This window comes from Pinus tabuliformis, chromosome 5_2 (genome assembly GCF_031772625.1).
Source record: "Pinus tabuliformis cultivar Carrire ecotype Pingquan chromosome 5_2, CPIR1, whole genome shotgun sequence".
NCBI classification, from domain to species: Eukaryota; Viridiplantae; Streptophyta; class Pinopsida; order Pinales; family Pinaceae; genus Pinus; species Pinus tabuliformis.
Genome location: NC_142306.1, coordinates 96,161,720 through 96,305,898, shown reverse-complemented (window position 1 = coordinate 96,305,898; position 144,179 = coordinate 96,161,720).

The following is a 144,179-nucleotide window of genomic DNA, read 5'->3' as shown; positions in this document are numbered from 1 at the left end:
CGATCCAACTCCTCGTAGTATTCAACTGACATTGCTATTGGTTTAGTACCCAAATCTACCACGATCCATTGATCTTTAGCCACCAGAAAATCATCCATCTCGAGTTTCCATAACTCAAAACTCTGACCATTAAATTTATCAATCTCTATCTTTCCATTTCTTTCCATATTCTTTAACCACAAGAATCGATCCTGCAGATCTCCCACTGAATAGGGTCTACCATAGGCCCAAGCAAAACCCCTCAGCAGCAAAGGCATCTTTGAAGCCAAAACAACTCTGATACCAAATGTATGTTTTAACTCCGTACAAAAATTACCTGTATACGAATTCTAAAGACAAAATATTAGCAATGGTGAGAGCATAAAACACAAAACAAATATACACATATATTTTCTCCCAGATCCAAAAACGGGGACTACCAGATTGATTTTTCACTATATTCCTTTCAATGTTACAATACATATACATATATATATATATATATATATATATATATATATATATATATATATATATATATATATATATATATATATATATATATATATAGATATATACATGTCGAAGCATCCATAAACCCCAATCCATTAACCCTAGATTAGAACATAATCATAGTTCCCTTGACTGGATCTACAAAATACCATGGGCAAAAAAACCATCATGCCCAAAACTATGTGCGAAAACCACGCACAAAACCTTAGGTAGGTTTGCCCACCTAATATAGGGTCCAAAAAAAGTTTACCCAGGGTGCTACCCCACACCCCATAGAGGGGAGCTATTGTCCCCCTCAAACTCCCTGATGGGGGGGGCGGGGGGGGTGCTTCCCCCCCGCACATGGGGCTTGTTGTGGAATTAATGTAACACACACCCAACAAAGCTGCTAGCTCAAATTCTAATCACGTTCAAGGCAGTCACATTACGCAAGTAGAGGAGCATAAAAGTGAGGACACTTTCAATTTTTCCTCTTTGTTTCAAAATTGTCGACATCAAAACAATGAGTTCCCATTCTTGAACAATTCTCAATATTTTAATATCAGTGGAAAATCTAGTGCAATGAACCCCCAGCTTTGGGCGGTAGTCATCTCGATGATCAGGACTCTATTTCTCTATGCTGTGATGAATTCCAAAGCAAATCAAGTGATATTCTGGTTTCTCATGAAGACTCTAATTTACATCTAGAATTTTCTTCATTCAAAGAAGATGTTCACATTGAAACTTCCCCTTCACCTCACTCTCCCTTCTATCCTAGCATTCACATCACATCCACTTGTGACAGATATACTCCATGTTCTCTTGTTTCTTCATCCGATAGGTTATCTCCTCAATTGACACAAGGCAGTGAGGCTATCAATGATGAAGTTGAAAACAATTAAATAGCAAATAATTCTTTCCATTCCTCATCGTCTCTTCTTTTGCATGAAGAAAACTCTTCAAATTAGCTTGCTCATGAGATATCACAAATGCATTCATCTTTGAATGGACTAGAAAAAGAGCCCTTTTAACTGAGTAATCTGATTATTGCTGAAGCTGAAAATTTTGGTGAAACTTATTAAAGACATGGTTTTCTTCTGGATAACAGTTTTGAAATTAGCAACAACATCCACCCTCAAACCATGCATGATTTGGTTCAAGTTTTGGGACCTGTGAGGGCGTTAAGGCACTTCAACTTCTGTTGATGGTTATGTCAGGATCTCGCAACTCTGTTAAGCCCCCCGAACTAAATAGAATCTGGTTTCTCTTGCGTAATCTGTCTATTTGCATGGTTTCATTCGATGTGGATTCCTATGTAAAAATTTTCGGTATTCCGGGTGTGATCTCTCGAATTTTCAAAATTTCACTTATGACTGAATTTACGAATTTGTTGCACTTCCTTCGTCTTCATGAAAACCTCTTACATCAAACTCGGGTTAGGAATGTCCATCTCTCACGGAGTCATGGAATTGTGAAGTTGATCATCTAAAAAGGTATATTTTCCTACAATCATACTTATCGAATTTACTGCTTAATGGTCATCTCCTTGGTCTTCTTGTGAATCTTATACAACAAATCTGTCCTCTCATCCCACCAAAAATATCTTTGTGTGACGGTGAAAGCACAAGCTGTCACACGAATAAATTTCTTCTCCACTCACCATGCGACAACTGGCTTCATGTCTAAGTGGTGCTAACATGTTATGAAACCAACTCACAAAGAGATAGAAAAGATAGTTGAACGCCTTAGAATTCAGCCTCTTCAATGGGGCAACCTCCCTTACATTACACAAATGAACAATTCCTCAATGATTCAAATGACAAAACCTCCTTTCTATATATAGGAGTCTAAGGGGTCACAATATAACCAAGCCGACCTAACAATAATAATATGAAGGCACAAAAATAACGATAGAGGGATTCTATGGGGCACAGTAATAACAATATGGGGACACTAGGGGCACAACAATATTAATAAGGGATACAACTACAATAGTAATGGGGCATCACTAGTATTATAGGGACCTAACATGCCCCTCTCCTTCAAAATAGTGTTGTCCTCAATTCTTGAGTAGTTCTGGATGCTTCTATATAAAATTCTCATCCTCCCATGTAGAATCTTTAGCAGATAAGTTCTTCCACTTGATGAGATACTCCGAAATGGATCGATTTCATAGCTATCAAGTTCTTGTTTCTATGACTACTTCTGGTTCCAATATGATTTTTCCTTCCTCGTCAAGTTATGGAAATATTGTTTGAACTGGGAGCTTGTCGCCTATAACCTTCTTTAAACATGAAACATGGAAAACTGGGTGCACTCGAGAAGCTGCAAGAAGCTCCAATTTGTTTGCCATAGTACCAATCTTTTGCAACACCTTGTATGGACCATAATACTTTGGTGATAATTTATTATCCTTCTTAGCTTTCTTGAGGGACATTTGTTTATATGGTTTTAGCTGTAGGAATACCCAGTCGCCTACATCAAAACTCCTTTCGCTGTGATGTTGATCTGCTTGTTGTTTCATTCTATTTTGCGCCAACATGAGGTTATCCTTTAAGAGTTGGAGAACTTGTTGTTGATGCTCGATGTGATGTTCCTTTACATTACACAAATGAACAATTCTTCGATGATTCAAATGACAAAACCTCCTTTCTATATATAGGAGTCTAAGGGGTCACAATATAACCAAGTTGACCTAACAATAATAATATAAAGGCAATAGAATAACAATAGAGGGATTATATGGGGCACGATAATAACAATATTGGGACAATAGGGGCACAACAATATTAATGAGGGATACAACTACAATAGTAATGGGGCATCACTAGTATTATAGGGACCTAACATAACATCTCTTTTAAACTCTTTTTATGACTATGATTCTTGTACAATTTTTCACTAGTTGCAAGAAGGTGGTCTGTCATGTCTAGCTTGCACGGAACTTGGTCCATTTGTCTACATGATTCACAAGATTGTTCAAATTGATTTTTTTGCCTTTATTAAAAAGTGGGAATCTAATGCTTCAATCAACTCATCTGACCAATTCTCTATTATTGGGCATGGAATCCCCCCCAAGGCATGTTATGGGGCTCAAAGCCTAGGTTTTGACAAAATTTTGTTATAAAACTCCACGAATTGCAGGGGCGGGGTGCAAAAGTATAATAGAGTCACGGGGTTGTCCATCCTAGTTTTGTAATGTAATGTTGGCTAGATAGACCTACCCATGATCTATGAACCATGGGATTGTATAAATATAGCGAGGCTCTAAGTGTATAAAGGGGATAGATAATAGAAGAAGAGCACGATAAGTCTAAGTGATTGAGTCACAATGCGAAGTGTGTCTTTGGGTCGTAGAGTAGAAGAAGGCTCTGTAGCTGAGTGCACAGAGGCCCAATAGTCCGCTGCTGAGTGCACGGACCCCTGTAGCTGAGTGCGCAGGGTAGAGTCGAGTCTGTAACCAAGGAAGGAACTAATAAAGAGAAGTTTTATCATAATTCTGTGGATCTATTCTTCGATTAATGCATGTTTGATATAATTGGGAAGTATACTCTTTATTTAGTACACACATTTGAATGAATGGTTTATGTTGTTAAGTATAACTTAAAGCACACAAGTAGGATAAAATAATCATCTAATATTGGAATATTAGTAAGGTCTTGGGTAATAACTCAAGAGCGGGACGTTCAACACCTGGGTAGGGTTGCACGAAGGCAGTATATCAGGCTGCGAGGTAAGGGAAAGTGCCCGAAGAAACCTGCGTGTAGAGTCAAACCGCAAACCATTCAAACTCATTAGACATCTCCAAGGTGCGGAAACCTGGTTCTAGCACCCTCCCATACTACTTCGGGTGAGACCTTAGTTCGTGTTTCGTGAACTGTTGCCAAAAGGGCCAATAGTACTGGGGCTTTTTTGGCTAAATCAACTCCAAACTTAGGTAAGGCCCCAACAAGCCAACAAATGGTTCCATTTTCGGGACCGAGATTTGCATAAGAGATGTCTGATGTTACATCACTGGAATCCGACAAAGAAATAAATTGAAGAGTGGCTGGATAGAAAGATTCACGAGTTCACGATGTAGGAAAACAAGAATCCATGATTATCAAAGGAAGAGTGGTTAGATTGCTACTTATATATGGAAATCCATGAAATTTTCTTTGCATCCTTCCCTACTGAGTTGTACAAGCGGATCACGAAGCCAGTAGACAGTTAGGGAAGGTGTAGGCTTCACAAACCCATCGTGTGGACTCCAAAGTTCGTGCGCAGACTGGAGGCATTGAAAGATAAGATCGCACGTGTTGTCAATAACTGGATGGATCGGATCATAGGAGGGCTTCTCACCAAGTTCACAGTAGATACTTCAGTCAGCTATAGCGAGGCAGAATGACGCTTCATCAAGGGACCACACTGTAAGTATGTCAAATATTTGAACACTTGGATTAAAATGTTATTGTATGAAAAGTGGGTTATGTGAATAAATTGATGTTTGGGGCTATGCAGAGTTGGAGGATCTATAGAAACAAAGGTAACACAGACCTCGAAACAAGTCCCTTCATATCACCTCCACAAGGGGGTAAATAGGAGCTCGCGAAGGAAAGGTCATGAAGGTTTCACCAACAAGTGTGATCAGTCTTATAAGGCAGAGAATTCTGAACATACCACCCCGACCCACAGCACCACCAATTTCACCATCTTCACCCCTGACTTCACCCACACCACCTCCGCTACCACTGCGAAGCAGTATGGCAAGGGCGATAAAGCTACCAGTGTTCAAGGCAGTAGGGAATGAATATCTGGACCAATTTTGGTTCATGGTAAAAGTGGTATGGGAAGCACAAGGTGTCACGGATGACAATATAAAGAAGGCGACATTGGTCAGCACTCTATAGGATCATGCATTGACTTGGTACATTAAACATTCCAATGACAATCCAAATGCGGGGATAACAAACATCCAAGCTGCGCTAAACAAAGAATTTAGCAAGCTGAAATCAGAGGCATAGTCGATTATTGGATTCAAGGAGATCACCATGCTACCAGGTGAAACCCCGTGGCAGTTCGATCAAAGACTGAAGGGCACAAATCACGAAGAGAACATAACCTTAATAGACGGGCAACACCACGAATGGTTTGTAGCCTCACTAACACTACATCTATAGAATGCACTGTCGCAACAAAGGCTAGCCCCTCAAGCTGAAGCTTTGGAGGTCGCGACGAGATTTCACAAGACTCTGATACAATATCCAAATCTAGGAGTCCAATAGAATCACGCACATCTAAAGAACTTGTGCCTAGAGATGCAGAGTTTGAAACAAGACAGGACAACTCACCCAAAAGTGTGTGAGGAGGGATGGCACATAAAGTACAAAGGCCAGGGATTTGACAAGGACCATTGTCTGGTCTTCGCGAACTACTTGGCGGGTGGAGGAAAAATTCCCTTGAGACTGGAGGCACAAGTAGGACCAAGCGTGATGCCTGCATTATGGTGTGTGATTTGTTAGATAGGAGGGAAGCATGCTACAGATAACGGCCATCTATAACAGAAGTATACACAGAATTCCCAGCAGTTGTTCTGTAATTTCTGTAGGTCAGTAGGCCATGATGAGCGCACTTGTAGAAGTTATGAACTGATGATGGATCGGACTCCTACCAACAAAATTTAGGCCAAGACACAGCCCCTCGATCAAAATACAGGAATTGTGTACGTTGGATTGCAGGGGTGTAGACGAGGCCGAGGAGGAATGGGACTAGGAAGAGGTCACAACCAACTGATATGTTACAATTACAGAGGACCAGGGCATTATCCCCATGATTGTACAAATCCAACAAGACAATCATGCTTATATTGTACACAATTTGATCATGAGATGGAGAACTGTCCCATGCTAATAGCAAGGTTGCGTGATGAAGGAGCACTCTAACCTCCCCCGACTCAGAACCTACAAATGATGAGGTCTAAGCCTTGCGAGGAATACCCGAATGTAAATATCATGCTCCGGAGCGGTATCATGATGAGGGATGAAAAAGGCAAGCTACCTGAAGAAAGTGCCTGAGTTCGCAAGGCTCCAACAAAGGAACCTGAACTTGATCTAGAGTGCACTAGAGAGACATTCATGGAAGCTAACAAGAGTTTTGCAGATGCCTCTACTTCAGGAAGTAAAGACAGACTGGAATCGGAAATGGACCCGTCGATGCTCACTACATTCTTGGAGACATGCATGAAGCTACTGCATGACATCAAGGTGGTGAAGGGGATGCAAGAACTCATAACTATATATACTGGGACTGTGCCAAGAGAACCGCGCGTAGTCTGGAAGCTCACGAAGAACACGATGCAAACAGGAAGGGAGATGAGATTAACCGTGCAAATCAGGGAGTATGAAATGGATTAAGTGATTCTGGATCTAGGATCGGACACAAACGTCCTGCCAAAGCAAACATGGGAGCGCATGGGCAGGCCTGCGCTGCAATGGTCTCCAATCAACTGCAAATGACAAACCAGCAGAAGATCCTACCTATGGGGAGATTGCTGGGAATAATGGTAGATATCATAGGAGCGACCACGTTGGCGGATTTTGAGGTGATAGGTATTGTTGATGATAGCAATCTCTATCCCATGCTACTGGGAATAGTTTGGGTCACTAACATGAATGGCATAATAAACCTAAAGAAGCGCAAGATGATTTTTGAGAAAAAGTCACTGTGCTTGGTAGTACCTTTAGACCCTGTAGAAGGATTGCGCTACACAGAACCAATGCATGACAATGATAGCGATGGAAATCTAGACTGTATCTATAAGATAACCGCGTAGGAGCAAGAGTGGGTAAATCCAACAACAGATGGTAGGATATCGTGGGAGCGTGAAATCTCCTGCACCTCAAATTCGGACGAGGAAATTGAACGATGGCAGAAGCGGTTACACGAAGTAAGCACACTCAACTGTAACATGATGATAGGGTTGTTGTGGTGCATAGCAATAGAGGCAAGAGATCTACCTATATATGACGGATTGAAAGAGGTGGATGATTTCTTGGACAAATTTGAAAGAGAAGTACTGGAATAGCAGTGTTTCGATGCTCTGAAATGGGCACTGCATGCTACGCCCGCAAGGTGGTGGTGTATGCATCAAAGAAGTTTTGAGGACTGGCATGAATGCTGAAGGATGATGCTCATGCAGTTTGGAAAGCCTCATATGCAAATGAAAGCCGGGTATGATGGATGAAACAACCTGCATGCCCAACTCTCTAGATGGGTATAGGCGTACGGTACACAACTTGCACGAACGCACATCGTCCTCGCGATAAGAAACATGATCGGAAAGCAGGAGCGGGCAAAACAATGGCGTAGACAACCCCTCCATTTGGAACCAAGAGGTATGATAAAACCAAGTGCGCAGAAGGTTATCTACGTAGAAGCCTTTGACAAAGTGTGCGAAGTACTGAATAGGGTCCATAATGTGAAATGGACTGATTGGGACCTGCGCGTACTAGCAGTTCTATGGGCATATAGGACCATGTGCAAGAACCTGACCATGCAGGCACCGCCAAGGCTGAAGTCTGAAGTGAATGTTGTAATCCCTATGGAGCATGCAAAGCCTAGTATGCTCATTGTAGTATCAGTAGATACGAGGGTTCATGAATCCCGGAAAGAAGGGATCACATAGCCACAACGCATGGGACTTGAGGAAGAAATCCGACAGGGAAACCTTAGACTCCAAGAACATGAAGAAGAAAGGGTATGGTTAAGGCAGAAAAGCACTTTGATGGATGCGGAAGTTAAGAATATGGAGGACGAAATATAGAGAGATTTTCTTGGAAAAAAGAATAGTGTGGTAAGGCAAGAGGCATGCGACCGTGATGACAGGTTTAAGGCCTATTGCCGTAAATTGAGCAGTTTGATTCCTTGGCTTGGACTGCATAGTGCTAAGTATAGTAACTAGGGTAGAACATTGCAAATGGTGAAGTGCGTGATACTGACGGTAATAATAAATGGTGGAGAGTCTCCAGGAACCATGATGAAGGATAGGATGGAACTTCGCATGGGTGGTGCGACCACTTGACTAGCCAAGGGGAGGAGTGTCTTAGCACTCCAGGCAGTTGGAAGGGAGTGCGGGACTATAAACTATCCTGCCCAAGAGCTGCATGATGTTGGAGATGCACGCAAAAGTAGAGAGTCACAAGGTCTGCGTACGCGCACGGGGGACTGCATTGCTGTCTGGATTGGCTAGAAAGTGACCATTGAAGTCAATATTCATAATGGGATGATCAAATTAAGGCCAAACGGAGCAGGCGTCAGACATTTAAGATGTGATTTATGGACAAGATTTGGGAAAATATTTCGCCAAGAAAGCATTAATGAACTAGAATTGGGGAGAACAGTCGAATTTGAATTCAAAAGGCGCTATAAAATGCGAAGGGCTGCCCATCAAACAACACTTGGTCATTTGCAAATTGAGCGGTTGAACAGAGCCCTGAGTGTTGTGAGTCGAGTGTTGATTAAGCCTCTGAATTTATGTGTGATCGATTGCAGCACAGATACAAAGACAACAACTAATGATGGTCTGGGGATAGAAGAGGTGACCGCCAAGGAGGTCACGCAGACCCTAACTGTGGGGGATGTTCCAGAAGGTGTCGGGACTATGGTAGAAATCTTGAAGTCACCATGCATGCCAAGACCCAAGAAGGAAAAACAAGCAATGGCTCCCATACGTGTGTCCTCGCAGAACCTGCTGCGCAAAAAATTATCGATGAAGGAGAAGGGAAAAGTTGTCACTATAGAAATAGATGAAGAAGAAGATCTAGAGGATCTTATCATCTTGAAGGAGGAGGTTGAAGGCATGGAGGAAGACACTCAGCCTGCATGTGCTATAACAAAATTTCTCGCCTAGATCCCCCCACAAAAAGGGAAGGCAAAAGTGCCAAAGGACCTGGACGAAACCAAGATCTCGCTCCAGACCCCGCTACTCCTAGATAACATTATATTTGAGGGCATGCACCTGGGAAGCATACCAAGCTTGAAATTTGAAGATTGGGACCTCGCTGATCATGAGAAGTTCCCTCACCTAGAGAACGGGAACCTGATGAGGCCCAAGAAAAACACCGAGCCGAGGGTTACAGCAGGATTGGAAGAAATTGGAGGTTTAGTGTGAGACTACACCAACATGTTGGAAGAATCACTTGAGGTCCTCACAACTCTGCAAGAGGACCCCAACATCCAGCACTTAGAGATAAAGGCGTGAGAACTCCAGCAGCAGTATGATAGTGTCTGAGGGACTGCGTAGACGGTGATCCTCACTCAGAGGTTGGCACAGATGCAACATGCAAAAGCACTGAAGGAGCAAGTGGATGCGGCTCAACATAAGGAAGCAGTCCTCAAAGCATGCATTCATCCTTGGATGGACGAGCCCTTCACCATCATGGTAGACATCGAAAAAAATCTCACACACATGCAAGGGATGCATACGTTGCTGTAGAGAAGCACCCCAGACACAGAGGTCTAGGAATAGCAGATGCAGCAGATCCAACAAGCAGCAACTCAGTGCGCTGCTGACCTTAGCACAGTTCGAGATCAGCTGGAGGGACTCCACGCAAAGATCTCCGTGCTGACAAAGTGACTCGAGGGCTAGTCATGATGTTTGTGTTGGGGACCTGTTGGGCATGGAATCCCCCCCAAAGGCATGTTTTGGGGCTAAAAGCCCAAGTTTTGACCAAAGTTTGTTGTAAAGCTCTGCGAATTGTGGGTGCAGGGCGTGAAAGTATAATAGAGTCATAGGGTTGTCAACCTAGTTTTGTAATGTAATTTCAGCTAGATAGACCTACCCATGATCCGTAGACCATGGGATTGTATAAATAGAGCGAGGCTCTAAGTGTAGAAAGGGGATAGATAATAGAAGAAGAGCATGAGAAGTTTAAGAAATTGAGTCGCAGTGTGAAGTGTGTCTTTGGGTCATAGAGTAGGAGAAGGCTCTACAGCTGAGTGCGCAGAGGCCTTATAGTCCACAGCTGAGTGTGCGAACCCTTGTAGCTGAGTCTGCAGGGTGAAGTTGAGTCTATAATCAAGGAAGGAATTAATAAAGAGAAGTTTTATCATAATTTTGTGTATTTGTTCTTGGGTTAATGCATGTTTGATATAATTGGAAAGTATACTATTTATTTACTACGTGCACTTGAATGAATGGTTTATGTTATTAAGTATAACTTAAAGCATGCAAGTAGGCTAAAATAATCATCTAACATTGGAATATCAGTATGGTCCTCGGTAATATCTCAAGAGCCCGACGTTCAGCCCCTAGGTAGGGCTACGCGAAGGCAGTATATCAGGTTGCGAAGTAAGGGAATGTGCACAAAGAAACCTAGACACAGGGTCAAACCGCGGATGAGTCGAACCAATCAATCATCTCCAGGGTGCAGAAAGCTGGTTCTAGCACCCTCTCATACTACTTCGGGTCAGACCTCAATCCGTGCTCCACGGACTGTTGCCGAAAGTGCCAGGACTACCGAGATTTGTTTAGCTAAATCAACTTTGAACCTGGGTCAGGCCCTAACAAGCCAACATCTATCTTGGGTGACTATCATTCAACTTATCATTTTCCCATCAGCACATCAAATGACAGTGACTTCACACTCTCTGATATCCATTGTTTAACATATCTCTCTTCATATTTCTGTCAAATACGTGAAGCACTTTAGCCTTCGCTAATGGTTATGGAAAGTTTTCATTGTCTTGGCATGGCTACTGAGAATGAGAGTGATCCTACTTCTCAAATCGAAAATTCATATTTTCAAAGATCACGATGCTTTCTATATGACCGTCATGAATTTTATGATCCAATCAATGAATGGATGGAACAATCTTACTTGGAAAGCTCTGTTGTAGGTAGAAAGTTTCAATCCTTCCTCGCGCTTGCTAATAATATCGATACAGATGATGACACATTTGCAAGAGGCTTCCAATGTTTGTTAAAGAATGGTATTCATAAAAAAGGTAAGCATGTGGATTAGGTAAAAGTAGTGGCTGTGACACACCTTTATTCCCATAGGGAAGACCTTCCTTTTCTTGTGCAAGTTTTGAAATTTTTTATATCTTATGTTTCACATCACTTTTTATCTGTTTTAATCGATCATATCTTTGTGGATGTAGATCGGGAATGACTATGGTGGCTTCACTGTAAATTTCATTACATGTAACCCCAACCTTCTAGTTGTTAGGATATGAGTAGGATTAGCTACACCTTAGTTTTCCTTCCTTGCACTCATTCCCTGTACTTTGTCCTGGTTTTATTATTTTGGATCTGCGTCATGTTTGTTTAGTCATTTTGTTTTCTTATCTTTTGATTTGTTTCCTAGCTATGTGTCTTCCTTATTTTTGCTTCTTTTTCTTCCTTGTTGATTTGTCCTTTCATTTCCATTAGATGATAAGTGTTGTGCATGGACTTGTTTGGCTTCCAAGTGTGTATGTGGCTGAAGTTCAAAGGGTCTTGTGACACTTCAAAATTTGGCCAGTCCTATGTCTAGCTTCCTTGTAATTGGTTGTATATTTTGGATGATGAAGTTTTGACGGAGAATATGATCCATCCATAAGGAGAGCTTAGGTCCAACTGTGAACCTGTGTCCAGTTTGGAAACCTCATGCCTATACTCAATTTTTTGCTTTGGTGTTTTCAATCTTATCCAACTAGTAGAATTGGAGAAGGGGAAAAATATAAATGAGAAAACCTAAATCAGAGGTATTTATATTCTTCTCTAAAGGAACAACCTCTCTTTCTCTCAATAAGTCGGGATCCCTCTTCCGCCAAAAAATAAATAAGTGTTGATGCACAGTTCCCTTTAAAAATAACAAAGGCAAAAGAAGAGAAAGGCTTCTTTCATAGAGAGGTGAAGTAGGCAACTCCACTGGGGTATTCTCCAAGCTCATTGGTAGTGGACCAATACTTGTGTTCCTACATGACTTTGCTGGGGTACTGTCCAGGCCTGCTGGTAGCAGAGCAACACCTGAGATGAAAACTTATATTTTGAAAATCTTAAGCCCACGAACTAAACTACCCTTCCCAATTTGAAACACTATGATATAGTTGAATCTTGTGTTGTGCTCAATTGAGAAGGCACAAGACGAATTGTCTCTTCCCATGGAGAAAGTGGGGAAACCAAAGTAATCTTCACAGTGAATCAATACTCCCTGAAGGACCAAGGTCCAACACTAAAAATTAACCAAAATAGAGAAGTTAGTATTCAATGAATGTGTCACCAAGTGTTGTAGCGACTGCAACAAACTCCAAAATTTTATCTTGCACTCAAATTTCAGAGCCTTCCATCGTTTTTCCTTAATGGTTGTAATCACTCGATCTCATTAAGTGAGCTCCCTTAGAGATTTTTCACCCCTTTTTGCTTGCTTGACCAACTTTCGTCTTTTGGAATGTTGATTTCTTTATCATTCTTGCGGTCCTATTTTGGTGGTTTCAAAGGTTTACCTTTGTGTGTCTAAGTTTTCCTAGCTATGTAAACATCGGTTGCACTCATACACAAAGTTGTAAGCATTGTCGCACAGGTGTCGTCACGGTTATCCCAACGTCTATCTCAAGTATCGCATTTGTCGCTTTTAGTTCTAGAAAGTCTCACTGAGGGTAATGCTTTGTCTTGTTGATCTAGTGGTTTATGTTGTCATGTTGTCAAATTATTCTAGGTGTGTGATCACAATGTCAGGTTCCTCATAAGTTCTCTTGCCTCCCACACTTAACCATTTTCCTGAAAATCCTTCCACCCAGACAACTCTCCCTCACCAAACCCCAACTGAGCTTCACATTGTGCAATATTAGCCCTTAGTGATGTTGCAATGTAGCCTAGAACTTAGCCCTTAGTGATGTTGCAATGTAGCCTAGAACTATGAAGTGCGCAGATATTGCCCCCTAGGGTAGTTACACTACGCAATCCTAGACTTGAGCAACCTACCTTCCTTCCTAGAATTGCGCAGAAGTTTCCTTAAGCCTCACTTAAATCGTACTTGATCCCGGTTGATATTGGTGGCCACTCACCTATTCCACTTGGACCCCCACCACTGTTTCTTTCAGTTTTTCATTTTCATTATTTGTAGCACAATTTACTATTTTTGGTAGTTTTTCAGGTCCTAAACTTCCAGAGCCATTTTCAGGCCCTAAACAACATTTTTTGGGAAAACTGGGGCCAACATGGGTCCTAAATTGATGTTGGCCACTGGAAAGTTGTAGTCCTCGGATAGATATTTCTAACGAGGTATTGTGCATGTCAAACAGACATCACATGCCAAAATTATGACCCCGGGAAGTTGATGTACCAATTTACCCAAACGGGGTCCATTGTTTGGCGCTTCATTTCCCAGGGTTAGTTTTTTTTATGTTTAGGGTTTTCCATTGTTTCTGAATAATAAGTAGGCCTTTGAACCTCATTGTAACATATTTCAGGGGCATGTATCTGCCACATATCTTCTCAAAGATAAGCTACTGTCACCCGAGGTAGTCTTATTTCCATTATGTTTGTAAGCATATTTCAATCTTTGATATTAATGAAATGAAGTGCTATTTCTATTGCATCTCTATATTTATGGTTATATCTATAATTTGTTGTGTTCTTGTTTAAATCCAGATCAATGGTATCAGAGGGGTCTTCTCGTTCTCTATTTTTATTTGCATGTCCCCAACAAGGTCAGGATATAAAGAGTTAGGGCTCAATCTCGTTAAACCTTTGCAAGATCAACCTCGCAAGCCACGAAAACAGCCTTGGGGGAAGAAATGAAAGATGAGGGAGCATGAGATCGTATCAAAATATTGCTTGAGGAGGCCCTTGAGAAACAAAGGAACGCGATGATGGTGGACTTTCCCAAATCCTTCAACGGTTTCCCATCGATGGCGCATCAACATCCAACAACCACTCTGGAGGCTCCACTCCTTTTAAGGTACAAGTAAACTTTGACATTCGCATATTTGAGGGACAAATAGATGAAGACACCATAGATAAATGGTTAAATATGCTAGAAGGATATTTTTTTCTTCTTGATTTTTCCAACTGGGAAAAGATTACTTTTTCTCTTCTCAAAGCCAACCCCCCACGTGAAGGACTGGTGGGAAACCTACTATGAGCAGAAGGATGAAAGTTTTCCCTCACTGTTTTCAGCCACACCCACTTGGAATTCATTCCGGGATGCCATCAAGGAGTAGTACTACCCTGTCGAGAGCTATGAGGATAAATACATCAAGTGGATCATGCTATGACAAGGAAGGGACCAAGATGTGCCAGAGTTAACCATTTTTTTTCATACCCTTCATATGAAGTTGGGTATCAAGGATTCTGAGAAACATTGGGTACATAAGTACTATGGGTGCCTACACACATACATCCAGTACAAGATGGACTTCCTAGACATCTCCTCGCTCGGCACGACATACCGATACGCTGTCAAGATCGAGCATAATTTTGAACAGAAGAAGTGAGACTTTGGATCTGTGAATCTGAAGCAAGGGAAAGGTGCCCCAAAACCATAAAACAAAGGACAAAGCCAAGTTGGGGTTGCCCAGAACAACCCGTCAAAGCTGCAAACGAAGCACTACACCATGAAGTCAAACAAGGGCATGAGAAAGTGGTGTGAGTTCCATAAGAGCTCCACTGACAACAAAAGTGAGTGTTAGGCCAAGCAATCACTAGTGGCTGAGCAAGAGGCTTTAGAATCAGATGCATGTTCCAAATCCGAGTCAGAACCCAAGAAGGGGAATGAGAAGGGGAATCAGATTATCGATGCAGAGCCCAACGTGACTGTTTCCACCATGAAGATCCAGAAGGAGGAACTTGAAGATCCAAAGGAGGTGGAGTGCCTCTTCGACTCCTATATGTGGGTAAAGGGTTCTCGGCTATAATACATTGATGACAATAGGAGCCAAAATAACCTAATTTCAATAGAGGCCTAAAGCGGCTAGGCTTACCGACCAAATCACACCCACAACCATACACCATTAGGTGGCTTCACCAAAGACGAGATCTTCGCGTAAGCCAACAGTGCCACCTTCCATACAACATCAAGCCCTTCACGAATTGTGACATTTCTCCCCTTGATGTTTGTGATGTATTATTAGGAAAAACATATTTGTGGAAATGACATGTTGTTTATGAGTCAAGGCCTCACGTTGTTATTGTTACCTTGGGAAATACGTTGTACAGGATACCAGAGGTAGCACTGCCTACTTCCATCTCTTTTGTTATTGCAAAAAAATGTAGTAAGCTCATTTCCAAAACCGGTAAATTTTTCTTCCTAATGATATACCCTTACGGAAAGAAGAAAACGGTGGCCACGATCTCTAGACAAGGCCCCTTCACACGACAAAAAAAAATTTACAAGGTCATGGAGGAGTACGAAGACATATTCACCTTCCCCACAGGGTTGAATCTGCACTGTCAGGTCAAGCACTCCATTGATTTGACCCCAGGTGCATCATTTCCCAATGGAGCAATCTATCGACACTCCATTATGGAGAAAAATGAAATCAAGAGGAAAATTGAGGAGCTATTGTAGGAAGGTCACATCCATATGAGTTCATCACCCTATGAGACCCTGATTGTGTTGGTATAGAAGAAGGATGGTACTTGGAGACTTTGTATTGACTATCAGGTGGTGAACAAGATCACTATCTGGAATAGGTACGCAATCCCATGGATTGATAACCTTATGGACCAACTCAAGTGGGAAAAATATTTCAGCAGGTTCGACTTGAAGTCTGGATATCAACAGGTACTAGTTGAACCCTCTGATGTGGGGAAGACTACCTTCAAATCCAATGAGGGCCTTTTTGAATGGCCAGTTATGCCTCTCGGGTTGATGAATGCTCTCCACCCTTCATGAGGCTGATGGATGACATCTTTCGGCCATTCACCAACTCATTTGTAGTGGTATACTTGGATGACATCCTCACCTTTAGCCAGAGTTTGGAAGAGCACCTCCACTGCATCCAACAGGTTCTCCAAACATTGCGCAACACAAGATGTGTGCTAATTTTGAGAAATGCACTTTTGGCATGGCCCAGCTTCAGTATCTGGGATAAATTATTGAGGAACATGGGGTACATGTGGATCCAGCAAAGATCCAAGTCATTCAGGATTGGTAGCCATTGATCTCCACAACTTTCTCGGTCTTTCCAATTTCTACCGTAGTTTCTTGTTGTGGTTCTCTCATGTCAATTTTCCCTTGAGTCAAGTCACCAAGGGAGGAGCAAAAGAAAAATTATTTTGGTCTGAATCTCAAAAAAAGGCTTTCACAGAGTTTAAGAATTTCCTCTTCTCTGCACCAGTGCTCACATTACCAGAATTGCAACAACCATTTGAGATCGAGAAATATGCCTCTGACTATGCTATTGGGGCAGTCCTTACTCAATAGTGGCATCCAGTGACATATCACGGTGAGACACTTTTAGATACAGTCTGAAATTATCCCACTTATGACAAAGAGATGCATTCCATTGTGCAAGCTTGTCGACAATGGAGGCGTTACATTTTAGGGAAGGAAACGGTCATCCACATAGACCACCGACCCCTTTATTTCAACAGACACAAGGGAAGCTGCAAAATGATCACCATTAGAAGTGGTCCACATACTTGCAACAATACCATTTGAATATCAAGTATAAGAAGGGAAGCACCAATAATGTTGTAGACTGCGTCAGCCGACCATCGATCATGGCATTAACCACCGTGCTCAACTATTGTAGGCACGTGACTTCTAATTGGCCCCTTCTCTACAAAGGTGACCCAAAATTTGGCCACACATACCAAATGCTCATGGAGGGTTGGAAAGTTCCAGATTTTCACCTCCAGGATGCCTTGTTATGCCACTAGGGACACCTTTGTGTTCCCTCAAGCGAGCATGCAAAGATGATTTGGGAAGCACACTACACTCAGGTCACTGGGCATTTCAGGGTTAAGAAAATGGTGGCAATACTACAATAGTATTTCTATTGGCTGAATCTTCGAGAGGATGTCGAGATGTACATCAGATCCTCCAATGCCTGCATCATTGCCAAACAAAACATCAAGAAGAAAGGCCTATATACTCCACTACGTACAGCTAGTTGACCTTGGGAATCCATCTCCATGGATTACATGTTAGGCCCTCCTTCTACTAAGCATGGAAATGACTGTGTTTTTGTGGTTTTTGATAGATTCTCGAAGATGGCCATTATGGCAGCCTACAAGAAGAATATCACATCAGAAGCCACTGCTAAACTCTTTTTGAATGAGTGTGGGTACACTTTGGGATCCCCCAGTCTATCATCTCAGATCGGGATAAAAAGTTCCTCAGTACATCTTCATCTAGTCTCTGATCGATGTTGGACACCAAGCTCACTAAGTCGAGAGCTTTCCATCCCCAAACTAGTGGCCAGATAGAGGTCATCAATAGGATGATCGTACACATTCTATGCATGTACACCTCAAAGAATCCATGCACATGGGATGAGAGACTCCACTATGTATAACATAGCTATAATCGATCCTCCCCTATGGCCACAACCCTTTTCAGGTGGGCTTGGGATTCCAGCCACTGTGTCCCATTGATGTGGCCATACCATTTGCAGTTACTCAAGTAGATTTGGCTCATGTCTATTCCAAAGCAGACAAGGGAAACAACTTCATTGAGCACATACAACACATCTGCTAGTAGGTACATAACATTATGGAGAAAAAAAATGCCAAGTACAAGCAGCGACATCATCAACATTGGGTGCCACACAAGTTTTAGGTGGGCGACAATACCTCGTTGCATTTGCAGAAGGAATGCCTTACCAAAGCTTATAAGAAAATCATACCACTCTGATATGGTACTTACACCGTTACCAAGGTTATGGGAGACAATGCATTTCAGCTCAGCATTCCCCCATTCCTTTGCTTGCACCTAGTGTTCAATGTGGACCACCTTTGACCATACTTCCCACCATTGCTGGACACATCATATAATGCAGAACAACTCACACCTACAGAGTTAAATCTAGACTACATGGAACAAGCCAAAAATGATTGGATCATGGACATGTAGATCAAGAACAACCGATAGCAAAATATCCAACTATATTGAGTTGTAAAAGTAGTCCAACTCCATCACCAGGGACCAAGTTGAGTAGAAGTTTCCTCATCTCATGGAGGAACTCAACACAATGGGGACCATTTCTTCCTAAGGGAAAGGAATGATCTAGGTGGATATTGGTGGTAAACCACCTATTCCACTTGGACCTCCACCATTGTTTCTTTATTTTTTTCAAATTCCTTATTTGTAGCAAAATTTACTATTTTTGGCAGTTTTTCGAGTTCTAAACTTACGAAGCCATTTTGAAGCCCTAAATGATGTTTTCTGGGAAAATTGGGGGCCAACATGGGCTATCTTAGAGCGATGTTGGCCACTCAAAAGTTGCCTTCCTTAGATAGATATTTCTAACGAGGTATTGTGTGCATCGAACAGAGATGACATGCCAAAATTATGGGCCCAGGATGTTGATGTACCGATTTACCCAAACAAAACCCATAGTTTGGCGCTTCATCTCCTAGGGTTATGTTTTTGGATGTTTATGGTTTTACATTGTTTCTCAATAATAAATAGGGCTTTGAGCGTTATTGTAACGCATTTCAGAGGCATGTAGCCACTACATCTCTTCTCAGAGATAAGCTACCATCGCCCGAGCTAGGCTTATTTCCATTCTATTTGTAATCATATTTCAATATTTGATATTAATGAAATGAAGTTTTATTTTTATTGCTTATTTGAATTTATGGCTATATCTATAAATTTTTGCATTCTTTTTTAAATCTGGATCACACATTTTTCAAAATCAGTCAACAAGCCTCCTCTCTACCTATTGTAACCCCACAATGCAAAGAGAACCCAACCTGCTTTTCCTCCCAAAACTACATAGAAGTGTCCCCGAGTGTCCTCCCTCAACCGAGACTCACTATCTCCATAACTATCTAGACATGTCCCATCAATCCCCTCTACTACCTAGTCCTGCTTTCCCTCAGAAAACTGCATAGACCTATCTCCTAGGGTCTCACCTTGCAGCTGTCACTAGTGGGCTCAACTATGCAATCTTGGCTCCCAGTGGCCTCTACACAATTTTTCCCAGAACTAAAACATTTTCTTTGCAGTTCCTTAGTCAAGCTTGAGCTATGCTCTATGTAGTCTCAGTGACTAGTCTACCTCCCCGTCACCTGGACCTGCACAATGCGCAGTTACTGGGCCTCTTTCCCAGCCCGTCACTTATCCTGGGCCCAGTCCATGGATAAGAGTGCATCATATTAGAATAGGGAGTTTTTGGATTTTATGTCATCCCATCATGAGTGAATTGCAGGAGTAGGTATGCCATTAGATCATGGCAGTAATATGAAGAAGGAGAAGGACGAGCGAACATGCTAGAAGACTCACTTACGGTTGGACAGGCAAATAAGCTTATCAAGCACAAGCAAAGGGAACACATGCATGCAACCCCCTCTCAAGGCCAAATATCATTGAAGACCCTGCATAATCAAGCTATGTGGAGGAGAAGAGAAATCCCATCCAAGAACACATCTATCACTTAGCAACACCAATGGCTTGACATAGCCACCTCAACAAGCTAGTCATGTCAGTAGTGTCATGTCAAGTCGTGTCATGAGTTGTTAAACACCACATCACTATTATGGGCCATGTCTATTGTAAATCAAATGTAATGTAAAGTAGAAGTCCAATGGACACACATGCATATGAAAACTCATGTCAGTTGAAAAGTCATAGGAAGTTGAACAATCATGAGGGTAATCGAAGAGTTAGAAGGGTCCAGCATCACCCTCGGTTATATAGACCCTCTCATTGTATGAGCAAAGGAATTTTCACCTTGGCTGCTGCCACAAATCATAGAGATTTTCAGTCAGTTCTTTGAGGACAAAGGAGTGGCTCAATGTCCCAATACTAGGGCTAGCAATGTATGATGTACATATGTGTCTCCGTAATTTTGTTTAATACAGAAGCCTATTTAGGCCAACATGTTTTCATGCATTTCTTATGGATGTTTGTAAGATTATTCTTTTGACATTTGTAATTCATGTTTGTTTCACATGTACTAAGGTAGTAGAACTATTTCGGTTGTTTTAGTACTTACCTTGTGGGGAATGTGTAGTATTGGTTATCACTAGTGTCTCATCCATGTGGAATACTCTACTGGATACTAGAGAGACCTTCCTTGCTTACTATTTATAACAACTGCCACATCTTTTGTGGATAACTTTGCTAGATGGTGGATGGATCTCCCCTTGTAATTTGGTTTTAACGACTGCCACATCTGTTGGATGCTGGATAGACCTTTGTGGTTCGTGTGTGTCTCTTCCTAGGTGGTACTATTAACTCTCACTTAGAGGCTCAATTTTCTCCCGCTTTTTTGCAGTAATAGAACCTTGACACGATTACATTACGTACTCACAAAGCACACATACCATGTTTCTTGAGGATACCAGTGTAACGCTCTCATGTAATGACATCTAGAGCCAAGGTAGGTCTCTAAGTATATGGAAATTGAGCCTTTATACCAGATGGGACTCCTACACCAAACAATGTGAGGTCTAGCTGGAAATTTATATTGAGGATATCCCTTGGTTGGTGGAATTCCAGCACCATCAATAAGTGGTATAACACTTCCTTCCATACTGCAAAAAAATGATTCCATTTATGGAACTTTATGGATATCATTCACCATCCATCACATCATATTTAAGAGAAAATTATATGGTTCGAGCAGTGGAAGATCATATCGAGCATCAATAAAAAGTTCTCCATCTCTTAAAGGATAACCTCACTCTGGCACAAAATCGAATCAAACAACAGGTAGATCCAAATCGCAGTGAAAGATGTTTTGATGTAGGTGACTACATATTTTTATGGCTACAACCATATAAAAAAATGTCCTTCAAGTAAACTAAGAAGGATAATAAATTATCACCCAAGTACTATGTTCCTTACAAGGTGTTGCAAAATATTGGTACTATGGCATACAAATTGGAGTTTCCATCACCTTCCTGAGTATACCCAGTTTTCCATGTTTCATTGTTAAAGAAGGTTATCAGTGACAAGCTCCGAATTCAAATAGTATTGATAAAACTTCACAAAGAAGGAAGAATAATAATGGAGCCTGAAGTAGTCATAGAAACAGGAAATCGATAATTAAACTTATTTTTATTTATATATTTACAAATATTCAATTCTTATTATATTATTAAATTAATCCAACTAATTTTGAATTCAATATTATTTTAATTAAAAATATTAATAAATTAAAATAAAACATAACAAAATAATAATAAATTTATTCAACTAATTTTTTAACGGCTAATTCATAACAGCTATTTCCTAACCGCTAACTCTGGAACAGATGAATCCTTGCTATTTAAACATTTTGACTGACTTATTCTTTCACCTTTGTCCTGATGATGAACCACATTAGATGGTTCAAAATGTCGACCAAAAACTCATGATGTCATTAATCTGAAAGAATTTATCAAAATCAGTGTGGATCACAAAAGTCTAAAACCAAAAACTAGAGAATCGATCAATTTCAGAATATCTCATTAAGTGGAAGAACTTACCCACTTTAGATTCCACATGGGAGGATGAGAACTTTACACAGAAGGATCCAAAGCTACTCAAGTATTGAGGACAACACTTTTTTGAAGGAGAGGGGTACGTTAGGTCCCTATATACTAGTGTTCCCCCCTTATTGTTATTGTTAGTGTAGCACCATATTGTTATTGTTGTGCCCTTACATTATTATTGTTAAGTAGGCTCTAATTATATTGTGACCCATTAGAATCCTATATACCAAGGAGGTCTTGTCATTTATATCATCTAATAATTGTTCATTTATGGAATGTAAAGGAGGTTGCCCCCTCGAAGAGGTTATTTCTCAAGTCGTTGAATCTATATTTTCTTCTATTTTGTGAGCTAGTTACATAACATTATTTCCTTGTTTAGGCAAAATTTAGATTTCAAAAATTGTGGTTGTGGCCTGATTACCACGTATCTTGTGGGAAGTGTGGTTGATGACTCTATAACAACAAGCCAAAAATATGTGTTTTTTTTCCTTTGAAAGTTGTTAGGATTTGTTTTATAGTTCTCTTGCATACTCTGTTTCTGCATTGTAGAAGTTAATATCATGCCTTTTCATATGGATTAGATGCATGTTGTAGGATAGAATAGCTCTTGATGAAATAAAAATCAACTCATCCTTTCCATCTTGATTTGTTTTGCTACAATTTGATCACTAGATTTATGTTCTTTCCAAGAGTAAGAAGGGGTTGATTGTTAGCCTATAAGTACTACTAGTGTATTGCAGTGATTGGCACACTCATCCTAAATTCATTTTTTCATCACCATTCTTTTCCTTAACACCTCATATTACTCTCAAATTCTTCCACTGATATCATCTTTTCAAGCTCATTGGGGGACACCGTGAGCAAGTACTTTTGTGCAAGATGGGCCTCTGAGGGGTGACAGGCTTGGAAGAAGGCTCACATATCTCTCATACATGATTCTATACTTTCTCCCACCCTTAGAACAACCTTCCTACCATCAAGATTCTCTCAGATCTAATCTTGTAGCAAAATAGGGGAATCATGTAGCATCCTGTAGCAATCTTGTAGCATCATGCAGTATTGTCTAAAGTTAACCAAAATGACCAATTTCATCTGACGTTATCCTATACATGCAAAATCAACCTAAATCATATACCCATCTATGAGGGAAATGAAGAGTCGAAAATACATTGGTTTGTCTATGAATTTTTTTGGATCATGAATAACATCAACGATGAAGATAAGAAAATGGTGTAGTATATTTTAGGTTTAAGGAAACTTTCTCTAACCTTGTTCATGAACCTAACCGAAAAATAAAATAAAACAAAAAACAACATGAAGACTAGCTTCCTCACAATCTTCAAGGCAGAAGACGTTAAGCATTTGGAAACAAAAAAACTAAAGGAAATCAAGTAGAGACCAAAGAAATATGTTCAAGAGAAGGATAAATGGTTCAAACAGTTATTATGCTAGATCTCGTATATTATCAATGAGAATATTCTACTAGATTGGTATTTGTCTAGGTTAATTTCGAAAATTCACTGAACACTATGAGTGCATGAAGTCAAAACCTGTGAGAAAGCCCTTAAATTAGCATATCAAATAAAACAATATAACTAAGGCCAATCCATTGTTATACCAACCAATAGTAATATTTAATATAAGTTAGAACAACTATAAAACTCCTTGACGCAATTATCACTTCAAAAGAATCATCTACGTTGTAACAATTGTCATATGCAAGGCCATATGAAAGATACTTGTAATTTTTTAGACTATTTCGATCAAGATGTTAGAAGAATACAAACTGAGGTGTATTGTGATATTCTTCAAACTACTTCTAGTCATTCAACTAAATAATTCCATGTTTGAGGAGGACCAAGGACCACTGTAGACCCATCCTTCCTTCACTACAAGTACAAAACAACAACTAGAATTAGTAGACAACTTTCCCCATTTGAATCACAAAGATTGGTCTCTTATGCAATGTGTAAGGACTTCGTTACTAAAGTTAAATTATCTTGAACATAGTGATAAGAAGGGAATCTCTTCAATCAAAGTATATTACACCTAGTTTTTGAGGTGGTTCTCTTAGATGTTATAGTCATATGGTTTAGATCAACTTTCCTTTTTCAAGCATTTTTTCACATTCTGCAAGTAGAGTAGTAACTTACATTCCTCAAGTAGAATCTTGATTTTCATATGAAATTAGCCTAACATATTTCATCTTTGCAATTAGTACATTATTTTACTTTCCTGCAATTCTAGTTAGTCTTTACATTTGATGAATGGCACTTCCATTTCTACGAATAGGACAATGTTACCTTCTTGCAATTAGAGTAGACTCTTGTCTTTTCACGCAATTTCTTTTTAAAATCTAGTAAAATAAGTGGTCTCTATATGCCCTGCTTTGATTCATTGACTAAATGTGGAATGAGTAGATCTTGACCTAATATGCATCTATAGTTGTCACCTCTAAAGTTGTATGAACCCTAGGTTAATAATTAAAGCTGGTAGCCTTTGGAGTGTCAACATTCTTGTTGAGATACTTGGTATCATCAATCGAAAGTAAGTGGGTTCACAGAATATATAGATAGGGCTTCTAAGACCGAGGGGAAAGTAAACCAAAATGTTAACAATAACGAAGGGAATGGCATAAGCTCTGACGAGTAAACTAACCAAAATGACCAATTTCATGTGATGTTATCCTATACACGCAACATCAACCTAAATCATATACCCATCTATGAGGGAAATGAAGAATCGAAAATACAATGGTTTTTCTATGAAATTTTTTGGATCATGGATAACATCAACAATGAAGATAAGAAAATGGTGTAGTATATTTTAGGTTTAAGGAAAATTTCTCTAACCTCATTCATGAACCTAACCAAAAAATAAAATAAAACAAAAAAAGATATCAAGACTAGCTTCCTCACAATCTTCAAGGCACAAGACGTTAAGCATTTGGAAACACAAGAGCTAAAGGAAATCATAAAAAGACCAAAGGAATATGTTCAAGAGCACGACAGATGGTTCAAAGAGTTATTATGCCAGATCACGTATATTATCAATGAGAATATTCTAGTAGATTGGTTTTTGGCTAGATTACTTTCAAAAATTCGTTGACCTCTATGAGTGCATGAAGTCAAAACCTGTGTGGAAGCCCTTAAATTAGAATATCAAAGAAAACAAATAATGAAGGCCAATACATTGTTATACCAACCAATAGTAATATTTAAGATAAGTTAGAACAACTATAAAACTCCTTAATGTAATTATCACTTCAAAAGAATCATCTATGGTGTACCAATTGTCATATGGAAGGCCATATGAAAGATACTTGCAAGGTTTTAGACTATTTCGATCAAGATGTTAGAAGAATACAAACTGAGGTGTATTATGATATTCTTCAAACTACTTCTAGTCATTCTACTAAAAATTTCCATCATAATCTACAAAATTCCTAGCCAAAGTGGTGTGCAATATGTGAAGATAATATACATTCCACCCAATAATGTGCATTGAACACGAACACTAAAACTAACTACCATATTGTTTACCATACTCAAAATAATGACAAAATCCCATAATCATCCCGAGTCAGCAAAAGATGATGTGGCCAAGGAGGCTACGAAGGATGTCGAGGTTGTTATAATAGCAGAGTTAGTGGAAATGGTTGTGGTTGAGGAAGACTTTATTTTTATAATAGCTTGCTATAGGGAGATATTGCGACTAAATTCCCCTCAAAAGATAAGACCGATTTCTCTTTTCTAATATGTGTGGTTAGCTCAACCACTCATTGGACGACTACCCTAAAATCATAGATAAAGTGCTAAATAACAGGTTTGTCAATTTACTACAAACTATTCCAAAGCACGAGATTATAAATACTAAAAACCTTCATTTAGTCACAAGTTCTAGCGTAGAGAAAATACTAACAACCAATACCATCAAGTAATTTGTCCAATAAAAAATACGATGAAATATACAGACATGTAGGATCACAATAATTTAATGAAACAAGATGTCATTTTTTTATTAAATAAAATGAAGGAAAATGTTTGTCTAAGGATATACTCTTAGAAGAATTCCTTGAACTTTTAAAACAAGAAAAGTTTGTTTCTCATCTTGTTGAATTTTTAAATATGTTGAAAAACTACAATGAAAACAAATAAAGAGGAAAGAACATCAGACAATTATTGCAAGGGAATCAAATGGAGGATCATGAGCCACATGTGCACCTAGAAATAAATGGGTTTATGGTTAAACAAGTTGTTGATGATTTTAGATTGCAAATGAATATTCTTCGCAGGGAAACTTGGATTAATATGGGACAACCAAGCCTGCACAAAAAATCTAACTATCTTAAGTTAGATGAGCAAAGATTTATCGAATCAATTGGTACATTACGATAAGTCCGGACATTTCTAATGGGAATCCCAATGACAATTTATTTCTAAGTCATTGACCTAGTCAATGAAATTCCTACTTATCTAGAATTAGTCAATCGACCTTAGGATGAAGAATGAGGGTGACAATATCATTAGAAAAATATAGAGTTAAATTAAAAGGAAACAATAAGAATATTATCATTCCATTAGACCCTCAAGAAGGTAGACCATGGTTGGAGGCCTTCGATGAAGAAGTAAACATAAGGAAACTCTACCAAGTTGTATATGATGATCATGAGAATGTCAAGCCATATGTTTCAGGTGAAATTCTAACTGGGTCACCTCTATCAATTGGATAAAACTCAGACATTGAACTATATGAATGGAAGGTTGAAAGCTACGAATCAAAGACAAAAGAGTGTTGGAAAATCCAGGCTATTCTGACATCAAATATTCAGCTGTGTTATTCTATTAAAGTGGTATCAATTATACGAGAAAAAAGGTGTCGAGAGATGACATATTTACTTTCAACATATCTAACGAATTACTCTAGTAAATATATCCATTTTAAAGAAAGAGCCTCAACTGCTAATCACATAGAGCAAGTAACAAAATCTATTGCTCAATATGGATGAATGCAAAGCTTAGTTCAAACTTTTACTGATTAGGAGGTGAGATGGTGGGACACCTATTTGTCCTAACTCCATAGATGGATGACCATGACAACTTATTTTATTGAACTGTTTGGAGGGAAAAAGTTATTTATGCAAGAAAATATAACCACTTTTAGTGTTGGTCAAGATCCCATCGAATATATCAAAAATTTCAAATCAGAATGGCAAAGAATTAGCTACAAAGATGAATGTGTTTGGACACATATGTTCCCAAATACCTTAGATGATCTACTAAATAAATAGTATAAGTTAGAGGAAGCAAGGGGCCAATCACTTCAATGGAAAGAACTAAAAGAAAACAACATCAAGGAATTTGAATTCAAACTGAAGGAGGTAGATTTAAAAGATGTAGTGCAAAAAATTAAAGAATTTATAAGAGAAAAACCAATTGATCATCATGCCTTAATAAACGATTCAGTAACTTGTAACTAAATACCTCGCACCACAGACCAAGATCTGGCTAGTCACTTACAAATGGAAGAAATTCCCATCGATGGTCAAAGTTTTTTCTTGGATAAGCATCATCATGAAAATTATAAGAAAATCCAATTATTATACAAAGTTTCTAAACAAGATATAGAGAGATTAGATAAGTTAGACCTTCCATCGGCTTACCAAGAAGTAGAATTCAGGGGAAAACCATTTGATGAATCGAAAACAATCAACTGGATGGATGAAAAAATCAAAAAACAAGAAGTAGACATATTGAATGATGACTGAATTTAAATTGCTCAACTTGGCAATTATTGGTTAGAGAAACAAATTGTAGAATTTTTCAACTTACTCAAAGAGTATCGAGTCTAGAGAAACTTGCATTTTATCAAGACTATAAAGACTTACATGGTCAAGGAAATGGGAGAAATGAAGATCAACTTTATCTATAGAGGTAAATCAATAAAAAATAGACCATACAGATTAGTGCATAAGTATAAACCCATTGTATATAAAGAAATAGATGGAATGCTTGTCACTGGTATTATATACCCCATACAAACATCATAATGGGTAAGCCCTATGGTCGTTCAACTCAGGAAGCATGATCTGATCAGATTACATATTTGTCTCGACTATTAAGAATTGAACAAAGTAACAGTCACTAATCCATTCCTAACGCCCTGTACCCATGGGATTGTCAATGAAGTCGAGGGATATGAATGTTACTCTTTTACAGATGGGTTCTCAAGTTACAACCATCATCCAGATTTAAATAGGAATGCACCAAATTACAGAGATAACCATAAACACAAAGATGCATTGGAAATAATACTTCATTTCATTAATGTAAAATATTGAAATATGCTTACAAACAACAATGGAAATAGACTAGCTAGGGCGATGGTAGCTTATCTCTGAGAAGAGATGTGGCGGCTACATGCCTATGAATTGTGTTACAATGAGGCTCGAAGGCCTATTTATTGTTGGGAAATAATGGAAAGCCCTTAACATCCCAAAACCTAACCCTAGAAGATGAAACGTCAAATTGTGGGCCCCGTTTTGGGTAAGTTGGTACATCAACTTCCCGGGGTCGTAACTTTGGCACCCGATCTTCGTTTGACACATACAATAGCTTGTTAGAAATATCTATTTGAGCACTACAACTTTGGGAAGAGCAACATCAATCCATGTACCCCCATGTTGCTCTGAGATTTCCTAGAAAGCGTTGTTTAGGGCCTCAAAACGGCTCCAGAAGTTCAGGACCTGAAAAACTGCTAAAAATAGTAAATTGTGCTACAATTACAGAAACTAAAAAACTGAAAGAGACAGTTGTGGGGGTCCAATGGGGATAGGTGGGTGGCCACCAACATCCACCTGGAACAAACCAAGTATCCATAATAGAGGAAGGTTGAGAAAAAATGACTTTCATTACCAAATTTGTCTCTTTCGTGTACAAAGTGATGACATTTGGGTTAAAAAACACACCCATAATATTTTTTAGAATCGTTGTTAAATAATTTCAGGAATAAAACCATGGTTGTTTATTTTGAAAAATGAATAGGCTACACGTTACTAAATTATCATATTAAGTGGCTAAGACTAATGCTTGGAAGATGCATACAGATACGACTATCTATGAATATATAAAAAAAATGCATCTTCACAATGCAATTAGAATATTGTTGGGCCATCTTGTTTCAAAGGATGGAATTAAAGGTTGATATGGAAAAAATCAAGGTAATTTTAAATTTAAACCCTTGTAATATTGTACATACCTTTGCTTTCTGCAAATGTTTTCCATATCAAAAATTTAAAAAATGTAAAGAGGGTATGTCCTAAAATAAATATCAAATGACCAAAATAATAAGAAAATATCAAAAAATGAAAACATATGAACCCAAAAAAAAAAGAACAGATCATGAAAGTGTGCAAGTCTAAATGCCACTACTATTTTACTGCTTTACTGTCTTAAATAATGGTTGTGTGTAGTTTTTCATACATGCCACAACCCATGGTAGTCAAACTACTTAATCTTGACTATTTCATGCTTTGAATTTTATATTTATAGTTAGAGAATAAAATCTGACCAAACAACTTAATCTTGGAAAATCATTAGATAGGTAGAGAAAATAAAAGGAGCTTATCATTTTAATCTAAGCCCTTGGATGATATAAGGTTAGAAGTAGATAGTTTGTTTTATAATTTATGAATGAAAAGATAAGGGTCTGCTAGCCTAAATGCGCCCAAATAAATGAAGAAACAATGTTAGGGCAAGTAATGGGTAAGTAGAAGAAAGGTTGCTGAAGTATAAAGTTGATTGGACAAAAGCTCATTTATCATGCTTAATTATATGTTTCAATCTGCATGAGTAGTTAATAAAAAAAAAACAATGGTTTACAAGTTGATTTAATTAACTCCCCCTCATTCATTTCACCCCTATACTTACTAATTTCCCCATCCAAAAGCAAGTTCTAGTACTAAAGATCCTTCAAGTCATAAAGTATCAGAACATTTCTCTGACTTTTGGTGGGACCAGACCCTCGGCTTAATGAATTATGGACGTCAAGGATTAGAATTCCCTTCATAAAATTCATTGCCCTTCATTACCCTAATAAAATCCCCTTTCCTAAGGTTAAAGTCCATTTGCCTATGAAAATTAAACAACCCCAAGTCAAAATTCCATTTCATTCAAAATACCCACAAAAAGATTTTATCCTAAGTATAAAGTGTATGTGAATAAAATGCACAAATATTACATTATGCTTAGTGGTATGGTCACTCTGCTCATTTCATTTCATATTAATTTTTAACATAATAAAATAGCTCCCTATATACCTTTTCCCACATATAAATAAATCCCTTATGTAATACCCCAACCCTTAGTTTTACTATAAACTATTCTTTTATCCCATATCCACGGCAAAACTGATAGTCCCATCATTAAACCTTTCCTGATCATTTAATACCATCATTAGCTCCTAAATAATCCCAAACCACCAAGGATTAAACCCCCACCCCCCACCGAAACCTTTGCCCGTTTCATCCGAGCACATCTGTCACTCTACTATCATTTGATCATAAGCGCCCAAATCCAATGGTCCACAGCCATATCGGGTTCACCTGATGTCCGACCTTTACCCACCCAATAAAGTGGGTTTTCCCCATCCCCCATTTACTATGTGTCAAGCACTAACATATATCGGGTGACCCCTCCAAAATACTGCCTCCTCCATGAAAGTGGTGCGATGGCTTGGGAAACCACCTCCCCGCCCAACCCGAAAAACTGCCCATTGTTCATTTGTAATTTACCCACCAAAAAGTGACCGTTGTTCAATAAAAAGGCCGAGAAGCCCTATTTCGCCTTTTTCACTCATTTTCTTTGTGAACCTCTGCAAACCATTGCGACACTTGCAAATGCTAAAATCACCAATTGACCTCAAATTTCACTCCTGAAGAAGTTGCAGAGACCCCAATCAACCTCTCAGTCCGTACCAGAGCCATTCAAACTTCTGCAGTTGCCGAGAACACTGAATTTGAAGTTAATTCACCCAAATTTCCAGGTATTTGAAAACAAATTACCAGACGGCCTTTCAAATTTGAAAACGTTTAGTATTTAAAGTGTTTTAATTAAGGAAAATTAATTAATCTTACTTCAAATTTGAAGTGCATACCTAAACCCTTCTGAAAGTTTCTGAATTTCCTTCAAACCTCTGATATAAACCTGTATTGCCAAATTCAAATCCACAAGAACTGAATTATGGTTTCCCCCATCGCCATGGATGTCAGACCTGCCACAACTCCCCATTTGGACCTTGACCACCTTCCCCTAGCAGATAGAGATTTTCAAATAAAAGATACATGTGCCTATGAAGTCCTGCTCAAAATTCATTGTTGAAGGACACATATCTGAACCATACTAATGACATTTTGCTTTGGGACTCAAATTTGCCCAAATATTAGTTTCCACACGTACATGTCTTTCCTAAGATTGTCCATACGTGCCATACCTATTACATTCCCAACCAGAGGGCTATAATGTTCCTAGACCAAAAATAATGTTTTACTATTATAACTGAGTCAATAAATGAAATGTTACAAGTCCAAACCTGACCCCACTCTCCATTGGGGATTTTTTAGACTAGTACACCAAATTTAGTCCATCTAGACTGGCCCAAATATTCCAAACTTTCATTTTAGAAGAGAAGCACATTCCTAAAGGTGGCCCTCCATATGCTTCTACCATTTTCTCTAAAAGGGGCAAGCAAATTGTAACCATGATCTCATGTATTCTGGGCCGTACCACAAATGAATTTGTTGATGAGCTCATCCTAGCTTTCATGTCCATTTTGACCCCAGGAAAGCCTCCTGCTACTTTGTACAATTATGCCCAGTTCATAGCTGAAAGGATGCATGAACAATTTACCAGAATGCACAATGAAAGGGTATTAAGGTACTCATCTGTACTATACCACATGTTTTTGTGTTATCAGTCAGATAGATTTCCCTTCACCATCTAGAAGTTGAATACTAGAGGCCATCCTAGGTCTATAATATTTTGGACACCATTATTCCACAGGTATTCATTACCATACACCTACATAGACTTCATTGACTCTTTTGTCCATCCAGTTATGACCACGCTAACAAGAAACCCTCCACCTAGGATAAGCCAAGAAATCAAAAGAGTGCTCCAATTGTCCAAGCAAAGAAAGATGGAAGATTGGTATCTTTATCAAAATCACACTAAAATAAGAATCTATGGTTGCAAGCTTGCCCCATACAAATAGCCCAAATACCTCCCCATGAGGTTATTTCTCCAGAGTATTATAGGCAGATAATGAACTCTGATAATGTCAACTTTGTCTCAGCCAAGAAGAGAACTCAGTTCAAGGTCAAAAACCAGTTAGGCCCTTTTATTGCAATTCTAGAGAGGCAAGAGAGGAAGAAGATCAAATTCTGCAACAAATAAAGTTTCAAAATAATTTCATGTGGAGGAATGGCCCTCAAGGGTTTATGACTAAACTAAGACAAAAGGTCAAATTTGGACCTTACATTCATCACCCCATACCAGAAATAGAGATATATGCTAATCAATCTGAGTGGTTGGAGAACACTCTCATAGACAGGGATAGTACAAAGGTAGATGTTGAAAATTCCTTGTTTGATCTAGAGAGATAGCTTGATGAAAGCTCATTCCTATAGGTACCAGAGCAAGAAGGAACCATGATTACCCATACTATTTTGCAGACTCCTCAGAATGAGGAAAAGAATCCCAAAAGGAATAGAGAGGGAGCCTCCAGTTTAGGTATGGACACATCCAATGTACAATATGAAGCTAGCCAAAGCAAAATGCCAAGGCTCAATCCTGTTTTAGAACAGGAAGACACAGAAGGCTCAGTAGAAATAACTAATACTGAGCTAGACATGTGAAAGGGCACAAATCCATCTGGAGAAACACAGGAGCCATCTACATCACAGACTCAAATATTGTAAAGGAAGCACAATGTAGAAGTCTCCTCATTCAATAAGCCTACTGAAAAAGATAGGGACATTAAGAATAGGTTTAAGAAAATCAAAATGAGAAATGAGAAACTGAAGGCACAATCCTATGCACAGTATCTCAAACTTACACCCACCAATCAAACTAGTTTGATGTCATCTTTTGACATCAAGGAAACAAACATGCAAATGTACTTCATAAAGCCAATTGTACAACAACCAAGAACAATAATAGATTTCAAGAAGATTGATTTCGAGGTATTGGCAAGGGATATTCATCCCATTGAACAAATTGAATTTCACAAACAGGCTAGAGAAATGATTTACTCCACCCTTACAGGAAACACCATAGTTTCCCATCAGTTGCAGAATTCATTGAATAACATCTCAGCCCAGTATCAGTTGGAAAAGGCCTCCTCACAGGCCAAAGACACTAGAATCAAGTCTTTGGATGACTTAGTAATTGAGTTGGGACATGATCCTGAAGAAATCAAGGCCACTGAAAAATTAATCAAAAGGAAGAATGATGACATTGCATCACTCAAAAAGTAGTTGAAGATACCTCAACTACAACACCCCTAGACATAGGAAGTCTTGGAAAACCAAATAAGGCATGAAGAGTTGATGGACTTAGTCCTTAAACTAAATGATCAGTTGAGGGAGACAGAAAAGGAATTGGACAGCCTAATCCAATTAAAGCAAGCTAATATTGTCACTAGCTTGGTGAATGTCATCCTAGCAGTCACCACGGTTGTTCCTTCCACATTAGTAGCCTCATTGGCTCCCATAGCTCCAATGGCCACAACACAACCAATTTCCACAAAATCTACATCAACGGCAGGTGCATCAAGTGTTTTTTGAGCAAGTAGAGTTGATAAAGCTAGCTACAGAGGCCATCTAGAAAGTGAAGGATGAATTAGGACAAATGCTAGAATAGGCTACCAGAATTATCCAATTCATTAACAATAAGAATAAGTATGAGCTTCAGGAATTGGAAAAAGAAGATAGAACAAAGACAATTTTGGAGGTTAGAAAATTCCTCTCCAAGAGGAACTTAATGCAAAAATTGGAGGACAAGTGTTAGAATGTGTAGATAGTCATTAGCAGATTTATGGCTAAGTTACAAATTTTGAGAGAAAAGGGATTACCTAGTCCCTTAGTGATGAATGACAAGCTCATGACACAAGACGATTACAACAAGAAAATCAGAGAGGTAGCAATGGATCAGGTCAATACATCATCAATGAAGGCACTGCCAATAGGAAAAGTACTCTACCAGACATTTGAAAACTTGTTTTACCTCCAACATGAGGTAAACCACTTATTTATCAATAAGCCTACTTTTGCCAAATACACCGAGGCAGATGAAATATATAGGAGGATGCCAAAAATCCAATTACCTAATGCTGAAACATGGGAGAAATTAACAGATTTACTATAGAAATATGCAATAAAAAGGTTATTGTATAGTAAAAGTAAAACAACATGGTAAAAGGATGAAAACAGATCACCAGGGTCAAAATATATCAGAGTCCAAGTGTATCAGATGAAAGCCTAAAGTAAATAAAGCTTCCAATGTGAAAGATCAAACAACAAAGCAGCATAAAGGGCTAATAATCAAACCATAAAAGCCAACAGCACCAAAATAAAGGGGATAGCATGAAGCAGTTCAATAGTTGTCTTTATCTTCTTGCAAGAAGATATTTTTCTTTCCCATATTAAATCTAAAATTAGTTTGAGATATTTTGTAATAAACTTTTGTATAAATACTTCACAGTTCCAAGTATGTAGGGTGGATTCTATTAGACATTTCTATAGAATTTTTTATCAAGATGACCCAAAAGGTTATTATATTAGTTGATGAGCCAACAAGCTGGATTGATAAATAAAGATTAGACTTTTCCAAGGATTCATGTGTTGAGTGAATTTCAGACAAGTATATTCATGTGTTATTGTCATTTTTCTCAAAGTTTATTTGTAAGCTTAAATGTTTTCTCAATCTAAATGTTATAACTAGAATATTATTTCAGAACTTGTTTAATCACACTCTGTCTTAACAGTTATGCATTTGAATGTTTTCTTCTGATATTTAAATTAAATAATTCTTAATTTCTCTTTGGTTTAGATTGAATAAATCATAATCTAGGTTAAAGGATTCTTAGCTACCCTTTGATCTCAATTACCCTTTCCTTCCTCAGTCATTATCTGGGTTTGAGAACCCTTAATTTCTCTCTCACCTCGAGTGAAACATTTCCACCCCTCTATCTCAAATATCTGAAATACACTCTGCTATCTTTCCCTTGGAACATCCCCTTTAGTGAGTTAATCCAGTTTTGCTTCCCTATTAGTTAACTCCATAGCCCAATGGTCTAAAAGACATCAATTTATCCATATTTCTAGCAGATCCCGCCACCCAATCTCAAACAAAATCAAACACCCCTTGAACAATCATAACTATCCTAAAAACATATTAACTAAAACAATGTTAAACTTTAAAGAGAGAGCCCTCTCTGAGCATCAGGAAGGCTAGGTCCCGATCTCCAAAAGTGGATTGTGGTTACCTTTGGTTTTTCCTTCTTATTACTTCAAAGGAATTATTAGAGTGATATTAGACCTTCCATCGACTTACCAAGAAGTAGAATTCAAGGGAAAACCACTTTATGAATTGAAAACAATCAACTGGATGGATGCAAAAATCAAAATACAAGAAGTAGACATATTGAATGATGACCGAATGAAAATTTCTCGACTTGGCGATTATTGGTTAGAGAAACAAATTGTAGAGTTTTTCAACTTACTCAAAGAGTATCAGGTCCAGAGAAACATGCATTTATCGAGACTATAAAGACTTAAAAGGTCAAGGAAATGGGATAAATGAAGATCAACTTTATTTGTCGAGGTAAACGAATAAAAAATAGACCATACAAATTAGTGCATAAGTATAAACCCATTGTACATCAAGAAATAGAGGGAATGCTTGTCACTGGTATTATATACCCCATAGAAACATCATAATGGGTAAGCCCTTTGGTCTTTCAATTGAAGAAGCATGATCCGATGAGATTATATATTTGTGTCGACTATTAATAATTGAACAAACTAACAGTCACTAATCCATTCCTAATGCCCTTTACCCATGAGATTATCAATGAAGTCGAGGGCTATGAATGTTACTATTTTATAGATGGGTTCTCAAGTTACAACCAAGTATCCATAATAGAGGAAGGTTGAGAAAAAATGACCTTCATTACTAAATTTGTCTCTTTTGTGTACAAAGTGATGACATTTGGATTAAAAAATGCACCCATAATATTTTTTAGAATCGTTGTTATAGCATTTCAGGAATATATTTATAAAACCATGGTTGTTTATTTTGATGACTGGATAGGCTACACCTTATTAAAATATCATATTAAGTGGCTAAGAATAATGCTTGGAAGATGCATACAGATACAACTATCTATGAATATATATAAAAAAATGCGTCTTCACAATTCCAATTAGAATATTGTTGGACCATGTTGTTTCAAAGGATGGAATTAAAGTTGATATGGAAAAAATCAAGGTAATTTTAGATTTAAAGCTTTGTTGTAGCGGCTACAACCACCCTCCAAAATTTTTCCTTAGCTTCGTTTTGGAGACTCCCTACCAACCATCCTTAGCAGCATGCCTTGCACTATCAAGTACACAAGCTTCAATGGTTTTCTAGTAGATTTCCAACCTCCGCATGATAGCTTGTTGAATCCCCCACTCAGGTTGTTTGTTTGGACTTGGTCCAATTGCAAGCTGAGCAACGCCCTCAAGAAATTGTGCAATTTTGTAGGGGAACCAAACTTCCCTCCAAAAATTGTGCAATCCTGTCTGGTAGTCCACTGGGCTCAAGAATTGTACAATTCTGTGTGTCGACATTCACTGGAAAAACTACACAGTCTGACCCAGTAGGATTTCTCAGCGCAGAAATTACGCAATTTTGGGTAGTAGTTAGTTGCTTAGCTCATAAATTGTGCAATCGTTTTGGCCAACAAGCCCAACTTCCTTGCATAAACTGTACAAAATATTCCCTCAGTCAGGTTGTTGCATGTGCCATTGGGTTGACGGGTTCCACCCGGGACAGAGAAAACTTGACTTGCATGCATGGGGTAATTTTTTCCCAAAATAGAAAAAAACAACTTGTAAAAGGAATCCCTAGATTTTAGGGAGCTATTTTTAGCAAGTGGAGGTTACATGCAAAGATCGTTTTAGAATCTCTCCTCCAAGTGTCGCCTTTTCCTAGATTTATAGCATGCATGTCATGAGCCTCAAACTTATTTATTTGACTCCTCAGAGCTCACTTCCTCACATCAGTCTTGGAGCTCTAACATCCCACAACACATTGAGGAGTCTTCGACACACCCATCTCAGCTATTTATGGGTAAGTCCTCTTAACTTGTCTTTTGCATCATTTTTGTCGCTTTTTGTGTTTTGGCTTGTGTGAGTGATGTTTTCTTGGTTTCTGTGAACGCTTTCTATCATTTGCATGCATATTAGCTTGTACTAGCACCGTTTCAGTTTTCATTGGCATCTCATTGTTGCCGCATACATGACCCTATTTTGCATGAACAGTTGCCAATGCGGCGACTCGCTTCCCACACATGCATGTTGTTCTGCTTTCTGAATCTTTCATTCACTATTTGCATGCATGATCATCCATTCCTACTTACATTGAGTATCACCAAGAATTCACATTCACATTTGATTTTAGTTGGCCATCGACAGGTTTAGGCAACCTCGGCTCGGACTCTACCTGACCAAGACAACATTACGCAATCCTGAGAGGGAAGGCTCTGCCTTCCTCTAAGAAAATGTGCATTTATGTCCAACGCCTATCCTCCAGTCTTGTGTTGTGCAATTCTAAGAGGTAGTGACTGCTGGCCTAGAAAATTGTGTAATGTAGTCACTAGGCATGCAACCCTTGCCAACTAGAATTGTGTGTTGTGTAATTCCAACAGCTAGAAGGCCATTTTGGATTCCACATTGTGCAATTCTAGTAGCCAGCCAGCCTCCCAATAGCCCTAACTTCCTTTTGTGCAATTCTAGCAGCCAGTCTCACAACCTCCCAGGAAAAATTATACAATCCTTGCCATTCAATCCCCAAGTATGTTGTGTGTCGTTCCCTAAGTTTGATTTGGTTTTAGCTGTTAGATTTATTATTATGCATGTCGCTATGTCTCCAGATCTAGCAGGTGTTCATTTGTATCTCAACAGTTTAGGATCAATGGCCTCTAAGAGGGCAGGATCAAAGGACATTGACATAAGTGCAACTCAAGAAGCAATTGAGCGAGTGTCTACAAGTTTGCCGATCTACGAAGACACCAAGCTAATTGTAGACAAGCACATCAAGCTGAAATGGCAAGAGGTCGATGATGCTTTTGTAGGCACATTTAGGGGAGATCTTGAAGACCACCAAGTCTATGTGAACATCCATAAGTCCATATTGTACCGGATTGCATGTAGGTATCCCATGTTCCCATGCACGGACATCATACATTAGGTCCTCTCACACACTGATCCCGAGACGATGACGTTGAGCAGTGTCAGCAGGATTGAGATTGCTACCTTCAGGTCACAGGATTATGAACAGAGGTATCATATGTCAAAGCTCGTGATCACCATGGAGACTCCCTTCAGCATACCCAACAACAATGCCAACTCTAGAGATATCTTGAAGAACTGGGTGAAGGAGCTGGCCAAATTTAGGATGACACCCAACTAGATCTACAAGACAAAGATACTGTGGAAGGTGTATCGATACTTGGCCATATTTTCATGTCCTTGGTATGGCCAAGAGAGCATGGAAACCTTCCCACAGATTTGGGTAATCGTGTTGGACCAATTGGCCAGAGAGGCAAAGCATGCAACTAGTCCAACATATTGGCTCACCAGCTGAAGTAACAACTGACAAGAGATCGAAAACCATCCAAAGGTCAGCAAGTAGAAATCTATATGTTCACTTACATCTTGGATGCAATCTGTGCCTGTGAGAAGTTCCCGGGCTTGAAGTGGGCATGGACAACAACAGATACCTCCGTGAACACTTATTGTAAACTCTTTTCCGTATGCAGCTTCAAAGGAGTTATCACACAGTTGTTCAATCATTTTGTCACCTTGGTGTACAAGATGATATTTTAACATGATCCACCCTGCATGTCAAAGGTAGTAATGGAGGCATTGATTCATATATCAGATTGGTATGCCTCACCGCCTCGCACATTCATATGGATTTATAGAGCGGAGAAGCCTCTACATGTTTTTCTGAAGTTTGCCTTGGACAAGCTCATCATGCAGGAAGTATCATACCACATCTTGAAGGGATTGTCAGCTAGGCTTCACTGGAAGAAGAATACCCCTTGTCCCACTCTTCCATTGCGGATTGGGTTTTACGAGATATGAAATTTCAAGCATGTGGATGTCGAAGTAGAGGAGATTAAGAAATATTCATTCGACTCCCAAAGATACAACCCATATGACCCACATGGTATCGTAAAATATCACTGCACAAGAGTCCAGTTTCAGTGGATCCACGGGGCATTTCATTGGGCAAAGGAAGACCCATGGAAATATTGTCACAACTTCTCTAGGCCCAATGAACTGGTCTGCATCACTGTGGTATGGTTAGCAAAGCAGCGTGAAGCAACATCCCAGAGAGGACCAGCAATAGTAGCATCAGAGGTAAACATACTAGTGTGTGACAAGGGCAAGAGGAAGATTCTCAACAACATGGAGGAGGAACAATGCTGCAAGTTTTGAGAAGACCCACTTTTTCAGAAAGCAGCTTTGGCAATAGAGGCAAGGAGACAACAATGCAGTAAGAGGAATGTGTAAAGGCAAAGAGAAAAACGGAGAATGGAAGAAACAAAGAAGGATTTGCATGAGTTGAAGGAGAAACTCTGGGAGGAATAGGAGCTATGTAGACAGGAGAAGGAAGCACAACAAGAACATATACAATGTGGGCACAACATGTACAAACAAATGAAACTACACCCGTACAAGTAGTCGACTCATCTGAATAGTTGCGACCAAGTAGACAAGTTGAGCCATTGTAGAAGAAAGACTTTGCTCAAGAGATTGAACAAGCATTTGAGCTGATGGATACAAAAATGGAGCAATAGGAGTTAGAGCAAGACCTCGACCTCATGCCTCACCACCAAGAGGTCGATCCACTAGCATCACCGGATCCAAAAGCATAGAAAGTCCCAAGCGACCAAGGAGAGACTGAGATCATTGGAGACATCCAGAGGAGGATATGCACAACATCTCATTCGATGAGTACCAACATAGAGTTGTGTAGTTTCACAGAGTTTCGACTCCAGAATATCACATGTCTCCTGCGCAGTTTGAGGAATGAGTGATCATTTCTGATGTGCACAAACATCCAACAGCATTGGTCGATGCTACGAGAGAATACAATGAAGCCACTAGATCAAATGTTCGCTTCTTAATAGTTGAGAATGAGAGAATGGCTAAGGAGTTATAGATATCCACACAGGGAGGAGAATTGGTTACAACATCCACCTGAGTGGGGTGAAGAAGGAACTACTGGATGAAGTATTGTCCCTTGACATAGTCATGTGGGCATTTTATTCCAAGTTTGGCACCATGCATAAGGTAGTTGTCCATCTCAACGGTTGGAAACAACAATGTGCAAGGACATAACATATCTTATTGAGCGTGCATGCTACTATTGATTACATGCAAACATGGACAATGAGATACAAGGGATCCTAGTTACACTTGCCTAAGATGATGGAGCCTAGAGTGGTTGAGTTGAAGGCACAGAACCGGTGTCATATCTGGAACTATGAAGATCTCCCGTAGCTCATCACTAGTCTATAGGCTTCCCATGCATGAGTATTCAGGAGTATGGATGTTTTTGTGAATTCACATGCGAACCAATCTATTGGGACACTCACCTAGGCAAAGATAAAGGCACAGGTATGGCTAGAGCTTGACTCGTACTTTCATGTATTGATACGCATAGCCACCAACCCAGACTTGGTGATCAGTGCAGAGACCATGCACAAGTATGTTGATGGTCTGGTCGCACTCAAGACAATGATGTGCATGCTATCAAAAGAGTTAGATAGAGGAGCTTGAGAAGTGTACCTAGATGCTATGGAGGTAAGAGTTTGTTTCCAAAGAGATGTCACCTTAGAGTGCATGGACACCAACGCAGACTACCGAGCTTGGAATGAGTTCGATACTATCGACCACCATGAGGATGTCGAAGAGCTAGTCTTCTCACAGTTTTCTGATTCATAGTGATGTCTTGCATGGCTTTCTAAAGCCTATTTTGTCTCACATGGGTACATGTGTAGATTGTATATAATGTCTTGTCAAGTGTAAGTTCAAGTGTCGATAGTTGGATGTAACAATCATAGAGTAAATGAAGGGTCATGAGGGTAGATGAACTGTAACAAAGGCGAATTTCAAGGTTCACCGCACCCTTTGCTGTATATAGTCCCTCATAACTCATTTTATATTCTTTTGGTTAGCCAAGATTCTGATAGGAATATCTCTGAGAGATCTTGGATAGAATTGTAATGAGCCTCGGCTTCTCCACTTTGCAGAGCTAGTATATCTCTTTGGAGGAGTAGGTAGTTGTGACTGTAACGTTTTGTTGTTAGAACTAGTGGTTGGACATGGATGTATTATATGACTGGAACTTAGACTTCTTAATACAACAAATCCCACATGTTTCATGCACATGTCGTATTGTATTCTAGCTATCTTGTTTACTCTAAATTATATATATATTTGTTTTCTTACGCATGCATGTATGGACTATTATGTATAAGTACGTATGAACCTTACTGAAATGTTTTTTTTGTTTAACCATCACTTTGGATAGTTAGCTAACTTGATTTCTAGTTTGTGATGCATCTTCACTCGTGTGTTCCCTTCCAAGCCATGTTCTATCACAGGTTTCCAAGGGGTGTAATCACCCCATTTTCCGTGAGTTAGAACTTTTCATGCCACTTCCTTGACCTGCCACATAGGTCACACCCTTGCTACCAACAGGGACATCTTACCTGCCTCTATGTGAAACTGTGGTCAAGGTGATACCATACGACCCACTGCTGGGACTCCTACACCAAATAGTCTGAGGTCTAATTGGGACTTCTTACTGGGGAGATCCACTGACATGTTGGAAGGTCCAACACCGTCAACATTTCTGGCACTAGAAGGATGGCCAAATGACAAGCTGTGTCCTCTCATCCTATCTTGAAACTTTACACATCTATCATGGATGTTGTTACACTCATCCCTCCATGATGTCTTTCGCATGCCGAACCTCTCCACATCATGAGGGAGTTCTTTGATATCTTATCTGAATTTATGTACGATGGTGAAGGCAAAGTGGTCTGGCCCGTGTTCTTACATGACTCCATTGCCATGCTTGATGAGGAAGATGGATGTTCTGACGAATAGGCCAGCCTATTGCTTGCACACGCACTTCGTGAGTCCCCATGATGATGGTGTTGTAGCCTACTGACTAATAGTGTGCACTCACTTGATCATTTCTATGATCTCATTGAAGATACTTTCCATCACTTTGATCCAGAACATCTTAATCAAAAATTGTTACAACAACGGAAGACTCTGCGTGAATCATGTATGGATTTTTGGCAGCACTTTTGTGATTTGCAGTTTCAAGCTCCGAAAAGCCAGATGAAATTTCCTTATCTTTGGGATAGAGTTGAGTATTGTTTAACAAATAAGTTCATCCCAAGAAGAAGTTTGAGACCAAGCCTCGCTCAGCATACTTTAGTGATGGAGTTGCACAATCACAGACGAACATGGTCATTGTCACAAGTGACTATCATTCGTCCCCTCATCAAACAACTCTACCACTGTAGAGTGATGTGGGAGAACATGCACACACATATGTTCAATTTTCACATCCTCCTAACATCACTTCACTTAATTTTCACGTAGATTTGGTTGCGAGTTCATCGAATTGTCATATGCATTTTGTACCACAACCTCCATCTTCGTACTTGGATGATACTCCAGATGATATTGTCTTGTGTTCTTCCATTCTAGACTCTACACTTGGTGTGAATGAGGATCAAGCCATCGATGGAGTTGGTGTTGCACAACCAACATGTGCTGTTATTCATGAAGAGTATGACTGGGATCTTGAGCATCAAAACTTGGTGAAGGATGACTCATTTCTATCTGAAACTCTTCGTTCTTCCCTGACCTCTTTGGTGAACACGCCATCCTTGAATTCGCATGTGTATCTCCATCTATGGATGCACCCATTGTTGATCACTCACAACACACACCGGATGTCAGTCCATCATCCGACAATGGAGAGGATAAATTAGTCATCGAAAATCCACTTGAATTTTCATCTGCCTTTTCCAGAAAAACAGAGGGTGAATTTGTCTGCTTCTCATCTATCCCTCTGTTTGACTCATCAGATCATCAGGATGCCGATGAAATCATTAAATTTGATGATCATAGCTATCGTGATATATTTACTCTCTTATTCAATCATGATAATGATTTTGTCACAGTTGATTTTTTGAAGCCACCGTTTATGATGATCTATCTGACAACGAAGTCGAAACCCCCCAGACTATTGGGGCATTTCAGCCTGAGCTGATGATTATGTCAGGCCCTCCTTGTCCTGAGGTTTGTTTCACTTCCAATCAGGAAATTATTGAAACACCTAAGGCTCCTCATCACTCATTTGTATTCACTGAAGATCAATATCACACACAGATCATACTTCCTCCACTCGAACTACATGATCACATCGCTCATGCATTGGAGGAATATTATATTGCAAGGACATGTGCATGATGCAATTTTTATTTTCTTCTTCCGTTTTCTTTCATGTCACAGTCAAGAATATCGTATGCATAACATTTGCACGTAGTGTCACACAAAACTATGACAAGTCCATGGACTATATGTCATGTACTTGCACTCATGCTCTATGGAAACATTGAAACATGAAGTGTGTTTGTCTTCATTGTTATATCTTTCTTGTTTGTTGGTTCGCACAACCGAGTTGCTCACGGACCATGCCTTCACCAACATGGGTCAACCAATGCACCGGTGGCTACATTGGAAGTATCACTTCATGTGATCAGGCCCATGCACCATTAGCTTAGAAGTAGGAGTAGTGTTTGCTTTTGGTTGTTTACTTGCATGCTTGTTTTCTTACTTACCTCAAATTTTTGTTTGTCTAATTACTTGTTTTCTTGCTTTGATTTCACATTTACTTCTACTTCTATTTTGTTTTGTTGTTTGTTTGCTTGTTTTCCACTTGGAGGTTAGTTTCATGTGAAACTGTGTGTGACTCTTGAAACAAGATGGGTAAAGTATAAGAGGACTTGTACAACTATCAACATTTGGTTATTTTTTGTTCACCCTCTTATGTAAGAACTTGTTTTCTTTAGTTCGTGATACGTTGATTTAAAATACGTATTGTTCGAAGTGAACCTTGGTGAAAGCACAACACTTGCATGCTAACTAGTGTCACCAACTCTAGTCGGTTGTTTTTGGGTTAATCCTTGTCAGCTCAGTCAAGTAGAGTAAGGTGAGGGGGGAAATATTAACAAGCACATCAGAGGTATATATAAAACTACTTCTATAAAGGAACAACCCCTTTTTCTCTCAATAAGTCAGGATCCCTATTCCACCTTTGAAATGAATAAGTGCTACGCACAGTTATGAAAAAAAAAAATGAAAAATGAAAAAAAAAATGATAATTGAAAATTTTTCAAAATGAAAAAATGAATAAGGTGAAAGAAGAGAAAGGCTTCCTGTGTAGAGAGGTGATGCAATTAACTCCACAGTGGTACTGACCAGGCTAGCTGGTAGTGGAGCGATGCTTGTGTTCATGTGTGACTCCGTCGGGGTACTGTCCAAGCCTGCTGGTAGTGGAGCAACACCAGAGATGAAACTAAAACTATGATGACTATACTGCTTGTGCACAAATATACCCCTCAATCCTAATCAAAACAAATGCATTGACTTGGCATGGAATGTGTGTCAATCAACCAAGAGCTTGGCAAATGCTACATCTTAGAATCAAGCAAGTGTGGAAACCAAGACGAACTGAGAACTCAACAATACTTTTGGAGGTGTTAGACTTGCTTTCCATGAATAAGCTCCATTCAGAGAGCTAGAGTTCTACCAGTGTGTCACCAAGTCTTGTAGTGGCTACAACCACCCTCCAAAATTTTTCCTTAGCTTCATTTTGGAGCCACCCTACCAACCATCCTCAGCAGCATGTCTTGCACTGTCAAGTCCACAAGCTTCAGTGGTTCTCTAGTAGATTTCTAGCCTGTGCATGATAGCTTGTTGCATCCTCCTCACAGGTTGTTTCTCCGAACTTAGTCCAGTTGTAGGCTGAGAAGCTCCCTCAAGAAATTGTGAAATTCTGGAGGGGAACCAACCTTCCCTCCAGAAATTGTGCAATCTTGTTTGGCAGCCTGCTAGGCTCTAGAATTGTGCAATTCTGCCTGTCAACCTTCACTGGAAAAACTACGTAATCTAACCCAGCAGGATTGCTCAACCCATAAATTGTGCAATTCTGGGTAGCATTCAGCTGCTCAGCCCAAAAATTGTGCAATCCTTCTGGGCGGTCAACCCAGCTTCCTCCCAGAAACTGTGCAAAAGCTTTTGTCAGTCAGGCAGGCTGTTGCAGGTGCCATCAAGTTGACCTGTTCCACACGGGACTTAGAAAACTTGACTTGCATGCATGGGCTACTTTTTTCCTGAAATAACAAAAAGGAACATGAAAAAAGAATCCCTAGATTTTAGGGAGATATTTTTAGCAGCTAGAGGTTACATGCAAAGATCGTTTTAGACTCTTTCATCCAAGTGTTGCATTTTCCTATATTTGTGGCATGCACGTCATGAACCTCAAACTTATTTATTCGATGCTTCATAGCTCACTTCCTCACATTGATCTTGGAACTCTCACATCCCACAACACATCCAGGAGTCTTCAACACATCCAACTCAGCTATTTATGGATAAGTTCTGTTGCATAATTTTTATTGCTTTTTGTGTTTTGGCTTGTGTGAGTGATGTTTGCTTGGTTTCTGTGAGTGCTTTCTATCATTTGCATGCATATTTTCTTGTACGAGCACCATTTCATTTTTCATTAGCATCTCATTGCTGCTGCATGCATGACACTATTTTGCACGAATGATAGCCGATGTGGTGACTCGCTTCACACACATGCATGCTGTTCCATTTAATGAATATTTCATTCACTATTTGCATGCACGATCATTCAGTCCTATTTAAACTCAGTATCACCATTCATTCACATTCACATTTTCTTTTAGTTGGCCGTCAGTGGGTTTGGACAACCTTGGCCCAAACTCTGCCTCATCAAGACAACATTGCGTAATCCTGAGAGGGAAGGCTCTACCTTCATCTAAGAAAATGCGCATTTCTACCTAGTGAATGTCCTCCAGTATTGCATTGCGCAATTCTAAGTGGTAGTGACTACTGGCCCAGAAAATCGTGCAATGTAGTCATTGGGATTGCAACCCTTGCTAGTTGGAATTGCGCATTGCATAGTTCCAATAGCCAACAAGCTAATATGGATTACGCATTGTGTAATTCGAGTAGCCATCCACCCTTCCAACGGCCCAGACTACCTCCTGCATAGTTTTGGTAGCTAGTCTCCCAGCCTCCCACAAAAACTTGTGTAATCCTTGCCAGTCAATCCCCAAGTATGTTACATGTCATTCCTCAAGTTTGCTTTGGCTTTAGCTGACATATTTCTTCCTATGCATGTGTCTATGTCTCCAGATCTAGCATTATTTCATCCATCTCTTATCAGTTAAGGATCAATGGCCTCTAAGGTAGGATAAAAGGACACTGATGAAAGTGCAACTTGAGTAACAGTTGAGCGAGTGTCTACAAGTTTTCCGATCTACAAAGACACCAAGCTAAAATGGAAAGAGGTCAATGATGCATTTGCATGCACATTTGGGGAAGATATCAAATACCACCAAGTCTATGTGAACATCCACAATTCTAGCTTGTACCGGATTGCATGCAGGTATCTCGTGTTCGCATGCACGGACATGATACATTGGGTTGTATCGCACACTGATCTGGAGAGGATGACATTGAGCAGCATCAGTGTGATGAAGATTGTTACCTTAAGGGCACAAGATTATGAACAAAGGTATCATATGTCGAAGCTCATGATTAACATGGGTACACCCTTCACCTTGCCCATCAACATTGCCAACTCTATAGATATCTTGAAGAACGGGGTGAAGGAGCTGGCAAAATCTAGGATGACACCCAACCATGTCTACAAGAAGAAGGTACTGCGAAATGCATATTAATACTTGGTCATTTTTCCATGTTGCTCGTATTGGCAAAGAGAGCATGAAAACTTTCTCGTAGAGTTGGGTGATCACATTGGACCAACTAGCTAGAGAAGGCAAAGCATGCAATTAGTCAGACATATTGGCTCACAAGTTAAAGGAATAGGTAACAAGAGCCCGATAGTCACCCAAAGGTCAGAAAGCATAAATCCACATGTCTGCTTACATCTTGGATGAAATCTGTGCCCACCAGGAGTTCATGGGCTTGAAGTGGGAATGCACATCGACGAAGACCTCTCTGAACACTTATTGTAAAATTTTGTCTGAATGCAGCTTTAGAGGAGTCATCACATAGTTGTCTGATCATTTTGTCACCCTGGTGTACAAGATGATATTTGAACAATATCCACCCTGCATGTCGAAGGAAGCAATGGAGGCATTGATTGATATAGCAGATTGGTATGCCTCACTATCCGGCACCTTCATACAGATGTACAGTGTGAAGAATCCTTTGAATGTTTTGCTAAAGTTTGCCTTGGACAAGCTTGTCATGCAGGAAGTATCATACCACATCTCGACAGGATTCTCAGCCAGGTTGCACTGGAAGAAGAAGACCCCTTGGCCTACTCTTCCATTTCGGATCGGGTGATACGAGATACAAAATTTCAAGCATGTGGATGTCGAAGTAGAGGAGATCAAGAAATATCCATTCGACGCCCAAAGCTACAACCTGTACGACCCCCATTGTATCATAAAAGATCACTGCACAAGAGTACAGTTTTAGTGGATCCACGAGGAATTTCATTGAGTAGAGCAAGACACATGGAGATATTGTCACAGCTTCTCTAGGCCCAAAGAACTGGTCGGCACCGCTATGGGATGGTTAATAAAGAAGTGTGTAGGAGCATCTCGGAGAGCACCACCAACAATAATTGCATAAGTAAACATACTAGTGCACGACAAAGGCAAGAGGAAGATTATCGATAGCATCGAGGAGGAACAAAGCTTCAAGTTCCAAGTAGACCCACTAGTGCAGAAAGTAGCTCTGGCAATAGAGGTGAGGATGCAACAACATGACAAGAGGAATGCACAAAGGTAGAGAAAAAAACGGAGAATGGAGGAAACAAAGAAGGAGTTGCATGAGTTGAAGGAGTGACTCCAGAAGGAACATGATTTGCGCAAAGAGGAGAAGGAAGCACAACTAGAATAGGTACAGAAGGGGGTGAAACATGTGCAGACAGATGAAACTGCGCTTGTACAGGTATTTGAGTCATTCGAACAGCTGCCACTAAGCAGAGAGGATGAGCCATCGTAGGAGTAGGACTCTGCTCAAGAGATTGAACAAGCAGTTGAGTAGATGAATACGGACATGGAGCAACAAGAGTTAGAGAAAGACATTGACCTCATGCCTCACCACCAAGAGGTCAATCCACCAGCTTCACCGGATCTAGAAGTGGGACAAGTCCTAAGCGAAGAAGGAGACAGTGAGATCCTTGTAGATAATCTGGAGGAACAGATGCACACCATCTGATTCAATGAGTCCCAACATAGAGTTGTGCAATCTCATATTCGGAATATCACACAGCTCTTGTGCAGTTTGTTGAACTAGTGATCATGTCTGAAGTGCGCAAACACCCAGCAGCATTGACCAATGCTACTATAGCATACGCTAAAGCCAGTAGCTCAAGTCTTCGCTTCTTGATAGCAAAGAATGAGCGAATGGATAAGGAGTTACAGACAACCAACTAGGGAGGATAATTGGTTACAACATCTTCCCAAGCAGAGTTGAAGAAGGTAATATTGGATGAAGTATTGTCCCTTGACACAGTTATGCCAACATTGTATTCCAAATTTGGCACCGTGCATAAGGTAGTTTTCCATCTCAATGGTTGGAAGCAGTGATGTGCGAGGAGAGAATGTATCTTATTGAATGTGCATGCTATTGTTGATTACATGAAAACATGGACAACGAGATACAATGGAGCCTTGTTTCACTTGCCTAAGATGATGAAGCCCAGAGCGGTTGAGTTGAAGGCACGCATCCAGAGTCAGATCTGGAACTATGAATATCTCCTGCAACTCATCATTAGTCTACAGGCTTCCCATGCAAGAGTATTCAGGAGTATGGATGTTGTTGTGCACGCACATGCCATCCCATCTATTGGGACACTCACCCAGGAAAAGACAAAGGCACAGGTTCAAGTGGAGCTTGAATCGTACTTTCACGACTTGATGTGCATAGCCACCAACCCAAACATGGTGATTAGTGCAGATGCCATGCAAAAGTATGTTGTTGGTCTAGGTGCACTCAAGATAATGATGTGCATGCTATCAAACGAGTTGGATAGAGGAGCCCAAGCAGTGTACCCAGATGCTATGGAGGCAAGAGTTTGTTTCCAGAGAGATGTCACCTTAGAGTACACAAACACCATCACAACCTACCAAGCTTGGCATCAGTTCGCTACTGTCAACCACCATGATGATGTCGAAGAGCTGGTATTCTCATAGTTTTCTGAGTCATAGTGATGTCTTGCATGGCTTGCTCAAGCCTATTTTGTCTCACATGGGTAGACGAGCAGATTGTATGTAATGTCTTGTCAGGTGTAAGTTCAAGTGTCGATAGTTGGATGTAATAGTCATAGACTAAATGAAGAGTCATGAGGGTAGATGAAATTTCACAAAGGGGAATGTTAAGGGCCACTCCACCCTTTTCTATATATAGTCCCTCATAACTCATTGTAGAGGCTTTTGGTCAGCCAGTATTCTGATAGGAATATCTTAGAGAGAACTTGGACAATATTGCAACGAGCCTTGGCTTATCCACTGTGTAGAGCTAGTATATCTCTTTGAAGGAGGAGGCAGTTGTGACTGTAATGTTCCACTATTGAAACTAGTGGTTGGACATGGATATATTGTATGACGGGAACTTACACTTCTTAATATAATAGATCCAACACGTTTCATGCATATGTCGTATTATATTCCAACTATCTTGTTTACTCTAAATGGTATATGTATCTATTTTCTTACACATGCATGTATGGACTATTCTGTATAACTCTGTATGAACCTTATTGAAATGTGTTGTTGGTTTAAGAATCACTTTGGATTGTTAGCTAACTTGCTTTCCAGTTTGTGATGCATCTTCGCTCGTGTGTTCCCTTTCAAGCTGTGTGCTATCATAGGTTTCCAAGCGGTGCACTCACCTCACTTTCTGTGTGTTAAAATCGTTCATGCACCTTCCTTGACTTGCCACATAGGTCACACACTTGATACCAATAGGGATATCTTACTTTCCTCAGTGTGAAACCTTGGTCAAGGAAATACCATACAACCCAGTCTTGGGACTCCTACACCAAATGGCCTGAGGTCTAATTGGGACTTCTTATTGGGGAGATCCCCTGACATGTTGGCGCGTCCAACACCATCAACAAGCCCCTAGTAAATCAAAAGGAAAATTAAAATATTCTTAGGACACACATGATACTCTAGAATATTTATCAAGTACTATTTTGACATAACATTCATAATTGACGAACTTTTAAATAAAGTATTCCCTTTTATTTTGTCTAACAAATGTGACGAATCATTTCAACCACTAAAAAATAAATTAGTCGAGGCATCAATCCTCAAATTTCCAAACTAGTCTAAACAGTTTCATGCTCATGTCGATGCCTGAGATTTTATAGTCTGGGTAGTACTAGCACAATCCATCTATGAATTAATAGATCATTCGAAAACTTATGCTAGTAAAAAGCTCAATAAAGCAGAACGATATATTCAACAACAAAACGTGAAATTTTTCTAGCTATATTCACCCTGCAGAAATTTTGGCACTACCTTTTAGCAAATCCCTTCATATTTTACATAGATCACCAAGCATTAAAATACCTTGTAAATAAACTAGTTCGCCAGGGAAGAATTTGTCGATGGCTACTCTTATTTCAAGAATTTGAATTTGAAGTTGTTATGTGACCTGGTAAAACCAATGTCAGACTTGGTCATCTATCTCGACTACAATCACAAGAGGAGATGATGATGTACCCAACACACACTTATTTAGGATTGAAGACATACCAACCAAACTTGCCGAGATAACGAAATTTTTATATAGAGGAAAAGCACCAAAAATTTATCAAAGAAAAAGGAAAAGATATTAGTGATAAAAGCGAGACCATATGCAATTATAAATAATAAACTATATAAACTTAAAATTAACGAAGTACTTCGAAGATGTGTTTAGGAACATGACAGAGAAGCGATTATTGATGAAGCCCGCAAAGGGGGATTTGGAAGCCACTAACAAGGAGACACGACTACTCAGAAAATAATGCAAACTGGTCTCTAATGACTGAAAATATTTCTTGATTGTCGAAAATAGGTGCAAAGATGTGATAGTTGTCAAGGAACTACCAAAAAATCAAATGCCACTACATTCCATATTTCCATTGTTACCATTCGAAGGATGGGCTATTGACTTTGTTGATCCATTTCCTACAAGAGATAAAAGGACAAGTGCAAAATACATCATAATTGCAGCCGAATATGTAACAAAATGGGCAGAACTAGAACATGTAGCATCATGTACTAAAGAAGTAGCAGTCACATTCATATATCAAAATATAGCTACATGTTTTGGCTACTAATTTGTTCTCATTAACGATAGGGTAACACATCTTTTTAATGGCACAATCAACGCATTAATGAAGAACTTCATGATAGAACACAGAAAGACTACAACATATCACCCTCAAGCAAATGGTGGAGTTTAATCGTTCAATAAAACTTTGCATAAAGGATTACTGAAAATATGTAACATAGAAAAAATTGATTGGGAGGATAAAATTTGAGTGACCTTATGGGCATATTGTACAGTGTAGAATCAGTCAACATGATTAACACCATTTAAGCTTGTCTATGGATAAGAAGTGGTTGTGTCACTCCACTACTCAACAAATGTATAGGTTGTGCCCATTATACTAAAGTATAACACAAAATAACAATCAAAAGTCGTCACACAGTTACATCAATTAGAGGAAGATCAAATGTTTATATTATATCATCAAAAAGCTAACAAAGACTAGAAAACAAATGGAATGACAAGAATTTTCAAGCTAAACATCTTCAACTCGGTAATTTAGTCTTACTCTATGACAGTTGAGTATAAAAAAAATCAAAGAAACTTGAAATTGCATGACTTAATCCATTTGTTATTGAGGATATACGACCATCAAGAGAAGTCCAACTAAATGTACTACAAAGTCACCTTTTCAAGTCTCTTGTTAATGGTGCCCATTTAAAAAAATACATTTCATAAAAAATAATTACTACAGGTTAGCTGTAAATATATTAATAAAAAGATAACCAACTAAAATGTAAAATATTATTTTCTTAATAATTAAAAGAATTAGTAAAAAATAAAAATTATTAATGTATTAGAAACATTTTATTCCTTTCTATTAAAAAATAGAGTAATAAAATCAACAAAAAGTAGTTACAAATATAACCGACATAATAGTCGATATATCAATTAAAACCAATTGCAAGAATACATTTGATGACCAAACGAAGTATCATTATGGAGTGGGGAGCCAACTTATGCAACCTTATAAAGGAAAAACAAAGTTTTGAAAAATGACGAGACACATATTATGAAGATACAAAATACCAAGGAAAAATCCCACTTAGGAGACAACATTAAACAAAAGCTAAACGCAATGTGAGATTTCATAGATCAGTAAATCTAGAAGAAAACAATGTCTACTTACCTAGAAGGAGTTCGGAAAATCTAGTCGCATAGAAATATCTCGTGTGTGACTCTGACAGATATTTGCATAAAAGATAAAAAGAAGGACCTACAAGCTAGAGTAATCAAGTACTCCCATCTCCCTCTGACACATCACACAATTCAAACATTCCACCACTTTTAGATAATTACCAAATGTCATTTCAAGATATTCAACATTTACTACCCACTCCGCAGGGAAGGTGGTGAATCAATGGCATGCACGAGTGAGATGATGCTGATAAAATCCATCAAAACCTGAAGAGGAATTCAAGGAAGTAAATAAAGAGACAATGATGGCACCTTTAATTCCATGCCTATAAAAATCAAGGGTCGTCAAGGGTTGCTAAAAATCTTGCTTGAAATTCCTAGTGACATCCCCTGCGACTTGGATGGCATCCCAGATATTCCCAGTCCAATAATTTTAGATGCAAATATCTTATATTAACTCTGCATAAAATAATTTTGAAAGGATTTATCTATAGCAAAGAGGAAGGTCCAAAAAAATGAAGAAGAAGTTATAGTGGAGCCTTGAACCAAAGCCCGATTTGACCTCTTTGGTAAAACGAAGCTAGAGATTTGCATGCACAATATTAGGTAGACAAAGGTTAAAGAGCCTACATGGGAGAAGCACTTTTAAGTGTAACTTAAGTGGGAAAAGAATGGAAACCAGTGGAATGCTCAGAATAACCACTTATAAAAAAGTTGAAATTCATAACATTCTTCGGGCCCCTCTAATTGTAGATATGTAGGTGATGAAAGAGGAAGCAATCAAGTACCCAGTGAGTGGGTACCACAATGGAAATTTCTGGTTAGACTAACCACATTCTATTTCTAGCACTACCATTCATATATTAACTCGTCTTCCCTACAAAGGAAGCAAGGTACCAACCACTGTAGATGTAAATGACTAGCTCACGAACCTTGATGGAGGCACTTTCATGAAGAATTCTTGTGGTCTAGTTATCGTCCAAGTCCAAGATCCATTGATTAGATGGGTATGAAAAATTGTTTCGTTATGTCTTACCTCAATAGAAAGAGCCTCATATGTCAAGCTTACAATTCTTGAAGATATTGGAGAAATAGAAAAATATGGGATTTAATACAACTAGGCAGACCATGTAGTTGATCTCATTAAAGCCAACTTCCATGACTATCAGAATTCTAGTAAGGTTATTCTCTCTGCCTCTTTGTTAATTTGGATTGCTATAAAGCGAAACCCACTAGTTGGGGAAGAATATTTCACAAGGAAAGACACACCACTTATGAACACTTCAGAATCCTTTCCATTAGTTGGTTAGGACAACTCCAGTCCCTAGGAGCCATTGAAATTTTTACGAATTGGTTACTAAACATTAAAAAAATTTCTAATAAGTGGAGGGTGCCTTAGCACATCCTTCAAGCCCTCCCCCTCTATTTTCATATTCACGTCTATTTAGACTACCAAATTCTGGTATAGTAACTTACCCAAGGTCAATCCTCAGGAAGTCCCCTATCAACACTCTATCAACCAAATATTTAAAGAATTACGTCGTCAATCGAAAGCCAACTACACCATTCCATTTGCAGTCTTTGAACCCTCCCATGAGATTATCACTCCTTTACACAATGTCAAAGTCAAAGGATAAGTCCAAGCAACTTTGTACCTACAACCCATCAAAGTTGATCTATTGACACCTTTTCCTAAGTCCTTCCACAAGTATTCCCATAAAGTACCCATCAGTCACAATTCCACTTCATCTAAATCCAAGTCATCCCAATGGAAAAAAGTGCTTAAAACAATTAAATTGAATGATCCTAAGCAAAAATTGTGGTTAGAAGAAGTGATTAATCAATTGTAGTTGGAGGAGAAAAGAACAAAAAAACCTTGTAAGGCTAGAGATTTATCTATCAAAACAAAAATCTGTGATGCCTTAGAGAATGCTAAAAGTGTTTTCTCTGAAGGAATACAACATAAAATTGATGAATTAATTCAAAAATGTAAGAATGATAATGGTTCTTCTTTAAAATCATGTCAACTTAATGGTATTCCAGGGTAATCTTTGAATCAAACATGACATGTTTCTATAGTCATGGAGATCAACCTAACAGTTGATTCTCCCATCCACTGTCTAACCCATGTCCTAGATGAATGCAACTAGTCAGAGAGTCAACACCTAGGAAGGAATATTTTGATGAAGAAAAATCTAACAAAGAAAACTTTGGCAAAGAGCAGTCAGATGAAGAGGAGTTAAAAAGAGAACAACCTGACATAGAACAAGTTGATGAGACTACTCATAACACAACTAGTTAGAGCACACTTAGTCAGAAGACAATCAGTTGGAATTAAAAAATAAGAGAATACTCAATCTAAAAAAATTATCAACAAAGATTACAAGTAACAGTCTATTGGTACTTCGACTGAGCACCAACAACAGGAAACAAATGAAGTCCATGCCATTGACACAATAGCTATAAACAATCTAGGTACTAAATATGTCTTGATTGTTCAAACAATGACACAATCAGCTACAACATCCATTCCAAGAACCAAAGAGAAAAATAATCCCATCGATATCACTGCCAAAAACTCTGACATTAAAATTTCCAGTGACAAATAAATCTTTCGAGTTATTAAACAATATCTGAAATTTTCCACGAAGTGGTTGTAAAAGAGAAAGAAGAATACTGACAAGTTTCAATGCTTACAGGAGTGATAAAGGGATACTTGGTTGGCATGTCAAAACCAGGAAGCAAAAAAATGAAATATATAAGCTCCAACCAAGATTGAGGATCATCTTGTTGCTTTCTAGTAAATGGTAGACCAGCTGATCAACCAAAATGTAAAGCTTTAGGTACAAGTGTCCAACTTGCAGAACCAACCTAGAGTGGTTGTAAATCCTAGTTTCACGCAAGCTGTGCAAAAATCCCATGCAACTTTCTTAGTAGAAAAATAAAATTTTGTATCTATGCTTGATACTAGATCTGCCAATACTACTACACTAAATAAATGGCCCACTTATGTAGCCTTTATTCATTCAAATATAAGAGGTCAGGATATTCTTATCAGAGATTTATCAGCTAGAAAATTGTTAAATCATAGATCCCAGTAGACCATTAATACCCAACTAGAACAAGAAAGGGAAACCTATTCACTTCTCCTACAAAATATCACCAATGTTCGTGGGAAGGAAATAAGTCTCAACAGGAAGTACCAAACACGTATGAATTCCTACAATAGACGCTTCAACAATTTGAGAGTATTGAAGGAACCAATATTTTTAGCTAGTGGATAGTAGACCACTCATCTATGGAAGAAAATGTGCAGTATTTAACTGATATTTTAGATTCAAGTGTGAAGACTAGAGTGGAATATAGAGAATGGTAGATCTTCAATGAACACTTGCAAATGCTTGCTCCAATAATTTTTCATACTACTTTCCCACGTACAGTCACACTGCATGAGCATGTTACGCTTCACCACATCTCGAACAACATAGCCATCATCTCTACACAATGAGTGTATCAACAATTGTTACCACTTTAGAAAAACAATATTGTTGATAGGAAGTGGACCAAGCAATGAATGAGTCAGCTCAACTAGCTTTAAAGAACATGACCACAAAAATAAAAGCACAGGGCACCGATCCAACAATTGTCTTAATTTTACATTTCTTATTGTAATATTTCTTTTCAACACCTTTCTACTGCATAAGTAAAATTTCATTTTCCCTTTCGCATTTTTTTTACCCTGACCCTCCTCTTCTTCGAGACAAAGATGACTTTGAGGGTGGGGATATGTTGGAGGAGCTATTATGCTTGATCGACTAATTGGATAAAAAAAGGTCTAGTTAGCCCTATCGATTAGCCCCAGTCAAGTCTGTAGTCTATATTGTGATGTAAGGTTACCTAATGAAGGTTTAAGAAAAAAAATGAGTCAGACAATTAGACATGCGTAACTGTTTCGCTAGTCTATATATATTTGTCTGTATAGCAATGTAATGACTTATTCGATACATAATAATAATACATCTCTTTGTGTCTTGGATATCTCTCAATTAGTTTTTTTCTTGTATGTATTTACGATTATTGTATAATTTATTAAAGTTTTTCTACTAGTAACAATGCATGTTATTAGCTAGATTACAACAGTTGGGAAGAAATATATAAAACAAACCACCTAAAAATAAAAAAGGTTGTTGATTCCTAGTGGCAAGAAATTCTTTGCTCGGGGAAAACTGCTGGAAATAGTTCATGGTAGGATGGAGTGTTCTATGTTCTAGATGTAATCGCCAAGCAGTAATTATGGTTAGATGAAAATTCTGGTTGATTCTGAACCCATTTTTTATGCATTGATAGATTGAAGGCATTGATCTTATTATAGTTTGCATGCATGCCTTAACTATTATTCCATGTATTATTGTTTTTTTCATTCACCACTTCTATATACTTGTATGGAAGGTAAAATGGTTAAAAGAAATGTTGTGCATTGGTGTTCATTTTACACACTTCAGATACTACATACATGATTATCTATCCTTTCATATGTTAGTGTTATCTAGATCTAGATCTACATGCATGCATGAAGGATAAACTTGTGGAAGGAAATTGTTAGTGATGAGAAATACCATGGATTAATATGAAATTAAGATTTGATAGGATAAATAAGATTTTAAAAGGTACAATGGTTGAATTTCATTGAATTTGAATTATCCAATATTACATTTGGTATTATGCAAAGGTATAGATAGTTTAGGAGTTATGTTTGTGACAGAAATTCTACAAGTTGGAGAATAAATATTGTATTGATCATTGAATAGTATAAGATAATACATGAAAGCGGAAGTCTTTCCTAATTATCAAAGGTAAATTCATGGAATTATTAGTTAACAATAAATTTTAACAACCATCTTACTATGCGAAAAGAAGGAAAAGTAGTAAGGAAGAAATTATTTTTCTATTTTAAATGCTATCAGACTTGAAGTCTATAAAAGGAAAATTATTTATTTGCAGAATGGAACAATTATTTCTGATTGATAAAAAAGGATAGGATTGAAGAGTCTTATATACCTTAAATAATTATACGTGTCCGTTTGTATGTCTACATAGTTTACAATCAGAGCATAATGCATTATCACCTGTAGGTAATGTTGATTTTAGTTCATGCACTTATTTTAAAAACAACAATATAGATCCCATTAGTCCAAAATTATTATAACAACAAGTTAATTGAAGTTTAGTTAAAAAAAAAAGAAACTAATATGTGCATGAAATGTTTAGAGAATACTTAAATTCAGGTGGTCATTCAAATAAACTTATGAGTTTAGAAGAAAAATATTATTGTATATTAATTAATATCGACAAGCTATCCATATAGAAGCTAAGATAACTATATGATGAGAGATAGTAGTATAATACTATAATAAAGTGGTAAAACTATATTCGTATGAAGAGAAATTGGCCCTTGATTTATGTTGATTCAAGAATTACATAGAACAATATGGAAGGTATTTTGTATATGCCAACTATATAAAGGATTAATTTTACTTACTCCAAGGTCATAACGGTTATAAAATATAGTAACTTATATACAAGAAAGGTAGAGCCAAATTCATTTCAACAATAGTGAAATCATGAGAATTATAATTTAGATATGAACAATGGTGCATCGTGTTGGAAGCCAAATGAGGATCTTAGTGCATTTCCATTTGAAAAATAACTTGATGCCAATGAAATTTTGTAATTATAACTCAATTTTATAAATTCCAGAGGAAATTGGAATGCTCGTGTAGAAAATAGAGAATAAAACTGTGACAGGTAGTATAGTCCCAAATTCCTTATATAATAAAGAGAAATTTGTGTAATATATATATATATATATATATATATATATATATATATATATATATATATATATATATATATATATATATATATATATAATTAAACATTTGTTGAAATCAAGCTATTGATGGTAATTTCTATCAACAATAAACCATCATGACTACATAAGGCTACATCAAACCCTTAACAGATTAAAGTCAAAAAATATGAATCAAATTCTGAAATCTCGTACGATGAGTTGGAAACCCTAGTCGAAGTGGGGAGTTCAACCAACCTATAGACCGTTGAAATAAGAATAGAAAAGGTCGAAAACACAATGAGACTGTTCATTAAAATATTATATCTAAATGGACATCGAATTCCATACCTATATATAGGGAGTTACAAATTAGGGTTTCAATCACCACATAGTTATAAATTTAAAATATAGTAATGAGGAGAAATCTCAAAAGGACACACTTGTAAAGGAGCAAGGCCACTCCTATTTCCAAAGCCTCTACATACCAATAAAAAAAAGGTCATTAAGAGGGAGAGAGAGAGAGAATGATTTACAATGTTGGAAAATAAAAGAGGAGCAAAGCACCATGGTTTGATAGTCAAATAATAATAAAAAGGAATAAGGAATTCCTCTATACAGAAAATTTATTATTCCCCTCTATACTACAAAACCTTGACTTCCAAACTATACAACTAGTGGCGAGATCAAAGGTTGAATTGTCCTAAAAGAAGAGAAACCATTTTCGAGAGAAGGGATTTCAATAAGGCTGGGGAATAAAGTTTGAAAACCCATATCCCATTAAAAAATGATAAGGAAAAGATAACATGAGGAATTTAAAAATGAGGAAGTAAGGAGAAATTACATTTCCATTAACCCAAAATAGTAAGTAGATGAAACTTAACAAACACTCGAAATGAACCCTATGTAAGGAATGGGTTATATGAAAAACCCTCTTCAAAAGCTGAGTATTGTGTGAAAAGAATAGGAGGAATAGCAAAGTTTGTACCTATGAAAGGGAAGTTAAAATCCCTAAGTCATGTGGAAGAAGTCCATTAGTTCTGGCAGTGAACTCTATGCTTTTCATTCCTGCAAAAACAAAAAATGTCAGCAAAACTTATTAATTCCCTTATCAAACTAAAAGGGTGAAAACAAGAAAAATAAAAGTGTGATTCATATAAAAAGGAAATAATGATTATATATTTCATGTGAAATGATCAAAGGACTAGTTTTAGTCTCTAAGTTATACGAGCCCCTTGGAAATGAAATTTTTCAGTAGTAAGGAGGGTGAGATGTCTAGGAGTTTCTACCTTGAGCGAAGCTTCCTTGACAACACCCAAAGGCAGTGTTCTGGTGAAACCAAAAGGAAAAATGCACTCAAATAATGTGGAAAGAAGTGGGGTGAAATGATTAGTTTTAAACCTAATTTATATACGCCCTTCAATCATGCAAAATTGATCTCCACCATTGATATGGATAAGTACAAGGTGTCACATGTCGCGCCAGAAATATCTCCACCAATGATAGGTGATGGGCCTCCAAATTAGACACAAATTAAGGACCACCTAACCCTTGTTTGGCACACAAATTCTATATTAAATATCTCCTTCTATATTTAATAATTTTTTTTGGGTTTAATATGTTCTTAGTAAGGTTTAGATATAATTATATAGTATGTGCCTAATATTATTTATTCTTGTAGAATATTGAGTAAATTATTAATGAGAGAATCAAGGGAATTTTTCCCTACCAATAAATAAATGGAATATTATGAAGTTAATGAGAATATTTTAGATCTCCATTAATTGAGAAAAGTAGGGATGTGTTCCCCACCAAAAGAGGACCTTGAGCTTGGCTGGCTTACACAGGATCTCTCCTCCTTGGCATTTGAATCAATCAGGGAACCAAATCCAACATTTTTTGGAATTAGAGTGAAAAATTTCCCCTCTTCAAGGAGGTTTCCCCTAAAGTATTTTTGTATTAATAAAGAGGCATAATATCACAATAGGTGTTCAAATTAGTGGAGAATATATTTTGAGGAGTAGACCTCTTTTCCTAGTATTTTTTATGTATTATCTTGACAGTCAATGAAAGCTACCTTATTTTTAGTGGGATCCATATTTATAGGTCTTATTCCTCTTGAGTTAGGTCCCAACCTAGAGGCTCTAGTCTCTCTCCTTTCTTTATTTTATTCATGCATCTTCTTTCTTATATCTAGCTAGCAGAATTTCCTTTCCTTTCTAGCAAACTTTTTTTATGAGAAGGTTTCTTGTGCATGTTTATTAATCACCTCTCTTGTGGGAAGTGTGGTTATATATATTGTTTGGAAAAACCAAAAATCTAGTCATTTCCTATTGTAATAGTCATATCTTTGAATTACAATACCTTTTCATCTATGTTTCTGCAATTAAATCATTTGTTTGGAAGTCTTTTCAAGCATCAAAAGAACAATTTATATTGTGTACGGGTAAGGGTATGGGTTTCCAAGGTTGAGCATCATCATTAACACTTATCATTCTATCGCCAGTTCTTTCCTTCCTTCCCCAACAACCTCGTCAAGAAGATTGTTTATAGAGATCAATTTCTCGATTTGTTGAAGGCCACCATGTGCTTCTTCCCTTCTGCAAGATGGGCTCCTAAGGAGCTCTAGTCTTCAGAAGGGATTCATACACCCTTCCTCTACCTTATCCCACAATTTATTTCCTTCATAAAAAATTCTAATCCCACATATTTCTCTAGGATATGATCCTGTAGTAAGACAACACAATCTTATAGCAATTTGCTTGATCTCGCAGCTCTATGAAAAAAGGCTCCAAATACACCATAACACCCCTGACCACCCCTAGGGACTTTATAATTACCATAAGACAATAAAAGTGAATAAAAATTATTCATATACCTAATAGGAACTGTTAGAGCCTAGATTTTCCTCAGGCTGAAAAGACAAGGTTCTAGGTCCACATCAAACCACGCTCAGCCTCGTAGCTAGCCCTACGAGGACAGGAGAGGGCTCTCTCCGGGTCAATATCAACGAAATATAATCGATGGTGCTTGAGATGATTGATTGAACAACTGATCTTAGGCTAGGTATAAAGTGCAAAGTTCTGATTTCAGTTTTTGGGGGTTTTGTTGGAAAAAAGGGACATGCAAATTTTGGGTCCGGGGATGAAGGCTAGCTCTTGCAGAGTTCAAGTTGGGGCGAGGAAAGCAATGGTTAGGATGCCTTAAATTGAAGGATTGGATAGAAGGAATTGCTGAGAAGCTGAAGAGGGCAAGATTATATCAAGGATCCTCTATAAACTGAAGAAAACATATAAAACTAAACAAAGGTCAAAGGCAGAGCATAGTAGTTTATGAATTCCACCTTAAGTACTCATTTGTTTAATTTCTGAAGCAAGGAGAAGGGAAATGACATACATAAACATTAATGAACTTACAAATACATGTCGAAAAAACACCATCCAAACACAGAGCTACAAGGATCCCAACAAGTGCTGCAAAACCCTGGTCTTTCCTTTGCCAAAATTGCAGAAATGAAATGTACAATAGAGTGCCAAGCAATCCCAAGTGTCCAACCCTGAAAATGACTTAGAAATTACATAATATAGACAATCCAAACCTATTCCCTTGCATATAGGGGTCGAGCTCATCATTCTAGGAGCTCTTTGAACTAATTCTAAACCAGGAACTAAAATCTAGGTAGTCAAACAACTTACCCCTATATGCTAGGAAACTGATTCATTCATTCAATTTTCACCTTTTAGTGAATGAATCCTATAGAACAAGTAAAAATGTGCCAATATTACATCATGGTTATCAAATTACATCATGAAAGGTGAAGAGTAACTTCAAGAAGCTAAACTAGTCAAAACGGGGCGAATTTCTAAGCTTAACAGTGAAAAATGGGCAAAAATAATCTATGCGCCGTGCCTGATTCTCTACGCGTCACGCAACTTTGGAGCTAATTTTGAGGCACTTCCCTAAGTCCAAATTGAGGAAAAGTGTGCTTGTTGGAAATCCCTACGTGTCTACTTTCTAACCCAAGTAGAATTTCTGAATTTGGATGTCATTTGCCCCGCAAAAAATTCAATCTCCCAAGACTGCTTCCTGTGTGTCAAAATAGGGATAGTGAGGTCATTTTTTGAGTGTTTTTGGCCTCTTGAGGACTCAAAACCCGCCCAAATTTCTTGGCCATGCACCAAAAACCATAATGTTTCATGCCAAATCCAAAAATGTAAATTTTTTTAGATTTGGAGCTCCCTAGCAAAAGCGCGTGCCATGTGGCGCGACGCATAGGGAGAAAAACCCTATTTTTTGTGCCAAAATTTGTCAAAATACCAAAAATGCCCCAAATTTCTTGAAATTTGGGCTGGAGCTTCTTCATTAAGTTTCATGCAGGGCTAAAGAGGCTTCGGCCAATATTTAAAGATGATCAAGCTCCCTTTTCCTCTTTTGCTTCCTTATTGCCTTCTTTAATTTTTCCTTTAAATTCCTGATTCATGCCTTGCAGACCTTGTTCTGTGCCATGTAGTGGAAAGCCATGTGTCTCAGCAATGCATGGTCCTTATCGGCCTTGTCCAACAGTCTCTCGAAGTGGATGTTAACTCTCTCGAGATTAGACTCTCGATCATCATTAATCTCTTGCTCCAATGAAGTGAGCTCAACCCTTCTCCTTTGTGCAGCTTGGTGATTCTCGCGGATGTTTTGTAACTCCATGATTTCTTGCTGATCTTCAAGCTGTTTGTTCCTCTGCTCCAAGTATTTCATAGTCCACTTAGCCCTCTCCAAGTCAAGGGATAAGGCTTTGATCTCTGTTTGTTGCTCCTGAATGATCTCTCTAAGATGTGCACTTTGTGGGCCCGTATCTGTATCATCATCATGAACGAGAATGAAGTCGGTCTCTTGTTCACCTGAAGGCCCCTCATCTTGCATTGGCCTCTTGCCTTTGTCCTGTACCTATGGTGCTGATGTTGGAAGCGAGGCCCCTTCCACACCGGGTGGAGATAACACTCGCTTCGCTGCTGCAAACAAATGTCTAGTGCCCCTCTGATATGTGATGAATACCGGCACACTAGTGGTCTCATGGCACTCACACTGATGAGAAGGTCCACCCGTCTCATGCTTAACCTCTAATAATCCATATGAAGCTCTGAAGAAGTCACAAGAGATGAAATCATCCCAAGTGATGCCTTGTAATCCAAGCTGATGAACCACCAAAATCTTGATGAGAGAAAAATGGTAAACAATGTTAAGTTGCTGCTGAGGGGTTTTGTGCTGCACAAGGGTTGTCATCCTCTCTATGTTCCGGCAAATGAAATACATAATGTTCATCATCCGTACCCTGGTGAAATGCATAAGCAACCTGATGTGATACACGTATAAACGAGAGAACCGTCCCTCACAGCTGAAATACTTCATGATCAATTTCATTAGTGGAGCATATTCATCTTTCAGATATCGGAATGGAAACACTCTCATGAGCTACCTCAAGAAACAAGTTTTAATGTATGGCTCATAATGCTGCCGGTCAATCTTCTTCCTCTTGGTCCATGGTTCCCCAATGTTTGGTATGCCGGTTGCTAGTGAGACAGATTCTAGTGTAAGTGTGAAGGTGACATCGGCTAAGGTAGCTTGATCTCCATGTAAATGCAGCACAAATTGACCAGTCAACTCATAACGAAATTGAACATTAGCCACCTTTTCACAAAACTCACAGCATGACTGATGCTGGAAACAAAACATGGCAAGAGGGCAGGCCTGTAATTTAGTGAGGGTGATTGGTTCTTCTCTGATATGTCTACCTCCTCTATGAGGCCTCTAGGGTGCATGTTCCTCCATGGGTGAGTCACTTTGGGTTTCCATTTCATAATCAGATGAATGCTCAGATGCCATGACTGCTGTTATTCAAACTACCTTGGAGAAAAAGATGTTGCTGTATGAAAACTGTTTGGACTGCTCTTTTAGTGATGTGTTCAAACTCTGCCACCAAGGGGAAACAAATGAAACAAGGGACTGTTAGGAAGGGGAAATAATAGTAAGGGATTAGGAATTTTTTGGATAGATTTGTTAGGGAAATATGGGAGGGGGTTTACGATTTATGTGTGGGAATAGGGTTTAGGATTTTCACATTTAAAGTTTGGGAAATGGAATTTGGGATAGGGGTCTAGTGATTTAGGGGATAGGGAACAATGAAGTCAGGGAAAAAATTGAATCAAGGATAAAAGAAAATGATGGAAAAAGAAAAAGCTTGGTGGCCAACAATTTTTAAAACCCTAGGCAGCAGCTTATATTAGAGGAATTCAAAATGATAGGGTTTGATCGTTTGTTTGGAAGCTCACCAAATCAACCATAATATACACCATAAACTTGGATGTATGAACAGTGAAGGAGGAGCTCAACCTACTTGAATTCAAGAGAAATTTGCACGTTTTGGGCATTTGGAGGCCGTTCTGGAATTTTTGGGGCCAGACAGTTGAGTGCGTCGTGCAGCTTGCCCAATGCGCTGCACCGTCCCAGTGCGTCGTGCCCGTGTTAATTTACACTGCGCAACTTCTCCCAGTGCGCCGCGCCTCCCCGGTGCGCCGCGCCTTCTGCCCAATGCGCCGCGCCGGCAAGTTGCAGCGGTTTTTGTCCAATTTCTCACTCTTTCACCAAAACTCACTTTGAGATGCCTCCTCTTTGTTCTTGGCATGCAAATGAATGTTTTAAAACCATGAGAACATCTTATAGTGATGGATTTGATTTTTGTTCCTCCCAAACCCACTTTATAATGTTTTGACTTGGAACTTTATCCACAATTAATAAAACTCTGTCTTTTTGTTTCCCTTTTGATTTTTGGCTTGAATGATGTTTCTTTTGGCAATTTTTGTAGGGATAGTAGCATGTATTGACAAAGGAAGACCCGGGCCGTGCTTGAAGAATTTCACAACTGAAGGAGCTTTGAGAATTACATATTCATTACAAAAAACAAATTTGACGATTTCTTCTTCAAAACAGAGTTTTGAAGAAGAATCATTCTCGAGCATTATTGATGATGAAAATTCTGAAATGAAAACTTATTGGAGACATCCTCATGGCCTGCTGGCATTATTTGATATTCTGAATACCAAACCCTAGATTTAATGACTAAAATGACTCTTTGCTGACCATGAGACCAAACAAGACTGTACATGACTTTAAAATTGACTTTGATGAGCAGACATGGATCAGCAGGTACATGACATGAGGGAGATGAGTGACAAGACCCTTCCATCATAAGATCGATGCTCCTAATGGAATGCAAATGATCGATCTGAATGAGACACCTAAAATAAAATGCAACAAAAGAGGTTTTGATCTCTGACGGAGGGCTGAACAGACTGACTCTAACAGGAACTTTTCCTTGGTTAATAAAGTAAATAGACAGTGATTCCGAGTGACCGTGTAGAAAAAAGTAGTAATTTTCTGTTATTTTTTTATCACATATCAATGAGGCTATTTTGAGTTTATTCTACTTGGATTAAGTCTTAGAAACATTATACTTAATAAAAAAATTACATCATATAATTTCCACTTGATCATGTTAGGAATTTTCTAGGTTAACTAGCGAACTAGTTCTAAAATTTCTAGTTTTTATATTAGTGATTTCTTACTATTTTTGGCACATATTAAAAAGAATTATATTGAGTAATTCAAATTGGATTGGAATCCTAGAACATGTTAATCAATAAAAAAATTCACCCATCTCACATTAATTTTATTTTTTTAGGAATTTGGCAAGTTAACTCAAGAAACAATAATCCTATAACAATCTTGTAGCAGTTTTTTCCCTTGCCAGGATTCAGTCCATATTCATGGTTGAGTATATTTATAGGCTACGAATTCTCTGAGGCCACTTTCGTTGAGATGATTCTTCGTTAGGTTTCCATTTAGATCTTACATTTCTTGCTTCTTCAATGTTTATTTTTGCAATTAGTCTAGATTTCATTTTCACAATTTACTTTATGCAAAATGTGATTTCCTTCCTTCACGAGTAATCTACGACTTTCCTTTATTGAAAAATAGAATAGATTTCCTTAAATTTAATTTAATTTTCGGCAAGATCGATTATATTTTCTTAGTTTTCATTATGCTTTACATTTTTCCAAATATAATAGATTTTTGTTTTTCCATTTACTTTCTAGAAAAAGTACAATAGGTTTGCTTGTTGTTATTTACCTTTTGCAACTTAGGATTGGCATATTACCTAGATATTTTCTCATTTGAAGTTGTTTGATTGTCTTATTTCACTTGCATCAAAGGGAGTCTGACTAGGAAGAGGAAGGTGTATGTTTCACATACAGTGTCGACCCCTCTTATGTTTGTATGAACCTCAGGTTGATAATTTAAGTTGATAGCCTAAGGAGTTGTAACATTCTTGTCGCAATACCGAGGCTCGTGAATAGGGACAAGTACAAGGTGTCACATGGTCCTAAATCATGTGTAAGGAAAATTTTAGGGGCTAATATTCGCAAGCGGGCTAAATTTTTATACTTTTTCCAAAAAACATATTCGCCAATTTCCATTCTTTCTAAAAATAATTCGCCCAAGTTTATAAGTATGAAATTATTTTACCCTAAAAATCACCAAGATCTTATATAGACTAATGTAATATAATCATAATTTTAGATATTTTTACAAAAAAGTAATCAAACATTTTACGATTTTTCTATTATATATTACTTAGATTCGCCAAGATTTCTAAAATTTCAAATAGATATCCATCCTTAAAATTTTCCCTACTCATGTGGCTGATGGATTTTAGCTCCAAGTGGGAAGCAGTGGACCAAATCCCATCATTTATCCCAAATGAAAGTTATTAATTCATCATATTATAGTTTAAGAATATATATATATATATATATATATATATATATATACACATATATATAAGAGACCAAAGTTGGAAGGTTAATATATCTTTGGTATATAATAACCAGCTAAAAATATAAGTGATTATGTAGTATAAATAGTTAATATTATCAAAGAGTTACAGACTTGTTAAATATATATATTTTAGTCCTAAGGAGGGACATTTTAACTACAAGGTATAACAAGATTAATACCAAATTTAGGTTTTCGTGAAGTTTGATATAACATTATGACCCATATATAATACAAATAAGTTAAAACAAGGAAAGGGGACACAAATACCATGTCTTAGTAAGAGGATCTCTTTATTAAGACAACTAATAAATGTAAAAGGTTAGAAGTATCAGATTTTGATTAACACATTAAATAAATTTCAATGAGATAGCATATATAGAGGTAAGATGAAATGAAAATGAAAATGCTATTTTTGGTGGTTAATAATAGAGAAAAAAATATTGGTTGATCTTGAGGTATCTTACATATGATATGAAAGTTGTAGTCTCAATATTTAGGCTTATCAAGCAACCCACATTTGTACATCAGGTAGAATAGACCCAGGTGTGAATAGAAGATGAAGTGTCAAGGTATGACTATTTAAAAATAAAAATAAAAAATCAAATTGCATTAATAATTCAAGAGTACTTTCTAAAAGATCCTTAGTAGGGAAAGATGCAGTAAGAAAAGGAAATTGATAAAATATAGTAATAAATATGTCGCTCAATAAAATAGATTTAAAGAAATGGGATGAAGCTAGTGAATAAGGCATCTATTGGTGATATCTATGACAAAATGAGTTATGTCTATAGCCTTAATCTACAAATTATATCGAGAAATTGGAAAATCAAAGCATTGGGATATATCTAGATATATATATATATATATATATATATATATATATATATATATATATATATATATAGATATATATATATATACTTGTTGAGATATAAAGAAAATGTAATGTCATTATATAGTAGAGGAGAGATGTAATGAGTGTACTAAGCTTGTCCAAATATTTTGCACTTGTCCTTAGTGTCAGGTCCTATAAATTCAATAATGCAACAACAATATTACTCCATATACAAATTTGTTATAAAAGAGAGACTACCTCTTTAGGACAACTTGGACATGCAAACAAAGTGAGTAGATTATAATAACAGAGGAGGTAATTTCCATTCCTAGTGCTAAATGTAACAATAGTATAAAGAATAATCAAATGAAGGTTGTTGAAAGGAAGGATAAAAGGAATAATACCCTATAATAGAAAAGGGGGGTTAATGGAAAAGAAGGGTATAAAATCGGTTGTGATAAATCGAAGTTTCTATTAGTATATAAGTTGGAAATGCCTTAAGATCTACTATTATATACAAATTGTCAATATAGTATATTTTTCTATCTGATCAAAATGGGAGATATGCATACCATGAGAAATTCTCTTATGACTACTTTGTTATATAAAATAGTCTATGGGCTTTGACAAGTTATTATCCTTAGATAGGGCTCATATGCCTTAAAACCAAGGAACTCAACTGAGAAAGAGGATATCTTATATGTTAAATCCAAGGCTTATACAAATAGATGATGTTAACAAAAATGGTTGGGAAAGAGAGAGACATAGGAAGAAATTCAGGAGTGGCCGGTAGTAAACATTACACAGGAAATGATGTGAGGTATAAGATGCCTTGAATGAAAGCATAGATTTATATATTTTTATAACATCGTTTTTTTATAAAGAAGTTTATGTGAAAGTGTTAAAATAATATAAAAAAAAATAGATAAGGATATTACACCAGTAATTTTCCTACATGATATTGTGTAGATAAGTAAGTGGTGACATAAGTCGATAACAAAGAATATGTAAAAAATGCAAAACCTGCAAAAAATAGGTACTTATTAAGTATAATACAATAAGCATAAAGATCAAATTTTTTATTCTTTACTTGGAGGTGAACCTTAAAATGTGGAGTATGACAAGGAAAATGCAATATCACAAGAGTCAGAATATAATAGATATTGAAGAAATAGTTGTTACAGACTGCATGAAGTAATTAATATTCAAGAATATCGATGGAGGAATGTAGTGATTTGATAATAAAATTAGTACGTTCTAATTTTTTTTAATTCCTTAACGATAGAATTAAGAACATAACATCAAAGGAATGACAAAAAGGATCCAAACAACCAAGTACATATTTGTAATTGTATGAAAGTAAGATGCAGAATCATAGGTAGTCATGATGTGTGCCATTGTACTATTTGAGAAAGAGGTACATTGGAAGGGAAACTTAGCAAACCATCTCATTGAAAAATGCTTGGTAAGCCTTATAGGCTAGTAAGCCAATATAAAATGGCACAAGAACTTACATTATGAATAAAGAGTATAGGGAGAATGAAAGAACTGAAATTATGAATCGAAAATATAGAGTGTTCTTATGAACAATTTATTTTCAAACTGAGTTTTGCACGTATACTCTTGAGATTCAAATGGTCAAAAATGAATATAAATGAAACTATATAAGAAAGGTTTGACCCTCCCAACTAGGATCATGTAGTGAATACATAAAATGAAAGACTCTATAAGGTATATAAACACAAATGGAACTACAATACGGTGTAACACAATACAATTGATACTAAAAAAGGAGTCTTCTTGCACATGTTTAATAATAATATTGGCACAACTAAAACATTTATATCATGAAAATAGATGTTGATAACATAAATTGCGAGAATAGATTCCCTTATGGACTAAAAGCTTTAAGTTCGTATGTATGACTAGCCTCAATAGTTGGAGTACAGACTGCACCCAACGAGAAAATTTCAGGCAAGGAAAAACACAGAAAAATTATTTATACAGGAAAATCCTTAACAAGGAATTTTAATGGCCCTAAAAAGGGGAAATAAATTCTTGATTCATAAACTTGAAGGATGAAATGATCCTCAGACATATATAAAATATAAGATAACAAAATTGTAACCAAAAGAATTAGTTGACAAAAGAAAACTTTAGGAAAATGTGGACAATCACATATGTGAATGAACTACTAAATATGTGATATATATGCAGGATGGGATATAATACCATTGTAAATTGCGGTTAATGGAAAAATCAATCATGAAAATAACAAAGTAGATAGAATAATTAGAGACTATCAAGATGAAAATAATAGTAATAGTGGCATATTAATTGCCCCAAGAAACTAGAAAAACACGAAGGCACTCAGGGGGTAGAAAGGGTGCAGAATCTGTAGGCCTTATATAAGAATATATAAGAGAAAATGGACCAAAGCTAAAATCAAGAGTGAAAAATTTAATTCCTTAAGAATAATTGAAATAAACACTAAAAAGGGCAATGAAATCATGAATTGGCATCAATCTTAAGAATGAAATGATCTCAAAATTGTACGAGATCAGAGTTTAGTATTGTTGTTTCATTATAAAATTCAAAAATTAGATTGTTATTGAACCAAAAATTTCCATAAAATTTGTTGATTGAGGTGATGTAACCGGATAAACTGAGAATGGTTAGTATTTTTGTTTCATTACAAACTTCACAAATTAGATTTTTATTGAACCAAAAATTACCATAAAAGTGGTTGATTGGGGTGATGTAACCGGATAAAATGAGTATGTTGATAGAAATTCTTGGAGTAGTCTAAGAAAGTGGTGGGATATTTTCAATAAATTCTATGAAGGAAAATATCTAAAACCAACTTTTGTTAGTTGATGTATTTTTTTAATATATGTGTGTGTGTGTGTGTGTGTGTGTGTGTGTGTGTGTGTGTGTGCGCGCGCCTGTGTGTGAAAATGTCTAGAGACGATGAAAATAATTATACAAACTTGTTGGGTGTTGATACAACCCATGCATATAAGAAAGCAAATCAAAGTAGTGAGTTAAAGGCAAAGAGTGGATAAGGGTAGAAATGAGAAGAAGTGTTGTAGATCAGTGTAGCTACCATTTTTTGTTTTGACCATGAAATTTGGGTATGTCAAGATACCCCTTAATTATTTATGTTGGTATTCTGAATTCCTTATTGTTGTTTCCTCATACTTTTGTGGGCTTATGAAAATGTAGCGAAACAAGTGATAGACAATCAGGATGGACTTGACTAAGTCCACTCCAGAGTGGAATGGACAATAATATAACAACTATGGAAGTGACAAATATAGTAGGTTGTTCTACACTTAAGTATGCATGACAGATGCCTATTTGATACGATGGTGTCAAATTAGCATCATAAGTAGTCCATTGGTTATTATTACCTCTGTTTACGTGATATGAAAGAGAGATTGGAAATTCCATGTTTTGAATTTCATGCCAAACAACACCCATATCACTCGCATAATCATGAATAAATTTAGAAAAATACCTATTGTATTATGTGATGCCATATTGATGTTGTTGACCTTGTGGAGTGCACGTGGATAGTTTTTTTGGGTGTAGGTTAAAAATATTTTTGTGGGTCATGTGAATGTAAAGCACCTATTTAGCATGTGTAGAACATGCTAAGAAATAAGGATGACTTGAATACATTAGTAGAGTTACTCTATAGTTGATCCACTACTCAAAGCATAATGCAATATAAAACACTTTAGCACTCAGGAAACTATTATGAAAAAAAATGCAGGATGCATTTCCTTTCCATCTTGGGAAATGATGGAATTGAGGAAACACCAAGGATGGTGTTTACTTCGGGGGGGAAGATATAAATCCCCTATGTTCTGCTCTCTAAACATCGACTATTTTTAGAAATTGAACTATTATTGGATTGAATGAATACGGGAGCAATGATGGGACTGATGTGATAATGTAGTATTTTAATTTATTATGCAATTAATAAATATTTTTTTTGGTATATTCGGGAAAGAGAAGTAGAGTTTTGGAAGAATTATTTCTTTCTTATGAAAATCTATTGGTGGTTAAGTCCACATGATGGACCTTCCCTAAAACTCTCCTAAAAATCCCTAGGAGAAAATAATTAAAAATATTAACATAATGGGAGAGAAATATTATGTTAATCACTTAATCGGAGAGAAATTCTAAGTGGGGTGGAATAAAGCATTGCGAGAGAGAAAGGTTTTCCTTAAAAAATAATATTTTAAAAAAGAAGCAAAAAGGGCTAAGAAAGGGTTGGCGAACCTTAAAGGAGGATATTCCTAGGAATTTGTTGGGAAGAAATCTATAAAAATAATCACCCAAAAATCAAAGGGGTTGTTAATTCCTGGTGGAAAGAAAGTCCTAGCTCGGAGGGAACTACTAGAGATGGATCATGGAAGGGTGGAACGTGCTTTGTTCTGGATATAATTCCCAAGCATCAATTGCGGCTTGATGAAAATTTTGGTTGATTCTGAACCTATTTTTTTATGCATCGATTGAATTAAAGAAAAGATCTTATTATAGTTTTGATGCATACTTTAACTATTATTACATATGTTATTGAATTTTTTGTTCACCACTTCTATAAACTTGCATGGAAGGTAATATGGTTAAAATAAATTTTGTGGAATAGTGTTGAATATACATACTTCAGATACTACATATAGGATTATTTATATTTTCATATGTTATTTTTATCTAGATCCAATTCTATGTACATGCATGAAGGATAAACATGTTGAAGGAAATTGTTAGTGATGAGATAACTAGTGATTAATCTGAAATTAATTTTTGACAAGAGAAATAAGATTTTAGGCTATACAATGATTGAATTTCCTTGAATTGGAATTATCTAATATTACATTTGGTATTATGTAGAGGTATAGATAGTTTAGGAATTATGTTGGTGACCAAAATTGTACAAGTTGGATAATGAAGTCTATGATTTATCATTGAATAATATAAGATAATATCTGCAAGTAGAATACTTTCCTAATTATCAAAGAGAAATTCATGGAATTATTAGTTAATGGCAGATTTAAAAAAATATATTACTGTGCCAAAAAAAAAAAGGAAAAACAGTAGGAAGAATTTTTTTTCCGTTTTAAATGATATCAGACTTGCATTCTAAACCAAGGAAAATTATTTATATGCATAATTGAACAATTATTCTTAAAAAAAAAGGAAAATGTGAAGAGTCTTCTATTCCTTAAATAATCATACACCTATGTTTGTAAGTCTACATAGGAAATAATTAGAACATAGTGCATTATCACCTATACGTAATGTTGAGCTTAGATTCTGTGCTTTTTTTAAAGGAAAAAATATTGATCCCATTAGTCCAAAATTCTTATAACAACAAACGAAATGAAATTTAATTAAAAAAAAAAAAAACAAAAAACTAATGTGTAAGGAAAGTTTAGAGAATAGGTAAATTCGGGTAGCCATTCAAATAAACTCATGATTTTAGAAGAAACATATTTATTATGTATTAATTACGATGGAAAAGCTATCCATATAGAAGCTAAGATAACCATAGGATGAGAGATAGTAGTAGAATATTGTAATAAAGTTGTATAAGTATATTTGTATGAAGAGAAATGGGCTCTTGACTTTTGTTGACTATAAAATTACATAGAATAGTATGGAAGGTATTTTGTATATGCTAACTATACAAATGATTATTTTGACTTACTCCAAGATAGTAATTGTTATAAACTACAGTACCTGATATATAGGAAAGTTAGAGTCTAATGCATTTCAACCACTGTGTAATCATGAGGATTATAATTTAGATATGAATAATGACACATTGTGTTGGAAGCTAAATTCCGTTATTAGTGCAATTCCATTCAAAAACTAACTTGATACCAATGATAATTTTTAATTATAACTCAATTTTATAATTTCAGAGGAAACTGGAATGCTCACATAGAAAATAGAGAATAGAGTTATTACATGTAGTATATTCACAAATTCTTTATATAACAAAGAGAACGTGTAAGATATATTGTATATGTCAAAAAATATATATATATATATATATATATATATCAGAAAGAAAAGCTTTATATTATATTGAGGCAATATATACAAAATAGATTTGATAGATCTGTTGAAAGATCGTCTGAGTGAGAGATATACCGAATAGTTCTGATGGCTTGGATATATATATATTCACAAAACTCAGGTTGTCGGTGGTAATGTCTATCGACAATAAACCATCATGACTACATAATGTTGCGTCAAACCCTTAAAGGATTAAATTCGACAAATAGGAATCAAATTTTGAAATCCCGTATGAGGTGTTGGAAATCCCAGTCGAAGTGGGGAGTTCAACTAACTTGTATACCATTGAAATAATAATCAAAAAGGTTGAAAAAGCAATGAAAGGCTTTAGGAAGGTTTCTATCTAATTGAATGTCGAATGCCATGCTTGTATATAGGAAGTTACAAACTGGGGTTAGAACCCTCATGTAGTTATAAATTTAAAAGATAGTAATGAGGGGAAATATCAAAAGGACGCAATATTAAAGGAGCAAGGCCACTCTTGTTTCCAAAATCTATGCATACCATTAAACAAGAGGTCATTAAGACAGGTATGGAGAGAATTATTTACAATGTTGAAAAATAAAAGAGGCGTAGAGCGGCCAGGTATGATAATCAAATAATTAAAAAAAAGATGAATGAGGAATTCCTCTCTATAGATAATTCCCTATATCCCTCTACGCTACCAAACCCGCACTATGAAACTATACAACTAGTGCCAATATGAGAGGTTGAATTGACGTAAACAAAGAAAAACCATTTTCGAGAGAAGGAATTTTAATAAGGCCAGGGAATAAAGTGTGAGAACCCATATCCTAATTAAAAATGCTAAGGAAAAGACAACATCATAAATTTAAAAAGGAGGAAGTAAGGAGAAATTACCATTCCATTAACCCAAAATGGTAAGTTGATGAAATTGAGCAAACACTCGATATGAACCCTGTGTAAGGAACAGGTTATATGAAAAAACCTCCTCAAAATCTCAGTATTGTGCGAAAGATTAAGAGGAATAGTAAATTTTGTACCTCTAAAAAGGGAAATTGAAATCCCTAAGTCACACAGCTAGAGTGCATTAGTTCTAGAAGGAACCTCTTTAATTTTCATGCCTACAAAAATTTAAAAAAACAGGAAAACAAATTAGTGCCCTTATAAAAGTAAAGGGTGAAAACAAAACAAAAGAAAACGGCGATAAAAATAAAGAGGAAATAATGAATATAAATTACCTTTTAAATGGTCTTTAACTTACACATGTGCCATGGAAATAAAATTTTCAAGAGTAAGAAGGGCCAAATATCTAATATTTTTTACCCTGACTGAAACTTCCTTCACAAACCCTACAAACAGTGCTCTGGTGAATCCCAAAGGACAACTGAAACTCGAATAACATGGAAATAAGTGGGGTGAAATGATTATTTTTAACCCTAATTTATATGCACCCTTCGATCATGCTAGAAATATCTCCACCATTGATAGGTACAGGTACAAGGTGTCATATGTTACACCAAAAATATCTCCACCATTGATAGGTACAGGTACAAGGTGTCATGTCACACCAAAAATATCTCCACCATTGATAGGGACGAGTACAAGTTGTCACATGGTCCTAGTTCATGTTGCTGATGGCTTATAGCACCATGTGGGTAGTAGTGGAGCAAATCCCATCATATGTACCACACACAGGCTATAAATTAATCATAGTATATTTTAAAATAATATATAAAAGAGACCAAATTTGGAAGGTTAATATATTTGTGGTATATAAGAACCAACTAAAAATATAAGTGATTATGTAGTATATAGTCAATATTATCAAATAGATTATGTAGTATATAGTCAATATTATCAAATAAATTCAGACTTGTTAAATATATATATTGTAGTCCTAAGGTGGGAAATTTTAACTATAAGTTATAACAATCTTAATTCCAAACCTAGGCACTTGGGAAGTCAGATATAATATTATGACCCGTATATAATACAAAGAAGTTAAAAGAAGACAAGGAGACACAAATACCGTGTTCTATTAAGAGGACCACTTTTGTTGAGACAACTACTAAATGCAAAAGATTACAAGTATAAGAATTTGATTATCATATTGAAGAAATTTCAATGAGATAGCCTATATAGAAGTAAGATGAAATGAAAGTGAAAATACTATTTTTGGTGGTTAATAATAGAGAAAAATAATTGGTTGAACTTAAGGTATGTTACAGCTTTGTAATTGTTTTAGAAATTAGTTTGAAACTGATTAAGAACAATTAATATGGGAAAGACAGAAAATACCATTGGTAGGATAGAAAGACAGTTCAGAGCCTAGAGCCAAAAAAACTAAGTTATAGAAAATTCTCTCAGTAATTAATCAAGAAAGTCAGTTTTGATTCCAAATTCTTGAGAATTTGCAATGTATTTTATTCTTTTATGTGCTCATATATTCATCTTATGTTTTCTTATTTTGAAATAGGTGTTGTAGAACTGGGTTCTCTTAAATCTGGTTGTGTATTTACTTATTTGAACAATACCTACAACTAATTTAATAACCTTAATGGGTGCTCTGGCAATTTCAAACACTCATCAACTTTCTTTGTTTCCTATTATTTTCAATATTCTTCATGCAGGGTTCAAACTTATATTCTTGATTCCATTGGTCTTAAACCATGTTTCCTTTCATTTTCATCCTCATCACCTTAAATTGGTAGGTGTGAAAATCTCATAATGTGGGCCACTTTGGTGGAATTTTGAAGGCTTGTTGAATTATAAATATTTATTACATCACATATGATCCTGCACCAACTAGATTTTTAAAATTTTGCATAAATCAATTTGTTGATGTCCTAGGTACTGGTTTTTGTAGCCAAGAACTATCTCCCAGACGCAATACTTGGCATCTAAATATCACAAACAATAAAAATGGGTCTGGGTTATAAATATCTCCATTATATCTCAAACAATGAGTCAACCAATAGGCCCTCAGGAAATGAAGCACCTTTAAGCTCTGCAAATGCATGAAAAGCAAATCTCAATGACAAAAAAGAAAGTGCTAACAAAAGGAAGAACCAGAAAAGAATTGACCCTTCTAGATCTGAAAATAATCCTCAAGGTAAATCATAGCATAAGAAAGAAAGGAAACAAAGATTCAAAATATTTCCTCTTGAACCATGTCAATAGAGCTTTAGTTACCCAAATTCGTTTTATGGTAATTTTTACTCATGTCATCACTTTAACCATAAGTTTTTTAACTAGAGAACACATGTTCAGTATGTGTTATATTCTTTACATGACAAGACCTAGACATTGTTATGTTGCACTGATGCCAAAAACCACCCTTGTTTGGGCATGTTATGCCCCCTACATGGGGTTTGGGGAAGTTCCCTAATATTTTTTTTATATGGACCCAAGTACGGTTGCGTGGACCCACACATGGTTTTACACATTGTTTGGTCGTGATCTTTTCCCATGGAATTTTGTATATACATTTTAAGGGAACTATGGTTATGTTCTAATCCAGGGTTAATGGATTATGGATTTATGAATGCTTTGGAATGTATATAATGTATTATAATATTGAAATGAATATAATTAAAAAACAATATAGTTTTCCTGTTTTAGGTTCCAGGAGAAAAATCATGTGTATATTTTTTGTTTTTTCCATTGTATATTTTCTATTGTTTAAGAAATTGTTTGCAGGTAATTTGTGCATAGGGTTAGAACCTTGATTTTGTATAGGATATTTTTTTCCTTTAAGGAGATCCCTTCACATATGAGTACTTTTTCTTAGGCTTGTGGTAGACCCTCTTACAATGGGAGATCTACAATATCAATTATTATGGTGAAAGAACATGGTGAACTGTAGGAAGATAGAGATCACGAAATTAAATGGATAGAGTTTTGAGTTGTAGAAGCTGAAGATGGAGGATATATTGGTGGATAATGATCGATGGATCATGATGGATCCGGGTACTAAGAAAAAATAAATGTCAACAAAAGGCTATTAAAAGTTAGATTGGAATGAAAAGAGAAGAATATTGATGTGATTGGGATTTAGTATTACTAAATTTTTTAGGAGAAGCTACAAAAAAGACTTTGTGGGACAAGTTAAGGGCTTTGTATCCATCTAAGTCCCTTGTGAAAAAATTGTCCCTACGGAAAAGATGTATAACCTAAGGATGAGGGATGGAGACTTAGTGACGGATTATTTGAATGCCTTCAATACTGTGGAAAGTCAATTATTATTTGTTGATATTAAAATTTCAGATGAATATAAGCTCAACAGTTTTTTGTGGTCTTTACCAAACGTGTGGGATATTATGATTATGGCCGTAGGTAGCAATATGACTACCTTTAAATTTGATGAAATAGTCTCATCCTTGTTTTCAGAGGATATGAGACAGAAAAGAATGAAGAGACAAAACTAAGATGCCTTTTCTATAAGAGGACGGTCCCAAAATAGAAATAAAAGTAAGTCCTCAAGTAGAATATCTAAATATAGAGGCACAACTAAACCTCTAGAAAAAATGTAAAGGTATGTTGGAAATGTGGAAAAGAAGGGAAATATAAGAAAATTGTAAATATAAGACCCTTGAGGAAGGAAAGGGATCTAATAGTTCTCCTTATTTAGAGGAAAAGAAAAATCAGATGAAGGTGGGGATGTGTACTTTCCTTGTTCTTTGAGTACCCACATAGAGCATGAGACATGGTGAATTGACTTAGGTGCATATTTTTATATTACTCCCCATAGGGAGTGGCTCCTTGAATATGAGAAATATGTTAGTGTCAATTTATTCCTAGGTGATGAAAAAAACACTGCAATCATAGGATGAGGAAAAGTCAAGATAAATATAATACATGGAAGGATTAGAAAAATTCCTAGTGTTGTGCACATTCTTGGATTTCCCAAAATCCAATTTATATAAGTAAGATAGGTTATTCCAGTGTAAAGGAAATGTTTAAGAAAGATACCTACAAGATGGTTCAAGGGGTACTAGTATTAATGAGGGGAGTCTATATTGAAACTTTGTATAAGCTTCTAGGAATTATTTTTATTGATGGGGGTAATAATTCTATTATTCCTGAAAGTGGAGAAAAAATATTGTAGTCTCTTGTGAAAAGATTATGTTGTAGCATCAAAGATAGCGAAATATAGGAGAGAAGGGCCTTCAAGTATCACATGGTAATGGTATGGTATAAGGCATGTGTAATTTCTCTTTTTATTTTGATTTATGTGATCATTGTGTATATGGGAAGAAAAATTATGTGGGTTTTCCATGTAGTGCTAAGAGAGAAAAAGGAATATTATAGCTTGTGCACATTTATGTCTTTGGACCTGTGTTGGTTCCATCACTTGATAAATATGTGTACTATGTCTCATTTATAGATGACTTATTGAGGAATACATGGATGTATTTCCTCAGGAATAAATATGAATTATTTGATAGGTTTAAATAATAAGACTCTCGTGAAAAATCTGACAGAGAAGATGATCAAGGTGTTAAGCACATACAATCATAAAGAATTATGCAAGAAGCACTTCGAAGAGTTTTAGAAGAAGTGTGGTATAGAATAGTATAATACTACTGCATACACACGTCAACATAATAGACTTGTAGAAATACTAAGCAATACATTGATGGAAAAGGCATGGATCATGGTGAGTGGTGTTGAGTAAGGACAAGTACTTTGGGAAGAGGTAGTGGATATTGCATGCTAATTGCTTAATACATCACCTTCATCAACATTAGAGATGAGACTCCACATGAGGTATGGAATGGTAAGAAACCCTCTATTCACATATCAACATATTTGGATACGATGCATATGTGCATGTTCCAAAGGAGAAAAGAACCAAGTTGGATACTAAATTTGAAAGGTTTGTTTTTCTTGGGTGTAAACGTGGTTTAAAAGGTTACAAGATTTGGAACCTAGAAATAGCAAATGTAGAGTACATTTGATATGTGTTATTTAAATAAGTGAAGGCTATCACAAAATATGAAATCCTACTAGGTGAAAAGGAATCATAGAAGATATAATTTAAACTAAATGATGAAGAATCAAACTCTATATAATAATAGGAATAAGAAGAAGAATCACATACTCTGGTTTTGAGGAGATCAATCCAAGAAAGAAGGAATCCATAGAGGTATATTCCATATGATTTCCATTTGATGTTTTCTTCATCTATTACTAATGGCGATCCCAAAGATGTCAGGGAAGTAATGGATTAAGAGGATGGAAAACTTTGGAAGAAGGTCATGGTTCATGAAATAGCAACGTTGGATAAAAAGGAGGCTTCCGATCGAGTGGAGTTCTAGGATGGAAGGAAACCCATTGGAAAAAAATGGGTGGTTAAGAAGAAGATCAATGTAGAAGCCATTGTGGAGAAATAAAAAGATCGGTTAGTACTGAAAGGTTATTCCCAAGTGTCAGGAATTAATTCTGGTGATATTTTTTCTCCTATTGCTAAGTTATGAGACTCCACATGAGGTATGGAATGGTAAGAAACCCTCTATTCACATATCAACATATTTGGATACGATGCATATGTGCATGTTCCAAAGGAGAAAAGAACCAAGTTGGATACTAAATTTGAAAGGTGTGTCTTTCTTGGGTGTAAACGTGGTTTAAAAGGTTACAAGATTTGGAACCTAGAAATAGTAAAAGTAGAGTACATTTGATATGTGTTATTTAAATAAGTGAAGGCTATCACGAAATATGAAATCCTACTAGGGGAAAAGGAATGATAGAAGATATAATTTAAACTAAAGGATGAAGAATCAAACTCTATATAATAATACGAATAAGAAGAAGAATCACATACTCTGGTTTTGAGGAGATCAGTCCAAGAAAGAAGGAAGCCATAGAGGTATATTCCATATGATTTCCATTTGATGTTTCCTTCATCTATTACTAATGGCAATCCCAAAATTGTAAGGGAAGCAGTGGATTAAGAGGATGGAAAACTTTGGAAGAAGGTCATGGTTGAAGAAATAACAGCGTTGGATAAAAAGGAGGCTTCCGATCAAGTGGAGTTCTAGGATGGAAGGAAACCCATTGGAAAAAAATGGGTGGTTAAGAAGAAGATCAATGTAAAAGCCATTGTGGAGAAATAAAAAGATCGGTCAGTAGTGAAAGATTATTCCCAAGTGTTAGGAATTAATTCTGGTGATATTTTTTCTCCTATTTCTAAGTTAGATTCAATTGGATTAATTTATTTGTTGTTGCTACTATTGATTTTGAGGTAGAACAAATGCATGTGAAAAAATTACTACATGGGGATCTGGAAGAATAGATCTACATTAAGCACCCATAAGGCCTTGTAATGAATGGTATGAAAGAACTAGTGTGCAATATAAATAATTGTATGTGTTGGTTAAAGCAATCACCAAGGACGTGGTATCAAAAATTTGATATGTATTTAGGAACTTGGATTCACAAGGAGAAAAGAAGATCATTATGTGTATTATAAATTACTTGGCAGTCCTATTATTTATTTGGTCTTGTATGTGGATGATATTTTTCTAATTTGAAAGTATAAAGAAATTATCGAGGATGTGAAGAACCTATTATCATATAAATTCAACATAAAGGATATTGGTTCTGAAAACATTATTTAGTCATGGAAATTAAAAAATATTAGGAAAAAAGGAAGCTTTGTTTAAACTAGGGGATGTATGTCAAGACAATACTGCATAGATTTAATATGGAGGATACCAAGGTTCCTATTCTTGTGGGTGTAAAGTTATCTATAGAACATATTCCCAAGGCACAAGAAGAAGAAGTGGACATGTCCCATTTTCCATATGCTAGTGTAGTTGGTAGTTTTATGTATGCAATGGTATGTATGAGATAAGAAATTTCACATGTAGTGGGATAATTCAGAAATTTTATGTCAAAACCAAAGCAAGAGGATTGGACATCAGTAAAGTAGGTTTTGTGGTATCCGCATGGCACTAGTGATTATGATTTCTACTACCAAGGAAGACCAGGATTGGATAGAGTGTTGGACATATGTGGCTTTGTTGATGGAGACTGGGCTAGAGATATGGATAATATAATATTTGCAAGTGGGTGTGTGCTTAAACTATTTGGAGGAACAATTAATTGGATGAGTAAGAGATAGTTTGTAGTGTCAGTTCCAACCGCTAAGGTTGAATACATGGTAACCACTCATGCAAGAAATAAAGCAATTTGTTTGTAGAGATTGAGATTTAGGTATGTTGTTGGTACAATAAGATATAAGGATAGACTATGGCAGCTGAACTCCAATTTTATTGGAAAAATAACCTGCTTAACATTCAAAGGCAAAGCATCTTGATGTTCAGTATCATTTTGTGAGGTATATGGTTGAAGACAAAAAGGTGTTGTTGGTAAAGGTGGACAACGTGAAGAATTTTTCATATGAATTAGAAAATTCATTAGAACTGAGTACTTTTCTTGGTGTAGAGAAACAATGGGAATTTTGGCCCAGGATCGATGATTGTGTACTCTTGTGGTGTCATGTGTGCAAAGAAAACAACTAGTGAGAGAATTTTGGGTATGTGTTATATTCATTGCACGACTTGTTTCAAGGATGGTTGGGTAGACCCAAGGATGGGGGACTGACCCAAGGATGGTCGGTAGACCCACTCAAGGTTTTGGCCATGACTTTTTCACATGGTTTTAAGCATGATGGTTTTTCGCACAGTAGTTTATAGATTTTTTCAAGGGAACTAGGGTTATGCTCTAATCTAGCATTAATGGATTGGAGATTTATGAATGATTCTCCATGTATATAATTCATCCAAGTGGATCTTCAGAAAAGTACCAGTGGCATGAAAAAAGGCTCAAAATTCAAAGTGGTAGAATCTGGATAAGCTTAGCTTGGATCAAAGTGCTCATCATCTTGATTCTAGTGGTTTGAGCAACACTCAAGTCTGAGTCTAGATGACAAAGTTAGAGAAATTCAAATTTTAGTTTGACTTGTCCAGGTTGTAAGGATAAGATGACATGGCATAGTTTTAGTGAATAAGGGAGCGCCACGTGGTAGGATTCTATTGGACCCCACATATCACATATCAGTGAAAGGAGGAGCGCTTAAGGAAGAATCAACCCCTGACGTTCCCAACTACAATTGCGATATGGAATATCATAGGCCGGAGGAGTTACGAATCAGCCTCGAAATGACTTAGTTGCAATGAAATATACATTGCATATGACAATTGTATGAAAAGGTGCTTGCAATGTAGTTCGGGAGAAAGTGTCGATTGAGATTTCACAGTGGGCACCGATTGCGATACTGCGATAAGGGTCCCAGACCTGATATACTATATATTATGCTTAATACGCAGGTCCGCAGATGTTGCAGTGTGCTAGATCAGTAAAGCAAGTGTTTCACGCTGATTGCAATAGTGTGACAGGAGAGCCATACATGAGACATTATGGCATACGGTGAATACTCCTGTTGGATCCATAGATATCACAGGATGCCTATGTCTCGGCTTGGATTGTTCACTGATAAGCCCACTGTCGATATCCATGCATTGTTGTAATGAGTTGTTTTATTAGACATTGGCTTTTATATTGCAGAAGGGTTGTTGTCATGAATCCTTCTGCCCACTAACCTTGGGTATTATGTTGGAATTGCCCTGATTTTGAGGGATGCTGCCATGATCTTATACATATGACTATTGTGTCAGAGAAAGACAAGGAAGATTGCCCAGAACTTAGATTCTATTGTATACAGAAGACCCTGACCCTTGGCAACAGGCCAAAACCTCACCTTGAGAAACAGGGAGGTTTCGAGAAGGTTGCAAAAGGCCCGATTATCGAAATTAGATTTTTGCACTATTTTTCTCCAAGAGTTCAGTGGTTCTATCCGTTTTCAAAGTTGGGCTCTCCATTCTCTACCCATTTATTAGCTTGGAGGTATAAGGGTTGTTATTTCTTGTTTCTATACTTTTATCTCTTTTATGCCACTAATAAAAAGAAGGCCTCCCCACTATTGAGCAGGGCTTGGAGATGTAGTCCAAACTGGACGAACTCCATAAGCAAATTATTGTGTCATAGTTTTTGTGTTCTTCTGACTATTTACACATTGTTATGTGCTTTTTTAACTTCCATTGTTAACTAACTCTGTTATATGTAATTCTAATTAATCTATAAGTAAAATATATTGGATCAAGTTTGGTATTAGAGAAATAATTTGTAGATGTGAATTGCTGGAGTTTATGCTAACCCGTAACAAGTTGCGAAAAGGAGAAGGAATGCTTAAATCCTTTGATCCTGAAGCAGGACGTGCACAACGAAGAAGAAACATGGCCAATGAAGAAGCTCGTTGGGAAGACGAACATAATTTCCAAACGGTATTATGTAATATGGCAGGAAAGGTAAACAAGTTGTTCACAGAGTATGAGAAGGAACTTGGGCATGAGAATAAGGATGTCAATGATCATGAAAAAGAAAATCAGGAAGGTGGGGGAGAAGATCCTCCTCCCTCTCCTTTGTCCAGTGATAATTCTCATCACTTTCATAGTAATTCCAAACAAACCTCTAAGAAACTGTTCTTCAAGTTAGATGTGAATTTCGACCTGCCCATGTACTATGGAGAATGTAGTGCAGAAAAACTCAAGAACTTGATAAGGCAAATAGAGGTTTACTGTTGAACTTAGAAGATCAAAGAAGATGAGGTGAAATTCCAGTTAGCATCTCTTCGACTGAGTGGTATTGCTCTCGTTTGGTCAGAGAGAAAGTTACAGAAGGGCAACATTAAGTTAGGTAATCGTTTGTCCTCTTGGTCTAGTTTTATTTCTGCATTAAAGGACCAGTTCTACCCTATAGGTTATAAGAAAAAGGCATTTATGGACTAACAATATTTAAGGCAAGGTAAGGGGTAGACTGTACAAAGCTTCATGGAGGAATTTTGAAAACAATCACTGAATCTGGGCATCTCATTAGATGCGCCAGAAACTGTAAATAAGTACATAGGTGTGCTACATAGCTACATCATACACTCGTTATTATTGTTCGATCCTACTTCAATTGATACAGCCAACATTAAAGCTATACATCTTGAAATTCAAGGCAATAATGATCGATATGAACAAACCAAGAAGATTCCATTCAAATCTCAGCATGGAAAAGTCCAAAAGAAAGGAAAAGGGAAGGATAAGAAGACTCTCACTACCAAGAAGGGGGATAGAGCAACACTGTTGTGCACTCACTGCAAGAAGGATGGGCATGATGAGGACAACTATTGGAAGATGCATCCAGAACTGAGACCGAAGTGATTTGGTAGAAAGGGGAAGCACAAGACAGTGGCCACAACACAGGACCTTTGATCAAATTCTTATGATGAAACATTGATCACAACCGTGGGCACAATAGGTACTCTTTCTATTAATGATAGTTCTAATTCAGTTGCAAGCACTAGTTATTTGAATGAGATGGTGAGTCATGAGTGAAAGAGAATTGAGTTGTTCCACATTAGAGTTGTCATAAGTCACACAAAGGTGGAAACTCAGTTTGATTCAGGTTCCCAAGCAAGCTTAATCTTAGAGTCCTTAGTGAAAAGGCTAGGCCTTGAAACTAAACCTCATCCGAGTCCATACCCGCTTTCTTGGTTAAGGGATAAAGCCAAATTGCAGGTCACCATGTAGTGTAGCGCTAGATTTGTAATCGCTTCTAAATTAGTTGATGAGGTAGAGTTAGATGTAGTACCTTTGGACATCTGTGGAATCATCTTGGGAAGCCCATATTTATATGACAAAAATGTATTTTTATTTTGGCATGAAAAAAAATACCACCTCACCAAGGATGAGATAGAGTATATAGTCAAATCTCATCACACAAAAGATAGGTCTAGGCCTTGTCAGTGCAAGACAGATTAAAAGACTAGCTAATTCGAGTAAAGGGTACATGCTCATGGTAGTGAGGGTGAAATAAACTAAGATGATTGATTCTTTCAGGGGTTGTGATCTAGATCATAAGAAAGAATTATTTGAAATTATTTATGATATGATGCATTGTTTTAGGGACCGAGAGGATTGCCCCTTAAAAGAGAAATCCAACATGAGATCCATTTGTAGCAAGATCCCCTTTATCAAATGTTGGCATGTACAAGATGACTTCTATCGAGATGGAGGAAGTCAAGAAACAGGTGCATGAATTGTTAAATTAGGGAGTCATCATATCAAGTTCTTCTCCTTGCGGATCACTAATCATGTTGGTGCCTAAGAAAGACGGCACATGTAGAATGTGCGTGGATTATAGGGCACTAAACATGGTCACGGTGAAGAATCGATACCCTCTCCCTCACATGGATGAATTGTTAGATCAATTAAAAATGTTGTTTATTTTTCCAAGATGGATTTGTGTAGTGGTTATCACTGGTTTAGAATTGCAGAGTAGGACGTCTGAAAAATTTCATTCAAAACCAAGCAAGGGTTGTTGGAATGGATGGTGATGCCATTCAGACTGTGCAATGCTCCAACAATGTTTATGAGGGTAATGAATGAATTATTTCTGCCATTTCTTGATCATTTTATTCTTGCGTATTTAGATGATATTCTTGTGTATAGTAGGACATGGGAGGAACACATGTGTCACATAAAGAAAGTGCTTGATGTTCTGAAGAAAGAGAAATTATATTTGAAACTGTTAAAGTGGGAGTTTGGAAATACTTCTCTGATTTATTGAGGCCATATTATCAGTAATGGGAAATTAAGGAGAGATCCCTCTAAAGTGAAGGTGATAATGAAGTAGCATGAGCCAAAAAATGTCACAGAAGTCTGAAGTTTTCTAGGCGTAGTGCAGTATTGGAGAAGGTTCATAGTGAACTTTCCCATTATCGGAGCCCCCTTGCATGCCTTGAATAGTGTGAAGCGGGTCTTTCAATGGGGAGGAAAACAACATAAATCCTTCAACACACTGAAAGAGAATATTAGCACAAACTTGGTTCTATCCTTACCAGAATTCAGTAGCCTTTCAAAATTGAAACAAACGACAGTTGATATGCCATGGGTGTTGTATTGATGCAACAAAGAAAACCTGTTTGTTACTGCTCAGACACTTTCTCCCAGACTGTTGTGAATTATCCCACCTATGACCAGGAGTTGTATGCCTTGGTCCAAAGTGTAAATAAGTGGAAACACTATCTGATTGGCAAGGAGACCATCATCCACACAGATCATTAGCCCTTGTAGTCTCTTTAGTCATAGACCAAGCTTCAGCAAGCGCATCACTTCATATGGATGGGATTCCTCCAATATTTTCATTTGGTAATAATATATAAGACGATATCGAGCAACAAAAGCAGCATATATGCTTTCTCGTCCTCCTATTTCTACATCTGTAGTTTTGCAAAATGTTTTTTTGTCATTAGAAAGTTATGTTGAACAATATGCTAACGATGGCGATTTTAAAGAAATCTATGCAAAACTAACTCGTGGATCAAAGATGGACAATTATTATTTGCAGGGAAATCTATTATTGCACCTTCGCAAACTGCGAATACCTAGTAATGAGAGGGTTAATGTAATCTGAGAGGCTCATACCTCTCTAGTGTCTGGTCATTTTGGCATTGAGAAAACTTTATGTCATTTGCAGAGGTTTGTTTTTGGCCTCATATGAAAAATATTGTGACTCTCTTTGTAAAGGGTTGTGTGTTGTATTTTGTTTCAAAGCCCTCTAATAGAAATTACTTGGGCTCTACACACCACTCCCTATTCTGAGTTGACCATGGGAAAGTATGTCCATGTTCTTTGTAAGAGGTTTACTAATGTCTAGGAAAGGTCATGACCATTTATATGTCATTGTGTATAGGTTTAGTAAAATGTGTATTTGAAAGCCTTGTAAAAAGTAGGTCACTACTGAGAAGACAAATTTTCTTTTCTTTTAGCATGTTTGGGTCCATTTCAGGTTTCCCACATCTATTGCGTGAGATTGAGACTCCCGCTATCTTGGGGAGATTTGGATAGGCTTGTCGAGAATGATGGACACCAAGCTGAAAAGAAGTATGGAATTTCATCCATAAACTGATGGACAAACAAAGGTTTTCAACTGCATCGTGGTACACTTGTTGCAAGGCTATCATGGGAAACATCCCAAGTTGTGGGATGAGCAGCTTGCTTATGTGCAGCATGCATACAATCGAGCAACACATTCATCTACACAGAGCTCATCTACACATGTTTTGGCTATCTACCCAGAGATCCCTTAGACATGGTCTTTGGGAAAGAGGAGGACAGAAATGGACGAGATAATACGGACAAAGCACAAACTTTCATTCAACGGATATAGGTAATTCATCAGGCAGTGCAGGGGCAGTTGGATAAGACTTAAACTCGGTATAAATCTCGACATGATAAGCACCAAGTTGACCATCAATTTCAAGTTGGGGACAAGGTTTGGCTCCATATCAGCAAAGATAGGATGAAGGGAGAAGGGAAGAAACTGAGACCCATTAGATATGGTCCCTTCACCATATTGGAAAAAAATGGAGACAATGCTTCTCATCTTGACTTGCCTTCTTATATGTAAATCTACTCCGTGGTAAATGTGGAAAACCTGAAGCTTTATGAAATTCCATTGATTATGGATACTCAGGAGGCTACACATTTTCCTACAGTGGATCATTTTTCACCCAAGTATCTAGATAAGTTGTGCAAAGATATCATACTCGACTAGAGCACTGAAACTTCACAATGAGGAGATGTGGAGTACATCTGTGTTGGCTTCAAAGGAATGCATCTAAGCAAAGCTCGATGGATGGAGAAGGAAAAAGTGAGGGAGAAATTTCCTCACTTACCAATTGACTGAAAAGTATTTTGGTGGTCCAAAAGATCTTAGTGGCGAGGATTGATCTAGGTGGATCTTTAGAAAAGTACAAGTGGCATGACAAAAGGCTCAAAACTCAAAGTGGTAGGATTTGGATAAGCTTAGCATCAAATCAAAGTTCTCTTCTTTCTATTTCCAACGGTGCAAATGAAACTCAAATCTGAGTCCATATGACAAAGTTAAAGCAACTCAAATTTTGAGTTTGACTTGTCCAAGTAGCAGGGAGAAGATGACATGGAATAGTTCCAATGAATAAGGGAGTGCCACGTGGAAGGATTCCACTGGACCCCGCATATCGCATATCGGTAAAAGGGAGGAGAGCTTAAGCAATAACAAATCTGTGGCATTCTCGGTTGCGACTGCAGTATCACATATCGCAGGCTAGAGGAGTTACGAATCAGCCCTAGTAGGTGTTGGCATGAAAGAGTCTTAGGGAGAAAAGACCCTGGGTTGAGGCACAGAGGGCCAACAATGATCTGTTGTAGTATACAACAATGCCCACATTTTCACCTTACCCAAAGGGTAAGGGGGCATGCCGCAACTGGAAGCAATAAAGGTTCGTCATGGAGTCCAAGGAGCACCGATTGAAGCATCATTCGATAACAAATATATATATATATATATATATATATATATATATATATATATATATATATATATATATATATATATATATATATATATATATATATATATATATATATATATATATATATATATATATAGATATATATATATTACACACATAACAGAAATAACAATATAACAACTATTACACACTAACTACTTAATACATGCATTTGATGGGAAATTCAAAATTTTTAAAGAGTCATCACACCATAGCACCCATACATACCATATTCCGCAACCAATCTAGTCTTTCTTTTCTATTAACTTAACAATAAAACATTACAGTATATCTTCGGCATTCGCCATGAGAAACTACAAGGAATACCCAGTTTAGACTCATAGGATTAGTCTCAGCCTCAAGGGCCCTACTCATCCAGGCTCTAGCCTTTTGATATCAGTCTACCACAACTAAATGTCCTCTTTGCAAATCCCACACCCTCACCAACCAACTAACCAACCTCCCTTCTTTACTTTCCCTCTCCTTTTATATTCCTTTTTACCACCTGCACTGCCAATTCTTGCTCAGTTTCTCTCTCCCTCGGCTACTCTTACACCTTCCCATCTGCTTAGTTGCATTTTCCTTTTGCTACCACATTGTTATAACTCTTCCACAACTACCTGTTCATGCCTTGCTATCCATCTTCTCCGCAATCTAACCGTTGCTACTACCCATTTCCTTCTCATCCTTTGGTCAACCAAAATTGATCAAAACCATTTCAAAATTAAACAAAGGCCCAAACAGACCCTGACAACAATTATTTGACTCGTCCCCGAGTCAATTCATTTCGACCTCGGTCGGTCCTGCTGGTAATTCCATTGGATGCAGTGTCAACTGCATTGGTTCTACTCACAACTAAGCTAGTGCTTCTTTTTCTTCGGTCGTTGCTCGTGAAGTGACATCTGTTTCTATTACACTTTCCTCCCTCTAAGGTTCCCCTATTCAAAATGAAGTCTCGAACTCTGGAAAAATGGTCGTGGTTTGCTGCCTGAATTCCTAGTACCTCTGAATGGCAGTGTCCCATCTGGCGAGGATTATGTCAACACATTGAGTGAATGCCTCAGCCAAATTTGACGTTAACTTTATTGGCCGCTGGCTTTGTAGGTCACTCCATTATTGTCCGCTGGAGTCACACACCTCCTTTAGAGTTAGAACTTGCAGCCGAACTGGTGGCTGCAAATCTCTGATCACCTTCTTCGTCTTTGTGGACTCTTCCTCAATTTGATGAACTTGGGCCTGGATGGCATCAATATTGTTGTTGATCTGCTACATTTGGGTAACGTTTGTACAGTCCTTTTTGCTGGTGAATAACATTTGTATTCACTCTTTCATTAGGTAGAACAAGTGATTTTTCAGTTCCAGGTTTCTTGGCCAGTCATAGACTTTGTTCATCAAAGCATAGCCATCGGCAAGGGAATTTTCTAAGGCTTGTTTCTTTACTTCTACTTCGATGATTTTTCCCTCGACCATCCTCGTGTAGATCTCCACTGGGTCTGGAAGTGCTGATCTCACCATCTCTAGCTTCCACTTTATGTCAGCATTGGTAGTGACCAGGTTCGAGCATGCCACCTGGATGTGGTCGCAACATTTTACCAGTGAGCAGGTCATGATGTCTATTGGCACCTCTCTGTTTGCATCAATGTTTGATGTCCATAATGACCTGAATCACTGCATGATTTGATCAACCTGGGCTTGCAAATATGTATTTTCTCGCTGCAGTGATTGTGTTATACTGTTACTTCCTACAACTGCCTTGCTTCTTGCTCATATTCCTTGGCCAGATCCTCATGGATCTTTTCGGCCCTGTGCACTGCTTGCTATATAAATGTAAATAACTGGGCCAACGACCAGTGCTGGAGTGTGTCACCCTGCATTGTACTAGGTTTAGGGAATTGTTATTGTATGGGTAGGCCGCTGGTGATAGATTTTTCGTAGTGGGAGGCGGGCGAATGAGCTTGCCGTGACTACGGAGTGAATTTTGGAGTGGGTGGAATGATGCTAGGGTTCGGGACCACTGTGAGCTTTTTAGGGAAAAGTGGTCGGTATGGCTCAATCCTTTCTCCATGCACAATAGTGTCTAGGCTTCCTCCTTGTGGTGGGTTTGACCCAAGAATTGGTGATATAATTAATGTTTGTTGTGTATCATTGGTAGAAGTGGTTCCCTTTTCCTGCCCAACTGACTCAACTTCTATTTCCATAGTTGTTCTTCATCGGCTTGACAGGAAGGTCTCTGACAGGGTCATGGAGGTGGGGGCTATGTGCAGGGATGACTCCAAAAACTGATGTAAAACAGTGGAAGTGGCGGTGGGAATCTCTTCGACTATGGGGTTTGCAGAGATCGAATGCTTGACCTCATTGGTAAGGTCAACAACCGGGGGTGGTGGAGCAGTTTTCAGCTTTTCGACGGTCGGACTGCGAACAACTGATTTCTTCTTCGGCATGGGGACCGTTGGCCAAGAGGGAGACGAGGCTACTCCTATGGGGAGTTTCATGGCCGGAAGGGTTGTGATAATAGGAGAGAACATGGTAGAGCATCCAAAATTGGATAGGATAATTGCTCTCACCCGATTCTCCTTCAAAACTAGCAATTGTTTATCTTAACTCGAACATCTTGTCCTCCATCTGAAGCACCATTGGGTGGAGGTCATCTTCAACTGGTCGCTTCCTACTTCTCTCTGCCACATCTCCCCCGTGTGCATGATGCTTCAAGGCTCCGATCAGATAGTTGTATTTCCAGTCCATGATTTTGTAGGCTACACTTAGCCATGATCCCACCTCCTTGTGTAGCGCTGCTACCATTAGAATGAACCTTTGCGGCCTCATCTTAAAGCTCTCTGGATGGACACACCATGGTCTAAGATAGATGTGTGCGTGTGACGCTCTGAACCATATCTCTTTTGAGAATTCATCCAGCAGAGCCTTTGGTATCCTTTCTATTGACCTGATGGTGGCTAGCATCTGCTCGTACCAATCCTTGAAAGCTATCTCATTTATATCTTTTGTGTTTGGGTCTCCCGATGCCCTCCATGGGTCATAGCGGAGTGTTATCAGTTGTCCTTCGACAATAGTCGTCATTTCCCTTTCCTTGGCAACCTCCACTTCCACATTTCCAAATACATCAAAATGTACCCAAACACGAAACTGGTTCCCCGCCTGTACACATCTTCACAAGCTTCAAAGAGCTCGTTAAGAACAAACATGAACCAGTTAAGTATCTCTCCCTGGCAGCAATGTTCCACAAACAGAATTGCATCTTGTGTGCATTCGTTCTTCATGTAATGTCTCATGGTTTTTCCCGCTATGATGTAGGAGGCAAATATGATGTCTACCTTGTTGATCATATCAAACTTCCCTCCTCTTCCACCTCGCTCAGTCCCATATCTTTCATAGATGTTATCTTCAGTCTGCTTCTTGGCTCTCTTAGCCCTTGACTGAAATGTTGTGCTCAATGCCTCCCCCCCTCTTGAAAACCTTGTTAGACGATTAATATCATCCACATGAATGGGATACTCCCTATTCAACCATAGTGATCCTCCGTGCATCCTCCTCGACAAAAGTTTGGTACACTGCATTGCGGCAAATTGAGTACCAAACATAGGTAAGCTTCTCAAATGGAGTAATGTCAACCCTTGTATCCCTTTGAAATTTTCCCTGATCCTGGAGGTCTTGGTGCCATCCTCCTCCTGGATATCCTCTACATAAACGTCCCTTTTCAGAGATGGGAACTGGAAACAGTCCATAAGATCATTGTCGAAAAGATTCACCTTGTCATATTTTCCATATAAATTGTCGATCACCTCAATTATTTCATATAATGTGTCCTGTGGGACTGATACAATTCCTTTCTCCCTCTCCCTTCACCTTTGGTAAACGATCTATACCTAAGGTTTCTCGCTTCTGAGTCTCTGCAACTGTTCTTTAGAGCAGACTTGTAATTCTCCTGTTATCTGCAATTGAAGTTATGGAATTCCCTTCATTATCCTATGGGTTAAGTAGCCGGACCTGACATGACATTTCCTAGTTGACTGAACCTTAGCAACTAATTACTCTGTCAACTTTCCCATGTGTTCTAGCTATACCTTACTGTCGTTGGCTGACTTGGACATGACAACCATGACATGGAATGGGAAAGTACAGAGAGGGCTACATGGCGTATTTATTTTGCCATGATGATATTATTTATTAGCTAAATTTGTGCTTAACGAGAAACGATTTTGCAGCTCCTACTTTGACAGTCGCATTATTATTTACTTCTTATGGAAGTGACTACCGGTACGGTGGAAAGGATGGGTATGACATGTGATCATAAAGACTTCAAAAAGTGCTTACCTACATGTACCTTGCTGACTGGGACTACATGCGTGACTACTAATTCTACTCCCCCCCCCTCCCCCTCCCCCCCCCGGGACCAAAAATGGGTTGTGGCATGATGAAGTTGTCATCACAACCTTATTGACCTTCTACTTATTCTCTGAAAAAAAACCCATGACTCTACCTAGTAGCTTATTATAATTGACGGACCTAGTAGCCCTATAGTATTTTTTTTTACTTGTGGGCTCGTTTCCGAGACCCTCTTTTATCTTTATTTATGTCTTGTGGAAGGGCTTCAGGTGAGCACAATTCACCCATCCGTATAGCATGAATCCATCCAGTTGCGCGAGTCTAATTGCTCGAGATTATATAATTTTTGTGACTATAAATGGCCCCAACCAGTGCATCTGCAGTTTCCTTGGGAACTTCTGGAACTTTCTGTCATATAGTAGTACCTATTCCCCTAATTCAAAAGACTTCGTCCTGATGTTCCTATCGTGCCAAGATTTTTTCCTTCTCTACTCCACTGGCTAATGAAACTCATCCAAGAATCAGGTTTCGTCAAGCTCCAACAGTTGACTCACTCTGTCCTGCAAGGTGATGTTTTCTGCCATTCCCGTGGCTTCAGATATGAACATGCTTATTACTATAAATTCTTTTAGTACCATTGCTTCCCTTCCGTATACTAGTTGAAATGGAGTTTTCTTATGAAGTCTCTTTACTATTTTTCTGTATGCCCATAGAGTTGTGGGTATTCTTTCATCCCTGTCATCCTTGTTGGCTGATACAACCTTTGTTAGCCCTTTCTCCAGGATTTTGTTGAATGCTTCAACTACGCCATTGGCCTGTGGGTGATACAAGCTACTCTTGTTATGCTGAATCATGAAGGTCTTCAGCAGAGTCTCAATTGTTTCATTCAGAAAGTGCATTCCTTGGTCTCTTGTGAGGCTCGCCAGGCATCCAAACCTTGATATCATGTTCTCAAAAATAAACCTTGTAGTTGTTTCTACTATACAGTCCTTGATAGGTGTTGCTTCTACCCACTTGGTGAGGTATTCTGTTGCAGTTATTATGTATCTTGTACGTGAATTCCTTGATGGTGGTCTAATGGGTCCAATTAATTCTATTTCCCATTTGTCAAATATTTTCACTATGTGAACAAGGTTTATAGCTAGCTTATACCGTCGTGAATGCTTTCCAACCCTTTGAAAGACGTCGCAACTCTTGGAAAATTCTTTAGAATCTTTATGAATAGTTTGCCACCAGAGTCATGCTTGGAGTATCTTTCTTATTGTGGCTTTACCTCCCAGATGGCCTCCAGTGACTCCCGCATGGCATTCCCACAACACATCACTTCTTTCTTGCTGAAGGACGCAGCGTCCCAATATTTGATCCAAGCCCATCTTGTAGAGGTGTCCTGTGATCAGTTGGTAATCTGCTGCCCTTACTACCAAGTGCCATCTCTGTGCTATTGTATATCCTTCTGGGAAATGACTTTTTGTTAATAATGTGGTGATCTCTTCTAGGTGATCTAGGATATCCTCTTGTTATAGCTCCGATACCACTTGTTGTAGCTCTAACCCAAAGATATTATGATAATAGAAATAACCCAAGAATAGCAAGATAGAAATAGATAGAAATGATTCTTTATTGATCTGATCCAAAAATATAAGATAATGCAAATATACCCAGAAACAATAAGATAGAAATAGATAGAAATGCTTCTTTATTGATCAAACCCTAAAGGTAGGGCAACACCATACATTCACTCCTTAAGGAAGGAGAACACTCCACAAGCCATATGCCTGTTCATACAATATTCCTTCACTATCTTTCCATGTGGAGTCTCTAGCCTCTATATAGGCCTCATACATACAATACCATGGATCATTACCATGGTTCCTTCATACCATCAAACTAATAACATGGGCCCATTACATTATTATTAACTACTTGTGGTCCCTTACATGACATGGGTTAACCACCTTATTTATTACTATGGCCCATCCCATTATTACATTATTACCTTGGGTACCTCCCTTGGTACCCCATATTATCCCCCCTAGGTATATAACATTCCACCCCCCTAAGCATGTTTCGTCCCCGAAACATGGGAAGAACATAAATAATAAGATCTACTCAAAAGAGTAGTCCACTGATACCATGCACATGCATCTAGCCATCCAAGAGAAAGGTGAACCCTCGATCTCGCTGGTACCTCGCTCGCTTGAGATGGAAGTTGACTGTGGTAGCTCTTCTGTGTGGATGTGTAGTAGGTGGATCTTTTCTCCTCACTATCTGTCCTGCGGGGGTTGTTATCCATGTGGCTAATTGGTTGCCATCTTGCTGGTTTTCTTGCAGGGTGATGTGGGTGATGATATGTTGAAGTTTTAACCCATGGTGTCTTTTTCTTTAATTCACCCTGCTGTGGTGTCTGTTGTGGTGTCTTCTTTTCCAATATGACTTCAACCACTGAACCCTCATCACATGTGTCAACACCTATAACCTTTTCAGCTTCAACCTCTGTTTGTGTCTGGTTTTCGACCATCAACTACTCATCATCTGATATGTCAGTCCCTGGAATATCTTCTGCGTCAACTTCCGTGGATTCTACCTATTTATTGATGGAAATATCATGTAGGGTTATTTTCTTCTTTTTATACCAGAGCTTCAGGAATTTCTTCTGCACATTAATATTGATAGTACCCACTGATTCCATCCAAGGATATCCCAAAACAACATCCATATTATCCATATCTGAAGCATAAAAATCACCATGAAATACATACTTATCCATAGAAAGCTTCAAATCCTTATAAATTTGAACATCCTCATCATCAACCTGTGTATTTTCAATTTGTTTTGCTGGAACTTGCAATTTTTTTGCCAAGTTGACATTTATGAGATTTTGCTTGCAACTCGGATTTATAGACACAATGATTTTCTCCTTCTGAATCAATCCATGAACCTGCAATACAGAGATACCAACAAAAAATAACCTTTTTGGTTCCTTGGTTTCCTTCTTTCCTGTAAAAATAAAATCTTTGCTAGGATGTGTGTCTGTCTGTGTGAGCTTATCCACAAGATTAGATTTACGGTCAAAGCGCTCTATAAGAGCTTTTTTGAAGGCATCCCAAGTCAAAAACCTTCCATTGGAATGTTGATGCTCTTGCCACCATTGTCGTCTTTCATTGTCCAAGTACATGCTTCCCACCATAAGTTGAGTCTCATTGTCATAGACGTGATCCAAATATTTCTCCATTTTTGCTAGCCATCTAGCTGGATGAGAGCCATCAAATTCATACAAGTCCCTCAAAGCCCAGTTTAGGCCCGCCATCATAAAAAGTATTGGCGAAAATTTGAAATGGTCACAATTCCGTCAATATTGCTCAGAATCCTTATTATGACCTGTTTTCAGAAATGGAACAATCATTCTGCATCTTCCCATGTGATAGAAATTCTGATCCAGGCACTAGAATTCCAGATCTGCGCTGCTACTCTCCCGTCGTCACCCAAAATTTCTGAAAAAAGAGCTGATTTTAAATCAGCGATATCTCCCTCATCCGGACTCCGATTCAACTGATTTTTTTTTGAAATTGAGTGTTTTTTCACACAAAATCCAGATCTACAATTAGATTTTGCAGATCTTGCACCAAGACGTCCAGATCTGTGCCGCAAATTCGCTGCCCCAAAAAATTGTTTGCAACCCTACTGATTTTTAAATCAGCGATATCTCCTTCATCCGGACTCCGATTCAGCCGATTGTTTTTTTGAAATCGGGTATTTTTTCACATAGAATCTAGATCTGCAATTAGATTTTTCAGATCTTGCACCAAAACATACAGATCTGATCTGCAAACTCGCCGCCCCCGAAATCCTGCAAAAATTTAAAAAAAAAAATTCTCCACTGTTTGCCCAAGAAAGTGCTCTGATACCACTTGTTATAGCTCTAACCCGGAATATATGATAATGGAAATAACCCAGAAACAATAAGAGAGAAATAATATGAAATGCTTCTTTATTATCAAAACCCTTAAGGTAGGGAAACACCATGCATTCACTCCTTAAGGAAGGAGAACACTCCACAAGCCATACGCCTGTTCATACAATAATCCTTCACTATCTTTCCATGTGGAGTCTCTAGCCTCTATATAGGCCTCATACATACAATACCATGGATCATTACCATGGTTCCCTCATACCATCAAACTAATACCATGGGCCCATTACATTATTATTAACTACTTGTGGTCCCTTACATGACATGGGTTAACCACCTTATTTATTACTATGGCCCATCCCATTATTACATTATTACCTTGGGTACCTCCCTTGGTACCCCATATTATCCCCCCTAGGTATATAACACCTCTATTCTAAATAAGTCAACGTTGGGCAATCGATCATCCTCTGCTCATTTATTCTCCCTTGTCTCCAATCATGACAAGTGGTCTGTTCCCACATTTAGTTAACCAGGTTTTATGACCACCTCAAAAGTAAATTCCTAGAACAACAACAACCATTGACATATTCTACCTTCCAGTACTAGCTTTTTTCACAAGTATTTCAATGTGGAATAGTCTTTAAAGAATTTGAATGGTGCACCCAACAAGTAATTCCTGAATTTTTGGAGAAAATAAACCATGACCAAGGCTTCTCTCTCGGTTGTTGTATAGTTTCTTTCCATGGCTAGCAGCTTTCTGCTAGCATAATACACTGGGTGGTCCATATTTTTCTCCCTTGGTTGTGCTAAGACTGCCCCTAGTGCTATCCTTGACGCATCGATGTGCACATGGAAAATTTTGTTACAATCTCACTAGACAAGGATAGGGGCAGTTACCAACCTTTCCTTCAACTTATTCAGTGTTGTCTAACAATCCTCAGTCCAAAAAAATTGTTCCATCCTTTTCAATAGCTTTTCCATTGGGGCTGTGATTGATGCATAATTCCTGATGAAGTGCCGGTAATATCCCGGATGGCCCAGAGTTGACCTTTGTTACTTCACGTTGTGTAGTGGTTGCATGTTGACAATTTCTGCAACCTTCGCTAGGTACATGCATACTCCATCCTTGTAGACGATATGGCCTGGTATTGTTCCAAATGGGATTGCGAAGATACATTTCTTGACGTTCAAAGAAATCTATAGTTTTCTACACCTTTCAAACATTACTCTTAATAAGTTGGTGTGTTTTTTTAACAGACTATACACTATCCAGTCATCCATGTACACCTCTAGAAATCTGTGAATATAGTCTCAGAATGCAGCTATTACAATCCTTGAGAAGACCGCTAGTGGATTCTTTAGTCCAAATGGCATCACATTGTATGCATATGATCCCCACTCAATAGTGAATGTTGTTTTTCTTTTATCCTCCTTAGCTATTCGAACTTGATGGTAGCTTGAAAATCCATTCGTAAATGAACATGCTTCATTCCCCACCACATTGTCTAGGACCTCATCACTAAATGGTGTCGGGAATGGGTCATGCACACATGCATTTTTGAGGCTTCTGTAATCAACACATACTCTGATTTTGGTTACATCCTTCTTGTTTTGTATGACTATTGAGCTTATCCACTCAGCTTCATCAACTGAAAATATAATTTTGGCTTCCATCATTTCGTCAATCTCCTTAACTTTCTCCTTCACCCTTGGGTTCAATATATATGGTCTGTACTTTATCAGTCAGGCATTCGGTCTCAGAAAAATTTTCATTTCCCCTATATCTCCTTTTATCCCCTTCAACTCTGCTACTAAAGCTGGGAACAGGTCCTGATATTCCTGTAGTAGGTCAATTTTTTTTTTTGTTTTCTTTTCATCCCAGTAGTCTCCCATAGATATTATTTTGGGTTTATCCTCTATCCCAACATTTTGCTTTCTTAGTTTCATTGGTAGAAGATGGGCATCTTCTTTTGAGGGGCTCTCCCAGATGTCTCTTTCTCCTTCTGTATCTTCAAAGAACACATATTTCATTAAAATTGAAGAAATTATATTACAAGAACATTATTAGAATTGTGTTTTATGGGTAATTTAGTCCATGGGAATTTGGAATTACTATGAATGGGTGCACTGTTAAGGCACTCCTTGCGATAGGTCCTCGATTCAAATCCTCAGTGCGTCTAGCCTACAAAAAAGAGAGTTCTATAGGTACTTTGAAATTTTAGATGCACTGTTTAGTTCCAAATTTAATGAAATATGTGTTAAAGGTCAGGTGTCTCAATCAATCTAACCCATCCTCCTCTGGTTCTACGTCACATATTTTGGAGAATGCATGTTAGACAAATACTGCAGAAAACCTTCATCGAGACATCCTTCAACCAACTATTCTAGGGAAAATAGAACCCCTTTAATCACCTGGACTATCTCCGTCATACGTTCCTATTTACTTCTGAATGAAAATATGCTAACAAATTGTACCTCTAAAACATACCAATCCACCGTCTTTCGACAGAGCTCCACTTGTACATACCAAGCTCAGGGAATAGTTCCCAGGGTATGTATAAATGTGTGTACCCATCGATCCTTCGGCATTCACTGGTTATTCCAATTGGTTGTGTAATCTTCGATGTGCCTCTCGGGACTTGAATCCCCCTTGTATCTTGCCTTATCCTGTGGTTGGTCTTCCTCCTGGGAAAATCTTTCCTTCATGGCTTGCTTGATGCTCACCCAGTCTCTTAGCGCACTGTGGTTTGTCTTCCACCATCTTGCCGTCATTTCCTGATCTACCCTGTTCAAGAAGGCGTCCACTAGTTCAAGGCCATAATATTTGGGATAGTCACCTATCTCTGTTCCTATCAAATTTTCTCGGGTTATCATTGCACAAAGTCTAGTGTTTATTTCATACTCGCCTTGCTCCCATGCATCCCATACAGCTTCCAAGCCGGTCTCTGAGCTTTCGATACTTCTCCAGCTAACAGAGCCTCTTGCCATGGGATTTATTTAGTCTTCCCTATTTCCCACTGTCATCACGTATAGATGGTCTAGCATTCTTGGTTAATCCATGTCATCTACTGGTTCTATGAACCTAGGTCCTTGATAGAGGTCCAGGGGTTGGATCACCCTAAGTCCTTCTTCTTCGAAAATCATAAGTTCTTTCTTTAGGTCTATGACAACATAGTTTTTAGAGGCCCAATCGATCCCAAGGAGCGCTGGGTATGGGTCCTTATCCCCTATGATGTCAATCACCTCAAATTCGGTGTGTGTCTTCACCCCCACCACATCGACTTCCACATTCTCTAACCTTCCAATGGGCAACATGCAATAGTAGTTTTCTATTCTTAGTCGAATCAGTGAGTATCTCAGTTGTAGCTTCTGCATTGCGTCCCATGTTTTTCTAGGTAGGATGTTTCCATCCAACCGGAAGTTTGACATTGTGTCCCTTATCTGGAACCCTGCAACCTACACGTTGATTCAAAATTCCTTACCCCTTCTCCTCTTATTCCATTTCACTCTTCTAGGATTCTTTTCTGGAAAGTGATCTCTCCACTTCCCCTTATTCTATAGATAGCACAACCTTCAAACTTTTCTGCAACTCCTTCAACATGCATTCATCCTCGATAATCTTCAAGAATAGTTTAAACCACACTTCAATTGGTTGGTCATGATCAAGTATGTGATCCTATGGTTTCTGGTTGTCTCTCTTCTCAGTCATCCACTCGAATAGCTTAGATGCCTCATGATAATACTACTTTTGGCATTAGGGTTGATATAGTTTTTGTGGAGATGTTGCTTTAACAATCAGGGGTCGGTCCGTTGTCCTATGATCCTCCCTCATCTTCTTTCGTCCTTGGGTGAATATATTAATATTGGTTGCAGGAAGATTGTCATCGGTATGAGGTTTGACATTAACCAGGTTACCCCCCTCTGTCTGGTCCTTTCTTCCCACTTTGCAATGACTTCTGGACAATCCTCCATGATGTGGGTATTAATCCTGCATTGTGAGCACCAAGGTCTCCTGGGAGTAGGAATTCCCTGGTGACATGCCCTTCCTGGTCGCAGTTGTAACACCTTACAAGGCCTCTTCCTCCCATCCTCCCTCCTCATCCTCCCTCGCTTGACTTATTGACTCTGAACGTAGATCTGTCTAGCGGTTCCGCTAGAGCATCCAGTGCTCAGAACTAATCAATGTGATGTGTTGTAGATATGCAGAACTCATAGTAGTTGTTATTGGGGAGGTTGGAGTATTCCTATAGTATTCGGCATATCCATGGCAGGTGTCCATACATTCTACAGATCTTGCAAAATTCTCAGCTATTCCTTCTCAGAAAAGTTCCTTGCGCTCCTATTGCCACAACCCTTGTGGTTGTTGGGGCCCCTGACGACCCCGCAACCCCCCCTAGATGATTAATCCCTCGCAATCTGTGGCACTCTATCACAACATGCCCTTCCACCATGTAGTGGGTGCACCATACATTGAGTCTCACTAGTCGTATTGGCTGAAGATACTTCAACTTCTCCGTTAAAGTTGCGATCTGATTCTAGAGACCCATGATCGATGGGTCTTGCAAGCTCGTCCCTCCCTAGTATTCATGAGGATACCAGGCCATGGCTTCTATTCAGGATGCTTGCTCCAAACCATCTTTGAGGGTTCTGATTTTCTATTGCGTCAGTGGTGTTCTGGTTAGGGGCAAGAGTGCCTTGATAAACAAGTCTCGCTAGTGATTGGGTCCAGGGTGTAACTCAAATTAGCAATGGAATCCTTAAACCTTTGCATAATATCCCAGGCTGTCTCACCCTCCTTCTGCTTGATTTCCCACAGATACGATAGCCCCTACTAGTTCGTCTATGGTACTTTTAATTCATGCACAAATCCTCTCTTAATATCATCTACTGTGTGGTTCTAGTTCTGCTTCGCCCATTTTATAAGCCAGTGTAGAGCCCTCTCCCTTAGCGTGATCTGAAATTCCATTGTACTGACGTTGTCCAGAGTCTGACATGCTCTCTAAATATCTTCACAGTGATACCAATGCTACTCCACATCCTCGTTTCCCCTTCCCGCAAACTCTGGATACCTAGTAAAAGACCCCGCCATACTGACTTGGGTATGAGCTAATAGCACAAACCCTTTGTTCCCTAGCTATTGGGATCCCTATAATCCTAGGTTACTAATACTATTGGTTCCATTGTTGCTCCCAATAATAAAACTGAATTTATATTTCTCAACCGCATTATATACTCATACTGCCTTGGCTAAGAAAATAAAAAATTCCTTCAGATCATAATAAGGTACTAGGGGAATATCGGGGGAGATGTCACATGTGTCTTGGGGTTATTGTTGCTGACTCTTAATGGATGCTTCTCCTTCATTAAATAATCTTCTCATCACATCTCCCATGTCCCCTTCTCTTTCCTCTCCATACCCACTCGGTGTTTTCTCTTGTGATCTCCCTTCCGCAACCTGTAGGGAAGGTCCCTCTTCATCCCTTTGGCTCCTATTTCTCTTGTCATCAATATTGCTCTACTCAGGGTCTTCCTTTCTTCCCTCTTCGACTTAGCGTTTTCCCATCATTGCTCCTACTTGGTGAGGGCCCATCCTTCTTTTCTTTAGAGTTTGAATCACTCTCACCTAGCACTTATCCACTAGAAGTGCCCTCCTCTGCACTCTGACTTCTCTAGATTTCTTCAATTCTTCTGCATCCATCCCTTCAGCAGCATCTCTATTCCCCAACTGGTAGCATTCCCCTTCTTAAGTACTTCCCCCGGTACTGGGCTTTTACGTTGCCATCTCAGTGGTGGGTAAGGGTAGTAATCCTTCTTCTACCATAAACATATTAATCCACGTCTGTACTTCCCTCATCAACCTTCCTCTTAATATAGATCCAAATGCCGCTTCTTCCTTTGAGAAGGATTGATAGCTCTCCGCAGAAAACTCGAATATATATCCTTCCACCATAGTTCTTACCCAAAAATCAATTGCTCTAGTCAAATCATTATCCAATTGCTTAAGCAGTGTGAGATCTAATGGGGTCCAGCTATGGCGCCCTATCGTTAACCCCCCTAACCAATTCTTACCTTTCAGCCTTCTTAACCAATTTCACAAGTCTTCCGAAAACTTGCACCAGAATATCTCATATTGGTCATTGGTACCATCGGCATACAAAATCCATTCACTCACTTTGCTGGTCGACTGATTCCAGAGGATAGCTTGCTCTGTTACAAACTGATCTACTTTATGATTCCACCAATCCCTAATCTCTCTCTTGAATATCCTCGACACCATGGTCTAAACCAGTTCTCTTATCTTCAGGCCCCGACAAAGGAATAATTTGTTGGCATGAAAGAGTCATTAGGGAGAAAAGACCCTGGGTTCAGGCGTAGAGGTCCAACAATGATCTGTTGTAGTCTAGGACAACACCGAAATTTTCACCTTACCCAAAGTGTAAGGAGTCTCATCCGAGGCGTGCTGCGACTAGAAGCAAGAAGGGTTCGTCATGGAGCTCAAGGAGCACCAACTGAAGCATAATCTGATATCAAATATATATACATTACACACATAACAGAAATAATAGCATAACAACTGTTACATAGGGACTACTAAATATATGCATTTGATGGCACATTCAAAATTTTTAAAGAGTCATCACACCATAGCGCCCATACATATCATATTCCACAACTAGTCTAGTATTTTTCTTCTATTAACTTAACAATAAAATAGTACAATATATCTTTGGCATTCGCCACAAGCAAATACAAGGAATACCTAGTTTAGACTCACGGTCTCTGTGTCAGCCTCAATGGCCCTGCTCATCCGAGCTCCAGCCTTCTAATATCGGTCTGCCACAACCAGATGTCCTCTTTCCAAATCTCACAGCCCTGCCAACCAACTAACCGACCTCCCTTCTTTACTGGCCCTCTCCTTTTATATTCCTTTCTGCCCCCTGGACTGCCAGTTCATCTTCGATTGCTCTCTCCTTTGGCTTCTCTTGCTCCTTCCTTCCCGCTCAGCTACCTTTGTCTTCCACTGCCACCTTGCCACAACTCTTTCACAACTGCCTATTCCTGCCCTACTGTCTAGCTTACTCCTCTTAAATCTAACCAGTGTTGCCACCCATTTCCTTCTCATCCTTCAGTCAGCCAAAATTGATCAAAACATTTTCAAAATTAAATGAAGGCCCCAACAACAGGACTTAGTTACGATGTGATATACGTCGCATATTGTAATCGCATGAAAAGGTTCTTAGAATGTGGTTCGGGAGAAAAATTTCGATTGTGATTTTGCGGTGGGCGCCGATTGCGATACTGTGATAAGGGGCCTAGACCTGATATACTATATATTATGCTTAATACACCTGGTGGGTCCGCAGATGTTGCAGTGTGCTAGATCATTGCACCAAGAGTTTCATGCTGATTGCGATGGGAGAGCCAGATGTGAGACATTATGGCATATGGTGAATACTTCTATCGGATCCATAGATATCGCAGGATGCCTGTGTCCAGGCTTGCATTGTCCACTGATAAACCCATCGCCGATACCCATGCACTATTTTAATGAGTTGTTTTATTAGATATTAGCTTTTCTATTGCGGAAGGGTTGTTGTCGTGAATCCTTCCGCCTGGGAACCTTGGGTATTATGCTGGAACTACCTCGATTTTGAGGGATGTCGCCATGATCTTATATATATGACTATTGTGTTAGAGAAAGGCTGGGTGGACTGGCCGAAACTCACATTCTATTGTATAAAATAGACCCTAACCCCTGGCGGTGGGTCGAAACCTCACCTTGAATAACAAGGAGGTTCCAAGAAGGTTGCAGAAGGCCCGATTATCCAAATTGGGAGTTTGGATAGGCGTTTTTGCACTATTTTTCACCAAGAGTCCAGTGGTTCTGTCTGTTTTCAAATCTGGTCTCTCCATTCCCTACCCATTTATCGGCTTGGAGCTATAAGGGTTGTAATTGCTTGTTGTTGTACTTTTATCTCTTTTATGCCACTAATAAAAAGGTCTCCCCACTAATGAGAAGGGCCTGAAGACGTAGTCCATACTAGAAGAACTTCGTAATCAAACCATTGTGTCATGGTTTTTGTGTTATTATGACTATTTCCAGATTGTTATGTATTTTTTAAGTTCCATGGTTAGTTAACTTTGTTATATGTAATTCCTATGCGTCTATAAGTAAAATATCTTGGATCAATAATGTATTGTAGAAATGAAAAGAATATACTAAAAAAGTTAGCTTCTATTATCACCATTGTATATATATTTTCTTAAGAATTTGTTTGTAGGTAATTTAGGTACAAGGTTAAAAGCTTCATCCAATAATCTTGACAGAAATGGAAATGTTAAATCAAGTAAGTTTCTAATTACTATATTTTTGTGTAACATCCCTGGGTTAAAAGTTCATGTAATAAACTTAATAAAGGAAAAATAATACCAAGTTCATGGGACACATATTCCAATTTGGATGTTTGGAAAAGCATCATAGTAGGTGTTCATTTCAGTTATTCATGGCTAAGGAAAATAAAAAAGGAATTCAAAAAGGAATTGAAAAGGAAAGAGGCATTAATTGGTATTTTATTTATGAAAATAAAGGAAAATAGGACAAAAGGAAGGTGAAAGGTCACAAAATTGCATAAGGAAATTAAAGGAAAAATAGAGGAAAGTGAAGAAAATAGAGAGCTCAATGATAAAAAGGCTTCTAAGGATCAGTTCACAACATTTTTCAGCTCATTTTTGAAGCTCTCTCTCTATTCTCTCTATTCTCTCACACGTAGATCATTCTTCGAGAACTCTAACATTGGAGGAAGGAAAGAAAAGGAAGGAAAAGGAAATTAAGGAACAAGAAAGGAAAATTTGGATAAAGTAGTTTTAGCAGGAATACTTGCAGGTCATAGGTTACATGTGTGATTTCTTAGATGGTTAGTGGATGCATGGTACATGAATGTATGTATTTGGATCTCTTGTTGTCAAATGCATAGGTTTTGCTCGGTGTGACAGTGGTTTCAACCTTGCTTTTTCATTTATGGATAACCATGGTGTGACGGGATTCTTTTCATTTGGTTGACCTTTAAACTACCAAATGGTTTTGGAACCAGGTAAGGTGGTCTCACGAAAATTCACAAAGGTCGAGGAATCCCTTGGATTGTTTTGGAAAGACTGTGATAAAGCTTGAGGGTGGATATGGGTAAATTTTTCAAGGTATTGGTGAATAAATTTAGAGGCATCCAATATTTTTTGGGCCTACTGATCCCTTGACCGGTTTTGGCAGGATTGTGGTAAGGCCTAGTAATGTATATTCTTGTTTTGGGCCTAGTGATCCCTTGACCAATTCTGGTGTGATTGCGGTAAAGCATGGTTTTGTATGTGCTCGTTGGGCCTAGGAGTCCCTTGACCAGTTTTGGAAGGATTGTGGTAAATCCTCAGGGTGGAGGTGGTTTAATATCTAGGAATCCTAGTTATTTTGTTGTGAGTCCCACATTCATTCTTGGAATATGGAATTAGGGTGATTAGCTAAAATAAAGATTTTGTTCAGCTCAATCTATGGTCGGTGGTACATGGAAGTCTCTGAATTGGTTGGCTTATGAATATGTTAATATGAGCTATTTTCCTCTTGTATTTCATGAGTTTTTTTACTTTTTATTATGCAGTTTTAATGGTTTTTCTATCATGCTTATTATTCCTATTATATGTTGGTTATAAGCATTGTGTTGTAACAGTTTCTAGCTATGGCTCCTAACATGTTTTGATTAATAAGTGAATGGTTATTGAATTCATGACCTAATATATGTTATTGTAGCTACTATGAGAGGGCATTAGACCTTCTTGATGATTCTCAGATAAGTATCAGACCCCTATGTTCAAATATTCATTCATGACCTATAGATTACATGTTCTCAATATGTTTGATAAAATGACCATCATGGCTAGACCTGGATAGGCCAAGTTTATTATTCAAGTTTCATTGAATGACTTTGTAATCATGTTAGAAATGAGTCAAGAAAGTTTTGCTAAGTTTTTGGAAGTGGGTTGGATGCTGGGGTAGAAATTAGGCTCAGAATTCAGGACAACACGATACGAACTAGTCATTTTGAGCTGCCATGAATGGGATGTAGGCTTATGCATGTAGTTGGAGGCTCCCAACCACATGGATGCATTGTTGTCAGAGAAATTGAGGGCTTAGGTCAAGGAAAAGGTTGTCGAACACACTATTTGGCCATCTAAGGTGGTTACGTGGCCTCTGAGTCACCTGTAGCCACTGTAGGATGTGTTGAGTTGTCAGTTTATTGTCAGATGTCATCCCCACATCCTTAATGGGACCTAGGAGGCTGATTCATGTCATAAAATATATGCATCTCATGTTTACCCTATTGTTATGGTGAAATTGGGTAAATGTGGTAGGGGTGGTTATAGATTAGTATCAGAGCATGGTTCAATACTTGGATTGAATGGGTAGAATGTGTTTGTCATGCATGCATGTCAGTGTTTATATGTTTTTCATGCATGTGTTGTGATAGTCATTTTTAGAATTTGTGACATAATGCATGGTAACTGGGATGATGATTGAGATGTTGTTGGTATATTAATGTGATTATGCATATACATGTATCATGCTAACCTCATTGATCTTGCAGACGAGATAGCCTCCCATAAACTTCATTGAGGTATGTTGATTATGTTTATATTTGGCTTATATGACATGGTATCTTTGCAGTAAGAAGAAGATCATAGATGACTAGCAGAATGGTGGACTACAGTTCATGTGATTCTCCCTTCAAGTCATTTGAGCAACATGGTGATGGGTACTCTCCTGACATAGTAGACACCTTGATAAGTTTAAAGGAATAAATCAAAAGTTGCAAGGAGGATAATGACAGAATCATTTAGTCATAGGAATATTTATCAGGGCATAGGAGAAACAAGTAGAGGTCAATGCGCTTATCCTTCAGACTTTGTTATACTTGTAGTGATAGGGACATCCATGGATTAGTTATGGTCATGGGGAAAATACTAATGGGGAATATGGTAGTAGGTCTCATGGTGGGCACATGTTAGACAGGTATGATACCATCAAGGATGGAAGGTTCTTGGATACACCTCATAGGAGAGGCAGTTGACATGGGTTCTACTCTAGTTCTCGTTTGTACATGTATCATGGCCATCATTGATATCATCCTTATAGGAGGAGTGACAAGGGATGTTTTCCAGATGAATTCAATAAATCCAAGCCACCTGTATTTGATGGGGAGTTAAATAATCTAGAGGATGCAAAGGCATGGTTGCTTAGGATGAAGAAATTGTTTGAACTACATGATTACACAAAGAGCATGAAGGCTATAATAGATTTTTCCAATCTCAAAACGAAACAATACATCTGGTGGGAAGATTTGAAGTGTGTCAAAGACATCATGAAATAAGAGTTGAGTTGGCATGAGTAGAAAAGGATTTTTCGAATGAAGTACTTGTCAGAGAGGTACTATGACAGTAAGGCCAAGGAACTCTATTAACTGAAGATGGGATCGATGACAAATGAGGAGTACATGACTAAGTTCCTATAGTTTTTGATGTATGTGTCATATATCAAGTATAATAAGAAACAGGTTCAGAGATTTATCAGTGGACTGTCATTACCATTCAAGGATCATAATGAGTATGATGAGCCTCGATCACTAGAATAATTCATTGAAAATTTGAAGCATTTTTATGAGAAATCAAATTGTAATATTGATTCTAAGAAGGGGTTGGAAATGGAATGATAATACTAAAGTTAAATGGCCACTGAAGTGAGAAAGACCTCAAGATGTAGTTGAGAAATAGAATATTGTTCCTTACAAGAAGTTTAATGCAATTGAGAAAGGACATGGGTCGCATCTTGGAGAGCATCAGAATAGAGGTGATGGTAGGAGACAGTTTCAGTGTTGGATAGTGGCAAGGAGCACCTCAAGAAGGATTATACATCATATCACGGTGGTAGGCCTCATATCTATAGTGTTGAGGCACAAATAGTGGGGGACGTTTGGCAGATCATTCCTCAAATTTATGTAGGATTGATAACAGGAAGCTGAATCATGAGACATCTATTATTGAGATGGAATAAAATCTCTATGATCGAGTTATTTCTATTTTGATTGAACTTATATCTAATTATATTTATGTTAACCCTAACTTGGTGGATAAGAGTGGTTTGAGAAAAGAAGTGCATGTATAGTCTTGGTTGGTGTAGTTGGTTATAGGTAATAAGAAAAGAGTTCATCACTGGGTAAGAGCTTGTGCAGTTGAGTTGACTGGTATGCCTATATTAGCACATCTAGATGTTTTTCCAATGGCATCATACAATATGTTTATGGTTATGGATTGGTTGAATCTTCATAGGACTAAGGTGGATTTTTATGAAAAGGCTATTGAGTGCTTGGATGAAAATGGAGAATAGAGAATATTGCAAGGAAAGAAGAAGGAAACATCACTCAGAATGGTTAAAGCTATGCAGAAAAAACGTAGTCATAGGAAAGGATGTGTGTTGTTTGCATTTCATATTTCCAGTGATAAAGTTAAGGATGTTAAGGATGAAAAAGTCTTGAAGAGGTATTCAGTTTTATAATAGTTTTAGTATGTATTCCAAACAAATATTCAAGAGTCTCCACCTCATATGGAAGTGGACTTCTCTATTGAGTTGATGTCAAGGGCAACACCAGCATCAAAGGCACCATGCAGGATAAGCACTCCAAAGTTAGTGGAATTAAAGTTACAGTTGAAGGAAATTCTTGAAAAGGGATAAATTAGGCCAAGTGTGCTGTCTTGGGCTCCACTAGTGTTGTTTGTGAAGGAGAAGGATGGTACTCTTAGGTTGTGTATTGATTACAGACAGTTGAACAAGGTGACTATTAATAACAAGCATCTGTTGTCGTGGATTGATGACTTGTTTGACTAGTTGAAGGGAGCAAAAATTTTCTTAGTTAAGATTGACATGAGATCAGGGTATCATTAGGTACGCATAAAAAAAGAGGGCATTTACAAGACTGCTTTCAGGGCCAGGTACGACCATTATTAGTTTGTTGTGGTTCCTTTTAGTTTAGATAATTCTCAAACTACTTTCATGTGTTTAATGAATAGTGTGGTGTGTCCCTATCTGGAGAATTTTTTAATTGTATTCATTGATGATATATTGATATATTCTAAGAATAACGAAGAGAACACAAAAAAATTAATAGCGATCTTGAGATTGCTAGACGAGCATAAATTGTATGCCAAGCTCAATAATTATAGTTTCTTTCAGATAGAGGTACATTACTTGGGACATGTTGTTTCCAAGGCATAGTATTGGATCCAGAAAATATCATAGCTATCATGGAATGGGAAACTTCTAGGAAAGTGGGTGGGGTCAGATCATTCATGGGGTTAACAAGTTATTATAGAAGGTTCATCAATAAATTCACACATATTTCCTATCCTATTACATCATTTCAAAGGAAAGGAAATAAATTTGAATGGACAAGGTAATGTGCAACACATTTTGAACACTTAAACCATTTTCTTACAAACACTCGATTTCTAAACATTCGAGATTCAGATAAAGAGTTTGTGGTGTGTAAATATGCTTGGAAGAGAGGACTTGGTGGAGTCTTGATGCACGAGGGACATATGGTATGTTATGAGTCAAGGAAATTAATTGATAAAAAAGAAAAATTATGTGATGCATGATCTTGAGTTGGCAACAATCATTCATTCATTAAATATGTGGAGACACTTTCCTCTTGGAAAGAGGTTCATTTTGATGAGTGATCATAGTGGGTTGAATTACTTATTTGAACAGCCTAATATGAATGATAGGAAATCTAGGTGGTTGGCCATGCTTAGTGAGTTTGACTTTGAGATAAGCTACATTAAGGGTATAGAGAATAGGGTTGCAAATGTTCTTGGCCAAGGGTGCATTTAAATCACATAGCAGCTATGAGTTCATATGGGATAGATTTATAAGTTCAGATCTTAGGGGCATGACAATAGTATGAAAGGTATATGGAGCTTAGGTACAAGTTACAATAGTAGGGTACAGGTGATCCAAATGTGGATTATTATCTCATTACAGATGGTTTGGTCAAACTTAGGGACAGGATCTATGTCGCAACAACAGTGATCTCAAGAAGTTTATCTTGCAGGAATTTCATGTTAAGCCATTCTCAGGTCACCTGGGATACCATAAGACTCTAACATCTATGAATAACTTATATTATTTGCTGATTCAGAAGAAAGAGGTGGTAGAGTGCATCTCTAGGTGTTTGGATTTTCAACAGGTAAAAACAAAGTGTAAGCATCCAGGTGGTTTAATGCAGTTGATTCTGATTCCGAAATGGAAATGGGAGGTCATTTCCATGGATTTAGTCATAGGCTTTCCAAGGAAATCTAGAAAACATGATTCTATCATGGATATGGTTGAGGGTTTCCTAAGGTAGGTCACTTCATAACAGTTAAATCTACTTATTCAGCTAGTGAGGTAGGACAAGTCTTCATCATGGAGATAGCGAGGTTGTATGGTATTCCTAGGAAGATTGTGTCACACAGAGATGCTAAGTTCACTTGTAGGTTTTGGAAAGAGTTATTTTCAGGTATGGGTATATAGTTGACCTTCAATACAACTTATCATCCACAAAAAAATGGAAAGAAAAAGAGGGTCAACATGATTATGGAGGACATGTTGAGAATGCATGTTATGCACTTGCAGTGGAAGTGGTAAGAGTATCTTCCACTCATTGAGTTTTCTTACAACAATGGGTATCAAGAGTCACTAAGCATGAGTCCATTTGATGCAATTTATGGGAAAAGTTTTAATACTCCCATCACCTCGAGTGATTTAGTGAGCAATGTACTTATTGGACCAAAAATGTTTGGAGAAATGAAGCAGGAAATGCGGGTTATCAAGAAGAATCTGAAGGCAGCAAGAGATATACATATGAATTAGGTAGATCAACACAAGGTGTTTAAGGAGTTTCATGTTGTGGAGCATGTGCACTTGCAAATCAAGCACAAGAAGAGCTCTATGAGGATTAGATCATGTGGAAAGTTGGAACCTCAATATTGTGGGCCTTTCGAGATCCTTAATAATATTGAAATAGTGGCCTATAGACTTGCATTGCCTTTGACAGTGAAAGTCTATGATGTTTTCCATGTGTCATTTCTTAAGAAGTATGTGAAATATGTTTATCATGTGATTGACTGGTTTGTATTGTAGGTGGAGCAAGAAGGATAATTCTAGCCGGAAGCTCAGTTCATTTTGCAGTGGAAACAACTCATGCTCCAGAACCGAGCAATCGAGAAAGTTAAAGTGTAGTGGAAGCACTTTGGGGCCGATGAATCTACATGGGAGATTGTTGATTTGGTGCAGGCCATGTATCCTTTCATTGTTTATAGGTTGAGGAAAAGTATTTTTGGTATACTTATATATGTATGTTTGGTTGTTATTGTAAATATTGTAATGAGTTGTGTTATAAAGATCTAATAAGTGGTATGATTGTCATGTTTTTATGTTGTCCTCTAGGTTTTTCTTTTTAATGGGTTGTTCATTGTAGATACTACATTGATCTAAGTGATAAAGCCCCTTGGGTAGTATGTTTTGGTTTATAATGTCTTGCTAGTTATAGGTGTCATTGAACACCAATGATGTCATTTCCCTAAGGGGGAGGGGTTTGTAATAGCCCTAGGTTAAAATTTCATACAATAATGTTAATGAAGGAAAAATGATACCAAGGTCATGAAACACATGTTCCAAGCTGAATGTTGAGAAAAACATTGTATTGGGTGCTCATTTTGGTTTATTATGGTTAAGGAAAATGGAAAAGGATTTGGAAAATGCTTTGAACATGAAAGAGGCATTAATTGGCATTTTATTTATGAAAATAAAAGAAAATATGAGGAAAGGAAGGTCAAAGGTCACATAATTGCATCATAAAGAAATTGAAGAGAAAATAGAGGAAATTGAAGAAAATAGAGACCTCATTAATAAAAAGTCTTATGATGATCAGTTCACAACTTTTCTTAGTTCAATTTTGGAGCTATATCTCTATTCTCTTGCACTTAGACCATTCTTGGAGAGCTCTAGCATTAGAGGAAGGAAAACGAAGGCAAAGGAAAACAAGGAACAAGAAAGGAAAATTTGGATCAAGCAGTTTCAGTGGGAATACTTGCAGGTAACAGGTTGCATGTGTGATTTCTTAGCTGGTAAGTGGATGCATCTAGTTAGTTCTCTTGTTGTTATTGGCATGGGTTTTGCTAAGTGTGACATTGGTTTTAGCCTTTCCTTTCCATTTATTGATAGATGTGGTTCTTTCATTTGGTTGGGCATTGGATTGATGGATAGTTTTGGAAGAAGGTGAGGTGGTCTCAAGAAAATGCCCAAGGGCCTAGGAATCCCTAGGCCAGTTTTGGCAGGATTGTGACAAATCCTTAGGGTGGAGATGGACAAACTCCTCAAGGTATTGGTGAAAAAATTTAGAGGCATCCAATCTTGCTTGGGCCTAGTGATCCCTTGACCAGTCTTGACCAGATTGCAATAAGGCCTAGTAGTGTATCTTATTGTTTTGGGCCTAGTGATTGCCTGACCAGTTTTAGCAGGATTGCAGTAAAGCCTAGTTGTTTATGTTCTCATTGGGCCTCAAAATTTCTTGAACGGTTTTGGAAGGATTGCAATAAAGCATGAGGGTGGACGTGATTTAATCTTCGGGAAGCCCAAGTTTTTTTTTATTGAGTCCCACATTCATGCTTGGAATATGGCGTGGGTGTGATTGACTAAAATAAAGATTTGGTTCATCTCAATCTATGGTCGGGTGGTATGTGGAAGTCCCGAACTTGGTTGGATTTTGTATATGCTAATACAAGCTATTTTCCTCTTGTATTACACTAGTATTTGTACTTATTATTATGTGGTTTTGATGGATTTTATATCATGCTTATTATTCTGGTTATGTGTTGGTTATAAGCATTGTTTCATAATAAGTTCTAGCTATGGATCCTAACATGTTTTGATTATTAAATGAATGGTTAATTAATGCATGACCTAATATATGTTATTGTATCTATTATGAGAGGGAATTAGACCTTCTTGATGATTCTCAAATTAGTATCAGACCCCTAATTTTAGATATGCATTCATGACTTGTAGATTACATGTTCTCAATATGTTTGGCGAAATGACTATCATGGTTAGGCCTAGATAGGTCAAGTTTTTTATTCATTTTTTATTGACTGGCTTTGTCATCATGTTAGAAATAATTTTGGAAAGTCTCACTAAGTTTTGGGCAGTGGGTTTGAGGCTGACCTAGAAATTAGTCTCAGAATCTAGGATTGCATGCTCTAAACTTGACATTTTGGGCTCCAACCATAGGTATGAAGGCTTATGCATGTGGTTAGAGGCTCTGAACCAAGTGGACTCATTGTTGTGGGATTATTTTAGGGCTCAAATCAAGGAAAAGGTGTCCCAACTCAGTATTTGCCCACTTGGGGTGGTTACTCATCCTCTAAGTGACCTGTAACCCTGGTAGGATATGTTGATTTTTCAATTTGTAATCAGTTGTAGGCCCCACTTCCTTAATGGGACCTAGAAGGTTGGGTCATGTCATAGTAGCTCTCTATCTCATTTTTTCCCTAGCGGGTTGGTGAAATTAGGTAAATGTGGTAGGAGTGGTTACACTAGGATTTCCTATGCTAGGAAAAAAAGTATATTTTTCCCTTCATGAATGAGATAAAATGCATTAACTATAATAAGTTTGGACACAAAGCTAGTGAATGTAGAAGTTGATTCTTTAATCCTTCTAGGAAACAAATTCCTAAGCATGATTCACCTCAAGGAAGCGTAAAGAGATGGACATAAATACAAAAATAAGTATGGAGAGTGTGGATTTCCATTATATGCCTATAATCAAGAAGGCCAATGGTATTTTCAAATTGGGTTCTAAAATCACATGACTAGAGATAAGAGTAAATTTCTCTTTCTAAGAGAAGATAGAAGAGGAAGTGTAAAATTTGGGAATAATGCACCAAATCATATACAAAGAAGAGGCACTTCCAATTTAGATGACAAGACAAAGGCTCATAATGTATTATATGTGGATGGTCTAAAACAAAATATCGTAAGTTTAAGTCAATTGTGTAACTAAGGCTACAATGTACCATTTTTCTCTAAATATTTTAAAATAAGGAAAGTAGAGTCTCATAAAATAGTAGCCAAAGAAATTAGAACTCTCAATAATGTGTATGATTTTGATGATACTAGACTAAATTTTTTCATAAGAAAATCAGATGAAAATTGGTTATGGAATAAAAAAATAAGACATGTGAACTTTGAAAATATACTAAAAATCAACAAGACAGAAGAAGTTTTAGGCATGTGAAAGTTGTTAAATCTATATGGTTCCATATGTAAATCATGTCAATTTGGAATGCAACAAAAGGTTCACTTCAAAATAAAGGAACACTCATCGTCTAGACCAATGGAGCTAGTCCACACTCATATATGTGGTCATACGACAAATCAAAGCCAAAGAGGGGAGAGATATTTCATTTTTTTTTTTATTGACGACTATGAAAGGGAATCTTTGATCATGTTTCTTAAGGAAAAATCATTACCTCTAAGCAAATTGAAAGTGTTCAAGGCTCAACTTAAAAATAAAAAAGACCCAAAAATCAAATGTTTGAGGTTATAAATAGGATGAGAATTCACATATAATGAATTCAAGGAATTATGTTAGTAGCATGGAATCAGAATATAATATTTTGTAGTGCAAACCCCTTAACAAAATGGAGTAGTGAAAGAAAGAACAAGTCAGTTCAAGAAACGGAAAATGATGGACAAAGCAAAGGTTACGGTCACTTCTTGGGGATAAGTAGCTCAATTAGTTATGTACTTATCCAGTAGAATTCAAATCAGGCTAAATAGTGATAAGACTAGCTATGGGATATGGAAAGGTAGACTGACCTCAGAGAAGCATCTAAGATTCTTTGGAAGAAAGTGCTACGTAGGGAGAAATTATGACAACCTTGGAAAATTTGATTCCATAGTATATGAAAGGATATTTCTTAGTTACTCATTTAGAAGAAAACGCTAAAAGTTCTATAATAAAAGATCGAAGAATATAGTGGAAGTCATTGATGTCATAATAGATGAAGATTTTCCACAATCAGTAAAACCTCTGCAAATTGAAAAATAAGATATACCTTAAGTTTCTTTAAAGAGTATGAAGAACAAGAAGAGAAATATGAACAAGAGGAAGAAGAGAAGGCTTCTCATAGGTACAAACATCCATGTAGGTATGTACAAAAAAAACATCCTAAAATTCAAATATTTTGTAATAGATAATTTGGACTTCACACAAGAAGGAAATTGAAAGACACTTCTAGACATGCAAATTTTTCACTACCTTCTCAAGTATGACCCACATATTTTAATCATGCTAGTGAAGATAAACATTGGGTTAAGGAAATGAATGAAGAGATGGATCGTATTGATAAAAAGAACACTTGGGAAATGGTCTCTAGAGAAAATTTAGGAAAAAATGTCATTAGTACTAAGTTGGTATTTAAAAATAAGTGAATGAAGATGGATAGGAAATAAATTGCGACTGGTATGCAAAGGATATGCACAGGTAGAAGGTATTGATTTTGAAGAAACTTTTTCCCCTGTAGCTATATTAGAAGCTATTAGGATGTATTTTTCATTTGTAGGTCATACAAATTTTAAAGTATATCAAATGGATGTCAAGTCTTCTTTTATGAATCATGAACTAGAGGAAGATGTTTACACTAAATAGATAGAAGTATTTTAGTTGTCCGAAGATGAAAATTAGGTTTGAAGACTAAAGAAATAATTGTATAGGTTAAAACAAGACCCAAGAGCCTGTTATGCAAGGTTGGAAAAATAGCTATAAAAATGCGTTTAAATGAGGAACAACTAATAGTAACCTTTACATTAAATCTAATAATTATAGCATGGTAATAATTGTTGTATATGTATATGATATCATCTTTGAGAGCGATTTGGAATATATGGGGCTAATAGGTTGTGAGAGAAATGCAATATTTTGACATTTCAATTTTGGGAGAACTTTCATTTTTCCTTGGTTTACATGCTTCTTAATCGGACAAAGGAATTTGGCATGGAAGATTCTAAACCTGTTATCACACCAATGGTCACTATATGTTAGTTGATCAAGGATGATGAGTCCCCTAATGTAAACCAAACTACTTACAGGTTAAATATTGGAATTATTTTATATTTAACAACATCAATACTTGATACAATGCAATTTGTAGGATCTATTGCTTAATTTTAGTCTAACGCCAAGGATAGCCATGTGAATGCAATCAAGAATATCTTCAAACATATATAGAAAATAATTTATTATGGTCTATTGTATGAAAGACGGAAATATTTGAATCTAACAATATTCATTGATATAGATTATGAAAGCAACATTCATGATAGAAAAAGGATAAGTGATGCAACATTTTTTTTGGGAGATTGTTTAGTATCTTGGTAAGAAAAAAGAAAAAATATATCTCTACCTATAGTTGAAGTTGAGTACATTAATAGTTGCATGTTGTACTTAGATCCTTTGGATAAAAAAAAACACTCAACGATATGAAGGTTGAATATGCTAATCATATTTTTATTTTGTGTCATAATACTAGTGCAATTATCATTTCAAAGAATGTTTTTATGTGTTCCAAAACAAAGCACATTCCAATTAAATGTCCCCTTTTTAGGGATCAATTTGGGAACCAATCTGTTAGGCCTAAATATGTTTCCACTAATGAGAAAATTGCTGATATATTCACTAAACCACTTCTTAGAGAACCATTTGAGTACCTCAACAATGGTTGGGAGTGATATCTCCATAATTAGCTCACTAATACTATTGGAATGTGGATGAGAAGCTACTCAACACATGTTGAAATTAAGAGAGTACGTTGGAATAGAATACAAAAGGAATGGATAGTTTACATGTAGCTAGTATCATGCTCTGGGGGAGTTGTGTGATTCGAAGGTGTAGCATGTGTTCAAGGAAAGCATTCGAGTCTTGGAATAACTTTTTTGTATGTCTTTGATTCAACTGATATCACAAAGATAAATGAATTGATACTATATTTTTAGCATCTAACACCCTTTCCCATTGATGTCAAAAGAGGAGAGTGAGAAAACATTGGAAGTACGAAATCATTCGTAAGGAAACATTGAAAATTCATTATAAATATGTACAAATCTTAAGTAATTAGCCAAATGATTATCGTAAGAAAAAGGTAGAGAGTATGTAAACAACAATAGTGGAGAGTGAGAAATTGTGTCTTCAATAGTCCAACCGGGGTAGAGTTTCCAGTGATAGTGTTTCCATCAATGACCAATAATGTTTAGTGGTTTTTCCATCAATGACAAAGGGGGAGATTTTTCAGCATATTGATAATTGGTTGTCATTGGTTTCATGCCTAATCATTGATATCAAGTGAATATAATTTCAAGGGGGATTTTGTTGATTTTTTTGCTGATGTGTTTTTCTATTTTTCTACTATCATATAGCACTCTTAGAGATGTTTTCGATGCTATATGGAACTTGGCCAAACTCTCAAGGAATGAAGAGAAAAATTTGTTTGATGTGAATGCACATTTAGCATCTAGAGAAGGATTCAAGGAATATGGGCATCTCGACCATCTAGTGTGCAAACAAAATAGACCTTGCTAGAAAGAGTTGGATATTGGATTCATTTGGATTTATTTGGGAAGAACAAACTATCCATGCCATTTGAAATATCTAGGATAAATTAGTGATTACATATCGATATTTTCTTGTAATCGATATTGGTGAAGTGTTGAGAAAAGGTAGATCATCCAAATAACTAGATATATGGGCTTCTCCAAATGCACAACACATATATGGATTCAATTCTAGACAGCCATGTGAAGGAAAAATGATGGCATGTCACTATCAACATGATATATAGGAGGAAGCTAACATGGAAGGTGAGGTGGTAGAACCTTGGGATAAGCATCTGTATAGATGAAGAAGGTCGTTTTAACCTATATTCACATGGATATGGGAGCTAGCCATCAAGGGCGCCTCTAGAAAAATCAATTGGTGTTTGGGTGCCAAATTTCTTTAAAATTTAATTTCTGCTAGTAGAAGGAAGCAAGAGAAGCACATATTAATCAACTAAGACAACGTGATGAAATATATCTCTTGAGGAAAAATTAAGTTGTTTTTCACGTAGAGTTGAGCACCTCATTCAATTTATATGCAGAGAAGAACGGGGATGAAATAAAAAATGAGAGATGGAAAACATATATTTGATGAAGTCGGATGACTGAATTAAGAATAATAGGGATCATTATGAAAGACAGAGAGGAGTTCTTAAAATTATTCATTTGTTTAGAATTATTTCAAAAGGTAGTGGATCTGAGTTTGAAAATGAATGAAATAGAGATTAGAGTGACTACAAGAGTTTGTTACCTACAAATTTTGGGAGTTGGTTCTTATAACATGCTGGTTCTTGAAAAGAAAACGGGGTTGGATCCTCCTATATGTTGTTTCCAAACTAACTTGATGTAATAAAAAATTGAAATTTAGATTTACATTATAATAAAAAATAATGTGTGGCTTTCTTTCATATGGGTTTCCACATAATTCCATGTGTTCAACAATTTATGTGAATGGTGCATTGTTGTTTATTTGATTGAATTCGATTGATTAAATAGGTGTAAAAATTGTATAATACTGATTCACCCCCACTCCCCAAAAGGATTTAATTATTTCTCTTTATTTCATATCTCTTTTTCTTATATACATATTTTATATCATGATTCCCACACACATGTATTATGTTGGATTTCACACACAATCAAAGGATCCAAGTGTAAAAAAATATTGCACTAGCTACTTACAAAACAAGAAAGAAGAGATAATAAAACTGTTAAGAAATTGACTAATGAACCAAAGAGACAACTCAAAATTCTTCTCAAATATAATGATATATTATTTATGAACATGAATAAAATATATATACTCTCTAGGAGGAAAGCCAATTTGAGCTACGTGTGGCTCCATGTGCATGCACTAAATATAACTCAAAAGAACTTTCGGTAGTTGGAAAGTAAGCCAAAGCTACATGTAGAGACCATAAATTAGTAGAATATCCTAAAATGGAGTTAATGGAAGTAAATGGAAAAATAAATTATTTCTAACTAATCAATAACTCTCACGTGCAAAAAATGTAACAAGTTAAAACCAATTAAACTCCAAAAGAGGGTGAAAAGTCAACTAACAAGGGTAGGAGACAGAAAAATTGAAAAGTAGGGAGGAAGTGCATACTCACTTTAGGAAGCCCTATGCATGAGGCAGTATAAAATGGTGTAGTCGAATGATCCACGTAATCCTCCAACCAAAGAATAACCAGTTCCATGTGTCATCCTATATGGCACACCCTACTAAAAATAGAAAATCCCAAAAATACACAAGTTTCCAAATAGTAGGAAATTTCTAGTGGTAAATTAAAATTGGTCATATTCACCCCTTATAATGTATTGAGGTAGGTCTGATAATGGAAAAAATGTAGGTCATGATGAAGTCCAAATGAGCTATTAATTTCAAGGTACCCCAACGTAGTATTCTTCCATGTTTTCACTAATTAAGGGAACAAGAGTCACTTTTAATAATGATCACATTGGTTATTTCCAATGGATGACTACCCGTTCTTGAAGAAATCACCTTAAATTACATTCCTAAATAGGTTTTTCCCCATGCATCATAACTTTTATAAGGTTGACACATTTATTTTCTATGGCTAATTTTTCTTTATTTTCTTATACCCTTCCTTTCAACTCACAACCATTCCATCTTATTGATAGAAGCCCTTGTAAGGTGGGAATATGTACCATTAATATTTAATGCTTTAGTACTTGTATATGATAATGCACATGATTGAGCTAGGTGGATATTGGTGGCCACCTTCCTATTCCACTTGGGCCCTCGCCATTATTTCTTTCAGTTTCCTTAATTGTAGCATAGTTTATTATTTTTAACAGTTTGTCGGGTCCTGAACTTCTGGAGCCATTTTGAGGCCCTAAATGATGTTTTTTGTACTCAGATAGATATTTCGAACAAGGTATCATATGCGTCAAGAAAATATCATATGCCAAAGTTATGACCATAGGAAGTTGGTCTACTAACTAATGCAAACAAGGCCCATAAACTTATTCTGCTTCATCTCCTAGGGTTAGGTTTTTGGATGTTTAGGGTTTTACCTTGTTTCTTGATAATTAAAATACCTATGGGCCTCATTGTAACATAGTTACGAAGGCATGTAGCTACCAAATCTCTTCTTAGAGATAAGCTACCATTGCTCAAGCTAGTTTTCTTCCATTCTATATGCAAACAATTTTCAATATCTGTTATCAATAAATTGAAGTTTAGTTTTCAATGGAGCTCAATTTTTTGTTGAGTTCTATATTTCATTTCATTGTTTCATAAATTTGGATCAATGGTATCATAACAGTTTTCTCTTCCTCTATTTTTCTTTCCCAGTCCCCAACGAGGTTAAGGTATAAAGAGTTCAGACTTGAACTGGTTGAACCCTTGTAAGATCGTCCCCACCAACACTGATGGTCTCCTTTGGGGGTGGGGCGGGGGGGGGGGGGGAGGGGGGGAATATGAGGGAGTAGAAGGTCCTATGAAAATGTTTCTAAAATAATCCCTTGAGTGGAAAATGAACAAGATGATTGACAACTTTTCCCATATCCTTCCGTGGATGCCAACAGGAAACACATCTTCATTTGACAGTCAGTTCAGAGGAGATGCCCCATTTAAGGTACAATTCAACTTTGACATCCCTATATTTGAAGGTCAAATAGACGTGGATGCCATATACAAATGGTTAAATCTGTAGGAATGATATTTTTATTTCATGATTTTTCAAATAGGGAAAATATTACTTTTGTGCTCCTCAAAGTTGTCCCCCACATCAATGACTAGTGGGAAACCTACAATGAGTAGAAGGATGAGAGGGAACCCTTAGTGCCTTCAGCTTCACCCACTTTGAATTCCTTTTGAGATGTCATCAAGGAACATTACTACCCTATCGGGAGTTATGAAGGTAAGTACATAAAATGGACCACATTAAAGCAGGGAACGGATTAAGACGTGTTGGAGTTCATAAATATTTTTCATACCTTGTGAACGAATTTGGGTACCAAGGATTCTAAGTGACATATGGTACTCGAGTACTGTGACTATCTACACAAATACATCTGGGATGAGATGAAGTTCCTGGACATGTCCTTTCTCAGTTTTGCATACTAATACACTATCAAGGTTAAGAAGAAATTTTAATAGAAGAAGTGAGACTTTTTATGTGCGATTGGAAGTGAGGAAAAGGGACCCTAAAACTGCATAACAAAAGAAAAATCCAAGGCAGGGTGACATAATGTTAAGAAACCAACTCACAAAAAGATAGAAAATATAGATCAACGCCTTAGAAATAAGCCTCTTAGAAGGGGAAACCTTCTTTACATTACACAAATGAGCAATTCTTGGATGATACAAATGACAAGACCTCCTTTCCATATATAGGAGTCTAAGGGGTCATAATATAATCAGATTCGACATAACAATAATAATTTAATGGAACAATAATAACAATAGTGGGTTTCTATGGGGCACAATAATAACAATATGGGGACTACATGGGCACAACAATATAATAAGGGGGTTCTACTAATAACAATAAAGGGTTACACTAGTAGTATAGGGACCTAACACACCCCTCTCCTTCAAAAAGTGTTGTCCTCAATGCTTGAGTAGTTTTGGACGATTCTGTATAAAATTCTCATCCTCCCATGTGGAATCTTTAGCGGGTAAGTTCTTCCACTTGATGAGATACTATGAAATTGATCAATTTCGTAGCTATCGATTTCTTGTTTCTGTGACTACTTCAGGTTCCAATATGATTTTTCCTTCCTCATCAAATTCTGGCAATATTATTTGAACTGGGATCTTCTGCAACTTTTGAATGAGTGGCCACACATCTTCATCATTATTCCATTCATCCCTTACTTCATTTATCCAATCTGGTTGGATAATTGAAATAACACAAAACAATGCTTCCACATCCCGATCCTTTCTTGAGAGTTCATCTTTAACAACATTTTTCTTCCCTTTTTTGTAGATGATTTCAAATTCATAACCCAACATCTTTGTGACCAATTTTTGTTGCTCTTCAAAGGACAATATTTTTTCTAAAAAGTATTTAAGACTATCATGATCTGTTTTTACCTTTAAGTGTCTTCCCATTAGGTAGGGTTGCCATTTCTTAAGTGCGTGTAGTATTTCCAACATTTCCTTCTCATAAACAACTTTGTGTAAATACTTTCCTTTGATTGGATGACTTTTGAAAGAAATGGGTCTTTCATCTTGCATTACAACAACACCAATTCCATTTCCTGAAGCATCACATTCCACAATAAAGATTTCTGTGAAGTCTAGCATAGCTAAGACCGGTGCTTGGCACATTGCTTCCTTAAGATGTTCAAAGGCCTTTGTTGCTTCCGAGGTCCATGAAAATGCATCTTTCTTCAATAATGTTATTAGAGGTGTTGCTATTCTCCCATAATTATTAACAAACTTGTGATAATACCCTGTCAACCTCAAAAATACTCCCAGATGCTTTATGGATGTGGGGATTGTCCATTCCTTAATGGCTTTAATTTTGCTAGGGTCTACCTTAACACCTTCATGAGATACAATATGACCCAGATATTCCACCTCTTGTACTCCAAAGAAACATTTGGAGCTTTTTTCATATAATTTTTTCTCCTCCAATAGTTTGAGCACCCTGTCGACATGTTGAACATGATCCTTTGAAGACTTGTAGTAGATTAGTATATCATAAAAAAAATACTAACACAAATTTTCTAAGGGAGAGTTTGAAAATGGAATTCATCAAACCTTGAAATGTATAAGGGGCATTGGTAAGGCCAAAAGGCATGATGAAAAATTCATAATGACTCTCATGAGTTATAAATGTTGTTTTCAGAATGTCTTTAGTCTTCATTTTGATTTGATGATATCCTGAATGAAGATCCAACTTGGTGAAGTAAATTGATCCATGCAATTCATCCAATAGTTCATCAACGGTAGGAATGGGAAATTTATATTTAATAATGAGCTTGTTGAGATCCCTATAACCCGAAAACATGTGCCATGATCCATCCTTATTGTGCACCAATACTGCTAGAGTAGAGAAAGAACTTTGACTAGGTTGAATTATACTAGCCTCTAGCATTTCTGCAACCATACATTCAAATTCACTCTTTTGGGCATAGGGATATCTGTACGACTTGATGTTTGGAGGAACACTTCCTATAATCAAATGAATAGCATGATCATGGTCATGAATAGGTGGGAGGCCTTTGGGAGTCTCAGATACCTTAGAATGATTGTCCAAGACTTTTTAGAGATCTGGAGAAATAGATGATTTTGATGTCGGAACCTCTAGAGAATATAATTGTCCAATTACGCCTCATTGTTCCTTCTTTGGAAGCTTTGTCATACCGTTAGTGCTGATTATCTTTCCTGGTTTCCCTGCAATACCCCTTAATTCAACTTCCTTTCCCTCCACACAAAATTCCATGAAAGGTTCTTGAAAATTAAAAGCTATCTTACCCAAAGATTGTAGCCATTAGACTCCTAGTACAACATCAGCACCACCCATTGGAATGGAAAGCATTGGGCTATTCAATACATATTATCCCATGGATAGCTTGATATTATGGCACTTTCAAGAGCAATTAATGGTTACTCCACTTGCAACCATCACTTGAAACCTTGGTGTTGGGTATAGGAAGTAGTTCAATTCCTTCGTTATCTTACAATGAATAAAACTATTGGTATTGCCTTAATCAATCAGCACTATTGCCTTTTTCTTCTTCATATGTTCTTCTATCTTGATAGTTTTAGGAGTGGTGATCCCGAACAATGCATTACAAGATATGGTTGGATTCATTTCTTCTTTCTTGATGTGAACTTTCACTTCTTGAACCTTTTTCTTCTTGATATGTCCTTCTATCTCGAGAGTTTGAGGAGTGGTAATTCTTGCCAATGCTTTACAAGGTATGCTCAGATTCATTTCTTCTTTCTCTATGGTTGGTTCCTGTAGTATATCCTCTTCCTTTGATGTTTCTTGATCCTTTTCTTCCTCCTCTTCACAATCTATGTAAAATAATTTCTTCTCAGCACACTTATGACCTTAGTGTATTTGCTATCACAAATGTAACAAATCCCTCTTTCTATTTTTTCTTCAAATTGTTGTGGTGTAAACCTTGTAGGTGTTGGCATTATGGCTAAAGTGTTGTCCTTGATGGCAACCCATTCAGGTGGTAGTTCACTATTCTTCAAGTCAGCAGCAGAAGTTGATGATCAGCTCTCATTTTATTGAAAAATTATGAAGGACGCAGGAAGCCAGTTCCGAAAGTGCGTCCCCGCAGGTATACCATGCAGAACCTGCGTCCAGGGACACCAGCCAGCCGTTCAGGAGGTGCGTCTACCCAGTGCACACATTTCAAGGCAGAGAAAAGCACGTGGGGGTTTCTTGTGTGGTATCTAGCCGACGGTTTTATATTTCTATGGTGTCGGCTCATGGTATTGTTCCATGTTTTGAGGAGGAGCTTGCCTATATAAAGCAAAGGAGTTCATTTGGATTGTGCAAGTCTTGGGTTGAGTATCTTATGAGGGCTAGATCTGGTCTAGATCTAAACAAGGCGAATCTACTGATGGACCGAGATCTCTTTGGTGCATGTTCAGATCTGTGGATCTGATTGTCTGGGTTACTTCTAAAGTCTTGAAATCATCTATGCCCGGAGGGACGCAGGTGCAGTAAGGGTTCAGGTGCGTCCGGGACGCAGGAGCGAAGAGTTTCAGGTGCGCCGGACGCAGGCTCAGAAGGGTTCAGGTGCGCTGGCACGCAGGCAGTTCAGTAGACTCAGTGCGAGGGACGCAGGCTAGCAGTTGAGCAGGGTGCGTCCAGGGACTCAGGCCAGCAGTTGAGCAGGGTGAGTCCGGGACTCAGGCTAGCAGTTGAGCAGGGTGAGTCCGGACTCAGGCTAGCAGTTGAGCAGGGTGCTTCCTTCTCTTAAAATCTTTGTTTATCATTGTTGTATTCTGGGTTTGGTCCTATTATTGTTGATATGGTTACTTCAGTTAATTGGGTGTTTCAGAAGGTTGTTTGAGCTTCAATGTTGTTGTTGGGTCCAGTATGAAAATTGGATGAAATGTGGCCTTTCAGTTTATGGGTTGTGCTTCAGTGTATCCAGTATGAAAATTGATGAAACGTGGTACTTGAAGAAGAGAAGATTGTAGGCCGACGCCTACGTACTAGTATCTAAGCTAGTACAAGAGCTAAAGGAAATCTTTGGAGCATTGTAACAGGTAGTAGCCTGCGTACTAGTAAATGGATCGGCTAGTACAAGAGCAAAGGGGGTTGTAGCTCCCGTACTGGTATAAGGCTGCACCAGTACAAATATTGTAAAAGAATTTTCTTATTAAGAAGAAGATTGAGATGACTTGCAGCAGGTGGTTTTTCTCCCGCATTGGGTTTCCACCTTACATCATTGTGTTCATGTGTGTGCCTTATGTGTGATGATCTACTTTATGTTACTGCATCTGTTAACTAATAATATGGTTGATAATGTTCTAATGCACTCATTGAAGATCGATTAACTTAATCATAAGAAGTTGTGGAAGTAGCATATATGAATCTGATTATGGAAATGAAAAAGTTTTATTAATATGATAATACTGATTCAACCCCCCCCCTCTCAGTATTATTTCGAACAATTGGTATCAGAGCAGGTTCTTTGATAGAAGCTTGATCGCTTAAAGGAGATCCGTGGAACAATGGGAAAGAAGCTTAAGAAGAAAGCTCATAAGAAAAAGAAGTCATCTCAGAAGAACTATGATAGTGGAAGAATCGATTGGGGATTAGGCATAAGAAGCTCTTCAGATTCAGAATCAGATTCAGAATCATTATCAGGTATGAATGTGTTATCATCTGATGTTCCAGCTATATTTCCTTGTGAAAGAGATGAAAGTGATAGTGAGACTACTGAACTTGCTCTTATGGGTGAGCAAGAAAGATGTCAAATAGAGGCAGAACTTAACAGGTTGACAAACAAAATTATTGAACAAGAAAAACGTTTTGACGTAAAGAATGGTGCCCTCAAGTTATGCAAGGAAAGGTATCAAAAGTTGCAGGATGAAGCAACATCTCTAAAGAATGAAGTCATTGAAAAGAACACAACAATCAAGGAGCTCAGAGATCGATCCAGTTATTATGAAAATCTTGAAGCTACAATCCTCTCACTAAAAGGAGATCTTGAAGAATCAAAGAAGCAGAATACAGACCTTCTCCAAGCTATTGAAAAACAAGAAAACGAAGTCATCAGCTTAAAATCTCAACTAGAATGTGCCTTTCGAGTTCATCAAATGCAGCAGGATCTGAATGAAGAACAAGAAAAGGAGATTCTCAAACTAAGGGAACAAATGGAAGAAGGAAGGAAAGCTGAAGAAGTTTTGAAAAAGAAATCTCTTGAAAAGGAAGAACAGCTTCAGGTTGAGGTAAATATCTTGAAAGGTAAACTAGAAGAAAAGGACAAGCTTTTACGATTTCAAGATAGCTCTAAAGTATTGGATGATATTCTTAGTAGTCAAAGGTCCCCTGCTATAAAGACTGGTCTTGGTTTCCATGAATCTGTTGAAGGTGAATCTAGTTCACAAGGTGAGGCAAGAAACTCTAAAAGGAAATCTAAAGTGATCAACGAAGAAGTGAAAGATCAATCTCATCATCAACCAAGGAAAGAGATTCCTCAAAGAAAATCCTTTACTCCTCCTATGAATAATGTTGAATGTTATGTATGTCATAATCTTGGACATGTTGCAGCTAGATGTAGAAGAAGAAGAGTTCAAGACCATTATGCAGAAAGGTCATCTCAATCAAGGTACTTTTATGGATATTGCTTTGCTTGCAATATGTTTGGTCACAAAGCTACTGATTGTTACAGGAGGAATATGAAACATGTAAGATGTTATGCATGTAACAAGCTTGGACATATAGCCAAGGAATGCAGGAACAAAGTTTGGGCACCATATCAAAAGGAGAAAATGTCATCATCACGCTTGAAGATATGGAGGAAAAAGGAAGTACAGTTAGAAAAGGACGGCACAGTACAATGTACAGACATACCAGAATCAAAGGAAGCTGAAAGTACAGGACGCAGTGCAGTAACAGGAGACCTGCTTGCGGACGCAGGCCAGACCAAGTCCAGGTGCGTCCAGGACGCAGTTCAATAACTGAAGATCTGCGTGGGGACGCAGAGCGACTGAGGATCAGGTGCGTCCCTGAAGCAAAAGGACGCGGCGCGATAATAATTTTGGGTGCGTCCCTGAGTAAAAGTACGTGGCGCGATAGTGTTTTTGGGTGCGTCCCTGCAGCAACAGGACGCAGCGCAGCAGAAGATGAAATGCGTACCTGTCTCAAAGAATTTATTGGCTGATTCTTCTTGATATGCATGATCAGATTTAACAGATGGCACTGGTTCAGGGGGAGCATATGTCCTAAATTCATTGTTGGAATTATGGTCCTTGATGACAATGCTTATGATTCATCTTGCTATTATGAGTTGGTCACATAATCAGATGTATGGTTGATTCTCTAATGATGCTTGCATGAAGTCTTTATTATCCTTGGCACATATATGGATGAGGTTGGCTGATTTCGTGGATGATTATTCAAAGTCGCATTGTTGGAGACATGATGATGAGTAACTCATATGCATTTCATGATGATGTTGACATGAGCAAGATGCATGATTTCTTTCTTGGCACAAATGGATGAGGATTGTTGGCTGGATACAGGGATGATTATTCATACATATGTTGATTGATGCTGATGCTTTCATTTGATGGCTCTTGATTCATGTAGATCTGGATGGTTATGAGTTGATGTTGACAGATACTATGGAGCAGATTATACAGTGCTGTTGTTTGTCATGATCTTTAGATGTTTGGAAGGTAGTAGCAAGACTCATGTTGTAATAGTCTATCTATTATCGTCATCTCTTCAGGTCATGTAACGGTCCCCCCACTATGCATAGGATGAAGATGTAATGTATTTGGTTTTCATATTTCTAATGTATTCCCACTTGGTTGGATGGATGATCCTTATTGTGATGGGTGATGGATGTATGTATTTTGTAGAGTCATGTTCTTCTTGTAGAACATCTTTTTGCAGACCTTGCTTACAGTCAGGGGGAGCTTGAGCATGAACAGCACTATATAGCAGAGCAGACATCTCAGCCTGTTCTCAGAAAGACCATTATCAGATTGGAGCACCATGTCATATTCAAAGGGGGAGCTCATTCAGAGACTTCAACAGATCTGGTTTATAGTCAAAGGGAGCATGTTCTTAGGGGGAGCATACCCCTTTGCCCTTGATGTCAAAGGGGGAGAGTGATCTGGTGTTGTTGCCATCAAGTCCAAAGGGGGAGATTGTTGGCATTATGATGCATGTGTTGTACTTGATGGCAACCCCCCTCATAGAAGACCATCTCACTTATATACATTCAGAAGAGATATCAGATGTAACATAATACATAGATGCAGGACAGCTCAAAGGAATCAAATGGCAAGTTCTTAGTAAGCTTTGCCATCAAGTCCAAAGGGGGAGATTGTTGGCATTATGGCTAAAGTGTTGTCCTTAATGGCAACCCATTCAGGTGGTAGTTCACTATTCTTCAAGTCAGCAGCAGAAGTTGATGATCAGCTCTCATTTTATTGAAAAATTATGAAGGACGCAGCAAGCCAGTTTAGAAAGTGCGTCCCCGCAGGTATACCATCCAGAACCCGCGTCCAGGGACGCCGGCCAACCGTTCAGGAGGTGCGTCTACCCAGTGCACACATTTCAAGGCAGAGAAAAGCACGTGGGGGTTTCTTGTGTGGTATCTAGCTGACGGTTTTATATTTCTATGGTGTCGGCTCATGGTATTGTTCCATGTTTTGAGGAGGAGCTTGCCTATATAAAGCAAAGGAGTTCATTTGGATTGTGCAAGTCTTGGGTTGAATATCTTATGAGGGCTAGATCTGGTCTAGATCTAAACAAGGCGAATCTACTGATGGACCGAGATCTCTTCGGCGCATGTTCAGATCTGTGGATCTGATTGTCTGGGTTACTTCTAAAGTCTTGAAATCATCTATGCCCGGAGGGACGCAGGTGCAATAAGGGTTCAGGTGCGTCCGAGATGCAGGAGCGAAGAGTTTCAGGTGCGCCGGACGCAGGCTCAGAAGGGTTCAGGTGCGCCGGCACGCAGGCAGTTCAGTAGACTCAGTGCGAGGGACGCAGGCTAGCAGTTGAGCAGGGTGCGTCCAGGGACTCAGGCCAGCAGTTGAGCAGGGTGAGTCCGGGACTCAGGCTAGCAGTTGAGCAGGGTGAGTCCGGACTCAGGCTAGCAGTTGAGCAGGGTGCTTCCTTCTCTTAAAATCTTTGTTTATCATTGTTGTATTCTGGGTTTGGTCCTATTATTGTTGATCTGGTTACTTCAGTTAATTGGGTGTTTCAGAAGGTTGTTTGAGCTTCAATGTTGTTGTTGGGTCCAGTATGAAAATTGCATGAAATGTGGCCTTTCAGTTTATGGGTTGTGCTTCAGTGTATCCAGTATGAAAATTGATGAAACGTGGTACTTGAAGAAGAGAAGATTGTAGGCCGGCGCCTACGTAGTAGTATCTAAGCTAGTACAAGAGCTAAAGGAAATCTTTGGAGCATTGTAACAGGTAGTAGCCTGCGTACTAGTAAATGGATCGGCTAGTACAAGAGCAAAGGGGGTTGTAGCTCCCGTACTGGTATAAGGCTGCACCAGTACAAATATTGTAAAAGAATTTTCTTATTAAGAAGAAGATTGAGATGACTTGCAGCAAGTGGTTTTTCTCCCGCATTGGGTTTCCACCTTACATCATTGTGTTCATGTGTGTGCCTTATGTGTGATGATCTACTTTATGTTACTGCATCTGTTAACTGATAATATGGTTGATAATGTTCTAATGCACTCATTGAAGATCGATTAACTTAATCATAAGAAGTTGTGGAAGTAGCATATATGAATCTGATTATGGAAATGAAAACGTTTTATTAATATGATAATACTGATTCACCCCCCCCCTCTCAGTATTATTTCCAACAATTGGTATCAGAGCAGGTTCTTTGATAGAAGCTTGATCGCTTAAAGGAGATCCATGGAACAATGGGAAAGAAGCTTAAGAAGAAAGCTCATAAGAAAAAGAAGTCATCTCAGAAGAACTATGATAGTGGAAGAATCGATTGGGGATTAGGCATAAGAAGCTCTTCAGATTCAGAATCAGATTCAAAATCATTATCAGGTATGAATGTGTTATCATCTGATGTTCTAGCTATATTTCCTTGTGAAAGAGATGAAAGTGATAGTGAGACTACTGAACTTGCTCTTATGGGTGAGCAAGAAAGATGTCAAATAGAGGCAGAACTTAACAGGTTGACAAACAAAATTATTGAACAAGAAAAACGTTTTGACGTAAAGAATGGTGCCCTCAAGTTATGCAAGGAAAGGTATCAAAAGTTGCAGGATGAAGCAACATCTCTAAAGAATGAAGTCATTGAAAAGAACACAACAATCAAGGAGCTCAGAGATCGATCCAGTTATTATGAAAATCTTGAAGCTACAATCCTCTCACTAAAAGGAGATCTTGAAGAATCAAAGAAGCAGAATACAGACCTTCTCCAAGCTATTGAAAAACAAGAAAACGAAGTCATCAGCTTAAAATCTCAACTAGAATGTGCCTTCCGAGTTCGTCAAATGCAGCAGGATCTGAATGAAGAACAAGAAAAGGAGATTCTCAAACTAAGGGAACAAATGGAAGAAGGAAGGAAAGCTGAAGAAGTTTTGAAAAAGAAATCTCTTGAAAAGGAAGAACAGCTTCAGGTTGAGGTAAATATCTTGAAAGGTAAACTAGAAGAAAAGGACAAGCTTTTACGATTTCAAGATAGCTCTAAAGTATTGGATGATATTCTTAGTAGTCAAAGGTCCCCTGCTATAAAGACTGGTCTTGGTTTCCATGAATCTGTTGAAGGTGAATCTAGTTCACAAGGTGAGGCAAGAAACTCTAAAAGGAAATCTAAAGTGATCAACGAAGAAGTGAAAGATCAATCTCATCATCAACCAAGGAAAGAGATTCCTCAAAGAAAATCCTTTACTCCTCCTATGAATAATGTTGAATGTTATGTATGTCATAATCTTGGACATGTTGCAGCTAGATGTAGAAGAAGAAGAGTTCAAGACCATTATGCAGAAAGGTCATCTCAATCAAGGTACTTTTATGGATATTGCTTTGCTTGCAATATGTTTGGTCACAAAGCTACTGATTGTTACAGGAGGAATATGAAACATGTAAGATGTTATGCATGTAACAAGCTTGGACATATAGTCAAGGAATGCAGGAACAAAGTTTGGGCACCATATCAAAAGGAGAAAATGTCATCATCACGCTTGAAGATATGGAGGAAAAAGGAAGTACAGTTAGAAAAGGATGGCACAGTACAATGTACAGACATACCAGAATCAGAGGAAGCTGAAAGTACAGGACGCAGTGCAGTAACAGGAGACCTGCTTGCGGACGCAGGCCAGACCAAGTCCAGGTGCGTCCAGGACGCAGTTCAGTAACTGAAGATCTGTGTGGGGACGCAGAGCGACTGAGGATCAGGTGCGTCCCTGAAGCAAAAGGACGCGGCGCGATAATAATTTTGGGTGCGTCCCTGAGTAAAAGTACGCGGCGCGATAGTGTTTTTGGGTGCGTCCCTGCAGCAACAGGACGCAGCACAGCAGAAGATGAAATGCGTACCTGTCTCAAAGCATTTATTGGCTGATTCTTCTTGATATGCATGATCAGATTTAACAGATGGCACTGGTTCAGGGGGAGCATATGTCCTAAATTCATTGTTGGCATTATGGTCCTTGATGACAATGCTTATGATTCATCTTGCTATTATGAGTTGGTCACATAATCAGATGTATGGTTGATTCTCTAATGATGCTTGCATGAAGCCTTTATTATCCTTGGCACATATATGGATGAGGTTGGCTGATTTCGTGGATGATTATTCAAAGTCGCATTGTTGGAGACATGATGATGAGTTACTCATATGCATTTCATGATGATGTTGACATGAGCAAGATGCATGATTTCTTTCTTGGCACAAATGGATGAGGATTGTTGGCTGGATACAGGGATGATTATTCATACATATGTTGATTGATGCTGATGCTTTCATTTGATGGCTCTTGATTCATGTAGATCTGGATGGTTATGAGTTGATGTTGACAGATACTATGGAGCAGATTATACAGTGCTGTTGTTTGTCATGATCTTTAGATGTTTGGAAGGTAGTAGCAAGACTCATGTTGTAATAGTCTATCTATTATCGTCATCTCTTCAGGTCATGTAACGGTCCCCCCACTATGCATAGGATGAAGATGTAATGTATTTGGTTTTCATATTTCTAATGTATTCCCACTTGGTTGGATGGATGATCCTTATTGTGATGGGTGATGGATGTATGTATTTTATAGAGTCATGTTCTTCTTGTAGAACATCTTTTTGCAGACCTTGCTTACAGTCAGGGGGAGCTTGAGCATGAACAGCGCTATATAGCAGAGCAGACATCTCAGCCTGTTCTCAGAAAGACCATTATCAGATTGGAGCACCATGTCATATTCAAAGGGGGAGCTCATTCAGAGACTTCAGCAGATCTGGTTTATAGTCAAAGGGAGCATGTTCTTAGGGGGAGCATACCCCTTTGCCCTTGATGTCAAAGGGGGAGAGTGATCTGGTGTTGTTGCCATCAAGTCCAAAGGGGGAGATTGTTGGCATTATGATGCATGTGTTGTACTTGATGGAAACCCCCCTCATAGAAGACCATCTCACTTATATACATTCAGAAGAGATATCAGATGTAACATAATACATAGATGCAGGACAGCTCAAAGGAATCAAATGGCAAGTTCTTAGTAAGCTTTGCCATCAAGTCCAAAGGGGGAGATTGTTGGCATTATGGCTAAAGTGTTGTCCTTGATGGCAACCCATTCAGGTGGTAGTTCACTATTCTTCAAGTCAGCAGCAGAAGTTGATGATCAGCTCTCATTTTATTGAAAAATTATGAAGGACGCAGGAAGCCAGTTCAGAAAGTGCGTCCCCGCAGGTATACCATGCAGAACCCGCGTCCAGGGACACCGGCCAGCCGTTCAGGAGGTGCGTCTACCCAGTGCACACATTTCAAGGCAGAGAAAAGCACGTGGGGGTTTCTTGTGTGGTATCTAGCTGACGGTTTTATATTTCTATGGTGTCGGCTCATGGTATTGTTCCATGTTTTGAGGAGGAGCTTGCCTATATAAAGCAAAGGAGTTCATTTGGATTGTGCAAGTCTTGGGTTGAATATCTTATGAGGGCTAGATCTGGTCTAGATCTAAACAAGGCGAATCTACTGATGGACCGAGATCTCTTCGGCGCATGTTCAGATCTGTGGATCTGATTGTCTGGGTTACTTCTAAAGTCTTGAAATCATCTATGCCCGGAGGGACGCAGGTGCAGTAAGGGTTCAGGTGCGTCCGGGACGCAGGAGCGAAGAGTTTCAGGTGCGCCGGACGCAGGCTCAGAAGGGTTCAGGTGCGCCGGCACGCAGGCAGTTCAGTAGACTCAGTCCGAGGGACGCAGGCTAGCAGTTGAGCAGGGTGCGTCCAGGGACTCAGGCCAGCAGTTGAGCAGGGTGAGTCCGGGACTCAGGCTAGCAGTTGAGCAGGGTGAGTCCGGACTCAGGCTAGCAGTTGAGCAGGGTGCTTCCTTCTCTTAAAATCTTTGTTTATCATTGTTGTATTCTGGGTTTGGTCCTATTATTGTTGATCTGGTTACTTCAGTTAATTGGGTGTTTCAGAAGGTTGTTTGAGCTTCAATGTTGTTGTTGGGTCCAGTATGAAAATTGGATGAAATGTGGCCTTTCAGTTTATGGGTTGTGCTTCAGTGTATCCAGTATGAAAATTGATGAAACGTGGTACTTGAAGAAGAGAAGATTGTAGGCCGGCGCCTACGTACTAGTATCTAAGCTAGTACAAGAGCTAAAGGAAATCTTTGGAGCATTGTAACAGGTAGTAGCCTGCGTACTAGTAAATGGATCAGCTAGTACAAGAGCAAAGGGCGTTGTAGCTCCCGTACTGGTATAAGGCTGCACCAGTACAAATATTGTAAAAGAATTTTCTTATTAAGAAGAAGATTGAGATGACTTGCAGCAGGTGGTTTTTCTCCCGCATTGGGTTTCCACCTTACATCATTGTGTTCATGTGTGTGCCTTATGTGTGATGATCTACTTTATGTTACTGCATCTGTTAACTGATAATATGGTTGATAATGTTCTAATGCACTCATTGAAGATCGATTAACTTAATCATAAGAAGTTGTGGAAGTAGCATATATGAATCTGATTATGGAAATGAAAAAGTTTTATTAATATGATAATACTGATTCACCGCCCCCCCCGCCTCTCAGTATTATTTCCAACAATTGGTATCAGAGCAGGTTCTTTGATAGAAGCTTGATCGCTTAAAGGAGATCCGTGGAACAATGGGAAAGAAGCTTAAGAAGAAAGCTCATAAGAAAAAGAAGTCATCTCAGAAGAACTATGATAGTGGAAGAATCGATTGGGGATTAGGCATAAGAAGCTCTTCAGATTCAGAATCAGATTCAGAATCATTATCAGGTATGAATGTGTTATCATCTGATGTTCCAGCTATATTTCCTTGTGAAAGAGATGAAAGTGATAGTGAGACTACTGAACTTGCTCTTATGGGTGAGCAAGAAAGATGTCAAATAGAGGCAGAACTTAACAGGTTGACAAACAAAATTATTGAACAAGAAAAACATTTTGACGTAAAGAATGGTGCCCTCAAGTTATGCAAGGAAAGGTATCAAAAGTTGCAGGATGAAGCAACATCTCTAAAGAATGAAGTCATTGAAAAGAACACAACAATCAAGGAGCTCAGAGATCGATCCAGTTATTATGAAAATCTTGAAGCTACAATCCTCTCACTAAAAGGAGATCTTGAAGAATCAAAGAAGCAGAATACAGACCTTCTCCAAGCTATTGAAAAACAAGAAAACGAAGTCATCAGCTTAAAATCTCAACTAGAATGTGCCTTCCGAGTTCGTCAAATGCAGCAGGATCTGAATGAAGAACAAGAAAAGGAGATTCTCAAACTAAGGGAACAAATGGAAGAAGGAAGGAAAGCTGAAGAAGTTTTGAAAAAGAAATCTCTTGAAAAGGAAGAACAGCTTCAGGTTGAGGTAAATATCTTGAAAGGTAAACTAGAAGAAAAGGACAAGCTTTTACGATTTCAAGATAGCTCTAAAGTATTGGATGATATTCTTAGTAGTCAAAGGTCCCCTGCTATAAAGACTGGTCTTGGTTTCCATGAATCTGTTGAAGGTGAATCTAGTTCACAAGGTGAGGCAAGAAACTCTAAAAGGAAATCTAAAGTGATCAACGAAGAAGTGAAAGATCAATCTCATCATCAACCAAGGAAAGAGATTCCTCAAAGAAAATCCTTTACTCCTCCTATGAATAATGTTGAATGTTATGTATGTCATAATCTTGGACATGTTGCAGCTAGATGTAGAAGAAGAAGAGTTCAAGACCATTATGCAGAAAGGTCATCTCAATCAAGGTACTTTTATGGATATTGCTTTGCTTGCAATATGTTTGGTCACAAAGCTACTGATTGTTACAGGAGGAATATGAAACATGTAAGATGTTATGCATGTAACAAGCTTGGACATATAGCCAAGGAATGCAGGAACAAAGTTTGGGTACCATATCAAAAGGAGAAAATGTCATCATCACGCTTGAAGATATGGAGGAAAAAGGAAGTACAGTTAGAAAAGGATGGCACAGTACAATGTACAGACATACCAGAATCAGAGGAAGCTGAAAGTACAGGACGCAGTGCAGTAACAGGAGACCTGCTTGCGGACGCAGGCCAGACCAAGTCCAGGTGCGTCCAGGACACAGTTCAGTAACTGAAGATCTGCGTGGGGACGCAGAGCGACTGAGGATCAGGTGCGTCCCTGAAGCAAAAGGACGCGGCGCGATAATAATTTTGGGTGCGTCCCTGAGTAAAAGTACGCGGCGCGATAGTGTTTTTGGGTGCGTCCCTGCAGCAACAGGACGCAGCGCAGCAGAAGATGAAATGCGTACCTGTCTCAAAGCATTTATTGGCTGATTCTTCTTGATATGCATGATCAGATTTAACAGATGGCACTGGTTCAGGGGGAGCATATGTCCTAAATTCATTGTTGGCATTATGGTCCTTGATGACAATGCTTATGATTCATCTTGCTATTATGAGTTGGTCACATAATCAGATGTATGGTTGATTCTCTAATGATGCTTGCATGAAGTCTTTATTATCCTTGGCACATATATGGATGAGGTTGGCTGATTTCGTGGATGATTATTCAAAGTCGCATTGTTGGAGACATGATGATGAGTTACTCATGTGCATTTCATGATGATGTTGACATGAGCAAGATGCATGATTTATTTCTTGGCACAAATGGATGAGGATTGTTGGCTGGATACAGGGATGATTATTCATACATATGTTGATTGATGCTGATGCTTTCATTTGATGGCTCTTGATTCATGTAGATCTGGATGGTTATGAGTTGATGTTGACAGATACTATGGAGCAGATTATACAGTGCTGTTGTTTGTCATGATCTTTAGATGTTTGGAAGGTAGTAGCAAGACTCATGTTGTAATAGTCTATCTATTATCGTCATCTCTTCAGGTCATGTAACGGTCCCCCCACTATGCATAGGATGAAGATGTAATGTATTTGGTTTTCATATTTCTAATGTATTCCCACTTGGTTGGATGGATGATCCTTATTGTGATGGGTGATGGATGTATGTATTTTATAGAGTCATGTTCTTCTTGTAGAACATCTTTTTGTAGACCTTGCTTACAGTCAGGGGGAGCTTGAGCATGAACAGCACTATATAGCAGAGCAGACATCTCAGCCTGTTCTCAGAAAGACCATTATCAGATTGGAGCACCATGTCATATTCAAAGGGGGAGCTCATTCAGAGACTTCAGCAGATCTGGTTTATAGTCAAAGGGAGCATGTTCTTAGGGGGAGCATACCCCTTTGCCCTTGATGTCAAAGGGGGAGAGTGATCTGGTGTTGTTGCCATCAAGTCCAAAGGGGGAGATTGTTGGCATTATGATGCATGTGTTGTACTTGATGGCAACCCCCCTCATAGAAGACCATCTCACTTATATACATTCAGAAGAGATATCAGATGTAACATAATACATAGATGCAGGACAGCTCAAAGGAATCAAATGGCAAGTTCTTAGTAAGCTTTGCCATCAAGTCCAAAGGGGGAGATTGTTGGCATTATGGCTAAAGTGTTGTCCTTGATGGCAACCCATTCAGGTGGTAGTTCACTATTCTTCAAGTCAGCAGCAGAAGTTGATGATCAGCTCTCATTTTATTGAAAAATTATGAAGGACGCAGGAAGCCAGTTCAGAAAGTGCGTCCCCGCAGGTATACCATGCAGAACCCGCGTCCAGGGACACCGACCAGCCGTTCAGGAGGTGCGTCTACCCAGTGCACACATTTCAAGGCAGAGAAAAGCACGTGGGGGTTTCTTGTGTGGTATCTAGCCGACGGTTTTATATTTCTATGGTGTCGGCTCATGGTATTGTTCCATGTTTTGAGGAGGAGCTTGCCTATATAAAGAAAAGGAGTTCATTTGGATTGTGCAAGTCTTGGGTTGAATATCTTATGAGGGCTAGATCTGGTCTAGATCTAAACAAGGCGAATCTACTGATGGACCGAGATCTCTTCGGCGCATGTTCAGATCTGTGGATCTGATTGTCTGGGTTACTTCTAAAGTCTTGAAATCATCTATGCTCGGAGGGACGCAGGTGCAGTAAGGGTTCAGGTGCGTCCGGGACGCAGGAGCGAAGAGTTTCAGGTGCGCCGGACGCAGGCTCAGAAGGGTTCAGGTGCGCCGGCACGCAGGCAGTTTAGTAGACTCAGTGCGAGGGACGCAGGCTAGCAGTTGAGCAGGGTGCGTCCAGGGACTCAGGCCAGCAGTTGAGCAGGGTGAGTCCGGGACTCAGGCTAGCAGTTGAGCAGGGTGAGTCCGGACTCAGGCTAGCAGTTGAGCAGGGTGCTTCCTTCTCTTAAAATCTTTGTTTATCATTGTTGTATTCTGGGTTTGGTCCTATTATTGTTGATCTGGTTACTTCAGTTAATTGGGTGTTTCAGAAGGTTGTTTGAGCTTCAATGTTGTTGTTGGGTCCAGTATGAAAATTGGATGAAATGTGGCCTTTCAGTTTATGGGTTGTGCTTCAGTGTATCCAGTATGAAAATTGATGAAACGTGGTACTTGAAGAAGAGAAGATTGTAGGCCGGCGCCTACGTACTAGTATCTAAGCTAGTACAAGAGCTAAAGGAAATCTTTGGAGCATTGTAACAGGTAGTAGCCTGCGTACTAGTAAATGGATCGGCTAGTACAAGAGCAAAGGGGGTTGTAGCTCCCGTACTGGTATAAGGCTGCACCAGTAAAAATATTGTAAAAGAATTTTCTTATTAAGAAGAAGATTGAGATGACTTGCAGCAGGTGGTTTTTCTCCCGCATTGGGTTTCCACCTTACATCATTGTGTTCATGTGTGTGCCTTATGTGTGATGATCTACTTTATGTTACTGCATCTGTTCACTGATAATATGGTTGATAATGTTCTAATGCACTCATTGAAGATCGATTAACTTAATCATAAGAAGTTGTGGAAGTAGCATATATGAATCTAATTATGGAAATGAAAAAGTTTTATTAATATGATAATACTGATTCACCCCCCCCCTCTCAGTATTATTTCCAACAGTAGGTTGTGGTAAGGTGGGAGAAAAAAACTTCCATATTTATAGTTGTGAGTGGTGGGCTTCCTTATTTCCATAATTTCGCTTTCAATTTTTCTTACCAACCTGAACGCCTTCTCCAATGAATCAGGTTCCCAAAGATGAACGTCATGTTGAATGTTATCCTTTAAATTCCATATGAAGACATCAATCCTTTTCTTCTCCAGAATATCATTTACCCTTATATTCAATTTTTGAAATTCCTCAATGTGCTCTGCCATTGAACCCTTTTGTTTGTGATTTATCAATTGGCTAAAGAAGGTGTTTCTCTTTGTATCCTCATAATGTGCTATCATTCCCTCTGTGAAAATTGACCATGTAATAAGTGGTTTACAAGAACAAATCCCTTTATACAATAAAAAATGATTCAGTTCTAAATAATTAGATGCAATATGTACGTTTTGTAACAACGGTACACCATGTAGATCAAAATATTTCTCCATCTATAGTATCAAATTTACCAGATCCTTGCCATCAAACTTCTTCATCTCGCTTTTTCTTGATTTTAGGAGCTCGATCTTGAAATGACTATAACTTTGTAATTTCGGATCTTTAAGTTCTAAAATTTGGGCCTGTAATATCCCTCTGTGTCCTCTTTATAACTCTGCAAGTCTAATCGTAATTCGATTCCCGAAGAAATGTTTATTCCCAATCTCCCTCGATGAGCTAATTATAGACTAGTTTAGTAGAGTGAACTTTTATGATGTCCCATGTGTCACTGTTTCAACCTTAGGTTCTTAAAATTATACTCAAACAAAATAAAGTCCTTCCTATTTCTGTAACTTCTTACAAAATTTCAATCTGATGCTTAGAGAGAAAGTTAGGACGATTTTTCCAAGGTCACATGTTTAGGATGTAATTCAGGAGTCTACAAAAACCCTAACTTCCTTAGATCATATATCCGAAAATATAGCGAGACGAGATCTGAACTTTAGACTTGAGATTTAGATTGATTTCTTCTCAAATGGGTTTTTTCTTTAGCTTCTAAAACTTCATAGAGAAAAGGGTATAGCAAAAATTCCACGATGACCTATTTTATATGAAATTATGAAGCTTGCAAAAACCCTAAATTCCTCAAATCATATCTCTAAAACTATAGTGAGGGAAGATCTAAAATTTGGATGCAGGGATCAACAAGCTTTCCTCTCAAATGGGTTTTTTGTTTTAGCTTCTGAAACATCGCTGAAAAATAGTTATAGCAAAACTACCACGCTGACCTGTTTGGAGCAACGACACCCTAGGATCCAAAGCTTTGATACCAAATGTTATGAAACCAGCTCACAAAAAGATAGAAAAGATAGATCAATGCCTTAGAAATAAGCCTCTTAGAGGGTGCAACCTCCTTTACATTACACAAACGAACAATTCTTGGATGATACAAATGACAAGACCTCCTTTCTATATATAGGAGTCTAAGGGGTCATAATATAATCAGATCCGACATAACAATAATAATGTAAGGGCACAAAAATAACAATAGTGGGTTTCTATGGGGCACAATAATAACAATATGGGGACTACATGGGCACAACAATATAATAAGGGGGTTGTACTAATAACAATAAGGGGTTACACTAGTAGTGTAGGGACAACCCATTGAAGTTGTAAGCAAATAATAACACTACAAACACATATAAGGACTTAGGGAAGTCGTGTATGTTCCATGAGAGCCCCACTCACAACACAAGTGAGTTCCATGTCAAGCAATCATGGGTGGTCGAGCTGAAGGCTTCAAAGTCATATGCATGTTCCGACTCAGATTCATACCCAAACAAGTGGAATGAAAAAGTGAAGAATAATATTGAAGTAGATCCCAATGCCAAGGTTTCCCCCACCAAGGTATATAATATTGATCCCGAAGACCTAGAGGAAGGGTAGAATCTATTCCACTCACATATGTGGGTGAAGGATTCATCGTTACAGTTCATTGTTGATATAAGGAGCCAAAAGAACCTCATATTAGTAGAAGTCATTAAGAAATTGGGCATAATAACCATATCACATGTGTAACCATACACCATCAGGTGGCTCTAGCGAGGAATAGGTCTCCACGTCAGCTATCAATGTCTCCCTCCGTACAACATCAAACCCTTCATGGATGAGGTATTTTGTGAAGTTTCTCTTCTTAGAGATTGTGATGTATTATTAGGCCAACGGAACTTGTAGAAGAATCATGATATGTATGAGTCCATGCATGGCACTGCTACTATTACTTTGGAAAAGAAGTTATACACGGTACAAGAGGTAGCCTTACATACCACCATCTCTTTGATCTTTTCTAACTAGTGCAGTAAGACCATCTCCAAGAACGAGATTCTTTTTCTCTAATTCACTCTCAAGGTAAGGGGAAGATCATGGCCACATCCATGACCCTCAGGAAGGGATACTCCACACAGTCGAGTAGGTGGATATGGTTGTGGAAGAATATAGTGGTATATTCTCCTCACCCATAGCGGTACCCTTATACTCTTAGGTTAAGAATTTGATGGAGCTAACGCTGTAGCACCTCTACCCAATGGGTTGATATTCCATCGCTCCATTCTGGAAAATAATGAGATCAAATGATAGATCCAAGGGTTG